The sequence below is a fragment of the Colletotrichum jinshuiense genome, chromosome 8 (assembly GCF_051148585.1).
Source record: "Colletotrichum jinshuiense chromosome 8, complete sequence".
NCBI classification, from domain to species: Eukaryota; Fungi; Ascomycota; class Sordariomycetes; order Glomerellales; family Glomerellaceae; genus Colletotrichum; species Colletotrichum jinshuiense.
Window position 1 is genome coordinate 2,369,765 of NC_139315.1, and position 115,052 is coordinate 2,484,816.

General features: G+C 54.6%; 37 protein-coding genes across 37 annotated transcripts; 16 read left to right on the plus strand and 21 right to left on the minus strand.

The window, feature by feature from the left end:
• Positions 1–289: 289 nt before the first annotated feature.
• EsH8_VIII_000643 (uncharacterized protein) lies at positions 290–2,649 on the minus strand (the record flags this gene model as incomplete). Its single annotated transcript, XM_083269685.1, has 2 exons — positions 290–2,358; positions 2,412–2,649. The coding sequence occupies 2 exons, from the start codon at positions 2,647–2,649 to the stop codon at positions 290–292; spliced, it is 2,307 nt and encodes a 768-aa protein (XP_083129453.1).
• A 3,407-nt stretch (positions 2,650–6,056) lies between these two features.
• On the minus strand, positions 6,057–7,604 carry EsH8_VIII_000644 (uncharacterized protein; the record flags this gene model as incomplete). The annotated part of the gene is made up of 6 exons (XM_083269686.1): positions 6,057–6,558; positions 6,619–6,844; positions 6,897–7,075; positions 7,131–7,173; positions 7,223–7,411; positions 7,478–7,604. 6 exons carry the CDS (start codon positions 7,602–7,604, stop codon positions 6,057–6,059), a joined length of 1,266 nt encoding a protein of 421 aa, XP_083129454.1.
• A 2,210-nt stretch (positions 7,605–9,814) lies between these two features.
• Positions 9,815–10,783, plus strand: EsH8_VIII_000645 (Smc5-Smc6 complex subunit NSE1; the record flags this gene model as incomplete). The annotated part of the gene is made up of 1 exon (XM_083269687.1): positions 9,815–10,783. The coding sequence occupies one exon, from the start codon at positions 9,815–9,817 to the stop codon at positions 10,781–10,783; it is 969 nt and encodes a 322-aa protein (XP_083129455.1).
• Positions 10,784–11,455: 672 nt separating this feature from the next.
• Positions 11,456–12,862, plus strand: EsH8_VIII_000646 (uncharacterized protein; the record flags this gene model as incomplete). The annotated part of the gene is made up of 2 exons (XM_083269688.1): positions 11,456–12,497; positions 12,570–12,862. The coding sequence occupies 2 exons, from the start codon at positions 11,456–11,458 to the stop codon at positions 12,860–12,862; spliced, it is 1,335 nt and encodes a 444-aa protein (XP_083129456.1).
• Positions 12,863–13,234: 372 nt separating this feature from the next.
• Positions 13,235–14,992, minus strand: EsH8_VIII_000647 (SPRY domain-containing protein; the record flags this gene model as incomplete). The annotated part of the gene is made up of 2 exons (XM_083269689.1): positions 13,235–14,501; positions 14,556–14,992. 2 exons carry the CDS (start codon positions 14,990–14,992, stop codon positions 13,235–13,237), a joined length of 1,704 nt encoding a protein of 567 aa, XP_083129457.1.
• Positions 14,993–15,630: 638 nt separating this feature from the next.
• On the minus strand, positions 15,631–16,943 carry EsH8_VIII_000648 (mitochondrial carrier domain-containing protein; the record flags this gene model as incomplete). Its single annotated transcript, XM_083269690.1, has 2 exons — positions 15,631–16,352; positions 16,409–16,943. 2 exons carry the CDS (start codon positions 16,941–16,943, stop codon positions 15,631–15,633), a joined length of 1,257 nt encoding a protein of 418 aa, XP_083129458.1.
• Positions 16,944–17,649: 706 nt separating this feature from the next.
• Positions 17,650–18,271, minus strand: EsH8_VIII_000649 (endopeptidase catalytic subunit; the record flags this gene model as incomplete). Its single annotated transcript, XM_083269691.1, has 2 exons — positions 17,650–17,929; positions 18,012–18,271. 2 exons carry the CDS (start codon positions 18,269–18,271, stop codon positions 17,650–17,652), a joined length of 540 nt encoding a protein of 179 aa, XP_083129459.1.
• Positions 18,272–19,036: 765 nt separating this feature from the next.
• Positions 19,037–20,459, minus strand: EsH8_VIII_000650 (uncharacterized protein; the record flags this gene model as incomplete). The annotated part of the gene is made up of 4 exons (XM_083269692.1): positions 19,037–19,544; positions 19,600–19,719; positions 20,164–20,224; positions 20,276–20,459. 4 exons carry the CDS (start codon positions 20,457–20,459, stop codon positions 19,037–19,039), a joined length of 873 nt encoding a protein of 290 aa, XP_083129460.1.
• Positions 20,460–21,932: 1,473 nt separating this feature from the next.
• EsH8_VIII_000651 (SDR family NAD(P)-dependent oxidoreductase) lies at positions 21,933–22,928 on the plus strand (the record flags this gene model as incomplete). The annotated part of the gene is made up of 3 exons (XM_083269693.1): positions 21,933–22,227; positions 22,357–22,636; positions 22,709–22,928. 3 exons carry the CDS (start codon positions 21,933–21,935, stop codon positions 22,926–22,928), a joined length of 795 nt encoding a protein of 264 aa, XP_083129461.1.
• Positions 22,929–23,422: 494 nt separating this feature from the next.
• EsH8_VIII_000652 (translation initiation factor eIF2 subunit alpha) lies at positions 23,423–24,534 on the minus strand (the record flags this gene model as incomplete). The annotated part of the gene is made up of 3 exons (XM_083269694.1): positions 23,423–23,900; positions 23,959–24,329; positions 24,448–24,534. The coding sequence occupies 3 exons, from the start codon at positions 24,532–24,534 to the stop codon at positions 23,423–23,425; spliced, it is 936 nt and encodes a 311-aa protein (XP_083129462.1).
• A 532-nt stretch (positions 24,535–25,066) lies between these two features.
• Positions 25,067–26,302, plus strand: EsH8_VIII_000653 (WD40-repeat-containing domain protein; the record flags this gene model as incomplete). The annotated part of the gene is made up of 4 exons (XM_083269695.1): positions 25,067–25,076; positions 25,148–25,400; positions 25,457–25,539; positions 25,593–26,302. 4 exons carry the CDS (start codon positions 25,067–25,069, stop codon positions 26,300–26,302), a joined length of 1,056 nt encoding a protein of 351 aa, XP_083129463.1.
• Positions 26,303–29,137: 2,835 nt separating this feature from the next.
• On the minus strand, positions 29,138–30,481 carry EsH8_VIII_000654 (NADP-dependent oxidoreductase domain-containing protein; the record flags this gene model as incomplete). The annotated part of the gene is made up of 5 exons (XM_083269696.1): positions 29,138–29,711; positions 29,762–29,886; positions 29,936–30,081; positions 30,136–30,302; positions 30,357–30,481. 5 exons carry the CDS (start codon positions 30,479–30,481, stop codon positions 29,138–29,140), a joined length of 1,137 nt encoding a protein of 378 aa, XP_083129464.1.
• A 1,370-nt stretch (positions 30,482–31,851) lies between these two features.
• EsH8_VIII_000655 (uncharacterized protein) lies at positions 31,852–35,055 on the plus strand (the record flags this gene model as incomplete). Its single annotated transcript, XM_083269697.1, has 1 exon — positions 31,852–35,055. One exon carries the CDS (start codon positions 31,852–31,854, stop codon positions 35,053–35,055), a length of 3,204 nt encoding a protein of 1,067 aa, XP_083129465.1.
• Positions 35,056–36,040: 985 nt separating this feature from the next.
• EsH8_VIII_000656 (component of IIS longevity pathway SMK-1-domain-containing protein) lies at positions 36,041–38,935 on the minus strand (the record flags this gene model as incomplete). The annotated part of the gene is made up of 6 exons (XM_083269698.1): positions 36,041–36,918; positions 36,974–38,287; positions 38,347–38,399; positions 38,461–38,545; positions 38,600–38,714; positions 38,816–38,935. 6 exons carry the CDS (start codon positions 38,933–38,935, stop codon positions 36,041–36,043), a joined length of 2,565 nt encoding a protein of 854 aa, XP_083129466.1.
• A 1,369-nt stretch (positions 38,936–40,304) lies between these two features.
• EsH8_VIII_000657 (uncharacterized protein) lies at positions 40,305–40,679 on the minus strand (the record flags this gene model as incomplete). Its single annotated transcript, XM_083269699.1, has 1 exon — positions 40,305–40,679. The coding sequence occupies one exon, from the start codon at positions 40,677–40,679 to the stop codon at positions 40,305–40,307; it is 375 nt and encodes a 124-aa protein (XP_083129467.1).
• A 6,220-nt stretch (positions 40,680–46,899) lies between these two features.
• EsH8_VIII_000658 (uncharacterized protein) lies at positions 46,900–48,338 on the plus strand (the record flags this gene model as incomplete). The annotated part of the gene is made up of 2 exons (XM_083269700.1): positions 46,900–47,386; positions 47,446–48,338. The coding sequence occupies 2 exons, from the start codon at positions 46,900–46,902 to the stop codon at positions 48,336–48,338; spliced, it is 1,380 nt and encodes a 459-aa protein (XP_083129468.1).
• Positions 48,339–52,020: 3,682 nt separating this feature from the next.
• EsH8_VIII_000659 (dolichyl-phosphate beta-glucosyltransferase) lies at positions 52,021–53,371 on the plus strand (the record flags this gene model as incomplete). The annotated part of the gene is made up of 3 exons (XM_083269701.1): positions 52,021–52,098; positions 52,189–52,908; positions 52,970–53,371. The coding sequence occupies 3 exons, from the start codon at positions 52,021–52,023 to the stop codon at positions 53,369–53,371; spliced, it is 1,200 nt and encodes a 399-aa protein (XP_083129469.1).
• Positions 53,372–54,626: 1,255 nt separating this feature from the next.
• EsH8_VIII_000660 (squalene monooxygenase) lies at positions 54,627–56,129 on the minus strand (the record flags this gene model as incomplete). Its single annotated transcript, XM_083269702.1, has 1 exon — positions 54,627–56,129. One exon carries the CDS (start codon positions 56,127–56,129, stop codon positions 54,627–54,629), a length of 1,503 nt encoding a protein of 500 aa, XP_083129470.1.
• A 1,927-nt stretch (positions 56,130–58,056) lies between these two features.
• EsH8_VIII_000661 (P-loop containing nucleoside triphosphate hydrolase protein) lies at positions 58,057–60,425 on the minus strand (the record flags this gene model as incomplete). The annotated part of the gene is made up of 2 exons (XM_083269703.1): positions 58,057–59,924; positions 59,975–60,425. The coding sequence occupies 2 exons, from the start codon at positions 60,423–60,425 to the stop codon at positions 58,057–58,059; spliced, it is 2,319 nt and encodes a 772-aa protein (XP_083129471.1).
• An 827-nt stretch (positions 60,426–61,252) lies between these two features.
• On the plus strand, positions 61,253–62,812 carry EsH8_VIII_000662 (uncharacterized protein; the record flags this gene model as incomplete). The annotated part of the gene is made up of 1 exon (XM_083269704.1): positions 61,253–62,812. The coding sequence occupies one exon, from the start codon at positions 61,253–61,255 to the stop codon at positions 62,810–62,812; it is 1,560 nt and encodes a 519-aa protein (XP_083129472.1).
• Positions 62,813–63,515: 703 nt separating this feature from the next.
• On the minus strand, positions 63,516–64,433 carry EsH8_VIII_000663 (Rab family GTPase SEC4; the record flags this gene model as incomplete). The annotated part of the gene is made up of 3 exons (XM_083269705.1): positions 63,516–63,826; positions 63,972–64,239; positions 64,404–64,433. The coding sequence occupies 3 exons, from the start codon at positions 64,431–64,433 to the stop codon at positions 63,516–63,518; spliced, it is 609 nt and encodes a 202-aa protein (XP_083129473.1).
• A 2,799-nt stretch (positions 64,434–67,232) lies between these two features.
• On the minus strand, positions 67,233–69,335 carry EsH8_VIII_000664 (ATP synthase regulation protein NCA2-domain-containing protein; the record flags this gene model as incomplete). The annotated part of the gene is made up of 2 exons (XM_083269706.1): positions 67,233–69,225; positions 69,319–69,335. 2 exons carry the CDS (start codon positions 69,333–69,335, stop codon positions 67,233–67,235), a joined length of 2,010 nt encoding a protein of 669 aa, XP_083129474.1.
• A 1,968-nt stretch (positions 69,336–71,303) lies between these two features.
• EsH8_VIII_000665 (methylsterol monooxygenase) lies at positions 71,304–72,445 on the plus strand (the record flags this gene model as incomplete). Its single annotated transcript, XM_083269707.1, has 4 exons — positions 71,304–71,317; positions 71,416–71,527; positions 71,593–71,736; positions 71,792–72,445. 4 exons carry the CDS (start codon positions 71,304–71,306, stop codon positions 72,443–72,445), a joined length of 924 nt encoding a protein of 307 aa, XP_083129475.1.
• A 528-nt stretch (positions 72,446–72,973) lies between these two features.
• EsH8_VIII_000666 (4a-hydroxytetrahydrobiopterin dehydratase) lies at positions 72,974–73,675 on the minus strand (the record flags this gene model as incomplete). Its single annotated transcript, XM_083269708.1, has 3 exons — positions 72,974–73,192; positions 73,293–73,355; positions 73,502–73,675. 3 exons carry the CDS (start codon positions 73,673–73,675, stop codon positions 72,974–72,976), a joined length of 456 nt encoding a protein of 151 aa, XP_083129476.1.
• Positions 73,676–74,986: 1,311 nt separating this feature from the next.
• EsH8_VIII_000667 (metal-dependent hydrolase family protein) lies at positions 74,987–76,279 on the plus strand (the record flags this gene model as incomplete). The annotated part of the gene is made up of 1 exon (XM_083269709.1): positions 74,987–76,279. The coding sequence occupies one exon, from the start codon at positions 74,987–74,989 to the stop codon at positions 76,277–76,279; it is 1,293 nt and encodes a 430-aa protein (XP_083129477.1).
• A 2,389-nt stretch (positions 76,280–78,668) lies between these two features.
• On the plus strand, positions 78,669–79,672 carry EsH8_VIII_000668 (uncharacterized protein; the record flags this gene model as incomplete). The annotated part of the gene is made up of 2 exons (XM_083269710.1): positions 78,669–78,858; positions 79,131–79,672. The coding sequence occupies 2 exons, from the start codon at positions 78,669–78,671 to the stop codon at positions 79,670–79,672; spliced, it is 732 nt and encodes a 243-aa protein (XP_083129478.1).
• Positions 79,673–79,911: 239 nt separating this feature from the next.
• EsH8_VIII_000669 (uncharacterized protein) lies at positions 79,912–81,886 on the plus strand (the record flags this gene model as incomplete). Its single annotated transcript, XM_083269711.1, has 3 exons — positions 79,912–79,987; positions 80,759–81,207; positions 81,434–81,886. 3 exons carry the CDS (start codon positions 79,912–79,914, stop codon positions 81,884–81,886), a joined length of 978 nt encoding a protein of 325 aa, XP_083129479.1.
• Positions 81,887–82,619: 733 nt separating this feature from the next.
• EsH8_VIII_000670 (actin-related protein ARP5) lies at positions 82,620–85,096 on the minus strand (the record flags this gene model as incomplete). The annotated part of the gene is made up of 4 exons (XM_083269712.1): positions 82,620–82,652; positions 82,761–84,484; positions 84,537–84,857; positions 84,913–85,096. 4 exons carry the CDS (start codon positions 85,094–85,096, stop codon positions 82,620–82,622), a joined length of 2,262 nt encoding a protein of 753 aa, XP_083129480.1.
• Positions 85,097–85,679: 583 nt separating this feature from the next.
• Positions 85,680–86,124, minus strand: EsH8_VIII_000671 (DASH complex subunit Dad4; the record flags this gene model as incomplete). Its single annotated transcript, XM_083269713.1, has 5 exons — positions 85,680–85,708; positions 85,759–85,843; positions 85,902–85,946; positions 86,003–86,059; positions 86,122–86,124. The coding sequence occupies 5 exons, from the start codon at positions 86,122–86,124 to the stop codon at positions 85,680–85,682; spliced, it is 219 nt and encodes a 72-aa protein (XP_083129481.1).
• Positions 86,125–86,377: 253 nt separating this feature from the next.
• EsH8_VIII_000672 (YL1 nuclear protein C-terminal domain-containing protein) lies at positions 86,378–86,968 on the plus strand (the record flags this gene model as incomplete). Its single annotated transcript, XM_083269714.1, has 1 exon — positions 86,378–86,968. The coding sequence occupies one exon, from the start codon at positions 86,378–86,380 to the stop codon at positions 86,966–86,968; it is 591 nt and encodes a 196-aa protein (XP_083129482.1).
• Positions 86,969–88,224: 1,256 nt separating this feature from the next.
• On the plus strand, positions 88,225–88,951 carry EsH8_VIII_000673 (Got1/Sft2-like family-domain-containing protein; the record flags this gene model as incomplete). Its single annotated transcript, XM_083269715.1, has 5 exons — positions 88,225–88,255; positions 88,349–88,375; positions 88,457–88,505; positions 88,566–88,581; positions 88,655–88,951. The coding sequence occupies 5 exons, from the start codon at positions 88,225–88,227 to the stop codon at positions 88,949–88,951; spliced, it is 420 nt and encodes a 139-aa protein (XP_083129483.1).
• A 550-nt stretch (positions 88,952–89,501) lies between these two features.
• EsH8_VIII_000674 (profilin) lies at positions 89,502–90,225 on the minus strand (the record flags this gene model as incomplete). Its single annotated transcript, XM_083269716.1, has 5 exons — positions 89,502–89,636; positions 89,699–89,845; positions 89,924–90,008; positions 90,087–90,102; positions 90,213–90,225. 5 exons carry the CDS (start codon positions 90,223–90,225, stop codon positions 89,502–89,504), a joined length of 396 nt encoding a protein of 131 aa, XP_083129484.1.
• A 4,114-nt stretch (positions 90,226–94,339) lies between these two features.
• EsH8_VIII_000675 (uncharacterized protein) lies at positions 94,340–96,460 on the plus strand (the record flags this gene model as incomplete). Its single annotated transcript, XM_083269717.1, has 1 exon — positions 94,340–96,460. The coding sequence occupies one exon, from the start codon at positions 94,340–94,342 to the stop codon at positions 96,458–96,460; it is 2,121 nt and encodes a 706-aa protein (XP_083129485.1).
• A 1,718-nt stretch (positions 96,461–98,178) lies between these two features.
• EsH8_VIII_000676 (palmitoyltransferase YKT6) lies at positions 98,179–99,209 on the minus strand (the record flags this gene model as incomplete). The annotated part of the gene is made up of 6 exons (XM_083269718.1): positions 98,179–98,219; positions 98,276–98,538; positions 98,609–98,665; positions 98,755–98,887; positions 99,001–99,079; positions 99,189–99,209. 6 exons carry the CDS (start codon positions 99,207–99,209, stop codon positions 98,179–98,181), a joined length of 594 nt encoding a protein of 197 aa, XP_083129486.1.
• Positions 99,210–100,201: 992 nt separating this feature from the next.
• On the plus strand, positions 100,202–106,286 carry EsH8_VIII_000677 (Sec63 Brl domain-containing protein; the record flags this gene model as incomplete). The annotated part of the gene is made up of 4 exons (XM_083269719.1): positions 100,202–101,092; positions 101,146–103,891; positions 103,942–104,130; positions 104,185–106,286. The coding sequence occupies 4 exons, from the start codon at positions 100,202–100,204 to the stop codon at positions 106,284–106,286; spliced, it is 5,928 nt and encodes a 1,975-aa protein (XP_083129487.1).
• Positions 106,287–107,280: 994 nt separating this feature from the next.
• On the minus strand, positions 107,281–108,349 carry EsH8_VIII_000678 (P-loop containing nucleoside triphosphate hydrolase protein; the record flags this gene model as incomplete). Its single annotated transcript, XM_083269720.1, has 2 exons — positions 107,281–108,050; positions 108,157–108,349. 2 exons carry the CDS (start codon positions 108,347–108,349, stop codon positions 107,281–107,283), a joined length of 963 nt encoding a protein of 320 aa, XP_083129488.1.
• A 2,280-nt stretch (positions 108,350–110,629) lies between these two features.
• Positions 110,630–112,768, minus strand: EsH8_VIII_000679 (uncharacterized protein; the record flags this gene model as incomplete). The annotated part of the gene is made up of 1 exon (XM_083269721.1): positions 110,630–112,768. The coding sequence occupies one exon, from the start codon at positions 112,766–112,768 to the stop codon at positions 110,630–110,632; it is 2,139 nt and encodes a 712-aa protein (XP_083129489.1).
• Positions 112,769–115,052: the final 2,284 nt, after the last annotated feature.

Consider the following 115,052-nt stretch of genomic DNA (forward strand, 5'->3'; position numbering starts at 1 on the left):
CCTGGTACGAAGGCCGGGTTTGGTCGGCATGGTGTGTGTGTGTTGTGACATGAGGACAAGACTTGGAAGGGAAGGGAGACACGGGTGGCAAAGGTCAGCAGTGGAAGGTTCCGGGGACATGGACCTCAATGAGCACGCCGGGGTCTCGTTAACCAAATGCTATCTATGCTACAGCCAGGTTTCCGTCTTCGCCTATCCTAACCAGTACTATCATGATAACCTCTCACTCCGTCTCTTTCTCCCTTGTCGCGTCGTTACTGTAGCTGGTGTACAAGTGTGTAATACTATTTTAAGCGCCCTCCTCGCGCACGGATTGCTCAAACTGTATTACACTGCCCGGGGGCAGTGCAGGCCCGATGGTCTCGGCGCGGCTGCGCTTCTGGCCAATGTAGGGCGTCTTGAACGTGTCGATGCGCTGGTTGAGCCGCTGCTGTACGTCGCGCACGATGCCCTGCTGGACCTCGGCGGAGACCTTGGCCTGCCCGTCGAGGAGGGGTAGGAGTTTGTGCGTGGGGTAGAAACGACCCTTGAGATCTGGCTCGCGGAGGACAGCGTTCTGCTTGAGCAGCACGCATCGCCAGCGCTCGTTGGGAGCAAACTTATTGCGAAACACGCTTTCCTCTCGGAGTGGCCGAGGGAGCTTGTCCTCGGGGACGGGGATGCCACCGATGGGGTTGGCGTCGCCGGTGATGGGCTGGTAGAGGTCCCCCTTGAAGAAGGCGTTGCCGGGGGAGTCGATCGGCGCCGTGCAGATCTCGCGGAGGCCGAGGAGTGCGTCGGGAAGATTGGCTGCGGCAGCGGGGAGCCCTTGATCGGGGGAAATGCGGACACGGAGAACGTCTCCGAGCTCGATACGCTCGGCGCCGAGGAAGATGCCGTGGTAGTCGATCTTCTTTCCCCCCTCCATCTCGGAGAGACGACTGAAGACGGAGAATGACACGCCCACCTTTTGGGCCGCCATTTTCGAAGAGTCGAGCAGCGCAACCTCGCGCCGGTGCGTGTCCTCGGGGGTTAGGCTCCGGAGGAACGTATCCCAGACGATGTCATCGTAGGACTTGTTCTGTAGCTCGGGGATGCTGACGTTGGGAACAGAAAATGCGAGGAAGGGGCGTGTTGTTGACTCGAGCGTGTGGATTGCCGCCTGGTTGAAGAGCACGTGGGATATCGGGAGGATTTGGAGCATCTCGGGTTTGCTGGTCTTTGGGTTGACAATCCCGGTGGCGGCCACGATACCTAGGCGCCAGCCGGACGCTATCTGGAACCAAACCAGCTCTCCGACGCGGAAGAGAGCGGGGGCCAATACGCCCGCATACGGCGAAGGGTATGGCAGGAAGTGCGTCTGCTGGTACGGAGCCTGGGCTGCGGGCTGCGCGGGATGTTGCACAGGTGTCTGGACTCGCGGTTGGATGGAAGCCTGGGGGGGGGCTTGCGCTTGCGCTTGAGCAGGCGGCGTTTGGCTCGGCTGTGATGTAGGATGCTGCGCATAGGGTTGCGCTTGGGGTTGAGCCTGAGCATGAGTCTGAGGTTGAGCTTGAGGTTGAGCTTGGGGTTGCGCGTAAGCTTGCGTATAGGGCTGCTGCACATGAGGTTGCGCTTGAGGCTGCGCTTGATGTTGTGTCTGAGGCTGAGCTTGAGGTTGTCCTTGATGTTGTGCTTGTGGCTGCGCTTGGTGCTGAGTCTGATGCTGAGCTTGTTGCTGAGCTTGTTGCTGAGCTTGTTGCTGAGCTTGTTGCTGAGCTTGTTGCTGAGCCTGGTGCTGAGCCTGGTGCTGAGCCTGGTGCTGAGCCTGGTGCTGAGCCTGGTGCTGAGCTTGGTACTGCGCTTGGGGATGCGCTTGAGGCTGCACTTGATGGTGTGCTTGAGACTGCGCTTGAGACTGCGCTTGAGCTGGCACTGGCGTCGGGGCAGGGGCCGAAGTCATACGCGAAGGTATCGTGGGTATCGGCACCGGAGTCTCCTTCTTCGCCAAAGGCGTAGGCACTGGTACAGGCGTCTCCCTTTTCACAGTTGGAGGAGTCGCTGGGGCCAGAGCTGGGGATACGGCCGCGCCAGGTGGTAACTGGGGCGTGATTTTGCGCATTTTGGACGGGGGCTGCGTGCTGTTCGGCCCCGGGAGAGGCCGCGGGACGTCGGTCACCGTCAGCTCCTCCATGTTCGGCATGTCTCGAACGTTGCAGTGGATGCAGCGGCAATCGTTCCGGTCCATCGAGCTCGAGAGAAGCCATAGCAGATGGAGGCCAAACTCTTGCGGGCTTTTGTACAGTTTTGCCTTGACCGGGTATCCAGAAACCCAAAGATGCTTTGATTTTTCATACAGCCAATAACCCCGCGGGAAGTTCATGAGCCATGGAAGGCCCTCTGAGTGATGTTAGACAACGGGTACCATCACGGCCCCGGAGATGACGTCTTACCTGTGGGGGAAAGCTCTTGCTTCAGTAGAATCCCCAGCTTCACGCGCCATTCTTGAAATCTCGGGTCGTCGTCGGCCAGTCGGAGCATCTGAGGTTTTGCCCTTGGTATCTTCTCTAATGCCGTCTTCTTCGCATTCTTGGCGGCTGCGTCTGCAGGGGTTGGCCAATACCCCGGGCCGTTGTCCTGGCCATCGCTCCGACAGATGTTTACTACCGCATACTCTGTGAGATCTGACATTGTGAAGTTTTCTGAGGGTGTTGGAAAGATGCTTGTGGTGAGGGTTGTATCGAAGCGAGGCAAATGCGTGTTTGAGTGAGTGGCCGCCTCGGATAGCAGCAACTCTAGGTCGCTGGAGGCGTCCGGTTATGAGAAAGAACGACAGTCCAGGTTCCAAGAAACAATTGACTCCAAACAGAACCTGTCTTTCCGTGCTAGCACATTCTGCGCTCCTGCTGTTGAAACTGAGAGTCCTCGGTCGTAAACTGTGAAGTGGACCCGGTCGCGTGGTGGGTTCACTTCACCCGTTGCTGATCGCAGACGCCTTCAGGTGCAAGTTATCCAGTCAATGCAGTTGGGGTTTCTGAACGCGTCATGAGTGAATCCGTAGGTGGTCGAGCATGAGCAGGGCGTGTTATTAATCCCTTGTTTGTCGCGTGTTGGTCGTCAAAAATGGACCAAGATCTGAGGTTGAAAGAGGCTGGATGTTGATGGAGCTCCAATGTGAACGTGCACCGCGCTAAATGTCTTAGTCAGCAAGATCCCTGCCGCCTCAACGCCTCAAGGGTTCCTTCATCGCTGTGTCCATCTTGCCATTCTACCTCCTTTCGCGGCTGGTTGCAATACGCCGACAGCTTAAAAAACAATAGCACCGCGTCAGTCCCCTCCCTCTCACTTGCACGCACTCTCTTTACTTGCGCAACTTAGCGCCATATGCTCTCATCTTTCTCGGTCAACTTAGGCTTCAGCCTGATTCACTTGTGACTCATCATACCATCCCTCTATCCTTGTAGCTCGGTTGTAAGCCATGGGATTATACTACGATTCTGGAGCAAGACACCGCAAGGTAGTTACAAGAGATCGCATCTCAGTTCACGGTAAGAAATGACAACAAGCAATGTCCTCCGGTTTCCGGCGAGCCGCTGGATGAGTGGTATGCCCCGACGCGGTGGTGATCTTAACAAAGGATTGTTGAGAACGCCATGAAACCAACCTGGATAAACACAATGTGAAGGTGGCAGATTGCAAAGGAGCCGGCAACGCCTACAAGGCCGTTTCGTCGTCGAGGTCATATTCATAAAATAGAATGGCCTCCAGAGTATTTGCCACAAAGGTACGTAACGCAAGCGATGGGTCTCGTTAGAGTGCAGTTGGGAGTTCCTGTAGGCTTGTTCCCGACGGACGTTATCACCATCAACAACGCCGTATTGGGAAATAGAGGTGTGTTTGTACATGAGTAGCAAGTCTTTATTCGGGTCAACGGGGGAGCGCTAAATGATGTACGCAACCACTTCCTGAGGACTCCAAAGCAGGCATGAGAATTGTACGAATCGAAAAGGGGGAACACACTAAGACTCATTCACCCGAAACGCTCATACTCAGCCAGGGATTAGGGCTTTGGCTCTCGTTTGGTGACAAGAGGATGTCATTTCACGAGATTGAAAGTTCGGAATCCAGAACCCGAAAACCTCTGGTTGTTCCATGTTACCACGGTGTGGACAGAACGCTGTACTAATGACATTGCATGATTGGCGTGATGCTCGTCGCTTCCTCTCAGTTTCCCCTTTTACTACAAGAGTGACTGTCTTTGGAAGAAGCTGAGAGTTATGTAACTTGAGCCAAAAGAGGCAGACTTTGGTGTGCAGGATCTCCTCACCGCAGTCCCTGATTTTACTTGATATGTATACGTCTGATTTCTTCGTCACCCTGGAAGACCAAACACACAACGTTGAAGAGAACCTTGATTTGTCTGATGCTGAGCTTCGGCGTTTGAATTTTACATTGGACGTATGGAGTCATACAATCGTCTAGCAATCAGAAGTTTTCACATGTTGGGTAACGTTTGGAAGCATGCCGTCGCAGTGGTTGAAATGGTTGAAATGGAGCTATATAATGGAGCTCTCTAACATTTACATTGCTCTTGTTGTGATTTGAAGGTGACACAAATTTGGTGACACAAATTGGCAACGGATGTCTCTTCAAGAATTGTTATGCTCAACTTGCCTTGAACCAGACTATTTTGCCGAGATAGATGCTGCAGCTATGTATCAGTGATGAAAGTCGTTGCATACTTGCAAATATATCCCTCGGGCGGAGAGTATTAACAGAAGGACTGGCGCAACTGTGATACCCCATAATAGAGGAATTTCGATCGGCATTTCTTCAGGTGCCCAGAAAAACTCCCTTTTCAGCTTGTCATGCCTTTTCGCGTGGGATAACATCCCCCCATATACAGTCTACGCCCCGGATGTCATAAGAATTCAGTGTTGGCAGACTCGTAGCAATCACGCCGAAGAGGCCGCGCCTACCCACTCAGACGCCGCATACATCTCGCCCGCAGTACCATGTGAGATGGTTGTGTTGTCCTCACCCAACTATCATTTCATGGTTCAACCTAGCTAGTAGCTCATTTATGTTTTGTGCAACTGAAATTATATCCAACTCTGGATAATAGCTGCCCTGACATACTTTAGTCTGGGTGATATAGATCTGTAATGCGGGCACCACTGTTCTGACAAAAAGATCGAGGTTATAATGACACTAGGGTAAATGAGGATATGGATGAATGCCCCATTATATTTTCGGCTTGAGCTTCTTCCATAAAACTCCTGGAGCATGCGTAGAAATGGTGCTGATGTCTCTGTCACACTCTGAAGTTGTTCTTCAGCTGCAACACACATAGAATCCAAGTTTGGCCTTGCTCCCAGATGGTGTATAACGCGGGCTTCCGCTGCCTATGCCTGCTGAATTGACAAAAAAAACAGCAGCATAGACCCAGAATGTTCCTCTAGATTCACAGTTCGTCTTTTTTTTATTTTTAATCACAATGTACTGAAAGTTGATCGGCTACCAAATGAAGTCAAGAGGCATGCTTGGAGCGGATTGGAAAGCCAGGAATGCCTTCTGGGATGACGGAATGCATCATGGGGAATTAAAGAGACAGACATAAGGGCGTATGATTACTACAAAATCGGCAGTGTACTTGTCGTGGAGCCTGACGCCCCGAAGTGTCACTGAAGCTGAAGAAGCTCGTCCTGTGAAGTGTTGGTGCCAGACCGAAATTAATGCGATTGATCTTTCTACGTCGCATTCCCATAAAAGAAAGCCAGTTTACAAATCAAAAAAAAAAGTGTTAACTAAGTAGCAGGGCCACGTCTTGCTTTCTTTGGTGCTGTCTGGTTACCGGATCGCCGGATGAACCGGCTCCATATCCAGTCTAGATTCGGACTCCCACCTCAGCATGGCCCTCCGATCGATGTCGTAGGTTTGGGTGGCGCGATCCGAGCTTGGTGCCGCGAGCCGAAACTAATTTCCCGGATGCCTGCGTTGAGACGGGGGCAGCGCGAGCGAGCAGTTTTGTCGATCGTCTAAAAAACGAGCCTCAGCTCGTGTGGTATCATTTGGTCATAACTCATAACTACTGTTAACTACTCCTTTTGAAACACATACACATTTACAGGCTTGCGCGGCTCATTAGTATCCACCAAAGGCCACTGGTCTTCTGCAGCAGCTTTTCTCGACCCATCGACATTCAGCTCCCTCAGTTGAATACCATTCCCGTCGGCCGTTGGCGTGTATACGCCCATGTCATCCATTGTGTATGGGGACAAGGAGATGCGTGGCGGGTATGCAGTGCTCCTCTGTGAAAAGGCCTGCGACAATCGAGTGTGCCGAGGAGATGGATTGCTCCTCCTCCCCCACCTCCTCCGCAGCCGTCGGGGTATAAGCTTTGCTACCAAATAGTCTCGAAATGTTTTCGTCGTGCCAAAGACGACAAAGGTTAGCAGGCTCGCAGAGACCCCGGGAAGGAAAAGTATAAGATCCAAATGCAACCGTTCCGTGCTGAGGTCCGGGCCGTCGCTCATAGATACACGAGAATTCTCTTGTGCGGAAGATACCTGGAACAAGATGGTAACGACCTGGAAGATACTGGAATTGGATCCGTTAGCTATAAAGAACCTTGACCAGTGAAGAAATTGTTGTTCTTACGCCAATGCTACGAACGCTATGCTGAAGCGTACCACCAGCCATCTGTCGTAAATACTTTTGCGACGTGTTCCCGCGCTGCTGTCGAAGACGAGTGTGTCACTGCTTTTCGTGCTGTTGGATTGCTGGCCGTATTGGACATTCCAAGACAGAAGATTGCGTCGAGTGTGGACATATTTGAACAATATGACGATGAGGAGGACACCGCTACCGGTCAGGCAGAAGCCCACTGGTCGAGTTGTCAGACGAGTCGTTTCGAGGGAGGGGGAATGAATGCATACTAATCCCATCAGCTAGGATGAGGAAGGGAACCGTCTGCTTTTGGACGGCCTCGAGTCGAAGAATTCCCATCAAGAAAGCTGGCAGAATTACGGCGGAAGCCTTCGCAATATAGTTGGCTCGCTTGCGGAGTGACTTGATGGGTTCCAGCTGAAAGATAGATTGGGTAAGAGCGACAGCCCTGGATTGTTGTTAGAATGAAAACCATGCCCCGTGTGTTGATGACGAATGCCTACCAAAAGAAGGTCAAAACCGCCTCGACATTGTAGCTGTAGAACTCTGGGAAATGTCAGGATAAGTAACAATGAGTAGTTGGGACAGGTCTCACGGATATAAAAAAGCACCAGGTCGAGGCCGGTCGACTGGCCGGCTATGGCCAGCTCAGGGTTGCCGACATTGGCGGTCGAATGCCGGAACTGCTCGAGCTTGATGTCTTTCCAACGCACAATCGTGTGGATCTGCTGGCATACAGAAGCAGCAGTCGACAACCCCGTGAAGTATGATACGAGTGCGACATCTGCATACAGAATAAACAGTCAGCCTCCTCGAATCACCTCTCGAATCCGGAATAGCAGCTACTCACAGCTGAGTCCCTCATTATGAGCGTACACCAACCATGCGATGAGGAAACTGCAAGATAGGCAGAACAAGGAGTAAATGAGAACTCCTAGAGCCGAGGCCAGCTCTTCTTGAGGCAACTGGATGGCCATATCACCCCCTTGGATGTTGGCCCAGCAGGCCAGACATGAATACGGAGCTGTTGACCGAGGCAGGGAACAAGGTGACGGGGCACGAGAAGAAAGAAGAAACTAAGAACGGGGGGGAAGCAAGCAACGGCATGGCCATGTTTATCATGCAACCTCAAGATCGATCCCCCCCTGGGATCTGCGCATGGATGGCTCCCCGGACCCGATATTGTAGCAATGGGAAGAAACCCGGGATTCAGGAACTTGGAAGACGCCAATCACCCTTGTTCGGCGCTCGCAACCGCATGAGAGTGCGAACAGGACCGGCGGCAAATTGACGAGATGGGACTTCCCGGCATTCCACAAGGCCGGCAAGGGGGGTTTGGGCCAGATTACGAGCCCCCAGCCCCTTACAGTTTACACCAGCGGCCCAGAAATTTCTTGGCTGGGGATCCTGTGAGGGGGGTGGCGGGGCGCGCTCGGTATTGTTCTGAAGAGTTTTACCTTGTTGTAAGGTGGGTAATCAAGGTTGAAACACGATAGTGTGAGAAGACGATCATCGCAGTAATATTAAACCAAGGCGAATGGCTTCGGAGGTTGCCTTTGAATGAAGATGTCATGGCGAGGCAACTGACATTGACGGCATTCTAGCTGCGTCTTGGTGTGATTCTGGCGGCATCTGCCGACCACAGACTCGGTTGCATTTCGACCCGAGATGAAAACGTTGGACGCCACCATCCGTCTAATAGAAGGCATCACTAGTTGCGTGGGTTAGACTGGAGAAGCAGTGCGCAAGCGTCGTCGAAACTTGCTGTTGAAAACCAATCCACGGAGTGACAAGCGTTGAACTAAGCCATGCCGAGGGCAAGTGGCATGGCAACATACGAGTTCGACTGAACCATCGGCTCCCAGGTTGACAGGCTAGCGCCGACCACACTCATCGCTTGGGTTTGAGGCATCGATGGCCCGAGACATGTCTGGCAGGTGGAGGCGTGTCCTCGAGAACAGATTCGCTGGATGCTAGTGGGTGTGTGGGTGTGTGGACGTGGCGGAGAGCTTTCCGGACCAGCCCCATCCCGGCAGAGGCGACGGGCCGATGGGGGCGACAGACAGCATCCTCGACAATGTAATTCGACAGCATCGAGTCTGCCTTTGTATGGTGGCCGGAGTTTGCATTTTTCGTCTTCTAGTACGACGAAGACCAGGTCAGGACATAATATTTTCCGACAGTCTGAATACCATGATCTCACATCATCTCATACTTGGGCTGAGTTCAATGGCAAAGGAAGATGCCGCTAACCGAAGCCGTTCGGTGCTTAGGGCTCGTGGAGAGACAGGGACAACCATGGCAAAGAATCAAACTAGTGGTTTTGTGTTAACCTTGGGCTCCTGAGTCAGGAAATGCTACGAAGGGCGCACTCTCGCCATGGCCTGATTTAGGCCGAGCCACAGCGTGGCTTCGGGAGTTGGGCCCAATATAGCAAGCTGGAAAAGTCTAGCGCTTATAAGAAACCAGGCTTGGACACGGTGGCGCCGATTGTTGAGATGAAAGGCCAACGGCGTTTGGTGTCATTTCTGCCAGACCAAAGGTTGCTGAAGCTTCAGCCCAAGCACCTGAGTAACGGTCGGACCGCCTGACCACGTGCTGTGGTTTGTGAGCCTCGCAGTCGAGACGAGAGCGAGGCCGCAAGGTCAAAGCCTTTCAGCCAGCCGCTAATCTTGAACCGGAGGGTATGATCAGCAGTCGCAGCACATTGCCGTGTCACCAACACATCGACGTCGGCATGTGTGTGGCACTGGGGAGCTCAAGGTTTGTGTGGGATTTCAGCTGCCCATGAAAGTTCAGGGGGTTGAGGAATCTAGACCTCCATCCGGAAGATCTTACCCAGGGCCACGGATAAGCCCTGTCGGCACCCTGTCGCTCCAGCCACTTTGTGGCTCGAACAAAGCTTGAGGATGGAGGAAAGGCAAGGCAACCCCACTGTACATTCTTGATTGGCGGGGTCGAGGAAGGAGCTCTGGGTCGTTTCGTTCATCAAGTCATTAATCAATTCTGCGCCTGCGAGACGCGTCCAAGGCGCGCGACAAGACCCGCGTTGCAACCTTAACTTAAGCAACAGCAACCACCAACAGCCAATGCCAATTACGACACTCTTAGGCATCATAACAACTACTTTTTCAGCTCGAGCAGGACCGCGAATGCATAAATCGATCTTCAATGCTGTCGCGCCGATATGAACATCGTTCCAGAACACTACAATAATGGCAACCGAGCCTTCCTCCAAGCCTTCCTGGCCCGTGGCACCCTCACTTTCGAAGATGCCCAACCCATCTTAGCTGAGATCTTCACTCTCGAAGCCGAGAACGATGAACCAGTCACCGCTGAGCAGGTTACGCCGCAGGACTTCGAGTCCTACCTGGCCGCCGCCGCCGAAGGCGTCTCTTTTTTCGACTACGAGATCCGGAGTACTGTGCACCAAATCACCAAGAAGCGTGTCTATGCCCTCGTGAACACTGCCTCCGACCCGATGACACAGCTCGCGACCACATACAATGCCGAGCAAATCGCCTTCACTAAGAGGCTACTCGACGCCATGTTCGAGACATACAACTCCCCGCGCATGGAACTTATGTGCCTCACCGAGATGCAAGCAATCAAACTGGCCCGCCCTCCCCGACTGAATAACAACAACGACGAGGACGGAGCGCCGTCACAGACGCAATCGTCTGCCGATAAGGGGCTGAAGCACAGTGAGGTGGAGGACATGCTCGCCAACCTGGCGAACCAGGGCTGGCTGGAGAAGTCGAGAGATGGATTCAACAGCCTCAGCCCCCGAGCACTGCTCGAGCTAAGAGCCTGGCTCATCGATTCATACAACGATCCCGACGCAGCAGCGGAGGAGTGGCAGCGCATCAAGTTTTGCGAGGCGTGCAAGGAGATAGTGACTATTGGTCAGAGGTGTTCGGAAAGGGACTGCAATGCACGGTTGCACAACACATGCCAGGAGGCATATTGGCGAACGCAGAGGAGTCATAAATGCCCAAAGTGCTCGAGGGAATGGGACGGTAACCATTTTGTGGGAGAGAGGGCTGTCACCAGCACGGAAGCCTATCAAAAGGGCCGCCGGAGAAGCGGTGGCAGGAAGAGCAATGCGGCGGAAGAAGCCGTGCATGACGACGAAGAAGACGACGAAGAAGCATGATTGAGCATGGACGGGTTTGGAAGCTCAAACCTTGAATGCCATGGGCAGTTTTCACGAAAGATACCCCGTATTGGCGGCTCAGTAAGTAGTTGGCCACTCAAATCTGCCATAACTCTTCGAGCAGCTGTCGAAAAAAAAGAATAAGAAAAAAAAAGGATTAAGACGAGCTGCGCTGCTCTCGAGTTCCACAAGTCTCCATCTGTCTCAACAGGTGAGGCGACATTTGGACCCTGTTAGGGGCCTCCGATGTGGCGGTGCAGATAATTGGGTCCGGCTCCAGCAACCGGCGCCCGCTTAGGTGCGGTTGTTTGATGTTGCGCGGGAAGACTCCAATGGAAAGGCATGAATGATCACCAGATGGCATTGGAGTGACATCACGTGTGGCTGTGCAAGCTACCCCAACTAGCCCACCAGCCTAGGACCTCAGCTGTCCCCGAGACATGAGAGAATCAGGGCCCAGGCCAGACCGCATGTGATTCAGAAGGCGCTTGGCCGTTGAATAAAATAGCCGGTCCCTAACGCTCTCGTTACGACGCCCCTTCATCAACAAACGCAAAACAACACCAAGAAAACCCACACATCCCAGCCTGCAGTCTTCGCAGCAATCAAGTAACCGGCCTCTTTTGGCTCTTCAGCGCAGAGATCAGAACCTCATCTCGCTCGTCGCCCACGATGCTGGAATACCTGAGCTACAAGAAGTTCAAAAAGTACAAGACGGAAAAGGACGCAAAAGAGGCCGCCGCTGCAGAGCGCGAACGGGATGAATCGCCAGCGCAGCGCCAGTCGGGTTCGCGGCCCACGCCATCGCGGCGACAGACGAGTTCTCACTCCATCTCAACGACGGCAAGCGCCGCCACCGGCGCGGGTGGCCCAGCGCCTATCCTAGACCGCAGAGACGAGGCCTTCTTCAGACGCATTCTCTCCGACCCGGACGGCGAGGACTCGGACGATGAACATTTGCGCCCGCCCTTGCCCCCGCGCAGCAAGACTCCCGAATACACCTGGGAGTCGGACGAATCGCGCCGCACCGCGCCACTCCAGGACCAGAGCCCGAAGAAGGCGGCTACGGTGGTAGCCGACACCAAGTCCGACGCTCACTCGTCAAAGATACCCAGCAAAATCGCCTTCCTCTTCAACAAAGCAAAAGGCAACGACAAAGACAAGCAGCTTGCGCCCACCAAGCTCGTAGGGCCTGAGGAGGCCGCCCGCGAGCAGGACGACCTCTCCCGCGTCCTCGACGACCTGAACCTCTCAGCCCGCAACAACAAGGCCATCCCCCTCTCGGCAGAATCCTCCGAGCTCGTTGGCAAATTCACCCTCGTGCTCAAGGACCTCGTCAACGGCGTGCCCACCGCCGTCGACGACCTCAAGAGCCTCGTCGAGGACCGCGACGGCACTCTCAAGAAGTCCTTCGACAAGCTGCCCAGCAGCATGAAGAAGCTCGTCACGAACCTGCCCGATAAGTTCACCGCCAGCCTCGGCCCGGAGGTCCTCGCCGCCGCCGCCAAGAGCCAGGGCATCAACGCCGCCGAGGTGACGGCCGAGGGCGGCATCAAGGGCGCCGCCAAGAAGATGCTCACCCCCACCAGCTTCGCCGACTTGGTCTCCAAGCCAGGCGCCGTGGTGGGCATGCTCAAGGCCATTGTCAACGCCCTCAAACTGCGTTGGCCGGCCTTCATCGGGACGAACGTTATTTGGAGCGTCGCCCTGTTCCGTAAGTTTGCCTCTCCCACCCCCTTCCCCATACTGTACTATTTTCCGGTCAGATGCTAAGACAAAACCGCAGTTCTCCTATTTGTGCTGTGGTACTGCCACAAGCGCGGCCGCGAGGAGCGCATCAAGCGCGAGAACGCGCCCGAGATCGTCGACGGTGCCGGCCGCATCGAGGAGCTCCCCGACGACCCGGCCCTGCCGGCCCCCTCGCGATCTCGCACCGAGCCCATCCGTTCGGATCGCCCAGCCAGCCAGAGGAGCGAACGCAGCCGGCGGAGCGGAAGACACAGCTCAGGGAGGACGACTCCCTCACGGCGGGCGTCGCCCCCTCCCGAGTCTCCGCGGAGAAGAGCGACGAGGAAGTAACCTGTTAATCGGCGTGCTCTTTATGGGCAGGGCTTTCATCTCCTCATGATTGTTTACGAATTGGGACTGGATTTTCGCAATGGACGACTAGAATGACGTATGAATGGAACGGGGACGCACGCACTAAGAATTATGAAAATGGACAGTATAATGGATTCATGTACTCATTTGCTGTTGAGTCTTGATTTCTCGGACGAAGGTCTTTCTCTCAAAAAAGAATACATAGAGGCCGGTATGTAGTAGGTAAAAAGGACTTTTCCTGTGCCTCTTAAATAGTTCTAATGTACAGCTATGGATTACAATGCGAAGAACTTTGATCAAAGTTCGGGTATCTCCTAAGCAAAGTGCGTTTGTCTCGTTCACTGTGACGCCCTAATCATCCTGCACCAGCTCCTTGATCTCGTCCCGTCCGCTGGCCGCGAGGTTGCCCGTCTGGCCTGCCTTCTCCCCCTGACCGAAGCGGTCAATGACCTTGCAGCCGTCCTGGATCCAAAAGTCGACCTCGTCGATGATGTCGTAGACAATATCCTCGACGATTTGCTCCGTGTAGCGCTCCGAAATAGGCCGAATCTTATCCAGGCCCGGATACGCGAACGGGGAAGGCGTTTTGGAATCGTCTTGTCCGCCGTCGACCATAACCACCTCATCGTCCGGGTCTTCTGCGATGCCGGGAGGAGGATACCAGAAGTCGGGGCCGAAATTGACCTCTGCGGCACCACCTCTGAAGACACTCACCGCAGGGTAGTAGCCGAGCATACCATTGTCGAGGCCCTCGCGAGCACCGATCTGCGCCTGTGGTTTGGAGGCTGGGGGTAGGAAGGCGAGGAGATCAGTGAAGGGCGTTCCCATCAGCACGCCATTCTTGTAGACCTTGATGTGGGATTTGGGAAGGGTACGGAGAGCGGGAATCGGGTGGTTCGGGTGAGGCGCCTCGACTGAATTTGCGGGGCCGGAGGAGACGGGCGAGGGGTTCATAAGGTCCTCCAGCTCCTTGGTGGTGTGGTAGTCGATCTTTTCAAAGTAGATGTGAGACTTGAATCGGATGGGGATGCGATCGCGGACAATGTTAGATGCCTCGAATGCCGTGCTATCGTCATCCAAACCTGAGTCCACGGCTGGGTTGTACTGCCCAGCTAGGACCTTACGTTGCAGACGCTCCGAGGGGAGCTGGATCTCCAGACCGATGACGTCGCCCTCCCGAATGCCCTCACCCTCCGGGAAGAAGGGCTTTGGTCTTGACATGTACACCTTCTCACCGCCGACGTCACGAAATCCGTAGCTGTAGGCGTCGAATCCTACTGGCGCATCCAGCGACGCCTCTCTCCTCGCGAATCCCATGCGCACATGACCATGCGATTCGGGCTGCCCATCGTCATTCTTGTCGACTATACCTCTCGTAACCTTGACCTCCCAGTAGAAGCGTCCCTCACGAATCGCTACATTCGCACGCGTCATGCGGAATCCCTTGTTAGTTGTGATATGGCGGCCAGTCTGGTCGAAAAACAAATGGGTCGCGCTGTCCTCGAAGGCCAGATGAGGACCGTGGGGCTCTGCCTCGGTCCCGCGGTAGTAGAGCGACGAAGGGAATCCGGGGTCTGCGATACAGTGTGTGTAGTGGTAACTCTTCTTGTTGTGAACGCTTTGAGAGTGTCAGTAAGCCAAGTTAGGTGCAAACAGGTGCAGGCAGACTCACTGTTCGGACGTCTCGTAGAATTGTATCTTACCTCCATCCAACGCCGGAACGTCGTGGTGGTGAGTGAATACAGCGGCGCGTGCAGGTTCGAAATCAGAGGGCTTCGGAGGCGCCAGCTTGTATCGCATAGGGCTATAGTCGCTCTGCTTCGGCTCCCTGTGCTTGGGATCCGGGGTGCCTCTGTTGCTGTCGCCGCCGAAGGCGGCCTTGGATTCGCGCTTCTTCAATGACTCTTTTTTGTTGCGCTTCGCAGGCATATCGTCGGCGCCTTGAGGCTTGGGGGTAGATCTGACATCGGGATTGAGAGGAGAAGGAACAGAGGGGGTGAAGTCTTCTTCGAGGGCAGGTCGCTTCATGGGAATCGAGGTTGAAGCAGGGAGGGAGCCGCTGGGAGTCGGCTCCCGGGGAGGGGGAGGAGTGCCGGATTCGGAGACCATTGGAGCGGTGCTGTCGTTTCAATGCGTTAGTTCTTTGTTTATGAGGTCGTGAACGCCGACGTGGTGTTGGGGTGACGGCGTGGGTGGTGGTGGGCGGAGAACGACGTGGTGAGTTCTCGTCGCGCAAGGAGGCGCGTGTGTCGAGATCGAAATTTTGGGAGCTGCGCCAGGCCAGGGAAGCTACGAGACCCCGCGTCAAGCTCCTGTCCCATCGTCACACAGGGGGCATTAGCGGGTAAAGACAGGGGTCCAGACAAGCTAAACTCTGGCGGGGCAAACACTGCAGGCTGCACTTGACAGCTGGAGCTCACTCAGGGGGAAAGCTTATTTGCGTGTACCTGACGATAGAGAGAGTCTCGGTCACTCGACTCACATCACTTTCGCTTACTGTCCTTTTCCTGTGCCCCCTTTACAGAGCATTTTTGAAGCCCTCATTAAGTCTTGTAGGAAACATGATCGAAGTTTGAAATGAGACTTGTCTTTCGCTCTATCAGCTCTATCGGACACCACGTCCATCTACTATGCCGTCAAACGCCAGTCCCATGTTTAGATCCTTACAAAGTGTACAGAGGGTTTCTTTTGTACATGTCTCTCCATCCAATCCTGATAACCCCAACCCGACCCGCCCTCGCCGCCCCTTATATGGCATGCTCCTGTTCTTCTACAGGAGGGTCCCAAACCTCTAGTTGTTTAAGAATGCGTTGATACAAGAACAGCATGGTGCCGCTCTGAATAAAAGTCCATACACCGCGAGGTCCAACGCCTCTGAACCATCCGCTGATGCCTTCCGTCTGGTATATGACCTTGAGGCCTGTGATGACGGATGAAGTGTGCAGGTTCACTGCGCCGGGGCGAGGGGTATGTGTTGATGGTGACGACGTCGAGATGTTGCGCGTCTGAGACATTGATGTTGAGGCATGCGCAATGCCCTTGGCTGCCGACTTGTTCTCTGTTGGTAAAAGGTCAGGATGCACTTGGGTCTGCAACCGAGTCTTGACGACGTCCAAGGGACATGTCATGATACCAGCCAAGCTGCCGGCAAGCCCGCCAGTCAGGAGTTCCAGCGGCACGCCGACATCTCTGCTTTGCTTGTAGGTACGGGCCCAGGCGTGGAACTGCTCCCAAAACATGAACTGAAGTGCCGAAAACGGGAGATCGCGGCAAAGCGTGGCCTGGTAACCGTAGAATAGCGCAGAGGGTCCCTCGTAGCGAATGATCGTCCGCGCCGCATCGATTGTTCCTTTATAGTTGTATCCCGACTTGAAAAAGGGGTTGTTGTAGCGTCCCTGCAGCTGCATACGGGTCTTCAACACCTCGGACGGAACGTAAACGATAGAGCCAGACAAGTCTCCGAGGAAGCCTAATAATAGTTGGTTAGCCTGCTTTCTGCGACATAGCGACGGGGTGTCCACGAACCGGCCGCGAGGTAGGCCAAGTGGTGTTGTAGGCCGTGCTCAATAAGAAACCGCTTGCTCCATTCGTATGTACCAAAGAACAACATGGTACCCGGAAGCGAACCGCCCAAGGCCGGGACCCATCCGCCGTAGAGACCTCGTCGGATACCCTCTTGCCTCAATATTGTGTAGTAGGATGAGCCGAGGGATGTGTACTTTGGCGGGATGTGCGGGTCACCCTGTTGGCGCGTCTTGACCGTGTCCAGGGAGTGCATGAGCATGTCTCCCGTCGAACCGCCGAGGCCTCCAGCTATCATGGCATGGAGGTAAGGCGGACGGCCCTCATCTTCGAAAGACTCGTCTAAACTCATATCCTGACCGAATGGCTGTCCACTGATTCTGATATCCGGCAAAAGTCCTCCCGTCTGTACCGCATATCTATCCCCCTCCAACGAGGCCGCCGCCGCCCGGCTCGAGACCGGGATGTCCTCCTTGATCGTTTGCGCGTTGATATCGGCAGGAGCGAAGTAGCCGACGATGCGGTCAGCGACAGACATTTGCGGGTGTTGCCTGTCGCAGTTGGACCAGGTTCTCTCTGGTCAGCGTCAAGGGTCTGTCCCTCTCGTGCAGGATGACGACGTGTGGTTTTCGGGTTCGAGTTTTTTTTTTCGGTCGAGGCAGTCGGGCACCCACTGTGGGACAACAACGACGCCGCCGTATTCGATGTGCAGATAAAGGAGAAGAGGGGTCTCCTCGTCGTTGGTCGTCGCGCGGATTTATTGCGCAGGCAAAAACTTGGCGGCGGCGAGGAGCAGTAGATAATGATATCGAAATTTCCTGCAGGGTTCCTGTTCCTGGCCTTGGAATTTTTGTTGGTGGTGCACAGACCACCTACACGTTGCGGTCCCGCTGCGTCACTGTGAGCTCGCTCACTTCACTGTTGATGACACCCAGCCTGAAGCCGCCATAAGCCGTGGACCCTGATTGCTGCCGAGAGCTCCGGGCTGCGCGCGGGACAGCCCGTGCCGCACGTTGAAAACGACGGGTTCTGAGGAGTAAGACCCTGTTCAGATATAAGAGGCCGGTCTGAGATCAATGTAATCGATGGCGGTGAATACTCATGTCGAGATGAAGGTTCTATAAAATACATGGAGATTGTGAGCGCCCACAAGAGGCCGGGTTCCAGGACAAATGCCCCGCCATCAACAAGCAAATCACCCACGGCACACGCTTACTCGTACACGAAGCCATTCCCATCCTTCTTTAATATCTCGGCTTCAGCCTGTAATCCTCCCACTTTACACGCCCGAATTTCCGCCAAGGATATATGTTCCAGACACACTTCCCCGTAACCAGCGCCATAGAGATTGGACCGTATGTGTTGCTGTCCAGAGTCTGGTCCTGTGGGCCATCGCCCTCGACCCAGATGTGGCCCTGAGGTACCCTCACTATACGTTGCGGGTGTGGCGGCCTCGTTGTGACATACTCTCCCTCTAGCGCGATCACCCTCTTGATCGCGACAGTCTCGGGATGAAAGGGGCTCCTGTAACACGTGTAAAAAAGATCAGTCCATGAGAGACCAAGTGTGGACCGACGGATGTCGGTCAATCTCGTCAATGACGCACCTGAAGGTGACAATCATGCCCTTCTGCAGCCCGTCCATCGGGTTCCACCTCCAAGTGAGCGCCAGGTCATTTGTCAAAGTGCTGTTACGGTCTTCGTTATAATAGGGGTACATGGAGCCGCCGCTGACGCTGGTGATGGTAGCGACATGGTCGTTGAACGATATTACGACGGGAATCCAAGTCGCGAACCCAAGCAGGCGGATCGTCGTGTCACCGAGGAAGCTCCCTCGTGCGCGCACCCATAGCGATCGGAATGCCATGGGCGCAATCTTTTTTCGAATGACTTCGGAGTGGCTATATGTTGTACCCTTCAAGACAGAGCCTTACTTCATCCATTTTCATATTACTGCACCGAAACTTTCGAACTCGCATCATCCCACGGTGTTATCTTATCTCTTATCTCTTATCGTATGCGAATAGGACCCACTTTCGACCTCCTTGAGGTGAAGACGGATCACCAGAGCATAACTAGAAAGCTATAGATGAAGACAGAACAGAGTCAATTAGAGGTTTCCGAGTTTGTGCCGGGCGAAACTAACATCGCATTCGTGCAAGATCTCAGTTTCAGTGTCAACTCGATAGCCAAGTGTTATTTAGCGCGACGCCGTTCACCATGGAAGACATCCTTCAAACCTGGACTTGGCATGTATAGGGTCATCGTGTATACCTTGAGTTGATCAAGTACAGTCCGCCGAATTTGTGTCTCTGGATCTCGGAATTCATTGGCGATGAAATTATTGACTGACTTGCTGCAGCATCATATGCTCGGAGAGAGGGCAATGGGCACTTTTACAAAATAAAGCCTGACGTATCTCCTTTGAAGCATTTAACACAACAGCCACTTTCAACTCCTTGGTATGCGAAAGCTAAACCACCACTTAGGCCAGCATTGAAATCCGGGATGGGGCTACTCAAATTTAATGGGCACCCTAAACCAAATTATCACTACATATAAGATACAACTCCGTATAATATTTGAGCATCTCAGTGGCTTTGGTGTTCCATCACGGTTGTCTCGCGCCGAACTATGATACCAGAAGCGTCTTTTGAATGTCGGTTCTCGGATCTATCGGCAGAGACAGAAAAAGAATGGCTAGGTCCCGGCCCAGGACCATGGGACCCTGGCGGGGGGTCGGGTTCTTCTGATGCCCATCCCACAACTTCGTCTCGTCGTCCTCCTCGAAGCCCCTTTTAACATCTGATATACTGCGTTCGTCCCTTGAAGAGAGCATGTATGACTCGTCCTGTATCCGGCGTCGTTCAAGGTTCTGCGCAACGACAGTGTCGAGACCGCGGGATCGTGAGGTTTTGCCCGTTGTTGGCGTGCTGTTGTTGCTGCTCAGTTGTGCCATAATGAGGGACGGCAGGTAGCGCATGAAGAAGGGCTTGAGAGCCGGTACAGACGCGCAGACAATTCCAGCATTGACCTCGAGAAAGCACCATATGAACTGCTCGACAGCGTCCCAGCAGTAGTCATCGCTGCTGAGGAGTTGGGGAAGCATGATTGTCCGCTTGATGGCGACACCACAGACGCTGTAAGTCCTCTGTTAGCAGAATGCCATGGAATGGTTTCGAATTTGTTACACACAATGCACCTGTCCCGAAAAGCAAGATGAGGGAGCACTTCTGCTTCTGTGCCATTTGCAGGGGCAATACAATGGGCAACGGCAGAAGCAGAATGCAGACGTCCATGACAATGTTGGCAATACTGAGTACCATGTAAGTGGTCAGCTTATTTATGCATGTCTTGTCGCTTTCTGGGATGCTCAAGTCCCAGCTGGCTCTAGTGGGCCGGCACCCGAAGATGTTGATGAAGACATAAACAATCGAGTAGCAAACGACAACCCCGACGAGAGCATAGACAACCCGGCGGAACCAGGCTTGTGGGGATAACCGGAGGTATAGACAAAGAATGGAAAGTTTTGAGAAACTGATGCTGAGTGCATACAAGATTGTCGCACAGATTGTGTACTGGGGGAAATCGCAGATCAGTCTGAAAGTTCTCGGCAGGAATTAGGGGTTGGCTTACCAGAGGGTTCCATATGTTGTATGTCTCCCATAAGATATCCCACATGTGGTATGATAGCCCGGAATCGATCTCTTGTGAAAAACGTCAGCTTTTTTTCTTCTATATCCCCGAAACCCAGAGTACCTACGTTTGACGACGATGCCCGACAGGGCGAAGGAGAACACCAGAGCAACAACGACAAGAGCTAGCCATTGTCAGTCGAGCAAAGAAGTATATCAACTCAGAAGTGGCTTACAGTCATCAAAATTGATGCTTGTTTGAGTGATATTAAATCTCGTGAAAAGGCGCAACGCTACCGTAATGGCAGCGATGGCTGTTGTCGTAACGGCAGTTGCTAGCAGCGAGCTCATCAAAGTCGGCGGGCTCGCCTCAGTTCTGGCTTGGCCCGGCGGTACAGGAGAAGTCCATTTTTCGTCCATGATTTCACTGGCCTGGTAGAAGACACAGTAGCTTTTTGAGGATTGCCATCGGGTTGGAATCAAGAAACAGTGTCAAACGGAATACCGTAGAGGGTTTAAAGCTAGCTCCCAAGACTGAACTGCCAGAAGCATGTTTGCTTTCCAACCGAACTTGAAGCATGACCCTTGTTTCAAGCGGGTAATTAATATTGAATAACGATAGCTATTTGTTTGCAAAAGTCGCTGGTAGTGAAGACCTTGATCTGGGATCCGGATCCAACACAGACGATCGGCACAACCCATTTCCTAGGAGCGCAGGGGCAGCACCAACAGGACTGGTGACATGATCTTGGTTGTCTCAATAAAGCTCAATATATTTCTCAAGACCGCGATTTGGTTCCAGTCAAGTCTACTCTTTCATACCTTGTCAGTTTTGTCTCTAAACTTTTCCTCTTCGTCTGCCTTCCTTCCAATGTTCAGCAGTATTGTCCCTTTGTGTCTTTTTGTTCAGCTCCAGAAGAGTAGAGTCCAAAGAATCACCTCAGGAGTGTATCGGGTTATGACTGAACTCAAATTGTATGCAACTCCCGGCCGCATCTTACTTGGTGTCACGGTCGGGAATTTTGTGGGAGGGAGCGGAGAACCAAGGAGGAAGTCGAACCACACCCGGTCGCTTAACGGTCACTATACCAAAAAGAGGATGGATGTTTGGGACTTTTGGTGCAATGAGCCGACTGCGTTGGTTCTTTAGAATCTGAAATGCCGTTGGAACCAGGGTTGATGCGAGATGACCAGGATCTACTGCAACGCGGTAATGCGTCACTTCTCTCGTCCAAGAAAAGGCTTGAGCATAAAGACTCTAAACGATTTTTTATTTTTATTTTTCTTTCTTAGAGATGTAATCGGGTTCGTGCAAGCCTGCATTGATTATTCCTAGGCTGGGTGGTATGTGAAAGCAAGTGTCATTGAGGTTCGTGAAACTCGGGCAACAAATGGCGAGTGATCATTGTAAACCTTGAGCACAATTCATCTGGTCGTCACAAAATCCTCCTGCATCTTCTCCGACGACTTATAATAATGGGAGGGGCGCTGCTGTGAGGTCCACTTCCTGTACCCATGTAATCGCAGTTGTTCTCCAACTCGACTACAGCACAAGGATTGCTTCCTTGTCGTTGTTGATAGACAAGGTTTTGAAGCAAACAATTACACGGATATGGAAACCCAGCCGACGACCACCGGGGAGACGGGATCGTCTCTGACGGGGACGGGATCCGGTTCTCAGGGTTTAATAACTACCAAGTGATTTTCATGCCGTTTCTGCCTCACCCCTCGATTATAGACGATCATCTTATCCCACCTTTCTTTATGATCCTCACGTCTCTCACTCCTGCAATACCTTTCAGTCCGTGTGTTTACCTACTTCGCAAATCCAGAACCAGCATATCCGATCCCCCCTCTCCTCGACCAGCAAGCAGCAGGTAGAACCCAAGGAAAATGGCCAGCCAGTACCCCTTTCAAGACAAAGTAATTGCCATAACCGGCGCCAGCCGCGGCACTGGCCTTGCTCTGACCCGCTACCTCCTCGTCCGGGGTGCTACCGTATCCATGTGCGCCACTTCGGCCGACAACCTCGCCGCCGCGCTCGCAGGCATCGAGAAGGACATACCCGAGGCCAAAAGCCGCGTCATGAGCACCGTCGTCGACATCAGTAAACCAGACACTGTCAAGGCATGGGTCGATGAGACAGTTGCGAAGTTCGGCAAGCTTGACGGCGCCGCTAACGTTGCAGGTAAGATCTCATTTCGCCTCCTTTTATCTATCTCGAATCGGTATGCTCTGTTAAACTTTCCTCTCTCCCTTATTTTGAGAGACAAATTGTTTAACTTCTTGAGTTCAAAGCTGACACGGGATACAAAAGCTCTGGAACAACGTCAAATCTTCCCTATCACCGACCTGGACCAGACCTACTTTAGCAGACTCCTCGAGGTCAACGTGACAGGCACCTTCAACTGCCTCAAGGAGGAGATGCGCAACATCAAGGACGGCGGCAGCATCGTCAACGTCGGCAGCATCACGAGCAATTACGCCTCCGCCGGCGTCGCCGCCTACGTCTCCTGCAAGCACGCCCTGCTCGGCCTCACCAAGGTCGCTGCCTTCGAGGGCGCTCCGAGGCGAATTCGCGTGAATGCCTTGTGTCCGTGAGTGAAACCTTTGTTCCTGCGGAAACTCTGAATAGATTATCCGATGACTTACCGGCAATACTTATATAGGGGTTGCATTGATACAGAGATGATGTCGAAGCCGTTTGACAGCCCCGCTGGCCAGTTCTACCTCGGCTCTGATAATGTCCCCTGCATAACCAAGCGCCTTGCAGAGCCTTGGGAGATTGCGGCATCAATCGCGTTCCTGCTCGGCGACGAGTCTAAGTTCGTGACCAAGGCGACGTGGTTTGTGGACGGTGGCTGGGTTGAAGGGAACTACAGCTCATAGGATGTGAACATTGAAGTAAGGCACGTTTGAATGCGATAAAAGTGTTGTAATTCTAGGCGTCTTCGGGTGGATATGGGTGGTGGAATAGACCCAGTGAACTTGCACGAAGGAGTCTTGTCTAGTCGTAAGCACCTTTCGACCAAAGATAAAATACATCGACACGGGCGCTGGTCTATGGGGGAACATGGGTGGCCTTTTGAAATGATTGCTTTCTCCTCGTTGTTCATAAATACTTTGAGGATCCGCCAAGAACTTCTCTACTCATGGCTGTCATATCTCTGACATAATTCGGGTGAGAGAGGTGGCCAAATCGAAAAGAGGACCGTCTCTGCATCATTATCGGTACCTGCCCACTGCTCGCTCACTACCAACCAGGGAACAGTTTGAAATAGATGGGTTCTTTTTTTGGTCGTCTCATTAGAATCACTCTGGATTCCCAGCCTGCCAGTACGCTCATTCTACCAGCCGCCCCTTTTTTGTTGATGACCCAAAATTTAAACCTCGGGGTTGTCGTCGCTCTCGCTGACACTCTCGTCACCGCTGACCTCGGCGTTCTCGCGCTCCCTCTTCTCCATAAGAGCCTGCAGCTCGGCGTCATCGCTCTCCGTAACGGCCTTAGGCTCCATCTTCACCACCAGCGAGCCACCGGCCGCCTCGATGCTGGTTCGGATCTCGACGATGGCCTCCTCGAGCCGGCTGATGCCGAGGTTCTTGTCCAGGCACGTGCTGGTAAGGACGTACAGCGGGGGCGACACGAGCCTAACCTTGACCTGGGTCTGGTCGGTGTTGCGCGACTCGGCGGTGCGCAGGGCGGCCTTGACGGCGTCGATGCCCTCGTAACCGAAGCAGGTAACCTCGACGTCGGCTCGGACCTTGGTGGGTTGGGGAGTGAGGCGCTTCGCGATATATGACTTGAGCTCCTCGGCGACGGGCTCGCTGGGGAAGGTGGCGTCGTTCCAGACCTCAGTGTTCCTGTCTCAACGCATGAGTAATCTTGTTTCCATTTGCCAGAATCATAGTTCCAACTTACGTAATAGACAGCTTGAAGGCGTCAATCGCATGGCCGTACTTCTTGTTGAGGGGCCATGCGATAGTCTCGTAGAGCTGCTCGATGGGGGTGAGGGTCTTTTCGGCGACGTGGCGCATAATGGAGTGAACCATCTTGCCCTTGTTGTACCGCTCCTCGCACTTGATAATATCCTCCGGCGACACACGGCGCTTGCTGAGATCGATGTATCCCTTCTCCTTGTCGACACGAAGCACGACGACAACCTCGTTTCGTCCAACTCGGATAAGCTTCTGGATACTTCTGATACGACGTCTCGAAAGCTCGGAAAGCAGAATCATGCCGTCGATGTTGTCGTACTCGAGCAGCTTAACATACGCGCCCATCTCGGCAATCTGTATCACCTGTCAGACCCGAATGTCCCTTTCCATCTCCCTTTCCCCCTCCCCCACAGTAGCCGGGTGGGTTTGGTTGGTTCGGGCGCCGTGTGCGTTGGGCCGGCGGGGCACAAACCTGCTTGACGTTGACCATGACGAACTCATCGATCTCGGGATACTTGTTTTCGAAGTATCGAAAGTGGCTGTAGTTCGGTTCCGCCATCTTGGCTACGGGTTCTCGAAGTCGTCGAGTACGAACGGTGGTGGTGGTGGTGGCGGTTGGGTGTTGAAGGTGGTCGAGGTGTGGAGGGGCGGGGTGCGAAAGAAGGCGCGCGGGCTTTTTACACGTTCCTCCAGGCTTTGGATAGCTTGTTTCCTCTGTGCTCAGTGAATTTTCCGCCTACTTGTCGGGTCGGGGTCGCTGAGGTGGGATCGGTTGCTCGGGGGGCGTCGAAAAAGCGAAAAAGGGCGGCCTCTAGGGGTGAGCTGCGTTGCGTTGGTGATTGGGCGATCGAGTCACAATTTTGCTACTGCGGTTCACAAATCGCAGAAATCCGAACAATGGTGGGGGGTGGTTTGGGGCGGTAGTCCACGGCAGAATCGGTGCTGATTCGACCGATAAGCATGCTTCGCTTATCGCCACGTGAGCACCCCTCCAACCAAATTGTTCATGTAAACATACACCCAGAAGCTAACATCCTAGCTTAAGTTGGAGGTAACGAGCTACGGGCTTTGATATAATTCTGCAAAACAACATGGCACCTGGTCAGTATATCAACAATAAACCATCCTGCCCCTGGTTCATGAAATAGTACCCATGGCTAACAGCTTGACAGCATCCCAATTCGAGCTGGCGCAACCGCCCAGCGATGCGATCTCCTCGCTCGCATATGCGCCCGACTCTCCTACAAGACTCTTGGTGTCTTGTTGGGACAAGAAGATCTACCTTTACGATACACACAGCGGGAACGAAGACACCCCGGGCACTCTTATCAAGACGATTGAGCATCGGGCCCCTGTACTTGACGTAACTTTCGGAGCGACGGACAACGAGGCTTACACGGCTTGCTTAGACCACTGCGTCTACCGGTATGACGACCCCCTGGAATCTTTTCACCTGACCGAGACAGGCTAATTATATGTAGGGTCGATCTGGAAACAGGGGAACAGCAAGTAGTTTCCCAACATACCGCCCCCGCACGATGCGTGGTCTACAGCCCAGAGCACTGTAAGCACTTGTCACTCCCCCCTTAGACCCATCGCAGCTAACCGACCACCCAGCGCTCGTCGTTTCCGCCTCCTGGGACCAAACCCTCCAAATCCACAACGCAAAGTCCCCCTCCGATGCAAACATCACCGTCCAACTACCCGGCAAGCCTCACGCCCTGGCCGCCAGCCCCTCAAAGGTGGTTGTTGCTATGACCGCCCGCCTCGTCAACATCTATGACCTTAGCACGATCCCCACCCTGTTCTCACAGCCGGGTCCTCACGATCTCAAGCCTTGGCAGCAGCGCGAGTCATCCCTCAAGTTCCTCACCCGCGCCGTATCCTGCATGCCTAACGATGCCGGCTACGCCACCAGCAGCATCGAGGGCCGCGTTGCCGTTGAGTGGTTCGAGGACTCGGCCGAGTCCCAGGCTCGCAAGTACGCTTTCAAGTGCCATCGTCAGGCCGCCCCGGATGGCGAGGGCGACATCGTCTACCCGGTCAACGCCATGGTTTTCCACCCCGTTTACGGCACGTTCGCCTCGGGCGGTGGGGACGGGACTGTCGCCCTCTGGGATGCCGAGGCCAAGCGCAGGATGAAGCAGTACCAGAAGTTCCCGGACAACGTTGCGGCTTTGGCTTTCTCCAAGGATGGCAAGTACCTTGCAGTCGCTGTCTGTCCCGGCTTCGAGACTGGTATGGAGGACTATAGCGCCGAGGGCAAGACGAGCATTTTCGTTCGTGAGCTTGGCGAGACGGAAGCCAAGGGCAAGGGCGCGAAATGATCGACTACGAACTTTGGGAAACCGTATCGGGATCTTGAAAGATGTGTGGGCGCATGGCGTTTGAGGCGGTTTCCATATGCAAGCAATTCAATTTGATGGACCAGGTGGGGTTACGGAAAAGCCTGGTATGTATTATATGAGATGATACCTCTTGTATTGAGTGAGAAGCTGCGATGTTAATGAATCTGTCGCAGTATGCATCAAGCTAATTTCTCCCAAAAAGTTCAATCCCCAAATGAGAGCTCGTTACATTATACAGCCATGATTAGCAAGCATGCCCCCCTTTTCTGCCGTTGCACAATGAAGTTTTGCACCACGTCTCCCAATTTTGCTTCCGTCTGTGTCCTAAAATTTCACCCAGCTATGTTGCGCGTCTCCAGCCTACGCTCCCACCTCTCTGCGGCAAAGCTTCGGTTGGCCGTGGCCTTAGATCCTCCAAGGTGCCAGTCCAGGTGGCCGACCTCCTCTGCATCGCCTGTAATGGAGCCACCGGGGACGACGCTGTTTGCATTTCATCGTGGTCGATTATTTTTCCTATGCTCATGGGACTGGAGAAGGTTTCGTGGGTCGGACTTCTCGTTCTCGTTCGGAAGTCGCTGTCGCTGGTAGTGTTATGTGCTGCGCCTACTACACTCCATCTTGAATTCTCGTTTAAATCAAAGTTTTCGCCGTCATCGTCGTTGCCAGTTCCTCCACCGCTAAAAAGTTTTATTTCTGAAGATGCCCGCGAGATGCTCGAAGCCCAAAGCTGCAAATCGTCTTGGAAGGGTAATTTTGATACGGGCCGGTATTGTGTTTCACGCCCTGAATGGCTATCTGAATGAACCGTATTATTACCATCTATCTCTTCAGCAACGATATATCTCGTTGTTATAATTGAATTTGAATCATCAAAGTCGTACTTCGGACTTTGCTTTCGCGGCACCATGTGGGGAGTACGCAATGAAGGAAGGATGGCTGGCACTTTCAAGGTATTGTCGGTGGTATTACTGTTGGTGGTGCCTCTCTCAACGGAGGTAATGATGTTGTGATTTGAGTACCCGAAAGATATTGGTGCCATTGTGCGATTGACTTCTCCAAGCCGAACCTTCATGCCGGCATCTGGCGTAAGATCGGGGTCTATAATGAGCTTCTTACCTATTCCGTTTCTTTTCGCAGCCTTTGGAAATGCTGTGGGTTTGGGTCCGACAGAGATAGAAAGCGAGCCGATGCCAAGTGGCGGAGGCGACCTTCTCCGTCGCTTAGCATTTTGATGCCTGTCGGACATGAGACTCTTATTGTTATCGAAGCCATCGCTGATACTCTGTTGGAGGGACGGGTTCCTACTGGCTAGTGCAGATAAAATTTTGTAGTTCTCGAGCGTCGTTTTCTCCTGACCTTTTGTCGATGGCCTTCCGCGCTGTTGTTTTATGGGGCTTGGTGTTTTCGGGGCAACGAATAAGGGGTGGGCTCCGAGTTTCGAGTCTCTAAGAACGTCCCAAGCTAACCATGCCGTCAGAGTTGTTCAGAAGTGCTACGAGAGCTTGACCTGCCTTCGTTCCGGTCAAATATGTTGCCTTGCTGAGATTTTGGTGCGAGATTGGAATCAAAATTGCTATGTTTAGACGATGATTCTTGACGTACGAAAGCTTCGTTGACATCCTTATGGTCTAAGTGTCGACTTCGCCATCCCAGAGGCAACTTGTTGAGATTTGGCGAGGTCTTCTCTAGTTTCTCGGATGTGGAGGCAACGGTATCTGGATTGACCTCTCCAGGAAGTTTCAGGGAGTTGCTGTCGTTGGACTGTTTTCTCTGATCTAGGCGCTCTCTGGTATCCCTATTTACTGATGCAACGGCCAGGCTTGTAGTTGCTTCTTGCTGATTATTCATCTCATCAAGCACTTTGGCAACCAAGGGGCTACCTATCAGTTCCTGGGGCCTGGGACGGAAGTCAGACAAATTCGGAATGGAGCATTCCAGACTCACGGGGGCATCGCCGAGCAAGACCGTGCTGGCTTAGTTTTCCAGTGATACGTGCTTTCTGGCCCGTCATCGCTTGGCTGAGTTGAATATGCCATCGTCGACATTGACGAAAATCCGACTGTCCTGAAAGTTCTGCGAGGATGTTTGCTAGAGTATGTTCGGAAACACCGGATGCCTCCTTGTTGGGGGTTGAGACACATCTGTTTAATGAGATATTTTCTGATCAGCCCGGCCAAATTTGAATTCAAACTTTCATATTTGTCATAGGACCAGGTTTATTGACATTGACATAAGCTGTCGAGTTGGTCGACAGATGTCGAGTTACGATCACGAGAGAATTATTTGATTTCGTAGGTTGGTTGGGCCGAAAATGAGGTGGTCTGGGAAAAAAGTGTCTTCCGGCGCGTGATTGTTACCAAGCCTGTGCCCCAGATTATTGAATTGTTAAAGGAAGGAGGGAAGAGTCTTAAAGCATCTGTGGTGGTCTCAAAATAGTAGGCAGGACTTTGTGCCTTCCGCACCAAGTCAAGTCCAACTGATACAGTATCCCAGGAGGAGGGAACTTCCCCAGCCCATATTAGAAAATCAGAGCAAATCAATATCGATTGCACCTGCAGATCATGTGGAAACTTGGTGGTTGCTCAACAACAACAACAACCCCCCAAGCGGACACTATATAGAACATCTTCAGACACCACTTCGAAGATGCTTCAGTTTGGTAAGGGTTGTGATGTCACGAATTGGAGCAATAGTAGGAATTAAGTTGATATCGATAATCCTCGCTTGTAGAGAGAAACATCCCAGTTCCAAGTCACAGCGATCTCAGTAGTCCGTGGGCCTCCACCTTTTACGCTGAGCCTTTAGTCGCCAGCCCTACTGTCCACCCTCCTTGGGTGCGATAGCCTTGCTTTCGGGAACGTAGTCGAAGGTTCCTCCCATGTTCAACAACCAGACCTCGCCGAGGTTCGAAGGCACTTTCTCCCCCCACAAGAAGTTATGAGGGAAGCCCATGTCAAACGGCACAGCTCCCTCGATTTCCTGGATGTCTTCATCGCTCAGATTCAGGGCGAGAGCCTCGACATTTTGCTTCAGATGATCGACGGTGCGACCGCCCACGATGGGGAAGACGTAAGGAGTCTTCTGCATGACGTACGCCAACGCGACACTGGTGATGATGGTGTTCTTCTGCTTGGCGATCTTCTCCAGCACCTGGCTGATCTTGATTTGCGCCTCGCTTGCTTGGACTTTGCGGCCGTCCTGAGACTGGCGTTGCTCTTCCGTCTTGAAAGCGCCACCGCCCAGAGCACCCCAGGGAGCCAAACTCATACCCTCAGCCTTGGTCATCGGAATGATTTCTCGCTCAAAGTCCCGCGAAGCAGCAGACCATCGGCCTTGGTAGACGGAGAATTGACGTAATCCGTGATTTCTGGCGTACTCGTTCGCTTTGCTGGTTCGTAGTTAGCATCTTTTCAGACAAAGCACATCGCTGAGGCATACCTAACAACCCAAGCCGGGGTATCACTGATGCCAAGGTAGAGGACTTTGCCGGCGACAATCAGGTTGTTCAAGGACTGCATCAGTTCCGGAATAGAAGTAGAATAGTCCCACCAATGCACATAGAGCTAGATTCGATCAATGATTTCGCTCGGCTTGAGAAGTGTAAGAACTTACCAGATCAATGTAGTCGGTCTGCAGTTTGCGCAGACTTGCCTCAACAGAGGTGTGCAGGCTCTTGGATCCATTGCCGGTAAAGTTGGCCATGATATTGGGAGAGTTAGGCCCGGCTTGGTAGTTAGTCGAGTACTTGGTCGCAATGACTGCAGTTATGTTAGTTGGCAAAGGATTTCCTTAAGACGGACATCAGCACTCACCCATCTGGTCTCGAATACCCCTCTTCTTCATCCATTCGCCAATCCAAGCCTCGGACTCTTGGAATTGGTAATTATTGGAGGTGTCAATGAAATTACCGCCCTGCTCGTAGAAAAAATCAAGAATCTCCTCAACGGTCTTCTGGTCACAAGTTCCCATGTATCCTTTCCTAGTCCAACAGTCAGCAAAATCGTTTGATACTCTCCATCGAAAAGTTGCTTACCAGGCATTGCCAAAATTCATGGCACCCAAACACAGTGGGCTAACTCGGACTGAAGCCGTGGGTGAAAGCATGCGATATCGAGCCAAAGGGCTCTTAGGAGGAGCTGCCATAGGGAGGGCCGACATGTTGACTGCGCAAGTGGTGATGCTGAGATTTGAATGTTTGCCGAGAATGAAACAGGTAGGATGTGGATTCCAGGCAAATGGATTTTGTAGAGGTAGAGTAGAATGGGTTTGTGGGTGGTCTTTGGTTTTAGCAGTGAACATTCAAGTTGTCTCGAACCAGGAAGGAGGAGCCAAACTTATACCACTCTTGCCGTCTCGGAACGAACCCGACGGGACAGGCAAGAAGAATGGATATGCTCCTCATTTGGCAAGACATGCGTCTTAGATCGAGTCACATATGATCTCATGATTGGCCATTGAGGTTCATTAAGAGCTGCACGTCTATACGGATTTTAGAGTTGGTTGCTGCACCAGCCTTAAATCCGTGATTGGTGCAGAGAGTGTCATCCATGCATGAGGATCATACGTAAATGTGCTGTCACCCAGGTCGTTCCAATCACCGGACTTAGCCCCAACTACCGATCATGCCGTCTACGGGGATGCATACGACATTCAATGAATCAATGATGGCGTCAAGATTTCGGATCACACCAACCATCTGTGGTGCTAGTGGACTTAACCCCACAGTGCAGCACCGATGTGTCGATGAACCTGCATCCATTGGCAGTCTCGGTGAGAGAGTAGTAACAAGCCGCTGGGCCAACGTTTCCAGTACATATTGCCAGGCTTGGTAAGCCTACGAAACCGCTTGATGGCTGTCTGGTCTTGATTTGTAATGAGCAAGTCGGATATAAAGTATGGCCGGTTAAGTCCTTGACTATCGAGGTCATATCAATACGTATGAATAAAAAGACAAAAAGACATTTACTGAGCTGTTTATGCCGCGCAATTCGAGCATAAGAAACTCCACGCTCTGGAAACCATCTCTGGCACCAATGTCCAGCGTGTTTTGAAGTAGTGTATAAGTCTGAATTCTGTGTACTTGGCGAAACGAAGCTATCACTAAAGAAGTAAACATGAGCCTGTATTATGGCTCACGTTCTGGATATGTGCGCCAATCAGCACAGTGGGAAGCATGCATCCTTCACTCGTCTAAGCTGGCAGTCTGGGAATCTAGGTAGTGACCTACCGACCTGGAAAGGCCGGTCCACACTTTGCATTAAGTAAGCACGTAGACCGGACTAACCTAACTCCTTCCCGCATCAACTTCTCAGCAATTCGCGGGCAAAGCGATAATGGCGACCGAGGTGGTTCGATAATAATTGCAGCTTTGACAAGGGTCCTTCGATATTTGACTAGTTCGTCTCAACAGCCCATTGACACACACGCCCGAAAGCACGATATCCTCCTCCGACCGATTGATCCTTAATTCCCTCGAAATGACCCGATAATCGAATTGAGACGACCATGGCCATTGTCAAGCGTGCACAATGTCTTCTCCCGCACCTGTCCCCTCGAAGGCTGCGATCCACGCTCTTCGGGGCCTTCTTTTCGGAACATCGTGCTCTCTCGTCTTACTAGCAGAGGAGCGTCGCCAGCGCATCAAGCTCGCGCGAACTGCAGTCGAGAATGGCAGGAGATTGAAATCTTTAAAGAGATACAGCTCCAGCGGAGTTGCCGCCCTCGAGGCTCTTCAGGAAGAGGTTGCTACCGATCCCAACTTTATCAGCTGGTCAGCCCGGTCACGGAGGCATGCCTCTTTTCACGAACGTGGGAGGCTAGCATTCGACAGCTCCCACCTGGAAAATAATGTCGCCAGCGATGTCGCTCCCGATGCACGACGACCAACGAGAGCGACAAGCGAGCGAAACGCATCGTCAAATTCGTCAGAGGCCGTAGCACCACCAGAACGACGCGGACTCTCTGCCTCGGACGCAGCGAAACACTACAGCAATGATCCTTCTTGGTCTAGATTTCCGCCACCTGGTTCCGCGATACAAGTCGTGCCTAGTGCACGCGTTGCTTTAAGGTCGGCCGAGGGTCGCGCGAACACAGCAAACAGGAATGCTATCGCCATAGCAGTGGAGTCTTTCTCGAGAGATTACCCTCATGTCATTCGAGAACTCGGTGGATTGCAAGAAACACAGCTGGGACCGACATCGCAACAGCTCAATCAGCACACCCCACTCGCCGCCTTGAATCTTATCCATCGAGCGTACAACTCCATTGCCAAATCGGACGAATTACCCGACTGGATGTCGGATTTGTCTTCGCTTCTGGCGACTGCTTGCCAGCAGGAAGGCTCTTTCGAGGTTGCTGGGCAGATTCTGGAGGTTGTGGTCAATCACCGGCCAATTAACGAAAGCAACGTTCTGGCAAACCGCCTCCCCGAAGTCATCAACTCCTTGATATCCGAGGAGAACCTACGTGGGCTAGAGGTCAAAAAAGTGTCGGGCCGGCTGCATCCGGCGGCTAGGTTATTCAATGCCGACGTGGAACTTTGGCCGCCGGAACAGTCAATGTTAAGAACCGAATACGTCAGAGTGGGCAAAAGACTCATAAGGCGTGCTCTTGAGGCAGATTGCTCAATCGATGTTGTGCAAGTGTTTCACCGAGTTTGCGCTCTGAATCAAGACAAGCTTGGAACCACAGTGTGGTTTATGTTACAGCTCGCGGAGTTTCAGCAACACATCCTAGCCATCGATACCTTCATCGGAACATTCGCGAACTTCGATCAAACCTCTGAATACTCAAAGCGAGTTTGTGCCGATGTAGTAAAATCTGTCATCGTTTCTAGGGGGTACGAGTGTCGCGAAGTACTCCAGAAAATCAATCAACTCCGAGAGCGTGATTGCTGGGATCTCCCAAGGATGTGGCTGAGAGATCTGTTATGGACATATTGGAATTCAACATGCAACTTCGCAGCGACGCTCAGAATATTCAACGATGCGGTGGAAAACAACTTCTACGGAATCGAGAACACATACGATATCCGATCCAGGATGATGCGAATCTGTCTCGAGGCCAACCAAGTTGACAAGGCACAACGCCACTTCGAAAAATTTCTCTCCTCCTATCCCAAAGCTCGGGAGGACGTCGAAATTCTGGGCGAGTTTGCCTTGCAGAAGGCTAACCAGGGAGATTGGGCTGGGGTTCGTACCGATTTCGAGGCGATGAAGCCGATGCAATCGCTGTCTATCCACAACCGAGAACACTTCAAGCGCATTTTTGTAGCAACGCTGGAAGTATACGCAAAGACCCATACGTGGGGCGAAGTTGAATCTTTCCTGGAAACTTACATTATGGGACTCGGACTGAGTCTTGACCGCCACTTGGTTACATTCGTTGCCGATAGACATGCAAAATGTCGCGACACCAAAGCTTTGGGGCAGTGGCTGAGGTTCTGCAAAGACGCTGGGTATGCGACGGACGGCGGTTTCTGGACTGCTATGTTTGCCAGTTGCAAGAAGGACTGGAAGTACGACAATCAGCAGATCATGGACCTCTATCGCGACATGAAGCTTGCCGAAATCCACGGCGCGTTCCCTGACATCGACGACTGCATCAAAGATCTCACAACAACCAACACGAACGATCGGTTGAAGCGCGTTCGGGTGACGTCCTACATGGTGAGCCCTGCCAACGAAGCGGCAGCGTTTGATCGCATGAAACTCGAAGCCCAGCTCGGCAACTGGAAGCGCGTGCTGGCCGTATATAAGCGCGCTGTACACAACGGCATGGGGTATACAAGTCGATGTCTCAAGCTCGCCGTTCAAGCCGTCGTCCATTTTGAAGGCTCCAAAAGTAGGCAAGCGAGGCAACTGTTGAGCAAAGCACAATCGGAAGGCTGCAACATCAGCGAAGCCATGTATCCTTTTGTTCTTACCCAGCTCGACGAAATCGAGAAGTCCCACAAACAGACCGCATCGGACCGCGAAGACGGTCGCGGTCGGCCCTATGCACATATTAAGGCTGTCTTCGATGACTTGAGAGGCAGACGGCTCCATATTGACGACTTCCTCTTCCACCGCGCGGCCCGTGTCTGCCTGGCACTGCGCAACTATAGGGAAATGATCACGTTCTGCATCGTTGCGGCGGAGCTTAATGGCCGCAACGACCTATGCTACAGCGTTTACAACTTCACAAACCTCTTGACTGCATACATCTTAAGGCACGAGTACGACAAGGTGCGCTGGCTGCTGGTGGAGCTCAAAAACCGCGAGTACCGAACTTCGAAGGCCTGCCGGAGGGTATTGCACTGGGCGCTCAACTACCTGAAGAGGAGCTCACAGGCCGCCAAGTCCGAGGAGTATAAGCAATCCGACCTTGAGATGATGGCTCTCATCCATGAGACACGCACAGCCGTATGCGATGATAATCGCAATCAGAAGATCGAGGCACGGGAGGTGCTTCTAAACGTACTCACCAGTGGTAGCAGTAACCCGAGCCACTCGGGCAAGGCTGTAAAGCATGGGCCGGCTGCCTTTGGAGAGGAGGAGACGTGGGACATGATGAGCGAGGAGGATGGCGACGACGACCTGCCTCCTGCTCCAGCCAGGCCTGCCAGACGCTCAGGTATGGGTACTGCAAAGAAGAACAATGTGTCTAAGGACGCCAACGAATCTGGGCGAAGGTGGAGAGAGTCCCAGCAAGCCAAAGGGGCGTGGTCATGGAGCTCAACCACTGTCAGATAAGGCAGAGCTTAAAAGACGAGCTCGAGCTCGGAAGATGATAAGAGTCATACCAGAGAGAGTGTACAAATATGTGTACATGTAAATGTAAAACTTATCGGCGAACATGTACAATGATATAGATCATACAACGCATATTTTAAAATAAAAAAACCCTTTTTAATATCGATGAGAATGTTTATATAAGCATGGACCTTGTCTCGGAGACTGCTCCACGTCCACCTCTACAACACATTGAATTCACGCCCAGGGGGAGATATGGTGAGGCGAGGCGATGCGATGACCGACTTAGCAGCTTGTGGAACAAAAGGGCGACGGGCCAAGGCAGGGAGGGGGTTCTTGGTTGCATGTGTGCGCGCAGGCGACCAAGCCAAACGTTTGGGACCGGGTCAAGGCATCCATGGTTTGCCGCGAGGTCAGGCTCAATAGTCGTGGGGTCCATGAAACATTGGCCTAGGAGGCAATGGGGAAGTTACAGCATTGCGCGCACAACTCAAGATGGTGCAATCCAAATTGGTATTTGCTCGGAGGAGAGGGAGGGAACCTACGCGTCCGAAGAAAAGCCTCGTAGAAACGGGCTCGCCGGCCGCAAGCCTAAGCGAAGCAACTTCAACAAATATGGTACACGTAGCTACTTAGTGATCCCAGCCCGCAGGGGCCCCTACCACGATGGATCTGTTCCCTTTTCTCGCTCTTCGAGGCCCCCTCGGCTGGCGTCACTCTGCATGCCAACTTGCCAACTCCCCTCGTTTGACCGCCTTTGGAACCAACTCTAGCTTCTTTTCCCGTGGCAAGCTCTGGCTCTCTCGAGCCCTTCTCCTTCACTCTCTAGCTAGTCCTGACAACTCTTCTCGATTTCCCGTTTCGTGAACTGTGATAATAACGCCTCGGCTTCCGAAACTCGCCCGTCCTTGGTAAAAGCATAGTAGAAACAGTCATCACCAATCATATCCGCAGTCGACCGCGCAGTATATGCCGGAGAAAACGCCTAGGATTCATCGTCTGACCTCGCCGAACCGCCGGTTTTCACTGACGGAGATATGCTGATGGCAATCTTTTTTGGCGTCGCCGAATTTGACCGATCAGCAAAGCTTTTTTTCCTCCTGACCATGCTCGACGTCATAGATGCGTTCGAACCTGCAGAGCTGCTGTTCCTGCGTTTGTTCTGCATCAATTTACCAAGCTCGTCGTCGTCGTCTTCCTCGCGGCGCCTCTTCTCGGATAGTCGTTCTGGCGGCGCTACTGAAGATGATTCACTGCCGGAATCGGAAGCAACGTCTGTTCCGTCCTGCCTCTCACCAGATGTTGGCAAGACTTCGGGGTCCGCATTTTCATCTCCCTCTTCGTCAGAGGGATAGTCCACCAGCGGTTTTGAGGCTGGTGTTGACGCAGCCGAGCCGTTTGTCGGCTGCGCCTTGTCGAAAGCCCTGCTCTCAGGGTCATCTTCGTCGTCTGATGTGTTGAAATATTCCTCTTGGTCTTGGTCGACGGCAATATGTTCCGCCAGCCTTGTGTTGGGGTTGGCTACTCGTCTCGCATGATCTTCTTCTGACTCTGTGTAGAAATCCATGGTATGGCCTTGCGTTTGGTCGTATACGACGACGATGTTCCGGAAGGTATCCATGTAACTCAGCTCAACCAGGCGTTCTCGGTAGTTCTGAACGAGGAACTTGTTCATCTCCTTTCTGCTCTCTTGTTGGCTGACGAAACTGAAGAACTCAACACAGGCAGAGCTGAGAAGATTGTCCCGGGGCATCGATCGGAAGACCATGTTAAGAAGAGGCTCCAGAATGCCATGCTCCATGATGTGTTTATCGTAGAAGTTGTCCTGCATGCCTGCCAAATGACGGAAAAAGCGAATAGCCACTGGTAATGACGGTTAGCAAATTGGGGGGGAAAAACACGCATTGCGTAGACTTACCCAGCCGTAGGTATTTCTCCGGACAAGCAAAGAGCTGAGCAATTCGTCGGAGAAGATCATGCTGAAGGACGAAGAATTTGCTGCGGTGCACATGCTGCCGAATGAAGAAACACAGGATCTCAATGAGATATGTGAACATCGAGGCCTGTTGCACAGGAAAGTTCATGTCTGTGCGACCTTGAAGGTCGATCAGCGGTTTGAAGAGTCGCTGTGCCGAACTTGAATAAAAGTTGGCGAGGAACATTTCGTGCTGAGGATCAGCTGCTGTTTGCTGACGGCGGCCAGGAAAGTCGCCGTTGGCTTTGGCGTATGCCTCTTGTGCCTGGATTGGAGGTCCTGGGTCGAGAAGAACCTTTAGCGCATCTGAAATTTGCGACTTCACGCCGAGATCGACTTCAACCAATAACAAATCAATGAGGGAATCTGTTAATGGAGGTTGACCGTCGTGAAGCTGTCGGTAGATGGTGCCGCGAATCATATGCGGATCGTGGTCTATCAATGAGACCAGAACGTCGGTCGCGCCAACTCGAACGCTCACATCAGGATGGCGCAGGCCAAAGTTGATAACCTGAAGCAGCCCATGGCTGATGAAGTTGTTGTACAGGGTCTGGCGTGCTGGAGGTTGAAGGTTTTTCGCAATGGCGCAGCATTGCTGTATGAATAGGACTGCCTCCTTCTTCCGTCTCTGGTCTGGTTGAGTAGGCTTGAAGATGCTGAAAAGCTCATTGAGGAAGCCCCCATTTCCTTGCAGATGTTGGACAATATCCACTTGATTGAAAAAAATCAAAGAATTGAGGACGGAGAAGGTTGGGTCGTCGAGTATCCGCGCCAGCACGACATCCTTCAAGTACTGGAGCCGATATGTCTGATGGATCTTCCTTCGAATCTGGTCGTCCTCGATCGGAACAACCTCTTTATATCTTCCTTGGTTATCGAGCCAGTGACGGTGGTTTGCCTTGTGACTCGGGAAGTCTGGGTCGTACTCGAGAGCGCCGACGACGCCCAGAACGCACTCGTCAGAAACTGCATGCTCGATTATGGCTGTGTCGTTCAGGAGGATAACGGTCTTCATGATGTTGCACAGTCGGTGTAGGTCGGGGAGACTCTCGAGGTCCTCGGCCATCTCTACCAATGGGATTAACTTGCCGATGTAGTCCTCGCCCATGATGCACTTAGCAAGAGCGTCTCGTCCATTGACAGTTTGACTCATGATGCGCATGCTAGTTTCCACCTCCGGGAGATTGCCTATCTCTGCCGGAGGGAGGCTGATAGTGCTGGGCATTTCCATGGCGAGATCGTCGGAAAGGCTGTCATCTACGTCCAAAAATGTTAGGTTTGGGTCATCCGAACCGTCCCGGCCGCCCGTGACTTACCTGCGCCGGTCATTCCACCCTGGAAAGTCTGCTGCACACTATTGACGAATTTCCTGTCGTGGAGCCGCGGTCAGCGATACGCAATGGTAGATGAAATAGGGGTTTGCCGCATACCAGATAAGGGCACAGCCTTCCGCCTCCTGGAAGGAAAGGGCCATGTCGATGCCATTGCTGGGTTCCGTCCATACAATTAGAGTCTCTATCTTGCGTGTCAGTCGGTCTGCTCCATATATAGCGGCGGCATATGACTTGCCTTGCTGTTTCTGGAAGCCATCCTCCTTGCAAATCTTGGTCTCTAGCAAAAGCCGATCGGGGTGGTCCTCGGATTCGACAATGACTCTAGGGTCTCGGGGTTGGCCGTCTTCCGTCTGATAGAGCAAAGCCAAGTTAGTATCCAACCCTGGCATTTGGGAATGCCGGCGAGAGGGGCGCGCGCGCGCGCTCACGCGACGACGACGATGACACGTACCTGCATGAAAGCAGCGGTGCAAAAGCCGGTGCCGCGATCGAACCAGTCATTGTTGCGCAGCTCGTAGACCTTGACGCGTTTCTTGTCCGTCGCATGATGAGGCACGGGTTGTGCCATCATCAATGGTTCGGTGCCCCCCTCGGTGGTGAGACGGGGGTAGCTAAGGATATCGGGTGCGAGGTCGAGATGTTGTTGGAGAGAGAGCTCAGCGTCGGTCTGGCTGAGGATGGTGAGCGCCACTTTCCCAGAGGTCGGTCGCGCCTGGAATGGGGCGCGGCTCTCAACAGAGACGTCGGTCGGGGACGAGAATGAAAAAGAGCCTGTCTGAGATACGGTCGTCGATGGTTTGTGGCAACGAGATGTGCCGGGTGACGTAGGGACGAGTTGATCAGGGAGCCATCAAAATGGGAGGGGGCGGTCGGGTCGCGCGATTGGCGGGCGCCGGGGATTTGAGCGACGCAAGGCAACGTAAGGTGAAGGAAGGATGCTGCTGCTGACGCGACAGCGATAACGGAGTGCAAGCAGCAATGGTGAACAGCGCGCTTGCAAAGTTGGAAGCCGGCGAAACTGGAGTCCGGGGCGGATCGACTGCGGCGGCGTGGCGCAATTTTTGTGGTTGCGTGGGTTGCGGATGATGATGAGATGGAAGAACTTTGAGGCTGTATTCGGTCGGTCGGTCGGTCGGTCGGACAGAGGAGGCGAACTAGGACTGGGCTGGGCTGGGCTGGGACGGAATCTGCGCTGACCGCTGGCAATGCGCGTGATTCACAGGCCAGGTTCCATCTGCCCAGGAATCAGCAGCCAGTGCCAGCCGCCCGCCCAACCGTACTCCCACTCGCCGCTGTCTGGCTCGGTACCCGCAATGCACCACCTTAACTAAAGGTGGGTCCCCGCCAGCGTCCAACGCACCTACCACCTTCCACTCTGCCTGCACCCGCGACAACCCACCAGGGAGGCTTGCGTCAACCTGCGGCTACTCGTCTAATTATCCCTTTTCGGTAGGCGCTCGTCTGAGTTTTGTCGTCTGGTGGAGAATTGCTGACTTAGCACAAAGCATCGAGTGCCGGCTCGTGTCCAAGGCACTCACTAGCAACTGCCAAACTGCAGACTTGAGCCAACAGAAGCTGAGGAGAGACACCTTGGGGTCCATGCAGGAGCGCGGCCACTGGCGTGCCTTGTCTTTTGTTGCCGGGTTTCTCGTTGGACATACCTTAACCTTAAGCCTAGCCAGCCTTGAGGTCAATCATAGTTCAGCCTCGTCATCCCTCAGTTTTGTTTTCTCGATCTTATTTATACCATGAAACACCGTTTGTGGGACCCGGCGAGTACCCCAGCTTGAACTTGGGGAGCACGGCGGTTTAGCTGCATACTGAGATGATTCTGCTTCCCCGCACTCCATCTTCTTGTCGATTGGTACTCAGCAATCCCAGATACCCCGGAATGAAGATAAATTAGCTGCTAAGTTCTGGCAGCATTCCTCCTCCTCCAGCTAGCTGAACAAGATCCCAGCCTTGAAAGACTCGCGTGCTATGCCACTGTCTTGGAACCGTTGAGGAAACGTGCCGCCGCCGTTCCACGCGCGACGGTAATTCTGCCAGACACTGTCGCCAACTCCATTCGGCAAACACGTTAAATACTGTACCCGTATACGCCCATTGCAGGAAAGGGATTTGCTGTTCTCGAGAAACTGGATGCGGGATAGACACTTGATCGCCACGTTTGAAATCTGGTGACGCCCAAAGCATCTAAAATTGACCCAGCTCTGCTTGGTCACTCCCGTGCAGATCATCCCACAAGCTCGAGCCACCTCGCTGGGGCACTGGAACACGGGGCTCTTGATTGGGACCCAAACTTTAACGGTCATGCAGGGATTCCAATCTCTATCCCCACGATATCAGGTTATCGATACCCGCTTTCAGCATCCTCGTTACCACGTTTGATTCAGAAGCAGGGACACATCCATCTCCCCGCCACAGTTTAGGTCGCCTTACCGAAACTTCTTGAAAGATCAGCCGATATGTTTTGACCACACCAAATCTAGTAGAACTTTAAAACCAACTGGAAAACTTATGTGCGCTCAGCTCCAGGTTGGTTGGCTTTCACACAAGTGCCCTCCTCGGGCGAGACGCCGGTGCTACTCACCCAACGAATTCTGAGAACGGGAACAGCTCCGACCATCAACGATTGACGTGAAGCGACCAGCAATGAGATCGAGCGTCATGCCTGCTACGACGAACGATTGATGTCAGGTGATTCACCCGTCTGGCAATGAAAAATAATACAACCTGTGCTTCTAGATTGTGACACCCTGCAGCCTAATTGACAAAGAAGCTGCGGCAAACGAGTGCACATCGGAACCTTTGCAGACTTGAATGCAATAGGAGCCCTTGCTGGGAACAATCTCATAAACTGGCACTGGAGTACAGAAACAGCATGCGCCAGTTGTTTACCGCCTCTGCCTAGGCATCTAGGAGATATAGAATTGCTGCTTGCATGTGTCTGATGAGACGACGGAAGTACGCCGGATACGAGGCGAAATCTAGGCCCCTCTAAACATCTAGCTAAAGCAGGCTGACGACGCCCTCGAAGACAGACAAGTATAATTGAGTGGTGTTGCCTGCGTCAGCGAATCCATAGCCACGTGCTGAATGATGAAAGAATCCCTGTGGTTGCGACTGGAGTTTGGTCACATATACCGGTATTGCTATATTTGAACCTAGTATCGATATGGTGCGGTGGCGAGAGAGAAACAAAGAAGGCATTGGCGACTGGTGGGTACTTCAACTGCCACCTGCAGTTTCACGATTTAAGCTCCTTCGATGTTACCGGATCAGCGTCCTTGGCCACGGTGCATACGCAAGCCTCATGTGGATTACCTTTCCGAATCTGACAGCTCTCATATCAAGACCTAGAATCTACCTTGACCAAGTGGGATTGGGAGCATGCTTTGACCACAGCTAGGGGTGTAAGGCGAGGCATGGAAATGCAGAACAATGGCAGACCACTGCGCTGCATGATAAGCCAACAAGGGCCCGAAAACAACAGTTGGCAGGCGCTTGGAAGGTATCGAGCTATCGATTTCCAGAAATGGCTGTGTTCGTCTGCGTAAGCAACCCTAATGAGGCGATTGTGGCATACCCATGAATGGCAGTGAGATTTGACCGTCACCTTCGAACAGGGTTTATCTGCAGATTGACCAAGGCAAGGCAAGGATTCAGACCGGCGTCGGAGTCTAGGAGCACCATTGCGGCCCTAGCAGGGGGAATGGAAGCCCGGGCGGGCCGGACGCTGCTTGCAAGGCGGCGACGGAGAAAATTCCAGTTGGGGCGAAAGCCAGGGTGTTTGGCACGGCATGAACCGTGCCTCAGCTCAACAATCCCGACAGTGCAGAGCAAACAAGTTTCCCCCCCCCCCCCGGCCTTTTGGGAGGATGGAAATGTGACGAGAGTCGACGAGGATCATTAGACTCAGTATCTTATCTTTGTCTCTTTAAGGGGAGGTCCTTCATTCGCTCGTGCTGTTTGGCACTTACATGCATGTAAGACTGCGATAGTACCTCGTTTTCCCACTCAAAACCTGCTGCAGGCGCAATTGAGCTGGCATACACGGGCGATACGGCCGCTCAATGTCGCAGAAACGTGCGTGTCAATGGCAGCAGGCGGCCGGGTGCGATTCCGAGCGAAACATTGCTCCAGTGTTTTACTTCGGCGCTATTGTACATGACGACGTCTTTCGTAGTGTGCAATAGGCATGGCGAGAGGGGTGGGGGTGAAACGGAACAGTATACCATGACAGGGTCCCATCATGGACGCAGGCATTGATAGGCACCCATGTGTTGATCGGGGATGGTCAAAAGTCTAGGCTTGAACTGGGCATGGCCGATCAATGATGACACCCCCTGAGAAGGAGTAGCTAGCCAGGTTTGGACGGCCTCGAGGGGTCGACTGGTGCGTGGCAGCGTGGGAGTTGTGGTCTCATAATCATGTACCCGGCATAACGGCAAGTCCATCCACTCCAAGTCTAGTCTTGCAATCCGTCAGAGGGGAGGGGGGTTGGGTTCTTTGAAGGTATGAGTTATCACAACTGGCCCGATACGAACGTTATCCCTCATGGGGCCAAGTCGTTGGCCAGCCACAAACATGGCTTACCACGAAATAAAGGAAACCCCCTCGTCAAGGCTCACGAGTATCCAGCCTCACAACCTTACACTACAAAGGGAATTCATGAGGCTGAAGTGCCAAGAGAGCCGAATATTGGGGCTGGTTGACAGGTCCAACGTCGAGTGTCGCAAGAGCCTGACACGGGCGGTGGCATTTTCCGGTCCTGAAAGGCGCCATTGCATGCATACTGCAGGGATCCCAGAGATAAGGGAAAAGCAAAGAGTGATCTGGCGTCGGCGATGCGACGGTAGGTTGCATGACGAGGTTATTTTGGATCTGGCGGCGATAGCAACAACGACTATTGCTCAGCACGGGATCCCGAAGAGGAATTGGCGTCGTTTGTTTCCAACGTGAGGGCAAACCAATATTCCCAGGGCCAGGCTGCCGGGGGTCAAGATAGCTGGCGGCCCTTTCCCAATCCGAGCCTGCAAGCTCAGCGACGCTGTCGTTTTCAGGTAGCTGAACACGAACCCCAGCTCAGTTTGTGTCTGCTTTGGTCCAAGCGACTGGGTCAAGCAAGGTGCCATGCAAGTGCGTCTGCGTCTGAATGCATAAGACAGCTTGGTGGTCGGGATTTTGTGCGGTGTGCGAGGATGTGCCGGTGAGCAAGGCAGCTGTGTGTGGCCATGCATTGTCGCCTTGCTTGGGGGGTCTCACGGATCAAGGCAGCGGGTCGGTTATTTGTATGTGAAATGAAGGGCTTGAAATGAGGTCCGATTAATATTGGCACATCCTGGACATGAGTGTATGATGAGATTGGCTTGAGGAGCTTCCGGGGCTCGACGCGGTACAGATGACAGCAACAATTAGGGTGAGTTTGACTGGCTGCTTGGCGCCAGGAACCGCTGAGCGCAACCAAACGTCAGCAATTGGTCTGCAAAGGACCTCCAGATGAGGGTTGCTTGTGTAAGACTCTCTTACCAGGCCGCCCTAGGCTTGAGATGCACCAAGGATGTAAGTGGCCTGTGACTGCTGGCTGTCAATTCCATTCCGACAAGGTACTACCTTGTTCAGAAATTGCACCTCAGCGCACCCAGAAAGAAGACCAACGCGGGCCGATCAGGTATCTAAGCATATCTACCTACAGGTCATCCGATATATTGATGAGGTGCACACGGCGTGCGTTTTCAATAGAGCTTCTCGCAAGAGTGAGCGAGCGGAGAATTGGTGGCAGGGGGTGTGGGTAAGGTGGGAAACGTTGGGTACATACAACTCTTAACTGCAGAAGAATCGCATCACATGGAAGGAGGGAAGATTGCAATTCGACAGTTCCTTCCTTTGTCAAGGTTCGCCTGAGACTAAGGTGCCTTGACGGAGACTGATACCTGGAAGATAGCCCCCAGGCCAGATGGCTCCCGCCATCCGACCGTCAACCTTCTTTTCCCCGAACACCCCCTCCCTAACCAAAATCGACTCTATTCTCCATCACCACCCATGCTCATGCCCATTACCTTGCTGCTCCGAGCAGGGGCAAGATCTGACATACATGATACCCTCCTTTCGCTTCGCGTGCGGCCAAAACACTACAAAGCAAGAAAACGACAATCTGGTGTCGACTAAGGTGTTATCGCGATGTTCAGCCGTGTCGTTCTTGTTCGTCGAGAAGCTAGGATGCGTGGGCCGCTCTTCGCACAGGCCCCAGACTTACAAGACGCCGCTGCTGCCGGGCGTCGCCCTACCGCTTTTGGGATGGGCCCAACCCCGATCAGACGAGCGAAGAACGACGACAGCATCCGGCCCATAATCATCGTGCCATCAAGGGCATGTTTTTGTTAAACAAACAAATCAACGTCGGTGGTGTAATAGGAAGAGGTGTCGAGTGGCGTTGGGGACAATCTCGAAGAAGGCCAAAGATAGACGACACGGCCGTGGCTTCTCTTTCTGCTGCCCCCCACCCGTTGCCATGGTTGGCTTTGAGGACGTTTTGCCCGTTGATAAAACGCCAGATGGATGGTCGTCGCTCTTACTCGACCAAGCCTAGCCTGTGCCGGCGAGGGCGAGAGCGGGTACGAGTAAAAGAGAGAGCTGGTGGTGGTGGTGGTGGAAGCACGGGAGAAGAGGGGAAAGGCGCATTGGCACACCATCAGCAATTCCCATTCACCAATTCACCGTCGGCATCATCCATCCATCATCAGTGGCCCTGTTCCCCTGAAGCGACCAGCGTTTTTTTAGTTCGAGGCACCCCTGTCTGGTGCGGCTGTGCTGGGTCCCGACTCCTGAGGAGCCAACACCGACACCAACGCTATCATTCGGGGCCCCTGGGAAAAAAGTCCGCGCGAGTCTCCGTGCTGCTAATCTGGTATTTGGTACCTGGGCGTCTCCTAGCGGCTTCTCTTCCCGCCGACGCTATCGATTCCGACCAAAGACTTTCTTTTGGAGCAGCGATCACAACGCTCGTGCTGTCACCGGTGCACCCCTGCAGCCAGGTACCGCTACTTGCCCTGAATACGAGGCCCGTTTGGCCTGGCAAGAGAAGAGGGCAGCGGAGGGCAAAACGCTCTCTGCAATGGATCCAACCAGGCTAGGCACAGGTAAAGCCGCCAACCTTTATCAGGCGACGAGCTGTCTCTGACCCGCTGCAGCTGCGATTTGCTGTTCAGTGCTGGAGGCCGTGTCACCCATCTTTGACCTTGGGTACGAAATGAGACGAGAGCTTGTCGTCCATGAAATGGTACTTTGGCCGTCCAAAGCCTCACACTTGCTCCGTGTCCAAGGGTCCGGTGCCAACCGCCGGGCCCAATCTGCTACACCATGGGCTAACTAACCTTCTTATCGGCGCATTCGTGTCTTCCTCAGCCCGTCTTCTCTCAGCCCTCGTTACGAGTCGTCGACGGCAGCCATAGCAGTCAGCTCTTCAGCTCTGGCTGTGTGATTCAGGGGTGTCGACAGATGGACGAACAAACATCGTGACGGCGGCCCAGCCACGCCATTGACACTATCACACGCGTTCCCCGGCTCAAGAAGCGGGACAGACGGCGGCGCCATCTCACTGCGTCTTGGTTGCCATCGTCTTGAAGGCTGGCCTCGCCCGTTGTTGCCAAGGAAGGGCGAATTGGAGCCATGGGGAGCCTGACGCTGCAGAGAAACCGAGCGGGCTGCACGTCGTCTGGACCCCCGCCTGCTATTATCCCAATCCAAGTCTCCCATCCCATGCACCCATCCCATCTCCTACTGCCACCTCCCCCCCCCATGCCATGCCTCCCATGTCCAACCCCCAAGACACACACCACCTCCACGCCTTAAAGGAGCCAGGGCTCCCGAACCCAGCTTCTCTTCTGTCTGCCTGGTGTTCTTTCCATCTCCCGCTCATCGACCCTCTTGTTAGTTCCTCTTCCCCCAAACGGCCTTACCTAAGGCCGGCGTAATTATATTAAGCATCCCTCCTCTTCCCGTCACACGTGTAACCCATTCTTCCGCCCTCTCGCCTCTACCTACCGACACCCATCCGTCCACCTGCCAGAAAGGCCCGAGCTATTGTCGTAACAATAACTGCCAGCGAACGGACGACTTTCGCCAAACCCACTGGTTGCCACCTTTTCCATACCTCAGAGTCAGTGAGCTTCGGAGCTGGGACTTTTTCTGTAGTACCGCCCAAGTTTCACCTGTGCCGCCTGAATTATAGCTCAAACCAGCTGCCCGGGCTCGACTTAGACGACACCTCGTGCGCCGAAAACGACAGTGCGTCGAACGCTGCCCTTTTATCATCACCTGGCCTCCCACCACGCCAAGAAGTCGAGGATTTCTGGTTTGCTTCCTCAGCAGGACAACAATCGTTCCAGAGAAGCTCGTCGCATAGCTACACTTTCTTCTGTCTGATTGGGCAGCCGTGTGCTTCTCCGAATTTCTTCATCAGCCCTATTCATCGACCCTCTTCAACGAAACCCTTTTTGCCTGTCTAGGTAGAAACAACCGACGCAAGGAATCATGTCTGTCTTCTCCCGCATCAAGAGATCCAGGCAACAGGCCAAAGAGCACAGCCAAAAACAAGCGGACAAGGCAAAGGAAGAGCCTCCGAAGGAGCCGTACCGACACATTCCAACTCACGCCGCTATTGACGCGCTTTCTGCAGCACCACCTGGCTGGAAGCAGGATGACCGGCCCAAGATCATGGAGCAGAACCGGAGGAGGAGCGCGATGGTCACAAGCGGTTTGAACAGAATGGGTGGGCCCAGCCTGCCTCGCGTCTCAAGCAGTCTTTCCCACGTCACCTACCCATCTGTTAACGCCAGCCCAATGGGACACATGCCCAGAGCATACAGCTACAGCGGTGTTCCGACCCGGGTACCATACTGGCAGGATCGCAAACAGGATGCCGCATACTTGGTTCCCGAAGGCAGCCGCATCTCACTGAAGGGCAAGGAGTTGGACAGGTCATACGAATCGGGACGTAACAGCCCGTCATCAATCAAAGGTAAGTAGCTCTGGGAGGGTGGCATTGCCAGCTTCACAGCAGTTGCTAATGTCTCATAGAAGAAGAATCCCCCGTTAGTAGCTCAAGCCGGTCGACGAGCTCGGAGGAAGACTTGGAAATGAAGCCAACTCGCCACCAATCCATCCCGCCTGCTTCTACGGGCCCACCCCAGGCGTCCCGAAACTCTAGCATTGGTGCTTACACGCATCGTCTTCATCCAAGTTCCCGCCGGGCGTCGGATGCGTCGGAGCGAGGCGATGGCTCGCCCAAAGGCCAACAGGCTTTGCCAACAACAGATAAAACCAAGCCACCGCCATCGATGCGCGGCTTTAACGCAATCCCAGCAATGACGTCTCTTCCGCCAATGCAGTTCGCCAACTCCCTGACGGGACAGCAGAATGTGGTCGCCTCCTCATCCGCCTCGACTACTAGCGTCCGTTCTTTGTCGGGGTTTTCATCCTTCAACTTCAACATTAGCACAAACGCGCCCTTTTCCGCCCCCATATCCGGCAGATCATCGGCTGCCACTACGCCAGCAGCATGCGTGACGCCCGAGCCAGTTTACGAGTCTGTGGAGGAAGAGGACGAATCGGCCTCCTACACCTATGCACCGGCCCTTGCACCTACTGCTTCAGCGCTTAGGCAGAAAGACCGTCGAAGCGCTTCCAAGTCCAAGGTAACACGCTTCATAGAGCTGGAAACGATTGACTCGCACACGGAGAAGCCAGACAGCGTCTCCAGAGCCCAGTACGAAAACCTCCAACCCGAAATCACCTCGCCGCAGATCCCCAACGATGCCATCAACAAGGCGGTTGCGGTCGAAATGGTGACCGTGGCGCCCTCTGAGGTTATTTCGTCCAGCAAGCCCGGAAAGAGGCTATCGAAGCAGCCTGGCTCCAAGCTGACTAAGAAGAGCCGTTGGTCGATAAAGAGTTCGGCAGTTGCTGTCTAAGGACAGCGATATAAAACATCACACATTTCACGGCTCTTTGGCAATTTGGAGCCTTTCAAATACGGAAGTACCGCGGCGTTCAAGAGTAATGTCTTATTATACGGATGGCACGAGACCGGGCTCTCGTGGCCTTTCCACTATGCAACACTTGGGGAACAAAAAAAGAAGCATACCTATTCAAAGTTGCTGCTGCTGGACCTCAGCAACGTCGAAATCACACAAACAACATTTTTAACAGGACTGGATATTTTCAGGATCGAAATCAGGATCGAAATCTGGGCACTTTTGTTTTCTTTTGGTTTTTTTTATATTCGTTGTTTTCTTCAACTAACTGACGACCGTATCATGACCACACTTATACCGACTACTCATAGACCTTTCCACAAATTTTTATTTTCCTTTGTTCAATCATTATCTGGGGAGGAGGAAGGGAGCAGGCCTACCAGTGAATTGGGGTATCTCAGCTTGTCGTTGAGCTGCTGTATGTATCTACTACACAAGCCATTTGGTCTGATGATGGGGCAGCTTGTCTCAAACCATGAACGATCCCGCACGTGTGGGGCAAAGCCAATCGGGCCATCAGACGAAAATGAGACGAAAAGCAGAAAAGGCTTACAGACACACTTCGTTGCCTCACACCCTCTCGGGTCCTCCCTTTTCGTGCTCAAGTGACGTGCATCCAACACAGCGGTGCGATAAGATGGCGCGTGGAATGCGAGCGAGACAATATTTGGGTGAGACATTCCAAACTAGCAGGAGCTCGTCAGAGGGGAAAGGGACGGCGCATACGGGATGTCTCGGGTTGTGGCACGAGAAGGTGCCCATTCGTCGAATACAACACACACGTCACTCGTAGTCTCATCTACCTGGGCGCGATATCTCGATTGAACCCCTGCCTCGTCGGCCGCCACGCGGGAAACCTTGATCCGGGGGCGTTGTCTTGGTTGGTTCCAGTTCGAACGTCAGCACACTGACGGCCGCGCTTATCCTTTGGGCTTCCGCTCCACGGGGCGGGCCAAATAGTTCGGCAGACGATCGATCCGTATTTGTCAACGACCGGAAGGTGTAACCGGTACTCCTCTCCAAGACTCGGTGTCTTCAAGCTGGCGGGCGCGTAAGCCAATTGCGAATCTGGACCATGACGAGTGAATTGCGATCCGCCAGGCTATCGATCGCCGGCGCTGGGTGTCAAAGTTCCACCGGTCACTTCCGTCACGCAGCCGGGTGGGGGCTGTGGCTGTCAACATTATGGAAAGAGTCGAGATCGCCAGGGGGGCGAAGGTGGTTATTGGTCTAGAGCCTCTTTCCCCCCTCTTCACCACCCTACGCCTGGCTACCTGGACTTGGACAAGCTCGCGTGGGATGGCGGGGCACGCAAGTGCGAGCCTGAGAGGTTAGTCTACGTGCCATGTAGACCGTTTTCCCCTCTTGCTTTCTTTGCCTCTTTGTCTTTCGGGCGTGGGAGGAAGACGCAAGCTAGGACATGTTAACGAGAGCCTGCATATGCGCCTAAGACGAAGTGAGAAATGGTTTCGCGCTGAGAGGGCTCGAGTAGGGAACGAGATGGGGTTGGCAGCGCAGGCCGAGGGACCGAGACCTCTTGGTTCGGCCATGTCCGACTTCCTAATTCAGTCCCATTATTAATTTCTCCTCTTTTGTTCGAGGACGCACTGTCTAGGGCCGCACATGTCAGTCCAGGGCCAAGTATGCATGCAGGGTCAGGAAATATTGGTGATGGTGGAGGATTGTGCAGCGCATAGCATATGCGATGCAACTCTGGCGCCTTTGCCCTGCCTCTATGGCCATCTTCTCTGTCTCACGTTGTGCCTTCCGGCCTTATCGTCCCAAAATCTGACAGTGGAAGACGTGAGATTGCTGCCCTATCCGATTGCCCCGGGGAGCTGGCCCGATGCGCGTTCTCGGGCATTTGGTTTGAGCATGCCCAGCTGATGCGGGCAGTCTTGGCCTTCCAGCCAGCATTGACAGGCAATGACGGCAGTAAGGCGGATGGGTGGCGGTCCGAGGACTCGAAAGAACAGGACAAAGGCGGTCTCGTCCTCTCTTCGCTTGGGGTTGGTTCTCATTGAATTCTGAGGGTCTCGATCGTGTAAGGTGCCGGGGATGGAACTAGATTGGCTTGGATTGTAATTTCCACAGCAACCAAATCGGCGCCGGGTTGAAGATATTTGGTGGCTTGAAGGGGCCATGCTGAAGAAGGTTCCTAGTCATGGTGCCTTGCTCGTGGGGGCTGAGGGTTCCCAATCTTGGGGTAGGGGATGGTAGGCCTATAGGGCACTGCCGCCGTGGCGTGTCAGGTCGATCTGTAATTGGGCAATGCCCAATAAATTGGCAACCTGCCAATATCTGTACTGGCTGCGATCGGCACGGGAAGTTAGACGGTGGCGTGCCACGATACAATATCATTTGGTCGACGGTGATTGGTAATCACGGGTTGGACTGTGTCCGAAATTCGCGACTTTGTCGATGGATATTAAGTCTCGGGGGTGACGCGCGGGTTGCGACGAGAGCTTACGCGCCACTGATGGAGATGATAACGCGGCTTGCGGATGCCAACACAGCCTAGATAGACCTCGACTGCCGCCCGTTTGGAAAACAAATAAATAAAATGGTCAAAAGAGCTAGAAGGGCTAAAAGAAGAACACACGTCACCGCCGCGACTAGATGCACGGGTGGATATTTGCGCAGCGATATGAATCAGGCCTCGCTCCACGTAGCCATAGGGGAAAGCTGGGCCGCCATCTCGGGAGGCAGCTGCTGGAATGTGGGTTTGGTCTAAACGGGACCAACCATCCATGAATGACCACCACGGGTTCGTGGTGTCTTAGATAGGATGTGAAGATGCATCTAAATGTGGCTCGGCTAAAGGCGCGTCATTGTCGTGCTACCTTGCTACCCAGGGATAATGGCTGGAAACAATGCGAAATCCGAATTATTCGAAAGGAGATGACGGGCCTGGGGGACTCAATGAGATGATGGGACGGGGTGATATTATTGTTGATTATCCTGAATGAAGTTGAGCAACATTGCATCAAGGACTGTTATTCGGCCTGGCCTGGTTCCGAAAAACACTGACAATCGTTGGTGTTGATGCAGCTCCAGACGATGCTTCTGTTGCTGCCGCAGGGTTGCGCTGAAGGAGTGCAAGTGAACCCGGTCGGTTGGTGCCGAGCTGGCAGGCCCCAGCGAAGGCGATCAGTCCTTCCAAAAGGAATGCGAATCGCGACAAGTTGCTGCAAGAATCTCCATACTATCAGGTATGGGCTTTGAGCGACAGGAGACCTGAACCGTGCACCTATGCAAGGCTACAGCATCCCCCACAAGCCGAAAATAGAAGAGGCATTCCAGCAGGGGTCCTACCCCTCTATGTCCCTCGCCCGTCTTTTGATTGGCCAGCCTTGTTAAGCCACAAAAGGGGGGTGCTTCCGACAGCTGTTCCGCATTACGTATCCCAGAACAGTGAGGTGTTGCTGAATACTATTGCGCTGCGTTTAACCCATTGTCTTTATTCTAAGCTGCAGCTGCGGCAGCCGCGCAGCCATTTTTTTCTTCTTTTTTCCTTGTATTGGACACTTTTTTCTACACACTCATTTCCTGGCCAAATCACTCCTTCTCATTGACCAAAAGGGCACTCAATGCCCACGGTCACGTTCGCGACAAAGCAATGGACCGGGTAACCCAAGCATCGTGGCCGACTCTTGGCGTCGCGCTGCTCACTCTCGCAGCCGCTGGCATTCTCGGGGTAAGTCTCACCGCGCCTTAAAATACTCTCTGTTGTCAATCACTTCCTTGAAGAAAGAGGTCAATTGGCGCTAATAAATGCGCATTGCAGCTCTTCATCACCCTCCACCTCCTCGCCCCCAAGCCCCGTGCTGTTCTCTCCTCCGAGAAGATTTACCTTAGCTCTTCTGCCTCAGGAAAGCCCGTCAAGGCCTCACTGCCTTGCTGGTTCGACCGCTGGTTCGCCGAGCGCAGCGTCTCCGAGGCCCGCGCTCACTTGACCGACCCTCGCGACGTCCCCGACTCGGGCGCAACTATCGACCCCGCCGACGTGCGCATCACAGTCGTGCTCCCCGCCTACAACGAAGCGTCTCGCATCCTTCCCACCCTTGAAGAAGCAACCGCATACCTCGATGAGCACTTTGGCCGGCCTTCCTCCCCGACCAAGCCTCTCCACAGCCCCACGGCGCCGCGCCGACGCACCAAGAACCCGCCTTCCGAGGCCCTGAGCGGCTACGAAATCCTCATTGTGGACGACGGGTCTAAGGACAGTACCGTTGATGTCTGCCTCGACTTTGCGCAAAAGGAAGGCCTCCACGACGTCATCCGCGTTATCAAGCTCGAGCGCAACCGCGGCAAGGGCGGCGCCGTCACCCATGGCTTCCGTCACGCCCGCGGCGAGTACGTGCTCTTCGCCGACGCAGACGGCGCTACAAAGTTCAGCGACCTGGGCCGCCTGATTCAGGGCTGCGAGGATGTAGTCGACGGCTCGCACCGCGGCGTTGCTATTGGCAGCCGCGCTCACCTCGTTGGCAGCGAGGCCGTTGTCAAGGTAGCTACCCAGCCACTCACCGTACTTTACAAGCGTTGTCCATAAGCTGACCATCATCTAGCGATCTGCCCTCCGCAACTTCCTCATGCGCTCCTTCCACCTCGTCCTCATGATTCTCACCCCGCCCGCGACCTCGCGCCTCCGTGATACCCAGTGCGGCTTTAAGCTCTTCACCCGCGCGGCTCTGCCGCACATTGTTCCCTACATGCATGCCGAGGGTTGGATCTTTGATATTGAAATGCTCCTCCTCGCTGAGTCAGCTCCTCCCGCACCCGTCCTCGGAGACGACGGCAGTGTTATTGGCACCAGCCCCGGAATCCGCGTCGCCGAGGTGCCCGTCGACTGGCATGAGGTCCCTGGGAGCAAGCTCAGCGTCATCTCGGACAGCATCAAGATGGCCATTGGCCTGGCAGTGCTCAGGGGCAGTTGGATGATGGGTGTGTATCGCCGGAGATTGACGTAGGGATCGTACCCCGTTTCATGTTTTCTCCTTTTTTTATGGACGTTGCTCAGAGGGATCGAGGTTATTCATGGTCCCGTCTTCTATAAAGGGCCAAGGTGTATGTAGCAGAAAGTTCAGGTGCAGCATTTGTGACCTGCAAGAAATAGACAGGGCGGACGGACATAACGTGCCCATCGTACATGACATCTGCCTCCAACGCGACTGAAGCAATCGTGATGCTGCGTCTGCCTGCTATCGCCCCGTGAACCTCCACTGGGGAGCTACATGCCATAGCTACGACGAACAGCCGCAGGCGGCTCCAAAAGCTCACAAGCAGGGCCCGAACCACCGGGAATGACATGGCCCAAGAACCCGGGCGGCCGGCAAGCGCCGAGCGGAGAAGATTTGGGAAAGCAGAGCCGCCGCAAAGACCATTGGGCAAGGACCAAGGAGCGGCAGGACAAGATGCTCGGGGCCTTCTCCCGAGGAAGAATGTAGACCCCCCCGGGGGTGGGGGGGAAGCATGTGTTTGCCGGCCCGCAAGCCAGACGCCGCCAGCGCCGGATCTGTTTTCTCCGCCGGGACACACGAAAAGTCGGCGCTCGGCTGGCTGTGCGACATCTGCAAGTACCTAGCAAAGCAAGCCCCCCCTCCCCCAGCTTAGCAAAGCCTGCCTCCCATTGACGTGGCGCGGGTAGGCAAGTGAGTGGTGCTCTTGTTGTCATCACGTATTGCGAGAAAAGGAGCTACTCCAAGGGTGTTGGGCCGGGGGCACGGCACCAACGTAGACAAAATATACGTTGTGGCGGGGTATCCTACCCTGCCCCCCTTTTCTTTTTGTCTTCTTCTTTTGTCTCAAAGGGACAAGGTGGAGAGAGAGAGGGAAGAAGCGCGGGCAAGACGCACGTCGAGACCATGAACGGAAACCGCATAGCACTGGGGCGGTCTACGAAGACTTACGAGTGGCGATTTGGCTACTACTGACAGACCAAGCACGGAACCCTTGCGACGTTCTGGCAGAACGGAAGGAATAAGCCTCTTTGAACAGATTAAAATTAATATATGGCCTGATACACCTGTATCTACACCCAGTGATCCAATGATCCGCTTCCGTCCCAAATATGGTATGTCGTATGTGTGCATTTATACAGTCTGGAATCTCTTCCTAAGAGAAGACCCAGGGGGAAGTAACTTCTTTTTGTGTTTCGTCGGGTCATCACTCATTCCGCCAACGCCTCTTGCTCACGCCATCTAAGTTTTCATGGTCTACGAGGTTCTAGCTCAGCTCACGCCACATGACGGGCAAGAAAACAACACTCGCTCTCCAGAGAATGAGAATGCCGTCGATAAGAGCGAGCGGCGCCTTGAGAAAACCGAAGACGCTACCACCCATGAGGTCGAGGGCGTTGATCCAGATGGCAAGGAAGGCGACGCTGAAGAAGTGGTAGGCGAGCCTGGAGGGTTGGTGGATGAGACCGCCCATGAGGGCCATGGGTTCGGCCGCATGGCCACGGTGGAAGTAGGAGAAGCAACCGACCTGCAGGGCACGCAGCTGGCGGTCGTTGGCGGCGAAGAGGGCGTACAGAGCCATTGCCAAGACGTTGATGATGGAGGTCAGGCTCTTGCGACGCCGGTGGAATTCGTGGAGCACCTTCTTGATGGCCGCAGGGTCGGCAAGGTCAGTTACGCGCGAAGGGTGGAGGAGGTCGGAGAGAATGACGCAATCGTTGAAGGCGACGGTCATGCCGCCGCCGGTTAGAGGGTGACGCATGTTAAGGGCGTCGCCGAGGAGGAGCATGCCGTTTGCCGTCTGGCGCGAGGGAGGGAGGTATGAGTTGGGCATGGAGCGGGGAATTTTGCCGTCCGCGAGGGCGGCTTCGAAGCACGGCCGCATCTGCGGCGGCAGCGTAGGCAGGACGCAGTTGTGGATGTAGCCACGGACGCCGCCGGCGGCAGGAGCAGCCTCCGGGATATTGGCGGGCACGTCGATGAGGGCGCGGGTCTCGTGGGTGCCGATCTGGTACATGAGAATGGGGAATGCTTTGCCGATGACGACATGGCCGTAGCCAGGCGAGGGCATCGGGGCATCGATGAGCTCGAGGGCGTAGAATTTGGACTTGACCTCGGGAGCCTGCGGGAGGTACTCCTTGCGGAATTTCGAGGCGTAACCGTCGGCAATAATGGTCAACTGGCCGAAGAAGTAATCGTCCTTCTTCTCACCCGTCGCAGCATCCGTCGTCTTAGACCTGACACCAAGAACCGTTTCCTGGTCGTCGCCGCGTATCGTGGATGTGACCTCGGTCTCGAAAATGGTGATGTTCTCCTGCCTCTGGCAGGCTTTCCGGAGGTTCATGATGAAGCGGCCGTGGTGGAAGGTCCGGCCCTCCTTCTGCTTCGCGCTGCCGAACGACGACTGGTTTTCGGCGGGGTGGATCATGCGGCCATTCTCGTCAAAAGAGGGATACGGAATATCAACTCCATCGCCGTGGAAGCTGACCTTGTAGCCCCGGCAAGGCACAGAGTCTATGTCCTCGAGGGTGTCGGCCAGACCCAATTGGCGTAGAGCGACGATGCCACCGGGTTGCAACAGCTCGCCGACAATGCGATCCGGCTCCCTCATCCATCTCTCGAGCAGAATAACACTTCTTCCCTGCTGGCCCAAGGCGTAGGCGATGGCGCAACCAAAGACACCGGCGCCGACGACGACGACATCGGCCTCATGGTACTTGCTGCGGCGCTCGGCGCGAGCGTCGGCAGCTGCTGTCGGGCCTTCAATCATTGGAAATCGGTCTGGAGGGGGGTTCCTGGGTGGAATATGGGCAGCTGTTGAAGCTAGGAGTGGCGGGGGGTTGCACTGCTGCTGCCGGATGGGGTGGTGGGCTCGTGCAGGATGCTTTGAAAGGGGGGGAGGGGGCAGCAGAGGAGATGTTAAAGATGGCAGTTGAAGGCCTGGGAAACGACCGGTGAGAATGCGCACACAGGAATGGCGGGGGGTTGACTTTGGACGAAGAGGGAGAGGGGTGGGAGAGAGAAAGCGAGACCGGTCGCTGTTATCGGTTTTTATGAAAGGTACAGCTAGGTAGGGATTGGAGTGGTTAGCCCGCCGTTTGCCCAAGCTCGAACGATGTTGCAGGCAGATCAATGAGAAGAAGAAAAAGAAGCGTGATGAGTGGTCAATTTCAGTCTGCCAGGGCCCCTGCACCATGAGTTCGGGACGTTTCTTTGCACTGGCAGGTAGGTAGCGCGGCACCAAGGTAGCTAAACTAACCAACACTCTCTTTGTCGGTACTGGTATTGTCTGCTTCTACCCCTGGCAAAGCAGAAAGGAAAAACTGGCGAGGGGACCTGATGTTCTCGGTGCCGGAACAGCTTCGCAGGGGATCCAGTAAAATTTACAGAAGGCGATCTCAACGATAAGTCGTCCCATAGCGGCTGACGCCGTTGCAATCGGACCAATTGCCATGCTCCAACCAGTGCCCACACACCGCCTAATTCACGTGTCGAACCACGGTCATGCGTAATAGATTTCTGCTCGGCCTAAACATCAGGCCCTTGCCTTTGGTAGTGGTTCTCGGCCCCCTGCTGCTTCTTTCTTGGCTTTGCGACTTTGTGACGGGAACATTGAACCCCAGATCCGTACGACGTCTGGAAGTTCTTTCTCGGCGGACTGCTCTCGGCCAGGTCAGAATTGATCCCTAAGCCTCAATCAAGCAACACCTGAGTGAGCTGATGTGCCCCTCCCATAAGCTGTGCCTTGAATCACACATCGTCACTTTCCAGCGGCCCCATCTCGCTGCATGTAGCTGTCACCATATGCTCGTCTAGGTAGAGGACCCATCCGGAAAATGTGGACTGAGATGAGAGGCTTGTGTAAAAAAACAAAAAAAATAGGGGTTCTAGCGCCACTTTCAACGCGTTGGTAGCCAGTCATGGCTCCTCTTCCCAGAGAGTCTGCACCACCAACCACCGCGCGCGGAAATACTCCCTTGACCGAGTCCATCCAACATGTGAAAGTCTTCACAGCCCCGTAACCACCCGGTATTCAGCCGTCCATCGTATCAGACCATGTGCCTTGTTTGATTGAATGCAGAGCCAGCAAACGGCACACATGTAGCTCCGGATGAAGAATCAACACCACGGATCGACTTTGTATTGAAAGTCTTGATTGGCAGTCTAAGCTCAAAGCGCTACCTCATCGCCCACAGTCGTGTTGTATGCGTTTCTGCCAAGCTCGCTTTTGCCTATATACATTATCTCAACCCTCTCTTGCTGGCTCGAGAACGGCAATGTCGACCTTTTCTCAACCTGCAGAGTGAGCACGAGTGGCATTGCGCAACACAAACCCACTTGGCTACATCACCTTGGTAGTTTGAGTCAATGACAACCCATTCCGGAAGCTCGGGTCCGAGATGCGCTGAGACATAATCACGCATAGCCTGTGCTGACCTTTCCGCATGCTACAGTCGGCCCAACAATCTATGCCGAGAAATTAAGCAGGTTAATAAAAGATCAATACTTGATTCATCAGTGCTCTAGCTGCGCGTTCAAGCCAGGTTTATCCACAAAAGGTTGAGCGAGCATCTATTCAGATGTTGCCAATCCAGAGCTTACATCTAAATGCCCCAGGAGCATTGCTAGACAGCTACCAAGGAGGCCGGTGGGTTGGAGAACGGGAGACATAAATCATAAACAATCATAGCAGCATTCTATTTTTGGTTCTGGTGTTTGAGGAACTGCCTCGACCACTTGTCGTACCCATCCAGCATCTGCTGGGTGATACCCTTCGGGACCGACTTGATGGCATCCACAATGTCCTCCATGCACACCTGCACTTGCGCTTGTCCCTCCTCACCGTCCAACCTGGCCCCGCCGTCTGCCCCGATGTTCAGGTGCTTGTTCAGCGTCTTATACAGGGCAGGTTCCGTTGCCACGTTGACAATCTGCTTGATTTCGGCGCCGGAGAAGCCCTCGGACAGGCGAGAGAGCTCTGCCAAATCAACGTCTTCGGCAAGAGGAAGCTTGCGGAGGTACAGCTTGAAGACCGCCTCGCGTCCGGCAGCATCCGGCGGTCCGACATACACAATGCGGTCGAAACGTCCGGGGCGTAGCAGCGCCGGGTCCATGGCTTCCGGCCGGTTCGTCGCCGCCAAAATGAGCACCCCTGACAGGGCTTCGAAGCCGTCCATCTCGGTGAGCAGTGTCGTGAGCATGTTGACGGAACCCTGGCTCTTGGCCCCGTTTCCTGTGCGCTGGCCACCGATCGAGTCGATTTCGTCGAAGAAGATGATGCTGGGGCTCGCGGCGCGGGCACGCTCGAAAAGCTGACGGACGGCTCGTTCCGATTCACCGACATACATGTTGAGGAGCTCGGCGCCCTTGACTGCGAAGAAGTTGAAACCGGACTCGGTGGCCATTGCCTGGGCAGACAGAGTCTTGGAGCATCCTGGTGGGCCGTACAGCAACAAACCCTTGGGAGGTGTCAGAATGAGCTTCTGGACTGACGGGTCGCTCGTGGTTGTGAGGGTGATCATGTTGCGCAACGCGTTCTTGAGGCCCTCCTGTCCACCGACGTCTTGCCAATGGATCGTTGGCGGCTTGAGGTTGACGTCGTGCATGGCGGTTGGTCGTGTGGTTCGCAGTGCCTGCTCCAGGTCCTCCCGCGCGAGGTATGGGGTTCCCATTGTTTCCTCGTCGTAGCCATTCTCATCCGGGTCCAAACGTTCTGCGGAGATGATCATCGAGTTCTCAATTAGCCTGTCCAGATCGCTTGCGTTGAAGGCGTGGGTCTGTTGTGATAACTTGACCAGCACCGCGTCCTTGGTCTCTGGCTGGATAGGAATATCGAACGCCTTGAGAATTTCTAGTCGACCCTCGGCGTTTGGTATTGAAAGGGGAATGTTCCGCTCGAATCTCGTTCTCTTTTGCAGTTCTGGGGGCACGTCCGTCATGTAGTCCAGGCAGGTGGCGACAACAACCACCTTCGGCAGTGTGCCGTTTTTCAGAGCATCCTCGGCCAGTTGGTCGAGCTGCTGGCCCAGTCTCTGGATGATAGCAGTCGAGTTTGCCCTGTCTTTTCCAATCAAGGCTTGGAGGCCGTCGATAAGAATGATGCTGGGTTGTTGAGTCCGCGCTTGTTTGAATACTTCCTCAACGGTGGAAGACTTGTCATTTTCTTCGACGCGGAAAACTCTGCCCCAGCCCGTAGCTGCTATGCGGTTCAGAATGTACGACTTGCCAGTACCTCTTCCACCGTGAATGACAATGCCGCACGATTTCTGCTGGCCCTTGTAGACGAATTTGGTATTGAAACCGCGGAGGAAGCTTCTCAGCTTCCTTTCTTCGGCGTGCAGGCCGGGGATGTTCGAGACGACGAGGCGAGTCACTTCCCGAACCTCCTGAACGGGCTCCTCCTCCTCTTCCTCTTCTTCCCCGGAGACGATACGCGGCACCGTTGATACAACGTAGCGGGCAACATTCTCTTTCTGGCCATCGACGGAGGTGATTCTAAAAATCTGCTTCGCTCCCGGGGCCACACACTCGAATTTCATGCCGGGAAAGACTTGCTCGGCGCGTCCTGGGGATGTCAGAATGGCGTTTATGGTAAACGGGTTACTATTCACTGACCGAGATAAAATCGAATCACTCCCACCCACGCACCCTCCCAGGCGCTGATTTCGGCCTTCTCCCTGTCCGAAGTTGTTATGGGCAGAATGCTCACACCCTCAGCGTCGGGAACGGCGATGTTCTCGTGCATTGTGACCTTGACCTGATCGCCCAGCTCGAATCCGCAGGCCTCCCGGTAAGCCTCGCTCATGAGGATAATGTTAGGGCTGATGTTCTTATCCGAAAGGGTCCAGAGTGCAGCCTCCCGGTGCAGCTCTATTGTCGATTTCGTCGCATCCTGAGCGACTGTCCTCGTCACAATACAGCGGCGCCCGTTGTCGATACTTCCGGTAAGCTGAATAAGAGAGTCTCGGTTGACATAGATCCGAGATGCCCCCTTCAAGGTCGACTTTTCGAGGGTCTTGTCAAAGGGCGCGAGAGGGCGGACCTTTCCTTCGATGCTCTTTGCCATCTTTGCGTCTCAGCTTGTGCCGAAATGATCGGTGTCGTCGAAATCTCCGTTTCCAACTATCTGTTGGTGATATCTCACCAAGTACCCAGTAGAAGACGTTGAAAGTCAAACATTCATGTGGGGCAGAAACGGCCTCAAATGAAAGGAAAAATACCTTCCGTCCCTAGTTTCCCGTTCCCCCGTTTCTCGTTTCTGGTCGTTATGTCGTGTTGTCCGAAGAAATATCAGGTTGTGTTATTCTTAGCACTCGTTGCTGCCCACAGAGTTACTGGTTCTTGCCAATGGTGTAGGGCCGGACCGGGGTAGGACATTGAGAAAACCCTGCTGTGAGAGAGAGAGCTGGGAACAATGTGAGTGTCTCCAGACAAGTACAGCAACCACAACAGCAGCCCAAGCACCTCAAATTTTCAAAGAAATTGAATTTCCGTACAGGAGGTTTCAACTACGTTGAATTTTTATCACTTGGGGGTTGAACAACCGCGTTGAATTGAAGATACCATCAAACATATGAGTCAACCAAGACCAATCACTCGTGTAAGTGCCCAGTTGAGATGAAAAATTCAAAGTCCCCTAACAAATTGCTTGACAGATCGCCCCACACTATTACCACCTAGCTCAGGTACCTCCCAAAAGTACCCTTGTCCAATGTAGCGTTCGCCGGGAGCCAGAAAGTCGAGCAGCTCTGAGCTTCCTTTTAACTTACACAAACTTCCGCCTCCACCAACCTCCCAAACTCTCCCAGCCGTCAATATTCCCGGCTGGCCACACACGACGCCGCCAGACTCCCTGTCTACCGAACTGCGACGGCGGCAGCTCTCTCCAGGCCCATGCAATGGGCTGACCTGCGAGGGCTGAGCAGCTGGACCCGAAGAGTTGCCCGGATGAACACGATCGCGGCCCGACGGCTCCCGCTGTTGCTGCGCGCGACGCCCTCCTCCCGAGCTCTGCTATCCCCTGCGAAGCTGCAATGGCCTAGAAACGACACGCGACACTTCTCGGCCGGGATCCAACTCTGCGCGGACGTTGGGAAGAAGAGACAGCCGCGGAAGCAGAAGCAAAAGTCCCCTTCGCTCTTCGAAGAGCTGTTCCCGGATGATGACGTCTCGTCCTCCGCGTACCAGGGAAAGGGCCAGGATCATCGAGATGCCGCGGCTACAGCAGCAAAGAACGGTGGCGGTAGCAACGAGACGGCAACAGCCGAAGCGCCCCAGGTGAAGGTCCGCTTCATGACATCCGCCAACACCGATATGTCAGAATCGACAGAGTATAGGAGACGTGTGCAGGAGCACAAAAACAAGGCCAGAAGGGCCAAGCACGAGGCGCCCGCCAAGGTGGCCGATATCCTTGAGTCGCGATCGCGAGCAATGGGGCAGGCCAAGGCGGCGGACGAGGAAAGCTCCTCCATCTTCAGCGAGCTGTTTTCAAGCACGGAGCCCGGGACCAAGGGCTCACCAAGCGGGCAGCCATTAGCCGAGGACAGACCCGTCAACCACGCCGACCTGCAGTCCTGGCTCGACTCCCTCCCCAAGAGCGATGTTGGCACCGATACCCAGCAAGAGCCAACGAGGTCCGCCATGCTCGTCCTCTCAAACACCAGCCCAAACCTCCTGGAGAGCGACTTCTACCGCATCGGGCCGCAGGGCCAGCACCTCGACGGCTGGAGCGCCTCCATCCGCAAGGTAATGCAAGCCTACGATTACAACACCCTGGAGCCAATGGACCGCTACTTTATCCTCTTCGACTCCCACGCCGCGGCTGCGGCCTACCAAAAGGAGGCCCAGCGCCTACACAGTGTTGTCCGCCGCTCTCTCGAGTCCCCTGTGTCCCCCCTAGCCACCCAACCCGCCTCGTCCATCTTCACCCTCGCGCCACCATCCAAGGCCCCCCTCAGCCTCCACCTCTACAAGCTTGACCGAGCCACCGAGGCCCGCCTCGACACCTTTAGCATCCACGGCCTGCTGAGCATGACACCCGAGCCGCCCCCGCGGGCGAACTCGCACGTCGTCCTCTCCCTCGAGGGCGGAACTCTCGACCAGAGGACGCTGTCCCAGCTGATCCGGCGCGATGCGCGGGACCGTAACTTAGGCTGGCCGGTGCAGCATATGCGTCCGTATTTCGCGCCCAAGGTGGACCGCCGGACGGTTGCGGCGGTTGAGTCCGCAGTGCCCGAAGAGTCCGGGTGGGACAGCGATGCGGCGCCGGCATTGGTGGACGCAGAGGGACTAAAGGGCGGCGGCGCGGCTGACGAGACGGCCATGTCGGCCCGTTTTGTACTCTCCTTCCCCGACGTCCACGAAGCGAGACGCTTCGTCCGCGCGTGGCACCGGAAGGAGCTTGTATTATCAAAAACCCAGAGCTTGGTGGCGAACACCCACTTTGTATGGTGATGTATGATTAGTGTCGGGCTGCTACCACTACGGTTTGCCGTTGCTTGTACGATATCGTCCGCTGGACTAGCGTGGTCACTGGCAACTCCTCTTAATAGCGATCGTCCCTGTAAACCCCCATATGCATAGAACATTAAAGGGGGAGGGTTGTTGCTGGGGTAATTAGAGGACTGGGAACTTCGGCATAGGTCCCTTGTCAGGGGCCCTCGAAGGAAGGGTTGAGAAAAAGGATGTATTATAAACCCAGAAATAGAAACCCGAAACTCCAGGACCAGATATTTGCTCTCTAGGGGATGAAAAGCGTTATCGGCAAGAAACCACATGACAATAACCACTCAGTACTTTCTTTCCGGAGGCCAAAAAAGTAGGTAGGTAGTGAGCGCCGCCGTGCACTCTCCCCAGCCTCGAGTGCGCCCGGCCGGCCGGCCTACCACGAAACCGCCATGCGTGCGTGCAGATTCCCTCCTAACCACTTTCTCGCCGGAACACCCGGGCCTGCTCCTCAGTTTCCCATGTCGTTGCTTCCTCTCTCCAAGTTCTCTCTGGTGGTCAAGTCCGCTCCGGGCCCCGGTGCCGGGCTCTCTTTTCTTGCCCATCTTTCTGCCTAGCTTCGTAGAAAACGGTTTCCGCAGCGGCAGCGCAGAATCGACCAAGACAATCAAATCTTGCTTTCGGAAAACAGCAGCAAATCAAACGTCCTCCTCTAACAGCACTTTCCGCCGGCACCGCCCTGCTCGCCAACGTTGACGCCCGAGGCGGCGGGTTGCTCGTTCTTCTGGTTGTCAATTAGGCGCTTCTTGATGTCGGCCGCGAGGGAGTAGAAGGCCTTGTCGATGTTGATGTTGCTCTTGGCCGAAACCTCGAGGAAGGGAATGCCGAGCTCGTCGGCGAGTTGCTGGCCTCGCTCGGTCGAGACAACACGCTTCTCCTCCCAATCGCACTTGTTGCCGATGAGAATCTTGTTGACGCCTTCGGTGGCATGTTGCTCGACGTTGGCGAACCAGGTGCGGATGTCTGCATAGAAGTGAGTGGTTAGCCTTTTCATATGTCCGTCCGTATGTCTTCCCGCGGTGGCCGCGCCGAGATACCTGGGACACTTCTGCCCAGCCGAGCCCGAGCGAGACTATGCAGGTGCACCAAGATGGGAGGAATGACGTACTGTTAAACGACCGCTCATCGGTGACGTCGTAGACGAGGAGGATGCCCATCGCGCCGCGGTAGTAGGCGGTGGTGATGGTGCGGAAGCGCTCCTGGCCGGCGGTATCCCAGATCTGGAGCTTGACACGCTTGCCATCCAGCTCGATGGTACGGATCTTGAAATCGATGCCGATAGTCGTGATGAATGACGGCGTGAACGAGTCTTCGCTGAAGCGCAGCAGGCAGCAGGACTTGCCTACGCCGGAGTCGCCTATCAGCAGCAGCTTGATCTAGGGTGCTGGTCAGCCACATGTGAACACGATGTCATGATTGCTTGTATGGTTTGTCGACGGATGCGAGCCCCTGAAGGCGGCTTCGGAGACGGCATCATGGAGGCAAAGGCTCGAGGGAAGGACGGGACGAGGCAAGGAGGGGCACGGCATCCGACACGTACAAGGAAGTCGTAGTTGCGGTTGTTCGACATTTTGGCGGCGGGTGGTCAGAGACTCAACCGAAGGGATCGGTTTGAAGGGGCGGGCGTGCTTCTCCGGACGACGTAGGTGCCGGACAAAATGTGATCGGATTATGAAAGGGCGGGATTTGTCGCGGTCTTGTCGTCGGATTCGGAGGACGGGGAGGAATCGATTGGGATGTGGTAAGGAATCGGCCTAGGCAGTTGTCGTAGAGTAGGTATGCAGGTAAGGTACGCACTGCTGGGCTGCGGGCGAGGCGAGGCACTGTACAGTCCACTTTACTGTGAGGCGGTACGTAGCGTCAAATCGCTTGTCTCGGTCGGGGGGGGGCGCCTGTCGTCTGGGGTAAGACACTGGATCCGGCCTCTTGCTTGACCGACCCGACTTGACCTGTGCCCGTGCTGGGACAAGGCCTGAGGGATTTGGTAACGGCGGTGGGTTTTGCCAACTAGCCCACTGCTGGTAGTCAATGCTTCTAGTGCTCGACCCGAATGGACACCGGACGGGTTGATTGCAGTGCTATGTCACTGACTGTCTCACCGATTGGGTGAGCCTTTCTGACCGAGAATGGTTAGCGTCTTCGTCGCTTTAGTCAGCCCTCATAGAGAGGATGGCAATTCAGTGCCGTAAAGGTTGACATGAACCACGTTTCTCTTCGATTATCGAAGGAGATTATAAGTGAGGTTTATTTAGATAATTGTAATATAACAAGCCATCCCTCGCCGAAAATTTTGGGTTGACCCAAGCTAGTTTCAAAGGCTTACCGATACTTTATCCTGGCGCTTCACCTTCTGCCACCGTAGTTTTACCCAAACGAATTCAACCGTGGCGTCGCCGGAGGGTTTCCTGTACATAACCTATCAGTTATTCCATTCATGCCCTATCTCAGACTTTTATGAGCACCCCATGCGCGCAACCACTGTACAAGGCTTCGCGGGACAGATGTATTACCTCTTCATCATGTCTCAATTCAGTTTCTTCCCGCCGGGCCCTTGCCGCCTTCAGGATACAGAGGTATGTTGCTCCTTCAAAACCACCAATACTTCTCTTCTCACTCACGCACTCTAGGTATACGTAGGCTCCGAGTATATTCTTCCCGTTTGGCAAACAATAATTGTGTCATCATCAACAATTCTTATTTTTTCATAGTGTTTAGACGTGTGTCGTAAGTTCTCCTGCGTATCTTCCGCCTCTGCTGCCGCTCTATACGTGTTGTCATTTTGAAATGGCTCACGTTCCAATGTCCTGCACCGGATTACTAGAGAAGTGAGGTTCTAGAAACCCTCAAACACCGAGGAGGGTGCCTGCCTTAGGTGAGATCACGTCCTCAGTGTGCGGTGTGCCTGAAATCGAGAGGACCGTCTACCTTGTTATAACATATGATCACAACCACTCCTCCCGGGCTCCATACTATATTTAAAATTTTTTTTTAGCAAAGTTCCTCGTCGACATGTAACGGGTAGGGAGAGTAGGCATGCGACTCTGATCCATGATTGTTTATCGACTATTACAGCAAAGAACCTGGGTCCTTGCATCCAGCCGAGCAGCTGCGAAGCAAGCACATATTGTACACAGGGTATTCTCGACGGAAGTCTACTGACTGGGCCACCACTCGTCGGAGATGTCGCAGAAGCTGATACATCAACTAGCTGTGCAGCGATGTCCATCAAAGGTAGCTGATGATCCATGCTGCTCTGTCTTCTCACTTTGAGCCCTTCGCATGGAGAGGAAAGAGTTTATGGGCCATTTCTTGGCTTCGAATCTATTTGACACATCACTGTCAACCCTTCTTATGTTTTTTCTGCTTGCACATGCCATGTAAGTGCACGAGAATGGGTCTTACTCGTGCGCGGCAGCCGTCTTAAAACAGCGACAATCCAGGCTAGGACCAGTGGGGCAAACACCTGGTGTCTCCCTTCGCCAAGGAAGCCCAACGTCGTCGGATCAGCGGCTAGGAGGCAAGCAGAAAGGTTCAGAGAAGCTCACTCACGTAAAAAAAAAAAATAAATAAATAAAAAAAAAAAGAGAAAGAAAGAAAAAGAACCACCATCGCCGGTAAATCCAAGCGTTTCGTTGCAGAAAGCCAAGAGTGAAGATCGGGGGTGGGGGTGGGGGTGGGCACAACGACACCGCCATTGTCCTGAAAAGGAGGAAGCATTTAGTTCGTGGAAAGAAAAGGGCAACCTGATCGAAGCCTCCCTCCCTGTATAGTCATTTCCTAAAGACAGGGAGGCTATGATGGTACTCACACTTTCACAGTTCAATGTTGCTTGGCACAGCACCTTAGGGTCGGTCATATGTGCTCGGTCGCCCGCCTCTGCTAGACTTGCTAGGAGATGCAGAGCCACACCAACGTCATCGCACTGTCTCACCTCAGGGTCCAGGTACAGACTTGGGTCACGGGTCCATCGCCCGAGGTGGGCAACTCATGGTCACAAGGGGTAGAGCCAACACTGAACCGCGGCTGGTCGTCACACCCTCGCAAGCCCGGAACGGCATGTCTGGTAACGGATCAACAGGGAACTTGATCCGGCCATTCTTACACACTCCAAAAATCTTTAAACATGCTCAGTTGTGCAAGAAGACAACTTTTGATTTTAACCGCCTTCCATAGTGACAAATGCCGCCTGCTAAGCTCCAGTACCAAGTTGCGATGCTCCCTTGACAATTCATGATGCCTCCACTGAGTACAGTTATACCACATTTTCCATTGAAAGGCATTTCCGCTGTGCGTAGTAAGTGATCTGATGCTGAAACCCGTAAGACCGTGTATCCATGCGAATCGTTATTGCTCCCAATGCTGTCCTTTTTCACTGCAGCCACTTGGCGTATGCCCAGCGGATCCGGTCCAGGGCTCTAACCTGCACCTGAATTCCCTTCAGGTTGGCGAGATCATCAAGATCCTCGAGGAACTCCCTTTGCCTGTCGCGAGGCAGCACTCTCTGCATCAAGTTGCGCAGCACGTGCACCTCGCACAGGAGAAGTCCGTGATCCTTGTACGACAAAAGGTTGTTCTGCGACGGCGTCGCTTCCGAGAAGATGCGATCGATGTTGCGTAACACTCTGATGCTCCTTCCAGCCTTGTGGCTGTGCCGGGCTCCTTGGCGGGCGCCAAAAATACCGCGGAAGTACTGAACGATGCCGATCGAGACGAGAACACCAGGGGTCAAACCCACGAAGCCAAAGACCAGTTCCTGGCTCTTGAGCAGTGAATCGATGCCGCTGATGGCCACCTCCAAGTCGACCTTGGTCTTCTGCACCTGAATCAAGAGAGATCGAACGAGGTCGCCCTTGACCGCGCCCACGAAGGGGGTTCTCAGATCCTTTTCGAATGCGCGCAGAACCGGAGTGACATCTCCCTCGCTGACTTTCGTTCTGATGTCGGCGATTTGGGCATCCGTCAGCGAAGAACCGTCTCCTACAAAGTGAGGCTTGTCCAGTGCAAAGTCCACAACCATTCGTTCCAGGCTTTCCCGATCGGCCTTCAAACTGTCTCGGCTCATGATGGCGATCTCGCTGCTTGAATCGTGCCGGATGGTCCCCACAATCTTTCTTGTCGGCTCGACCACCCAGTTGAACCAAAAGTCCCGTACCGTGACGCCGATGTCCTGAATCCAGCTGATGATCTCTGCGCGTCTGTTGGCTAGAAGTCGAAGAATAGTCGTTGATGACAACAGAGCTACTGTCGCGGGCAGCCAGTATCGGATGAGTCTTGACGGGCGGCCATTCTCTCGAACGAGCATCTGCGTGGAGACGACATGGTTAGGTAGGCCTGAATCCAAGATGTTGAGAAGACGTCTGGCAAGTACGGAGGGTTTCTCCAAGGAATTGGCATCCTCAATATGGATGGACAGCTCCGGGTCTTCCTCTACTCCGGCGAACACCTTGTCTTCGAATTCGGCAACGCCAGACTCGAGGGTCAAAACATCCTTGAGAACCATGTCCATGAGAGCCACGCTTCGTTCCACGACGCCTTTCCAGTCGTGACTGTTGACGCCCGCCTCGCTCTTGTCGTCGTCGTCATCAACACCGAAAGTCAGTCCTTCGTCGACGAGCACGCCGAGCCCACTCGCCGTCATCTCTCGCAGACGTCTGAGATGTGCCAGTTTCCTCCTAGCTTCGCCTCGGCTGAGGGCCACGGGCGAAAGGACCCTGCGCTGCAGGGTTGTGATGGATGAGTCTCGAATGCTGTCCCGTACGATGCCATAAAATTGTTTCCATTGCTGCGATAATCCAGTCCGTGTAGATTCAACGAAATCCCCAGGCGCATGGCTAAGGTGTTGTATACGATGCTTGCTCTCAAGGTAGACGTCCTTGGTCAGAGCCCACAAGCGCAGTGGTGACGTCTGGACAGTGTAGAGACTGCTGTAAGTATAAGAGCTTAAAACCTCGTCCCAATACCAGATATCGTCACTCAAGGGGATAATCTGGTCCAGAAGGGTATTCAAGATGACACCATAGGTTTGCACGGTAGCTTTGCTGATAAGAAGCCATTCGATTTCCGACTGGTAATGATTCCGTCCATTTCCCTCGATTGCCTCTGCCTGAAAGTCCCACTCTGCGAGTTTTGACTGGTGCAAGAGAGACCGAATCCTGTGAGAAGGGAGCAGGGAAAGCGAAGTTGAGGTGGTGGACAGTGCCCTCACAACACGAAGGAGCTCGTCGACTCTTGGCGACGACAGGGCGTCTACCGTAGCCGAGTTGAAAATGCCATGCTCTTCGGCAGAAAGTTCGCCGTCACCTTGAGAGAGGCTCAGGCCCAAGGGAATCCGGTCAAGCTGCGCGTCTAAACGACGGACTTGGCTGTGTGCAGGCGAAGGCTTGATGTCAATAATGGAATGTTTTGATGGGACGACGGAAATTCAGGGAAATGGGAAGATGGGACGGAATACTGACTCGGCCACAACAGACATTATTGCTTCTCACTCAGAGAGCACCACTCCTCCACATTCACGAACCGGTCGTTCGTCTTGAATCGGGACTGTGAATATTGGGTCGCGTGAGGTTGGATTCAACAGGCAAAAACGGAGTGGAAGTTTAGGTTAGACGTCATCAGGTAAGCGACTGCCCCGGGCAACACCTGGGGGAGACCCTGCCTGAGGCGTCTTAGTCAGCCCAATGTGCTGGCGCCACTGACGGAGCCAGACCGCCGGAGGGGTATCGGCTCACAGGTGCTAGACACGGCAAGCAGCAGCATCCCAGGCTTTCCTATGGCACCGAGCAGGGATGAGACCCTGGCATCATCGAAAACTCATGTTTGGCCCAAAACAGAAAAGGTACAGTGAGCAAGTGAAGATGGCATTGCTTTACGCTATTGCCAACCGTTGGTATGTGCAACAAAGTCTTCTGGCATGGTGTTCATTCGATGCTGAATGGAACCTTGGGTTGCAAAAATCAAACACTGGGCATGGACGTTGTGTAAGCTGCCACTACTGTGGCAACAGATGCGCGAGAAAGCTTCCTGGCAGAGGACATGAACATGGGAATTGAGCTGGCTAAGACAGTCTCGAGCCTTTAAGATACAAGTTGACAAGCTCCCGTTAACGCCGAGATGAAATTTCCCGAGGCAGGCCTGGGACGCATCGAACTGAGCCGGAACACGCCATTTTGACATCCGCCCCCATGTTCGCCCATGCCCGGGCCCCAAGATTCCGATGGAAATGTGGTGGCCATGAGTCCATGACGGCCAGTTTGCCATGTTGGAGCATCCCAATAGTGGATACGGTCAGGCTTCTGACAGGTGTGCGAAGGCGGCGGCGGAGGTCACATGGATCTGATCTCATCGGCAATCGAAGCTTGGGGTATTGTCACTGTCACTACCAAATGTCACTCGCTTGAGGCTCTTTTAGTTTCCCAGTCCGGGCCACTGGTGGCAGACGGGTAGTAGGTAGCGTTAAGACTCAGCCAGAGCTGGATGTGCGACCGTGCAACGCGCGCCCCTCCATGTTCGTATTCGGATTGCGAGAAGGTACGTACCCGTAGGCATGGGAGATGGCGAAAGGCTCACCTAACCCAACATGGGAGGGAGCGAGCAGCGAAAAAGCTGAGGTGCGAGGTGCTTCATGCAGGGCGATAAGATAGGGCGATCTAGATATCGGCCTCCTTGCCATGTCCGTCACGGGGGGCGGTATCCTTATGCTTGGTTCCCTTAGTATGTAGATGCTGCCGCCCTCCCCCCCCGAGTAATTGTTTAGCCATGAATTCTGCATCTCAGTCATGACATTTGACCTGGCAATGGATTAAGCTGCCGCCACGGCCAACAACGTGCGTCCAGCAGCTAGAAGCAAAAAGGAGCTTTGTCCCTTGTTCCATGCACCGCGCACTTGTCGGCGTCCCCTCCACGCCAGTGGTTGGCACCATTGGTACACTTGGCACACCCTTTTGCCTCCCGAAAGCCCGCACACCGCCCGACCCAGTTGCCAGGGGCACGCTTGCTTCTTACTGGCCAAAGCCCACCACGGAAGACGGAAGGACCCACGATGCGCATGGGCTGATGTCCAGGCGCAACCTGCCATTGGCTTGTGACGGAGGAAACCCATCCCCACGCCAGCGTTGCACAGGGGCGTTTTCATAGCACAAGTCCCAAGCTAAGGTATTTTTCTGCTTTCTGCTGCCATTTCCTTTCCCCGTCAACCGAAATGATCTATGGATAAAACCTCAACAAGACCCGGTCCTGGACCCTTTACCTTGCCGCTCGCTGTCTTTTTTTCTACCCCATCACCGCTGAACATCCCCTGGCGCATTGTTGAAGGGTGACCGACTTCTTTTCATCTCCTCTTCCTCGCCATCTTTGGCTTCCCCGTCACATCTTCATTTTTGGCATCTGCTTGTAATTGTGCGCCTTCTACACCTCAAGTCGCAAACCTGCGCTCCCCGCCATTATGGCCGCTTTTGTGTGAGTTCGCCCCGATTCCGCCGCGATCTTCGGCGCCCCTTATTTGAGCCGGACCTCAAAGCACCAGTTACTGACATGTTTGTCGTTGTTTGAAACAGGAACTCAACCGTTATCAACACGGCCTTCAACCACACCCAGCCCTACTTCAGCGTCTTTGAGGAGGTCTCCAAGTACAATGTTCAGCTGAACTATTTCGAGCGCCTCTGGGCTGTATGTCAACATTCTCCCGCTCGTTCCCCCCTTTTCCGATGCGACTAACACATGCTCTCACTCAGGCCTGGTATCTTTGGATGCAGAATGACACCCTCGCTACCGGTATCATGAGCTTCGTCATGCACGAAACCGTCTACTTCGGTCGCAGTTTGCCCTTTATCATTTGCGACCTCATCCCCTGGTTCCACAAGTACAAGATCCAACCCGTAAGCTCCATCGCGTCGCCAGAGTCAACACACTTTCCACTAACCCTGTGAAAAGCAAAAAATGCCGACACTCAAGGAGCAATGGGACTGCGCAGTAGTCGTTCTCATCAGCCATTTCACCGTCGAATTGCCCCAGATCTGGCTCTTCCACCCCCTTGCCACATGGTGCGGCATGCAGTACGGTGTCCCCTTCCCGCCTCTCTGGAAGATGGCCATGCAAATCGGCATCTTCTTCGTCATGGAGGATACTTGGCACTACTGGTTCCACCGCGCTCTGCATTACGGCCCCCTCTACAAGGCCATCCACAAGCTTCACCACTACTACTCCGCCCCCTTCGGTCTTGCCGCTGAGTACGCCTCGCCCATCGAGGTCATGCTTCTCGGTATCGGTATCGTCGGCTCGCCCATCTTCTGGGTCACCCTCACCGGCGACCTCCACCTCCTGACCATGTACTCCTGGATCGTCCTCCGTCTCTTCCAGGCCATCGACGCACACAGCGGCTACGACTTCCCCTGGAGCTTGCGCCACTTCCTGCCCTTCTGGGCCGGTGCTGACCACCACGATCTCCACCATGAGAAGTTCATCGGCAACTACGCCTCCAGCTTCCGCTGGTGGGACTACTGCCTCGATACCGAGGCCGGCCTCGAGGCCCACAGGGCCCGTCGCGAGAAGAAGCTCAAGGCCATCAAGGCTCAGAAGGCCCAGTAAATGGGATAGAAGTCCGGTGGGGAGTCGCAAGGCGCCACCTGGATATCGCCAAGGCCCGGCCTTGGATGCGCGGATAGAGAACGGCGGACTTGTTAAGAGTGGTCGAGCGCGTCCTGGATACCGGTTGGGGTGTCTTATGATACGATGTATAGAAGCGGCAGGAATGAACCCGCAAGGAAGCGAACGACACGGCCCAACTCGAGGCCATCAGAGTCACGTAATTATCATTGGAGCGGCGTTTGATGAGGTATTGACGGTTGTGCAAAAACACTGGCGCGAAATTCTTGTCGTATATATTGGGAAAGCCACCCAGAATTTGGCATTGTAGTAGATTACTTAATTATCGCACAACTCTCGTTCATGCTTCAACTTGTCCCAAGATTGAGAGTGATGATTTACAGGTTTTACTACACGCGGTCCCAGATCCGGCCGTGCTGACGGCTGATAGAAGCGCACGGCTCCGTTGGATATCGACCGGCGGGCCCCGATTGTCGCCCGGCATGCCTCCCCGGACCCCCGGGCCCGGCTTCACTTCTTCGGCACGCAGCAGTCTCCCGCCGTCCCCGCAGCCTTGTCGGCCAAGCCCCTGATGCCACAGCTGACGGCCTCTCCCTCGGAAGCCGGGGGCGCCTCGACCTCGCCAAAGTCCTTGGCGAGCGCGTCGCAGATCAAGGCGAGCTTGAGGTCCTTGTCCGACAGGCCCTTGGGGCTGTGCGTCGTCCAGCGGATGAAGGTTGTGTTGTAGACCTGTTACACATGTTGGAATCTCTCCGTCGACGCGAACATATTGGGGGAGAGGAGGGGAGATGAGCTTCTGGGTGAGACCCCGGGAGGGATGGGGACGTACGTTTGACCACTCGGGGTGGTGGTTGTGAGTTTTACACTGCAGGCTGACGGCGGTCATGAAGTCCTGTTTTTCGGGGCGCACCATTGTCAGCATGCGCTGTACCGACGCCCCCGGATACACACGGTGTTTCGATGTTTCAAAAATAAAGGCAGAAAAAGAAACGAAGGGTTCGTGAATAGATGCCATGAGGGTGAGACGGGGAAACGCACCCACGTCTTTGCAAAGTTCTTGAACTTGAAGCTCCGCTCGACGGCCTCGCCATCGTTGACGAGCGCCCACCGGCCCTGGCCCAGGAGCGTCTGCAGCGACGATGACAGGGATGCCTCGTCGGAGCCCTGCGAGAAACGGGCCTGCAGCTGCGTTCCCGAGGTGGTCGTCGACATTGTCCTTGGGTGGTGGTGGTGACGATGGCTAATGTATCGGGGCGATGAGGCCGGCAGCGTTGCTTTCAGGAGTCGGGAGGGCGCGGTGAAGGGGCGCGTCGTTTGGTGAGCTAGCCTTCGCAGGATGAAGGGCGTGGTCATTTTCCGCCGCGGCGATGTGAGAGGGGTTTTGGTGGTTGTGAGAGGTGATGTAAGTTACGTACAGCAAGCTACTGGAGACGATGAGAGCCGCACACCGAGAGGTGTGGTTTTGGGAGATGTGGTGCTAGGGTGCTAGGGGTGTACACCCCTGTCGCCACTGCTCGTGGCCGAGCTCAAGTGGGGGGGTGTTTGGTGATGGAGACGAACTCACTCACTTGTGACCTCGAATCACAAACTAAGCAATCGTACACTTATGCGTGGATCTGCAAGTTTAATATCCTAAGTAAGATCATATCACAACGCTAGTGATATTTGGTGGTATATGACCTAGGCGCAAACGTGTAATCGGAGCTGACCGCAGGTTTAAGACGAGCATGTCTCGGCAGAGACGGAGGGAACTTCAATGGAAGAAGCAGCCCCACGTCCGCAACTCGGGTGCTGTCCGCAGATTCAACGACTGCCATCTGAACCGTTTCCTGTGATTTAAATCACGGCAGAAAGAATATGTCAATTGATGCTTGAAGACCCCACAAAGCCATGATCCCCGGCATTCAATGGCCGATTACGGCAGACCGTATCAGGTCCTTGGGAAAGCTCTCGAGCTTGGCGACTTAGAGGATGAAGCTTTGTTCCCACATTGATATCAGGGGGAGAGGCGCTTACTTATCTAGTTTCGGAAGGTCATGTACTGACCATGCCGCCCCCTTGCCAACAAACATGCCATTGAGCAGCTCTGGGACTTGTTTTTGGCGAGGAGGAATCCTTCTTCCCGCTTATCGGGGAGGGAGGTTGGTAGAATCCAAAGTGCCGGGATGGTACGCATACCCCGCGCTTCGAGCTATGACAAGGAACCTCCGATATGATGACCACCGGAAGGCAGTTCCTCGACGACGCATGATTCAAATCGCGCCTAATCTATTCTAAGTTCATTCGAAATATATTCTGACCATTCAAAAGATTCGAACTGAAGCAAAGGCGGCGTGTAATCGCCGTCCGGCAAATTGAATCGACGGGAATTTGCGTGTATTTGCGAACCCCCTCCACAACAGTGAAACCCCAGGCGAGCTGCTCAGCATGCGTGTTCCATACCGGCCTTCCGAGGCGGAGATAACAACTGCAGCTGCACATCCTCTCAAAGCCGCTGCTTCGAGCAGCAGCCAAGATCGTACGATGTCCTCTCCCAAGGAATGGGAGCCGGCCGTGGAGCCGGCCGTCACGGTCATCGTGGCCGACCTCCTCATCCCGGGCCGCGGCGACCCGTTCAAGGACGCCGCTGTCGCCGTCGAGAATGGCATAATCACCTTCGTCGGCAAGCATAACAAGCTGCCGAAAAACTACCGCTCAGTCAAGCCGGTCCACGTTCCGGTCCTCATGCCTGGCCTTTGGGATGTGCACGTTCACTATCTCGGCCTCGATGTGGCGTCAACATTTAGCACTGGCCTGTTCAACGTCCTGCCGGGATCCAATGCCCTTGTTGGCGCCATCAGTGTCGAAGACCTCGAGGCGACGTTGCTGGCGGGTTATACGTCTGTTCGTGAGCTTGGCGGCTACGCCGGCGATCTGGTCCCCGGGATCGAGCAGGGACGTCTCGTGGGGCCCAATGTGTACTCATCCATCGCTGCCATGTCCATCAGCGGAGGACACGGCGATCAGCACACCCTGCCCATTGGCACTGTGCTGGACTTTGCAAAGTGCGGTGGTCCCTGCTCCATCGCCGACGGTCCGGATGACTGCACCAGAGCCGTGAGGCTATTGGTCCGCCGAGGAGCGCGCTGTATCAAGGTCTGCTCCAGCGGTGGCGTCCTTAGTTTACTGGACGATCCGGAGGACAGGCAGTTCTCGGACGAGGAGCTCAAGGCCATAGTCGACGAGGCCGGCCGCACCCGTCGCTCTGTTGCTGCCCACGCCATCGGAAAGGCGGGCATCATGGCCGCCCTCAGGGCCGGTGTTAAAAGCATCGAACACGGCATGTACCTCGACGACGAGGTCGCCGACGTTATGCTCGAGAAAGGTGCTATCTTTGTGCCTACTCATCACATTGTCACAACCCTTGGCAAGGATACATCAAAGCTGCCACCCCCTCTGGCACGCAAGGTTGAGAAGCTTGTACAGAAGGCCGCGGACTCTTACCGCCTGGCTATCAAGAGGGGTGTCAAGATTGCACTCGGCACGGACACTGTCAGTAGCGACCGCAATAATGCCCTGGCACACGGAAACAATGCCACAGAGCTATATTGGGCAGTGAAGAACGGTATGACACCGCTGCAGGCCATCGAAGCGGGCACCGCCAACGGTCCCGAGGTCCTTGGTGGGATGGCACCTCTCAGCGGACAAATCAAGGAGGGCTACGATGCGGACCTGATCGCTATCGCGAGCAACCCTCTCGACGACATCGCCATTCTGACGAAAAAGGAGAACATCACCCACGTCTGGAAAGGGGGTGCCCTGTTCAAGTCCCCCTGAAACTCTAGCTGGTCGTTATCTGACGTGTACGTAGACTGGGTCGCTGGTTGGGAAACATTAGTGCTGAAGGAGCTGTAAACCTGCTGTCGAATAGAGAATGAATACTCGTTTCTCGCCATTGCGGTACTCCGCGTACCATCAGTCAGCGACAGGCTTCTCTGCAACCAACTGAGACGTTCTGCCACCCTCTCGCGCCATGTGCTCCATGAAGCCCCCTTGATGGTTACCTAGGGACATCTCGATGTATCTTTTGTGGCTTGACGCAGCTCGACCATTCGAGAGATTGGTTGGCGGAACTCCTGTTAATGTTACACTGCCACCAGTGGCCCACCACTTCTCAGGCCTCGGCAATCGCAGTGTCACAGTCGAACTAGGTTGTCGCCCGGTGAAGTTCTGGAGCGGGGGGAAGCCAGGTTGCCGCGATGCTGACTGTGCACGACGCAGATGGGTGCTGGAATGGCCCTATTGATGCATTAGCGAGCTGTCAGTAACAGGCATGGGCATTGTTAGCTTTGCTTCGATGTGCCCCTCCTCGAGGGGGTAGGTACGCACTGGGTTGTTCCGGTGCAAGCAGCTCTTTCAACCCAGGATATCTTCAGGGGCACACAGCAGACGTCTGCTTACGTGTCCCGTGAACATGGATATAATGGCTATTACAACTGCGTTGATCGCCGGGAGTCGGGGTCCAAAGTGTAAAAGCATCTTCGGAGTTTGAGTGGCGATTGCGGGCAATGCTATTTTGCCGAGCTCTTTCTTGTCTTGGCTCTTGGACGCGGTGCTTCTCGGGCATGGCAACTCTGAACCAAGGTGGTCCAAAAAGGTCAACCGACCATATTCAGGCACTGATATCGCAAGCATATCGCTGGCGAACCGGAGTAGCCGCACAGTAACTGGGGGCATAGGTGTGATGCTGGGGGGTGTTGTATGGCTGGTCAATAGGACGCCAGAAGCGAATCCAGGTAGGCAAGGGTGTCGACGAAGGCCGGAGACGTAAAGGCAGATGGAAACTGCTCGTCGGTGGAAGGACCCAGCTGCCATTTCCCATTGAGGTGGCCTTTGAGTGAAGGCTCCCTCCAGAAGGTATCAATTATTCGGTTGGGCTGTAGTCTCTCTATCTGCTATGCGAGTTCGGTGATCATGTTGGCTCGGCAAAGCCGTCATCTCCACAGCATCGCAACGGTAAACCCCTGAATGCAAAGCATCGTAAAACACAATGAGCATAGATCATTGGAAGGCGGCTTCAGCATGCCGACGAAAGCTGGTCCATTGCATTTAGAAGAGCACCCGACACATGAGCGCGGTTGTCGGCGCCATCGCATGATCTCACCAATAACATCCCATTGGCCAATATGTGTCCGAGCAAGTGTGTTGTCTTTCCAGAACATGCACAGACCCCGCCAAAAGGATGGATGCAGCACATGTGCATGCTAGACGCGCCAAGCCCTGGGCTTATGTAAGTCAAACGCCGGGAGTCGCGGTGCTTGCTGGCCGCAGAGAGCCCGTCCCCGTCCTGCCTTCCAGTCAAGGCAGGTGTTGAGGGCAGAGGGATTTCTTGACGCCAGGGTAGCGAGACAGACGCAAGCCACCGGGTACCTCGCGCTGATGGGATTGGGTGTGCCCAAACTAGTCTCGGTGAGGTGTCGGTAAATGGGTGGGCGAATCCAAGGATGCTGCCAGGCCGCCCTACAGAACCAACATGCGACATGCGGGAATAACGTACACAAGGCACCTCGAGGAAAGGGTACTGTCTGGGGCTTATCGCAGGATATGGACACCATCTTTGCATGGTTGCCTTTCTCCCTGCCCGGTTACGGAGCCCTTCGGCACAGAACCCTAAGGCGCCGTGTCGCCCTGCTGTTGTCGGCCCTTTCGCAATGTCCGTCGCGTCGCCTTGCCTCCCAGTTTGTCTCGTCATTGTGTGATTGGGAGTGTCGGGTTGGTCCCTGTGGAGACTACTTGGATGAGGTAATTGTCCCGCTTAATTGTTTTCTCTGCCAAATGGATGGACTCCCGTCCCGACGCCGTCACCTTCCCCCTGAGGTATCCACCGAACCCAGTAAAGCCACCCCGCTCCCATGGCTGACAAATATTTGCTGACTGTCCCGGTCATCACCACGCGGCGATAGTGTAAACCCACGATTTCATGAGTACGGCTGGGGAGGTACAAACCCTCCGGGCATTGTAATTGTTAACAGACAAATTAGGACGGCACTGGCGCACCTTTCTTTGCCCACCCAGCAGGGACTTCGATACCTACTTAGCAAGTGACTGGACTTGGGGATAGCGTGCCTGCCTGCCCGATTGAAACAGCAGTAATCACGTGGTCGAGTCGTGCTGCCTGACACAGCAGCTTCTCCGACAGTCAAGGGAGAGGCGCAGGCGACACCACATGTATATCGGCGGCCGCGGCCGCGGTACGAGCGCAGCTGCTTTCAGCTCTGAGCACGTCTGCGCAGTGCTGTGCAGTCCAGTCAATGTATCCGTATACCTCTCGAAGTTGCCGTGGGAAAAGATGCAGGCAAACACGCGATCGGAGAGGCTGTTCAACAAGAAGGCCCCAAACAGGGAGCTGAAAAACAGTACGTCTTTCGTCCTTTCCTTGGGATCTTTCTTGCCGTATGTATAGAAGAAAGAATCAAAGGCGCGAGGCAAGAACCAAGCTTCTCTCTATTCGTACCTCAGCTTGACAGCAAACGCGCATGGGAGTAAGAAGTGCTTCCTGTCGGGTCAGAGCTTGACGACTCCTGTCGACCACAGCCGTATTGCTAGTAGAAGGAAGGGCCTTAACTCTGGTCGACTGGCCAAATCAAACATCAGCTTGCAGACTAATAGTGAAATGCTTATGGAATAGCATCTTTCGCCCAATTCTCCATGCCTGGCTTTGTGTTGCTTGACCCGTCGGCCCCGGGAGGAATCCCCTTCGGTCGCCTTCCTCGTCTCGCGTCACAAGGTGCACCGGGTCGGGGAGCAGAAGTACCTCACAAGCTCGGGCAGGTACACACCAAAGTACCCTTCTCCTCCCGACAAGCAACAAGCTACATCCATCCGCCCTACCGAGATTCTTCCTCGTCGCGTCCCTCCTCTTCTTCCCAATCAATCAACCAGCCAACCAATCCTTCATTCCCAGCCACTCCAATTTTTTTTCCCTCGCGAAAAGAAGCATCAGTTCCATCCATCACAAATCGTGGACAGGACAGGACTGGCAGCAATCAAACAGGACGACACGGCACAAACGCGTCAACCCGCCCTTCCAACTCACCCCAATCACCAAAGCTCCTCTCACACCTGGCCACACCTGGGGAAGAGGGACAAGACAAAGACAAGACCAAACGCATATTGCAAGCTGCCGCGGATCAGGAGAAAAAGAGGTCCAAGCTACGCGACCTGACCTAGGTCCTTACCTCACCGGAACAAGTACCTACGGATACCTTGCCTCACCTTACGTTACCGCGTACAGATTACCCACACCCTCGTCAGGTTCCCCTCCTCTACGACGCGCTAAGGTCGCAGGCGATTACCTAAACATTTCGCTGAACTGCCGCATCGGTCCTCCGTCTCATCCAGTCTCATCGTCCGGGCCCTCTTTATAAGTTCTGTCGGGTGCCTGTAGTAATCAATCCTCCGTCCACTTCATGCTGAGTCAGAACCGGAGCTTGAAGATGCAGAGCGCTTCGTCCTCGCCCTCTGCGAATACCACCACTAACACAGGTGAGTAGCGCTTCGTCTTTCTCGTTTCTCCTTTCTCTGCTTCCTGATCCCCATTCTCATCTCCCATCCTGCCCTTCCCGCCAATTTGCTGTCCCGACCGACCAGCGAGGGTTCTGGCCATTCCGTCGATCCCGTACCTATCCCTCTCCGCCGTCACCCTCTTTCTTTCTCACCCCATCCTCCAGTCCCAGAAGCTGCCCTAGCTTTCCGCCTTACCTCATCCTTCATTCACTACTCCTACATTGTACCTTATTCGGATCTCATGTACTCAGCCTGAGACGGAACCCTCTTTCACTTAAACTACGTTGCAATCTTCAATACCTGCTACATACCAGAAGAGGCCGTGTTCCCTCTCACCATCGGTGATATGTAATCACTACCCCCTCCCCCAGACTTCCCTCCCATCACTTGCGACTTCTGCAAGCTAGCAGCTGTCTGAGCTATACTGTTCCCATCTTTGTTTGCGCAAAAACATTTGGGGCAAAGGTGGAAACAATACGAAGACTGAGCTACGGCTTTAGCGGCTGGCGTCCAGTCGTTTCTTACACCTCCCCATCATCTCACGCGCGGCGCATCTCCCAACTCCTTCACACCCCTGCTACCTCCGAGGGCTCTCATCTTCCCGAACCTCCATCGAGCTGCAATCCGTCGGTTTATTTCAAGCCAGACCGTCCCCAATTCCCACTGATTCTCAACCATCTGTTTTTGACAAGTCTTGGCGTCAACCCAAGCTTATACATTCCTTGCTGACATGATATGTGCTCTCCGCAGACGCCCATTTGCGAGCGCAGCTTGAGCTACTGAGCAAGCACACCACGCCCAACTCGTCAGACAACGCGACGGCCTCATCTCGCGGAGCTCGTCCTCAAGCTTCCAACCCACCGAGCGCGCCGCCTGCTCATGGCTATAGCAACGGCACGACATCGCCACCCACTGACGTTCTGCCGCCGATAGTCAACAATCACGCAGACTCCGAAGCCCACATCCACCCTGATCTTCGAGCTCGAACCACACACGCGCCAGCTGTTAATATGATGCCCGCTGGCGTACCCGCTCAACCGCAGCAAATCGCACCTCCACCGACAGCCGCTGGTCCATCCACTGCTCCTCCGGTCCATTCTGACCCGACAGCCATGGAGCTGGACGATGGCGCTGAGGGTCGCAAAGCCAAGCGCGAATTGTCGCAGTCGAAGCGCGCCGCGCAGAACCGAGCTGCTCAGGTACGATGTTCACGATGAAACAAAACGCGGGATGCGCCGGATTAGCGGGTGTGCGATTGCACGGCGCATGTCGCAAAAGGCTGTGGTGGTGCTTACGGCGCGTCGTGGGCCGTCACTCTACCCGAGTGATCAAGCGCTTTAGCCAAGCCAGCTGCATCCGGCGCGTCCATTCCATAAAGACTGTAGCAACTTGTTACGGAACCCGAGCTAACCTGACATCTTTTAGAGAGCTTTCCGTCAGCGAAAAGAAGGTTATATCAAGAAGCTTGAGCAGCAAGTAAGAGACTACATGGAGATGGAGCAGCAATACAAGGCGATGCAATCGGAGAATTACGCGCTGCGCGAATACGTGATCCATCTTCAGTCGCGATTGATGGATGTCCAGGGCGAGATTCCCCAGCCCCCTCCCAACGTCAATCTTCAGCAGCCTCCGTTGCCGCCTCCTGCGGCCCCCATGAGCGGTCCAGAGGCCGCGCCTAGCAATCCAGGTGCTGGCCCTCTCGAGGCCGTTGCACAGGCAGTCGCCGGCCTTGCCGCTCAGGAGCAGCTCGCTGAGCGACAACAGTTCACAAACAAAAGCTTCCAGCCTGAGCAAGTCAAGGATGAGACGCGACGAGAGAGCGACGAGATTGACACGCAGCTGTCGGATGGCCTCCCGGCCCCGACTGCTTCTATGTGAATGCGCCTCGGGAATAGGGGTGTTTTGCATTTCAATCTCATGGTTTTCGTCGCGGGCGTTGCGGTACAATGGTTTGTCAAGATATTACTAGTGGACAGGCGTTAACGGCATGGCTTCTTCTACCCACCTGTACAGGTGTTTTTGTTGCGATGCCCGCGGGCTTGAGTTTTTCATCAAAAGGGCGGAGTGGGCTGTGGCTGCGATGTTGGCACGAGAGCGTGCGTGCCAAGTTAAGGATTTGAGGACCAGATGGAAACCGCTCGGCGGCTGTGTTTTGAGCATTGTCATTTGTATCATCCAGGTCCCAAGTGATGGTTATCGAGAAGAGAATAGAGTCACGTTAGGCAGCTTCCAACACGTTGGCTGGGACCTTGGCACGACCTGATTCCCATCGCAGGTAGTCACTGCACAAACTCTGTTGCATTATCGTGTCGTGAATGTTGGGCGCTCAGTAACACCGAATGATCTTGCTGCCTCACCCTCGTTTCCCCCCTTTTCTTTCTTTTTGGTTCAGAAGTCATCACAGGAATGAGGCCATGTATGGGTGCCCCAGATCACTTCAGCCGATGATGGTAGAGGGAGGGACCACGGTGTTTTCCTTCATGCTCTTCCGTTTTATTGTGACAAACTGTTGAAAATGATAACCCAGCATCGCATGCCCACCGCTTCCCCGCGGAAAGTTTCCTGCCCTTGAACCCTGCGCTGCTGCTTGCGAAGCACCTAGTTTGACTAATCATACATACGAAGTGTTGCCAAGGTCGTGTTCCTGTGAGACGGGGAAAGAAGGTTAGCTTGCGGAGAAAATCAAAAGGGGAAAGGAGAGGATGGGAATGCAAATCAGGCCATGACTGTTGTGGATGGGGGTATGATTCACCTTGATATACTCCGAGCCCTTCTCCTGGTACTCTTCCCGAGTGATGGTGGCGGCCTTCCATGCGGAGGAGCCCGCCCAGCCGGCAGCGCCCTTCCAAGCGTCGAGGAGGGCATCCTGGGCGCGACGGATGGCGAGAGGCGAGTCGGCGGGGAGCAGCGGCGTCAGCCCCTGGCGGAGACGCTCGTCGAAGCCCTGAAACAGAGTATTGCCGCCCGTGAGGAAGACGTCTTTCAAAAAGTCGGAGCGGTTGGGTACGGCGCCGAGGCGCTGGTTCAGGATGTCTCCCAAAATCTCGACGATGCCTCCCTGGTCGACACCGGCGATGGAAGGTTGAAAGACGACCTCGGGCACGCGGATGCGCTCGACGTTGAGGTGAATCTGGTTCAGCTCGGCCTGAGACCCTGCGTCGAAGGGGCGGGGGCCGCGGGCAAAGGCGTGCAGCATCGACTTGGACCAGTCCGTCTGGGCCTCGTAGGTGTTCTCATACGTGAAGTCCGGGTCGTAGCGGAGGAGGTCCTCCTCATAGATCTTGAGGTTCGCGCTGAGGTCTTCCTCTTCCTGTTCGTCGTCACTGTTTTCGCCGACAGTGATCTGGCGGTACACGCCCCAATCATCGTCATTGGCGCCAAATGTATCATCGTCACCGCCGCGGCGGCGCTTCTTAGTCGGGGCATCCGAGGCAAGGTTCGCGATGCTCTTCATACGGATCTGTGAGGCGAGCGACTTGCGGTTACCGAGATCCTGCTTGAGGCGTTCGCGCTCCTTCATCTTCTGGAGTGTGAGGTCGCGGGCCTGGCGCTTCTCCTCGAGCCAGCCTTCCAGGTCGTTCTCGCGACGCTCTTCGTCGAGACGCTTCTCCTCCTCGATGCGGGCCTTCTCAGCCTCCTTCTCGGCCTTGGCGCGGGCTCGCGCGTCGTAGTTGGATTTCATAAGCTTCTGCTGGCGCTTTGCCTTGATACCGGCGTCGTCAAGGTCCTCGTCTGGCACGTCGAGGAGATCGAAAACCGGCTCTTGCTGCTCCTCCGCGGGATCGCCACCAACGTCCTTCGTACGTGCCTTCTTGACCGCCTTCTCCAAGGTTGAAATGGCCCTTTCCAGGGCCGCCTCGTCCTTGAGATCGTTGCTGTCCAACAGCCGCCTGACCTCCTTCTTGTTGGTCTGCTGTTCCAGCTTGACCTGAAGTTTCTTGTACTGCTCGAGCTCGTTTTCCTTACGCATCAACTTCTCCAGGCGCATCTTCGCGGCTTGTTCTTGTAGTCGTCTGCCACTCTCCTTCTTTCGCTCGGCGATGCGAGCTAGCTCCTCTTCGGTCTTCTGGACAATGACCTCTTCCGTAAAGGGATACTGCATGACAATATCTCGGTCTTCGAGACCAGTCCAGTCCAGGTAGCCCCGCAGCTCATTGTCGTAGTCTGTTGAAACGTAGGCGTGATCGCGAAGCATATGTTCAGCCTGCGACACGTTAAGCTTCCCAGTAAAGGCGGGGTATTTCAACCGAATCAGCCTCAGAAGGTACTCTGCCGCATGCCAGCCTCCCCAATTCAGTCTTGTAGCTTGACTGAGCATCGCCTTGTGGTTATAGACGGGTATTACGTGGGTGGATGTGTAGGACGACGAGACTACCAATCCTGTGTTTCCCTTGTTGTGTCTGTATGAGAAGAGCGAGTCGATACCGTATGCCAATGACGGCGCGCCATAGCATTCGAAGACAATTTCCGTCATGGCTATCGAATGTTAGGTACATCGCCTTTCGGAATAATTTAAGGGCCAGCTTACATTTCCGAGAATAAGGCATGTTAGCCACTGCCTCGGTCATGACGATGGGCAAGTCTATGGACGCATCATCGCCATTCAAGCCAAGCTTTAGGAAGATATAGTCAAGAACATGCTCCATGGCGTCCCAATTGCTGACTATACCCGTCCCCTGCTCATGCGCATATCGAATATGGCTCCTCGCAGTCGTATCGGCATAGCAGTCGCTGCCAGCGAAGGAGTATGTCTTTCCGGCTTTTCGGTCGCGGTATTTGGACATGATCGGTGGGATATTCAATCTCGGGGTCTCCTCGAAGGACCATCCTGCGCGAACAGCCGAAGATCCTGCGATGGTTAGCTAGGGAATGGCTCGGAACACCTCAGGTCCCTGAAGGCTTACCATTGTCAATGACGATAGCTGCACCTCCGGCAGCCTGTGCCAATGCCTTCTCCCTTCCATCATGTTGCACCGGAATCGGCTTCTCAAACTTCGCCTCCTTCACAGGGAAGATCTTTGCAGTCGGGTAGGTTCTCTCGGGAGGCGCAGGCAGAGGGGGCAACTCGCCCGTTGCTGAGGGCGCCATCGCGACGTGGTTCGTGATCGGTTCTAGGATGTCGCGGTGCGACGGACCATATTGGGTTGACGAGCAGCGTTGATCGATTCAAGGTCGAACGCGTCAGGTCGGCGGCTTTGTAAAATGTTATCTCAGGGCGATTGCGTCACGTGCGCCACGTTCAATGCGCCTGTTCGATTACAGTTGTTGAAGTTGCGATGCGCCGTCTTGCGAGGCTGCGAGGCTGTAATATTTAGTGGGCCCTGACAGTGCTATGCGTTTAGTGTTGTAGCACAGCTGTGCGACCTTGACGCAGCTCCTACTGTAATTGCCTTTACATCATCTTTCCATATGCTGTCACTGTCACGATCACAGTAACTGAAGATCACCAATATGACCTGTGAATTTTAATACCAGTATTTTGCATTTAAATAAATTTCATGTTTTCGAGGTCATGGACGCAAGTCTTCCTATGTTTGTAGCCAAACACACAAATGCTGGCCTCTCATTGGGGTATCTGCTCTACCACATCTGAACTGCGGCCGAATTGTTTTCATCAATCTTGTCTCATTGCTCATCCGTGTCCACCATACATATGATCAGCCGATGTGAATCAGGAAGGCGGCTTCAAGTTGTCCGTTGCTATTTTGATGTTAACGATTGCTAGGAATCCACGATGGCAGTGAACTCACCCTCGAGGTGGAATAGGACGTTGGACTGGTAGTTCTTGAACATTTGAGCGACGAGCTCAACATTCATATTCTGGATGTTAATATCCTAAGGGAATATAACATCAGTTACGCCCCGATCAGATACTTGGAGAGGGAGTTAATACCTGCAGAGACTTGTTCATGACCATGACGGCCTCATTGAGTTTCTCCTGTGGGACGTGTAAGTTACGATGTTTGGGTGTTGTTTTCGGAGGGGAAGTCGTACCACATTGGTAATGATGCGAGAAAGCAGCAGGTTCTGCTGATGTTCATGAGGGCTCTCCTATACTCGATATTAGAAAGATTTTTTTTAAACATGTTGTACGCGAAGATGCGCCTTCATACCATCTTGTAAAGGTCTGCGGTTGCGGTTGCGGTGCGTTTGTTTACTTCCAGTTGATTGAATGAGGTACCCCACGAAAGCCAGCGCGGGACCTACCACACCGAACACACCGATAGGCGGTAAATCACGGCAGAATAAGCTCCCCTGCTACTGCTTCAATCAATGTGCGGGATCACCCATTCGTCCTCAATCCGGTCGTCAGCGTCACTAAGTCCTTCTTGAGAACCCTTACATCTACGATACCACCGAACTAACAACATGGCGGCCCCGAAAGAAGCGACAGAGGCGCAGCTGGCTCACCAGGCGCTCCTTGACGAGCTCGACATCCACTCCATCCACAAGAGCTTCCGCAACCCGTCCTGGCGCCCCAACCAGCGTCGCAACAAGAACATCAAGACTATCCTCGGCGACGCCTCCCGCCGTGAGGCCTCTGCCATGGCGACCCCGCAACAGGAGGATGCCAGTGCCGCAGCTACCCCGGCGGCTGGCCAGCAAGGTGACGACGGTCTCTCGACGAGCGGCACTTCGACGCCCGCCAACACGAGCAGTGGCCTGCCGCCCAACTTGGCGCAAGCCTCGCGCAGCCTGTCGAAGCTGGTCCTCGAGAAGAGCCTACGACCCAACGGCAGTTCAGTCCCCAGTGTTACATACACCAACATTGAGTCGGCGCCGTCGCTGGCGCACGGGAAGCGGTACTGCGACATCACAGGCCTGCCGGCGCCGTACGTTGACCCGAAGACGCGGCTGCGGTATAACAACAAGGAGGTGTTCGGGTTGATTCGGAACCTACCACAGGGCGCGGCGGAGCAGTATCTGGAAGCTCGCGGCGCGCATACCGTCCTCAAATGATCGATCTTGTATATTCTACCTTATCGGGGTTACAAGTGCTACAATGCTGTAGCTTCACAGCCAAGGCGTTTCGGGATCACATCAAAGGCTACTGAGGTTCGGAGTCAACGGGGAAAGGGGATAAGCATGCGTATGGGAACGTCTCAAATTGTATTTCTTATGAGAAGCTAGCTATGGGTTGAGAATATGTACGACCAACAAAGTCAAATCTCAACTATACAGCCCTACGCCTTTCAGCATAGGGTGCTAGATGACACTCCGGCTTAATCGTGATCAACGGTTGTTCTCCGCCTGTGAATCGACTGATTACCGAGAACGTATGGGAGACGATACTCAGTTGCCATAGCTTGAAGCTACGACCGCCGCGGCAGACTGCAAAGCAGTTTATTGCGTCACTTACCGTTGGGGATTGAGATTGGATTGGCTTCAACGACAATTGGCAGTGTGTGGCACAGTGTCGGCTGCCTAAACCAGCCAAAGCCTGCCATGATAGCCGTCCAACTCGTCTAGTTTTAGACTGCAAGACGTGAGGCACGATGGCCCCCCGGGTATGCCCCCCCGGGTATGCCCCTGCGAGCACAGAAGAGAAGTTGCAGGTATCCAGTGACGTTTTCGTCAAGAGTCAAGTGTGAAGATCCGATATTGTCAATCTGCATGTCAAAGCAGAGCCAACATCAGTTCGCCGTCCGTGTATGGACAAGCGCCGAGCAAAGGCACAATTTCAGTGCAGATTGACACCAATAGAAACCGTGTCAGCTGGTGAGCCATAATGGGGATGTTGCCGGAAGCTCCATTGGAAGTAAAACACAAAGGTAAGGTTGAGGATGGAGGAACAGTGCCTGTCTCAAATTTTTCTAGTTGAGCGTGGGTTAAATCCATCTCTGGGAAAATCCGGGACTCCACCTTATTGGTTGATATGCGGGCCGTTCTTTTTTAGTGGCTTTATACCCGCGCAAAGAGATCCGTGACGGCGCGGCAGCAGCAGTAGCACAGCACCAAAGACCCCTGCTCGCGTGCCAGTAATCGGTGCCTTCCCCTGGTGATCTGTTCTTTGTTTAACCAAAAATTAGAGCCTGCCCGCCCAACAATAAGCTATCAGACCGGCGTATCCTACTCACCAACTCAACCCTTACTACCGCGTCGAGTTTCGAAGACGAGCAGATAACCGAATACCTCGACGACGCCTCATCGAACCCCCTCCCGTACTCACCCCCTATAATTCGAACCGGTCGAAGTTAACTATAAACCATTTCAAGATGGCGTCGATGTGGATGTCCGACACCCAAAGTACGTTTGCGCTGGAGAGCTCTACGCCAACGGCACCCAGTTGTCGTCAGAGCCCCGTTGCTCCCAAGGGATTCTCGCTAACACGTTTTGCAGAAATTGGAGTGATTTTTTGCTCCGGAGGTAGGTTTGCGCCTTGCCAAAGTTCTGGCGCATAGAGAGCAGAAGGGACTCGGGGCTGATGCCGGTGTTGCGCTTTACCAGGAGGCTTTTTCCTCATCGGCGGAGTGATGCTGTTTTTTGATCGTGCCATGTAAGTCTTATCCATATAGTCGCTCTACTTTGCGACAGCGAAGCTGACCGGTCTCTGTAGGCTTGCCATGGGAAACGTACGAACCCCTTGAAACGACAAACACCTCGGAACGAAAACGAGGGCTAACCGTTGGCGGCGCGCGCTTCTAGATCCTATTCCTGATCGGCCTGACGATAATAATCGGACCCCAAAAGACACTCCTGTTCTTCGCACGGAAACAAAAGGCCAAGGGAACAGCGGCCTTCTTTGCAGGTCTTGCTCTGATTCTGCTGAGGTGGCCCCTGATCGGCTTCTGCGTTGAGCTCTATGGTATCATGGTTTTGTTTGGCGACTTTCTCGGCACCATCGCCGCGTTTGCGCGGAATATTCCCGTCATCGGGCCGTACATCGGAGCAGCGGTTGACCGGTCTGGAGTCGGCCGGCGAAATGCCGAGCTCCCCGTGTAAAAGTCAGGCGTCGTTACCACGGCTGGGTTTATAAGGCCCATGGCGTATTAGAGGACTATATTGAGCTTCGCCAACAGCTTCGGACGCTTCGGCTAATGCTCTCTGGATGGGAAACAGCGTATAGACGGATTGTATACCACAACGGCGCAGATTGATTCACGAGTTTTGGCAGGGCATGTACTATGTGCAGTGATGTACTTGAGAAGCTGGGCAAAGAAAGGACCTCATGGGGAAGGCATATGGGCCAGACCGGAAGATAATGACTGTACGAAAGCACTTGGTTTAACAGCCATCGTCCTTCAAACGATATGAGCTGCTTGAGAAAGCCTGGGAGCGCACACATGGTTTGCAGTGTCTGTCTCTTTTGGACGTGGCCGCGCCTAAGCAAAGATTCCGCCATTGGTGACTCTTGCTACTCTAGTGTTCGTCGATTCATATATCAAATCCTCGGGTGTGGGAGCGAGATGTCCAGCCTGCCTCGCACACAGTAACTCCAGGGGCGCCTCGAGAAACAGTCCCTTCCTGCCTTGTGCCGATCCACGCTCGCCGCCTAGTACTGGAGACTGATGAGGTAGTCTGCCAGCTTCTGCACTGCCGTCGTGGCGTTGCCAGCCTGCTGGGCCTCGGTGTGGTGGCCAAGGAGGATCGCCTGGTTGGACTTGGCGATGGCAATGCCGTCCCTTCCCTGTACAATCTTGTGTCAGCCACTTTTCTAGGTGGTGCAGAGTGCAAACAGTATGCGCCAACCTTTCGTGCATAGATGGCGCCGTCTTCGGCACGGGCCATGACGAATCTGTCGCCGGCGATGAAGAGACCATCGGCGAAGGCCTTGCCCTTGACGGTCTCGTTTCCGGTAACAATGTCGGCGATGACCTTCATCTCGGTGGGGGAGAGCTACAAGACGCAAAGAAAACAGTCAGCACCATGTAAACATAGAGGCGTTGGCAGGGGCTTGGATGCGGCTCGGCGTACCGTGAAACCGGTGGTCGACGCCCACGTGCTGTCGCCAGCGATGCTGATAATGGCGGCCTTGTCAATGTGGCCGGTGCCAACCAGGCTGCAAACTCATGTCAGTCGTGTGTAACTCACAGCCCTCGCGAAGGGAAAGCCGTGGGAATAACTGGTGCAAGGCTACCTGGTGTCAACATAAGCTGCGGTGAGATGGTTAGCTCTCTGGCTCTCAAGGTGGGGGTTTTCTCGGAGATGGCCTCTCTCTTGGAGCTGCCACCGCCACATCGGCAGAGGGCGGTGATGAGCTTACCTTGCCACGACATTGTGAAAGGAGGAGAGGAATAGACTGCAGCTCGCTGAGGTAAATACAGAAAGAGACAAGAAGCTTCTGTCGAAGGGGTGGGTGTGTAGAGCCCAAGCTTTGACGCGGTGTGGAATATGGGGGGGAATTCGGTTTGTGACTGTTGATGTTTCTTGTTCCTCTTCCTGCCTGACGTGCCCCTCTCAGAGGAGCACCAATTTTTAGGTCCAGCGGGGCGGGGTACCGCGCAAACTGCTGAGAGGTCGTTGCTGGTGCAAACCAGGCGGTGCGGGGTACTTTCTTCAGCGTTATTGGCAACTAGGCGAGTACCTGTGTTTCTCGTTGCTTCCACTCCCGGCATCTTTGCTTTGTCCAAAATCCATGAGTGTCATGCAGCTGGATACCGGGTCACTGTGCCTTATCTGGACATCTCACCATTTTTCTTCAACTTTGATGATTGCAAGGCTCGAAAGCCAACGCAGCCCCCAATGCATTGTCTGTCACTGTCCTGTTTTCCCGTCAATCCACCCCAAAAAAAGTAGCTCAGTCTCCATGATCAGCCGGGCCTTCCCATCACGCCTTTGGTTGGGGCCAGTACCTTACCTTCCCACAGTTGCTATGGTTTTAGCGTCCGGCAGCAAGGAAAGGCCGTCGTCCAACTCCCGGTAGCTAGCTGCCCCGCCAAAGCCTCGGTCATATCACGTGATGATGGGATCGACTGTGCGAGACCTTGGCCGATGCACAGTACACACTACAATTCCTTCTTTTTGGTGCTTCAACAAGACCGCCTCAACACGCGCCACATGCATCTTAACCTCAGCCACGACAGTCCCGTCTTCCAGCAGCCGGCCTTGCCAAGCCTGCCGGCAGATTCTCGAGCCACTTGCAACTGCTTGAACTCAACTCCCAATCAGGAATAGGTGTAGCTGCGCGGAGCCTGCAAAAGTTAACACTCAGAGAGCCCGAATGACCGACAACGGAGGTCCGCTTGTGATAAACACTGATGGGATGTTCCCGTTTGTCCAGCTTGGTCCCGTTTAGTCTCCAACTCAACCTATCAGGACATTGGACTTCTGAATACCCGCAATGCCGGGTTCTAGGCTGCAGCAAGCCTCCCGAGGGACCGAGCCTCTCCTTCATCAGATGGACGCTCACCACATGCGTGCTCGATTGACTGGATGAGTCATCCATCTAGAGTTACTCCCGCACAAGTCTCTCTCGGGATGTTACACTGTCAACAGATCGTCGTTTTGAAGTACAAACTACTAGTACATTACGGTTGACCCGCTGCTGGTTCAGACTTTAATCAGTCGCCCCGGTAATCTTGTAGTCTCATCAACATCCTCCGGTTCCTTGTCTTACACGGCCAAGTCGCTTACCCTGCGACTGAAGAAAGCAGGGTGCATAGCGGCATCTGGAAGGAGGCGCAAAGACTCAGTCGTGTCAACAAGCAGCTAACCAATCCGGCCTAATAAATATTGCAACAACTCGGCAACGGACATTACCACATCAACGGTCAAAGCGAGAAGGATTCGAGATGCTACACTACTTCAGATGAACCTTCGGGACAAGGCCTTTTGTTCATCAAACCGGTAGGCTTTTTATTTTCACTCTAAGTCGCTGGTCTTCTGATGGCGACGGGGGGTGTTGTTACCCTGTGCAAGGGCGTGTCTGGTCACGGTTCTGTCAGGGGCGGCATTGACACTATGGTAAACTGTACCGTCAAGCGACTGGAACGTCGGGGTTTTCCCTCACCAACCATTACAGAACCCTCTACCGCGCTTTGTCCACTTCAGATACGGTGGATTTGCAATCTTGAGACGATCAGTCGGCTGTCGACCCCAGACGAGACTGTCGAAACCCCATCGCTCGGCAGCCTTACCTCACCCCTCAGCACCCCTCAGCTCCTGAATGCCTCAAAACCTGGCCAGCCTTGTCGCACAAACTTCCTCGATGCACAGTGATTCAGTGATGTCATTTCAGGGGCCAGAACATGATCTGACTATGGGTCTATGATGGACCGAGAGAACTGGAAAGCGCTTGTCGGCGCCAAGGCCTAGGCGTTGCAGCACACACAGCAAAACACGAACACGTCCTAAAACAACCCACCCAATATTCGGCGATGCCTAACGATAGCGCATCGTGCCCTGGGAACGCTGTTTCAATACGACGCCATTTAATACCGCGCATTCGGGTGTACTTTTGTGTACTTTTTTAGGATTGACAAGATGCCAGCTTGGAACATCGGGTCGCATACGAGCCACCAGGGGGGGCGCGTCGTCCCTAACTCGCCTGCACGATGACATCCTAGCCCGGGCTTAATGAGCCACGGCATCGACTGGTTCCTAGAGTCGCGCAACCTGAGAGGGTTTCGAAGGAGCTGCAGGCCGGTTGCAATGTCTCTGCCGTGTTATTGCATGGTTGTATGACGGGACGCAATGGGCATCATGCCCGTTCCCATCCCCGACACCAACAAGAGGCGAATATGCGAGATGATGGGTCCAACAAGCGGTGGGATAATCTGCCATGGAATCACCAAGATTTGGTCTTATTACCATCCGGCGCTGGCGTCACGCTGGGCAGGCAGAACTTGCGTGAGAAGGTTATTTCCTTGATTGCGGACCATGGTTGGTGGGAAGCCGGATGGGCAACAATGTCTCTCACCCTTTCATTTAAAACCAAAGACCCGTTTGATGTCAGAGTGGGGGATCGGGACATGCGTGTGCAGGGCGTTGTCAGCCAGAGGTGCGGAGAGGATCCGCGGCTGCAACGTTATGTTACTCTCATTCGCTGGTTGCATCGACTGTAAGATTGAACCTCAAATGAAGCAATTTTCAGACTGTTGGCCGTTGGGCAAACCCGGGCAACAGTTGACGACTCGACTTGGGGCTGGGCCAGTCCCGAACTTGTTGGACCCAGAGGTAATTCGGATCCCGGCAGTCAATTTTGTTATGGACCCAGCCCGACATAGACGGTCAGTTGTCGCAAAGCTGTGGCGGTCCCCAGCGCTGCGGATCGATTTCATCGAGGCTTTGGCGTCAAGGCGCAACACGACGAGAGGACGTGCGGCTTGACAAGGAACGACCCTGAAGCTTGTCCCCCCGGGCTGGGGTAACCCAACCTTCCAAGGATATCCCGCAGACCAGGCACGGATGCGACCCTCCTCTTCTTCCATCCTTCTCGAACGCCTTTCCCTCTAGAGGTAAGGTACGGCACGATACGGCAAGGGCACACCAAGGCATGTGGGCGTCGTCAATTTGGGCCAAATTGCTTATGATGAGCTCTCTGATGAGCTGCCCCAGGCTGACATTGCCGTGAAACCGTCATTCTGTGGAGAGGGCCACTTGAGGCTATTCACCCAGCTTCCAGCCAACCGAGGGCGCGCACGGCAGTGCCAACACAACATCAGACTGTCTGGAGTTTCTGGGCCTCTCGGTCGACATGCAGCTGACGCCTCCGTTAATCATGCTTCGCCGTCGTCTTCCCTACAGTTCTCGCTAGTCTGACACACGAAACCGCAAGACCTCCACTTGACCGCAGAAGATACGCGACTTATCGTTCACAAACAACCGGGACCCTTGATCCACAGGCCACCCCATGAACAGGATGGGAGGGTTCGCCATCCATGTGTTGATCAGCCCCCCCTAAAATATCCGTCCTATCAATCTCAAACAGGCGACAAAGTTGCGAGTCGCGTGCTGGGGGGGTGGAAAACGAGGACTTCTGGGCTATGAGTCGTCCTGGCGGGAGGCGAAATCAAAGGGAATGATATCAAAGTTGAGTTAAGTCTAGAGTGGCCCCCCTCCCCCCCCCTCTCTGTCTGGGTTTCTCCTGTTCTCTGCATATGGGCCTGGGGGAATACTTTCGTCGAGTCCTCGGTCCTTCGTTCAAGCCTCTCTGCCTTTCTACCGTCATTTCTTTCCCCCCTCATCTCTGCTTCCGCAGTTGGTGGCAGACAACGTTCCAGTCGTTCTATTCTACTAGCTCTGCAACCGTTTTCCATCATCACCTTTTTCGAAACCGAACACCCCGCTCCACGTTCTGAGCAGCCAGTGCAGTCCTTACTCCCAGCCCTGCCAACAAGGATCGGCCAGGCGCTAGCATTGTGAACTCCTGCCACGCACCATTAGAGGAGCATGTTCAAATTGGTCAACCGTTCCAGATCTATGAAGAGCATGAGGGATGGTGGAGGGGCCCCTGGTGGCGCGCAGGTGCACGGCCCAGAGTCCCCCGTCCTGGGGTCGCCGGGTCTTGTGTCAAGTTTCCAACAGACCAAGGAAGACTCGAGCGCCTCTCAAAACGAGGGCGTGCCCTTCTCCTCAGAAGCCGCTGCCGCCTCCGCCGCCGCCGCTGCCGTCGTTGAAGCCCATAGCCCATACCGCCATCGACTGTTACCTACACCTCCTCGCTCCAAGGCATCTTCGACCATGGCCGAGCGACCCAGCACCAGCGGAGGGCTTTCACCTCATAACTACAGTACTACCAGCTTCAGATCCTTTGATAGGCGTATGTCCAAGGATGATATGTACATAAGACCTCAATCATCGGCGCGTGGAGGTTACAAGTCATATCACATCCCAATACGGGACAACCCAGCATCCCCAGTAGAGAGTCCTGGCGACTTCAGAAACGACTTATCGCCGGTGCGTACATTCACGGTCAGGACACAAACACCAGATTCCATGGACAGCAACATGGGAACGATCGCGATAGGCATGGCGATAGGGAGCCCGACACACCCCCCACCAGACTTCACTGCTTCGCGCGAGTTCATACCGATACCCGCCCCGAGAAACGAATGGCAACCGCAGGCGTCCAGCATGAGCACCAGCATGATCAGGGCCTCACCAGAACCAACGCAGGACGTTCCCGAGCCTGTGCCGGCGCCGAAGCAGAAGTCGGGAAGGTGGAAGTTGTTTGGGCGGTCAAAAAGCAAAAGGCTTGCTTCATCGCCAGTCGCCATCTCTCAGCCCATGAACCTTCAAGATCCAGGAGCCAGCAGAGCAGAGTTCGAAGGCCAACCAACGAACAGCCAAGCCAGTGACTTGGGAAGACGGAACACTGAAAGGAAGCCAGCGGGCAGCAAGCCGGCAATGATCCGCTCACAGACAGGTCCGGCCCCGTCAAGCCCGAAAGATTCCAAGCCCCCCAAACTATTGGGTAGGATGGCATCGACGCGATCGACCCGGAGTGTCAAGAAATCCGACATCTCAGCACCCGTACATGTGTCCATGGGCATACCAGCGATGCCGCCCAAGCCGTCTGGAAACTTCTTGGACGTTGAGATTCCCAGCATCAAGATGGAGCGGTACAGCGTCATGTTTGGCAACGTGTTGGGACCCCAGCAAGGATCGCAAGGATCGGGCTCAGGGCCATCGGGACCGCAAGGGTCCTCTTCTCTCTTGGCCAGGCGACAAGCGACGTTGGATAGGCTGAAAACGATCAACGATCAGGCCATGAAGCAAGAGGAGGAGAGGGAGCGCATGAGGGGCCGCAGAGCAACATCACCACAGCCGCTCAAATCCCCAGCCTTCTCGCTTTCACTATTCCCGGCGACGCCCTCGGAGACGGCGAACAATCCTCCTCAGTCGCCCCGCCACCGTTCGAACACCTCACCCGCATTCCTTTCGTCTCCGCAGAGGGCGAACTTCCAACCCGAACAGCCGCATCCAGTGGCCGGAGAGGGGAAGGCCGTACTGCTTGAGCCTCAGCATCTGCAGGAAACCTCGCGCGACGTTGGTTTTGGCCCTGAACAGTCCGGACTCGCCCTCGACTCGCCCACCGGCGACGAAGAATCCGAAGAGATCCACCTGACGGAACAGCTGAAACCGACCATCTACGAACCTGCGTGGCAGATGATTTCGCCGCCCAATTCCACCGCCCCGTCGAGCGTCGCCCCCAGCGCGAAGGACCAATCCCCCGCGTCGGTGTCGTCCATTCACACGCACGTGACGAAGCCGTCCTTCGACGAGTCGGAGCCTGACGATGCCCTCCGCGCCGCGGTAGAGATCTCCATCGCCCGGCAGATCAGCATCTCCCGGCAGCAGCGCCGGATGCTTCGTCCCCTGAAGACCACGGCCATCCGCGGTGGTAGCCCGGGCATCAGGAGTCCCGTGACGACCATCATTGTCGGCAAAAATGAGCGGCTGTCCTCGACCAAGAACTCTACGCCGACGCTCATCAGCCCTGGAGAGACGTTTGAGCAGCAGATTGCGCAGAACCGCAAGAGCGAACGCATCATTGTTGAGGGGGAATGATTACGCCGACTCCTCTATGACATTATGACATTCTCACCTTCTCACGCCACTATACTTTTGGACACTTCTTCTATTTTCTCCCCTTCGTCCACTCGCTCGATGGCGCCCTGGCCGCCTTCAACTTTGAAAATCAACCCTTGTTACTTAACTACATTCTCACGCTTTTGCTGTTACTTTACTCCGTTTTTTCCCCAACAAACCCTTATTATTCTGGAGGACCACTTTTGATCACTATGCTTGCAGTCGACGTTTTGGGGAGGTGGTACTTGTGTGTATGAGTTGTTCGGATCTATCACAACTTTGGTAGAGCGCGCAGTGTGGTCTTCGGACGGCAAAAAAAAGCGAGGGTTTCATTGCCTTGTCGTTGCAAGCGAACTTTTTTTTTTTGACAGGCAAACAAAACGCAGGATCCATGGGGAGGGGTTTTCACCTCATTTTTCTTAATACAACCTAGAGGGTTGTTCGCATCGATACCACTGTGGAAGGGGGGGTGAATCTCCTTTTTTGTTTTCTTTGTCCTTTTTTTACTTGGGAGGGACGGGAGATGGGGAGGTTGGGCGCGGCGTGTAATGGATAGGTTCACCCTGTTCTCTTTTTTCTTTCTTTCAACTTGGTTAATTCAACCAATCCGTAGTCGACGGGAAGTCTGCTTGGGGATGTGATAATCCTAAAGCCTAAACCATTTTTATCACCAATTTTTGTTCTGTTCTACACTTCGGGGAAGTTAGGCAACACGAGACCGGGCCGTGGTGACATGTAGAGACCGGCCGCCGGCGACCCGACTTATGGGTTAGGTAGATGGCTAACCCCCCCAATTTCGGCAAGGGCTGCCTGTCTCTCGGCGGCGGGCGGGCGTACGAGCTGCGGTGCTTCACAGCCCCTTCGTAAGCCACCGGCATTGACAGCCACTCGACTCCTCCGGCTCGCATGCTCTCGGTGGGCTGGGAGCATTCATGCTCAATGTGGAGCGCGCCTGTCTCAAAAACGCAGAGAACACGGTACGGCGGCGGCGCCCAACCAGGCCGCATTATGCTGATGGCCCAGTCGCCTCCTCCTGACCCGGGGGCGACTCGTTCTCGGGTCCTCGTTCGTGGGTGCTAACAAAGCAAAAAGCAATAAACCCCCCAAAAGAAAAAGAAGAAGAAGAAAAAAAAACATCCAGGCCTTTGAGCCGTTGTGGCGCCGGGTTCGTCTTGTACGCCCGAGCGAAGCCACCGTGCTAGATGGAATCCGACCTTCGCCAGGCGGGTGTTATTGTTGTGCGGCCATGATTAGCGAGGGGGGCCTGGGGCTATCTCTCACTAGGGTGGGCGTTCGCCCGTTGTCTCTTTCCGACGTGTCTGAGTCTTTGACGGCGGCCGGGAAGGACATAAGCTTTCCCGCATTACACGGCACCGCAAGTCATGTCTCATTCGTGCCAAGGAGATTTCCATGGTATTCACAACAGAGGAATTGTATTAATCCTGGACTATCGTTCACCTTCACTACTACTGAGAACCATTGCGGGAAAATATGAACACGGCCTCCTCCTCCGGGCAGGAGGGTAAGGGGGGATAAAGGAAGCTCAAACTTGTTGCACCAAAAACCAAAAACCATCGTTCTGCTTGCGAAACCTAGCGAGCGTGACCGGAGCGAGTGTTTATGCTGAAACGAGTCCAAAGGTCCAACGCCAGACATGAAAACAACCAAGGGGGGTGAGATTGGTGAGAAGGCTGGAATTACATGACGATGCAGCACGAATTTTGCTTCTTTGCCTGTTCTGCAGGGGTGGGTTAGTGGTCTGAAGGTATCAAGGGGAGGGGTCGGAACACGTACGATAGAACATCTTGCTCTGGGAGCTCAGGCCGTCACTCTTGGCCACCAAGTCGTCAATCTTCTCACCGCGCTCCAGTACGCTCTGGATGGTCTTGTGCAGCACGATCTTGGTCTCGTCGAGTTCCTTCTGGATCTTGAGGATGGAATCCGCTTGTTGCGGGTCTTGGTACTTGGTGAGGTACTCCTTGAGCTCAGGGAGAACGAGCTTCGGTTGGCCTGTCGCCCACGTGGAACGGGGGTGCTTGGTGAGGAACTCGTCGACACTGTCGCATACGGGTTAGCAAAACGCGTGTTCCCCCCAAGTAAGCGGGCGTAGGGAAGCCTCGAACTTACACCTTGGAGAGAAGCTGGTGGGCTACAAGACTGGGGTACTGGTGGTCGGAAATGATTCTGAGCCGTGAATAATCAGCATCTGTCCATTCCGCAAAAAGGGCCCCTGGCGAGACGCATTCGCGACGGGGGATCGATCGTCGACTTACACGCCACAGATGCCCTCGCTTCTCCCCACGCAGTGGAATGTGTTGTCGCCCTCCTCGATATCTTGTCTCTGACCGGGGCGGGTAGACTCGGCAACTTTCTTAGAGAAGAGAGTCATGAACTCGGCGTAGCTTCCTGTAAGGGGGGGAACGAGAGTGTCAGCCCGGTTCGAATGTATCCATGTGTATGATCCCCCGACAGGTGGTCCTGGCAGAAGGTGCCTGCCCTGCGCATCGCCGTTGACTGACCTCGTGTGAATCTCGAGTATGCCGACAGTTCCATCTCGCTGCAGAGCTCGACGGCGGGCTTGCTGTCATTGCGAAGGATCTATGCGGCGCGCGCAGTGTCAGCGTTGTATCTGGATTGCGGCGCTGCGGCGCGGATGGGTTTGCGACAGCTCGCCAAGCCGGTCGATCGTGAGGGAGAAGATGCTTACGCCGATGTAGTGCAACTTCATTGTCTAGACGGGTTATGATATTAGCCGTTGTTGTCGTTGTCGCTGCTGGAGCGGTCTGGGCGGGGGAGGTCCGGCTGCGACGACTTACGGCGGATTTTCAGGGGCGAGAGGGGCAATGCTCTTTGTGTCGTGTGTGTTCGTCGCGGGTTGTCGACGATTGGATGCAGCCAAGATTTTTACGTTGGAGGAGGACGTGTGGTATCGTGGTAAGTAGAGGCTAGGACGCAACAGCGGAATTGAGGTGAGAAACGGAGAAAGGGGACTTTCAAGTTGTAGGATGATGGAGACCGACTCCGCGACGTCAAGGTTTACTGGGACGATTGGCTCGGGGCGACGATACATCACATGCACACCCACTAGGAAACTTGGATCAGTGGGCAGCCCCTCCAGGCTGCAGAACAATTAAGGTAGTGATGCGCCACGCCTACTTCGCCTCCACGCCTGCCTAGAAGTGCCTGCGACGAACTAACAAAGGCACTGTGGCAGGCTGTCTCTAGCGGCCTCGGAGGCTCGGGCGGCCCCCTCGTCCGTCCTCATCTGTGGCGGTCAGCGTCAGAGAGGCCGGACGGTGGGCGACATTGTCCAGTATCCGTATCCGTACAGTGGGCGACTCGTGACTGAATGAGTGAGTGACGGACAGTCTGACAGAACAGAACAAACCCCCACCAAAGACGCACGTCATTGGATGCAGATACCTCCCTGCCATTTGCTGACCGACACTTGATGGCTATAACGGGGATGAGTACATTCTAGGCCGCCTTGCATGCTAGCTAATTCCAGGTACCTTTCCGTTCTTGCCCCGCTATGGCGATGAATGGCCACTCGGTGAATGACTCCTCTAGGACCTGGCTGCAGCGTTGGTGAGCTTGATATTTCAACCCTTGTGAACGGTTTGTGAGCATTGGAAGGGTATTTTTTTTTAAAGGTCAACTTTCCCTCCATAACCACAAACTTCATATTGAGGCATCTCATTGTTCATTTCGATCCTTTCAATGGCGTCTGCAAATCTCGATAACGCAGAAGCCCAATGGCGGGCGCAGTTCGAAGCCATGAAGACAGCCCTGGCTGGTCTCAAACTCCCCTCAGAGCCACCTTCTGATGTGGATTTCGACGACGATTATGAGGGTTACTCCTCAGGCAGTGGAGCACAGGATGTCTGGGACTTCATCTCAGACGACGATGACGATGAGTACAGCAGCGACCAGCTGGATGGTCACAACGATAGCAACGGAGACGCTGCCTATGGCGCCGTCTGGTTCGCGAGCAAGTGCTCTGTCATTGCTGCAAAGAACAGCCTGGCCGATGATGTATTCCAGAACCAGATCTTGAGCGTCTTGACCTCCGGACAGGGCGACGAGGAACTCCAGTCTCAGCTGGCTGATCTCATCGGTTTCGACGATTTCGACTTCATCATTGAGCTGCTCGGCCACCGCAGCGACATCGTGGCGGCCGTCACGTCTCAGGGGACCCAGGAGTCAACTGGAAGGCTCTTGAGCAAGTCCCAACGTGAAGAGGCCTTGCGACGACAGGATTATGAGCACAAGAATGCGGCTCTTGCTCCCGCAATGTCGAAGAACCCCCAATACCCCCATGTTTACAAGGCTTACAACGCCGGAAACTCCCTTAGCCATTCAGGCAAGAAGTATGCCCTCCCGCCAGGCAGTGAGAGGCTTCAGTTTGAAAAATACGAGGAATACGCCATCCCCGCAGGGAAGAAGGGCGTCCTGGGCCCTGGCCAGAAGCTGATCAAGATATCAGACATGGATGGTCTCTGCCGCGGCACTTTCAAGGGCTACAAGACTCTCAACCGCATGCAAAGTCTGGTTCATCCGGTAGCATACAGGACGAACGAGAACATGCTTATTTGTGCCCCCACTGGTGCCGTAAGTTACTTGATCCCGTCAGCAGTGAAGCCCCGACTGACTTGCCATCGTAGGGTAAAACGGACGCAGCCATGCTCACCATTCTCCAAACGATTGGCCACTACTGCACCCCCAATCCTATTGAGGATACAGTTGCCACGGATTTCGCCGTCGACGCACAAGATTTCAAGATTGTCTATGTCGCTCCCATGAAGGCCCTGGCGGCCGAAATCACCGAAAAGCTCGGCAAGCGCCTGGCATGGCTCGGTATCAAGTGCCGCGAATTCACTGGAGATATGCACCTGACCAAGGCCGAGATTGTCCAGACCCAGATCATCGTCACCACCCCAGAAAAATGGGACGTTGTGACAAGAAAGGGAACTGGTGATACCGAGTTGGTGCAGAAGGTCCGCCTATTGATCATTGATGAGGTCCACATGCTTCACGATGAGCGTGGCGCTGTTCTGGAATCGCTGGTCGCTAGAACGGAGCGTCAAGTCGAGAGCACACAGTCTTTGATTCGCATTGTCGGTCTTAGTGCCACGCTCCCAAACTACGTGGATGTTGCCGACTTCCTGAAAGTTAACCGATACGCCGGTATGTTTTACTTCGACGCATCATTCCGCCCCGTGCCATTGGAGCAGCACTTCATCGGTGTCAAGGGCAAGGCTGGGTCGAAGCAGTCCAAGGAGAACCTGGACACTGTTGCTTTCGAAAAAGTTAGAGCCATGCTCCAGGAGGGTCACCAAGTCATGGTCTTTGTCCACTCAAGAAGAGATACTCTTCTCACCGCCAAAATGCTTCACGAGAAGGCTATCGAAGATTTCTGCGTGGACCTGTTCGACCCCACCGGCCATCCCAACTACGAGAACGCAGTGCGAGACATGAAGCAGTCCAAGGCGCGTGATCTTCGAGAGCTGATACCCAAAGGCCTGGGTGTCCACCACGCCGGTATGGCCCGCTCCGACAGAAACCTCATGGAGAGGCTCTTTGGAGAAGGTGTCATCAAGGTTCTCTGCTGTACGGCGACTCTCGCCTGGGGTGTGAACTTGCCCGCGGCGGCTGTCGTCATCAAGGGAACCCAGGTGTACAGTGCACAGGAGGGTAAATTCGTCGACCTGGGCATCCTCGATGTTCTGCAAATCTTCGGTCGTGCTGGTCGTCCCCAGTTCGAGGATACCGGTATTGGCATGATTTGCACCACTCAGGACAGGCTCCATCATTACCTGACCACTGTTACGGAGCAGCAACCGATCGAGTCCAAGTTCTCCACGAAACTTGTTGACAACTTGAACGCCGAGATTGCTCTGGGCACAGTAACATCGATACCCGAGGCTGTGCAGTGGATCGGATACTCATACCTCTTCGTGCGGATGCAGAGAAGCCCCATGAGCTATGGTATCGAATGGGCAGAGATCAGAGATGACCCTACGCTCGTTCAAAGACGCCGTCAATTGGCCATCCAGGCGGCTCGCACTCTCCAACAAAGCCAAATGATCATTTTCAACGAAGTGACCGAGGAGCTTCGCAGCAAGGACATTGGTCGCATCGCAAGCCAGTACTACATCCTGCACACCAGCATCCAGATCTTCAACACCATGATGCGACCTCAGGCCACTGAGGCGGATATCCTCAAGATGATTAGTATGAGTGGAGAGTTTGACAACATCCAATCCAGAGACTCGGAGGAAAAGGAGCTCTCGCGTTTGAGGCACGAAGTCGTACCCTGCGACGTTGACGGCGGCATCGACACGCCCCAAGCCAAGACCAACATCCTGCTGCAAGCGTACATCTCAAGGGCACAGCCGGAAGACTTTGCTCTCGGGAACGACTTGAACTATGTTGCGCAACAGGCTGGCCGTATCTGCAGAGCCTTATTCATGATTGCCTTGAATAGGAGATGGGGACACCAGTGCCTGGTTCTTCTTACCCTTGCCAAGTCCATTGAGAAGCGTATCTGGCCATTCCAGCATCCCCTGCACCAGTTCGATTTCCCAAAGTCTGTCTTCAACCAACTTGACGCCAAGGATCATCTATCGGTGGAGGCCATGAGGGACATGGACTCTGCAGAGATTGGTGCTCTGGTTCACAACCAGAGCGCTGGAAAGAAGATCGCCCATATCCTCAACAACTTCCCGACGGTCAGTGTGGAAGCTGAGATCGCCCCTCTCAACCGCGACGTACTTCGCATCAAGCTGTTCATCGATCCTGATTTCAGGTGGAACGATCACTTCCACGGAACATCCGAGTCGTACTATATTTGGGTTGAAAACTCTGAAACGTCAGAGATCTACCACCACGAGTTCTTCATCCTTAACAGGAGAAAGCTTCATGACGAGCATGAACTTAACTTTACCATCCCCCTCTCGGATCCCCTGCCAACCCAGATCTACGTTCGAGCGGTTTCTGACCGGTGGCTCGGTGCTGAGACGGTGACCCCCGTCTCTTTCCAACATCTCATCCGCCCGGATACAGAGAGCGTGTACACCGACCTCTTGAACTTGCAACCGCTGCCCATCAGCGCTCTCAAGAACCCGGCTCTCGAGGAGATTTACGCCCAGCGCTTCCAGTTCTTCAACCCCATGCAGACGCAAATCTTCCACACCCTATACCACACGCCTGCAAACGTCCTCCTCGGCTCGCCCACTGGTAGTGGCAAGACTGTCGCCGCAGAGCTGGCCATGTGGTGGGCTTTCAGAGAGCGGCCAGGATCTAAGGTCGTTTACATTGCGCCAATGAAGGCCCTTGTACGCGAACGTGTCAAGGATTGGGGGGCTAGACTTGCACGGCCTCTTGGGCTGAAGCTGGTCGAGCTAACAGGTACGTTGCATACGGTGTGCGGTTAATGATCATCCCCTAACAGCCTTCAGGTGACAACACTCCGGATACTCGGACGATCAAGGATGCCGACGTGATTATTACCACGCCCGAAAAGTGGGACGGTATCTCTCGTAGTTGGCAGACGAGAGGCTACGTCCGTCAAGTGAGTCTCGTTATAATTGACGAGATTCATCTTCTCGCTGGCGATCGTGGTCCAATTCTGGAAATCATTGTTTCTCGTAAGTTCAGTCCTGACAGACAAGCCTGGCCAGCGAAGATGCTAATTATACAAGGTATGAACTACATTGCGGCATCTATCAAGAACTCTGTTCGTCTGCTGGGAATGTCTACGGCCTGCGCCAACGCCACGGACTTGGGCAACTGGCTGGGTGTCAAGGAGGGTCTGTTCAACTTCAGGCACTCGGTTCGCCCGGTACCCCTGGAACTATACATCGACGGCTTCCCCGAAACTAGAGGCTTCTGTCCGCTGATGCAGTCCATGAACCGACCGACGTTCCTGGCCGTCAAGACGCACAGTCCTGACAAGCCAGTCATCGTCTTCGTTCCCTCCCGCAGACAGACACGTCTGACTGCCAAGGACCTGATCAACTACTGCGGCATGGAAGACAACCCCCGACGGTTCCTCCACATGGACGAAGACGATCTTCAGCTCAACCTCTCCAGAGTCAAGGATGATGCCCTGAAGGAAGCCATCAGCTTCGGCATCGGACTCCACCACGCCGGTCTTGTCGAATCCGACCGCCAGCTCGCCGAGGAGCTGTTCCTCAACAACAAGATCCAGATCCTGGTCGCCACCAGCACCCTTGCGTGGGGTGTCAACCTGCCGGCCCACCTCGTCGTCGTCAAGGGTACGCAGTTCTACGACGCCAAGATCGAGGGCTACAAGGACATGGACTTGACCGACGTCCTCCAGATGCTGGGGCGAGCCGGCCGTCCTCAGTTCGACAACTCGGGCGTGGCCCGCATCTTCACCAAGGACGCCAAGAAGGACTTTTACAAGCACTTCCTGCACACGGGCTTCCCCGTCGAGTCGTCCCTGCACACGGTGCTCGACAACCATCTTTGCGCCGAGGTCTCCGCCGAGACCATCGTGACGAAGCAGGACGCGCTGGATTACCTGACGTGGACCTTCTTCTTCCGCCGCCTGCACAAGAACCCGTCCTACTACGGCCTCGAGGTGTCGGCCGAGGAGCACAACAGCATCGCCGCCCAGACGCTCGCCAACGACTTCATGATCGACATGATCGACAAGTCCCTGGACGAGCTCGCCCAGTCCAGCTGCGTCGAGGTCTTCCCCAACGGCGACGTCGACCCCACCCCGATGGGCAAGATCATGAGTTACTACTACCTCTCGCACAAGACCATCCGCCACCTCGTCAAGCACGCAAAGGCGCAGGCGTCGTTCCTGGACGTCTTGTCCTGGATGTCCCGCGCCGTCGAGTACGACGAGCTCCCCGTCCGCCACAACGAGGACCTCATCAACGAGGAGCTCTCGCGCAACCTCCTCTTCCCCGGCAGCTCCTTCGGCCTCCCCATGTGGGACCCCCACGTGAAGGCCTTCCTCCTGCTGCAGGCGCACATGTCGCGCATCTCCCTCCCCATCACCGACTACGTCGGCGACCAGACCAGCGTCCTCGACCAGGCCATCCGTATCATCCAGGCCTCCATCGACGTCACCACCGAGCTGGGCTACCTCGCCACCTGCCAGGAGTTCATCAAGCTCCTGCAGTGCATCAAGTCGGCCCGCTGGCCCACCGACCACCCGGCCTCCATCCTGCCGGGCGTCGGGGTCGACACCCTCAAGTCGGACAAGTCGAACCTCGGCCTCGCCAAGATCTCGGCCCTCTCCTCCCCTGGCAAGGTCGCCAACCTCGCCAAGCAGCTCTCCGTCCCGCCCCACCAGCAGCCGCGCTTCGCAAAGGCCGTCGCGCAGCTCCCCAACCTCGCCGTCTCCGTGCCCGAGGCCACCGCCCTGTCCGTCGCCGTCGACCTCCGCCGCCTCAACCCGCTGGCCGAGCGCGACGCCCGCGTCTACGCGCCCCGCTTCCCGAAGCCCCAGAACGAGGGCTGGTTCGTCGTCCTCGCCGACCCGGCCCGCGACGAGGTCATCGCCGTCAAGCGCGCCGGCTGGTCCCAGGGCCCCGGCAGGAGCGTCGCCGTCGGCTCCCGGCCCTCGGCCCGCGCCAACATCAAGATCCCCGAGGCCGCCCAGGGCCGGAAGCTCGAGGTCATTGTCGTCAGCGACGCCTACGTCGGTCTCGAGTACCGCGTCGCCGTCGACATACCCTCGGCGCCCGTTGTGGACGACGACATTGACAAGTCTAAGAAGGCGCAGGCGCAGCAGCAGCAGGAAGGCGGCGCCTCTCGGGCATGAAAATCATGAAATGTAGCAGTATAATGTGTGCCATTAGATGCAGCTATACGAATAAAAAAAATGGCTACGTCGCTTTAATGACTGATGCCGCCGGCGTTTCTCCAACAAAAACATATGCCTCCCAAAGATAACACAGAGTATGTAGACAAGAACAGAAGGAGATTTCCACAGCCGCACGAACCTGCCCTCCTCCTCCTCCTCCTTTAGGACGCAAATGATAATGCCTACTTCTCGCGAGAGATGATGTCCTCCCCTTCCGTGTAAAAGATTAATGCAAAGAGGAGGGGGGACCAAAAAAATATAAGGATGTAAAAAACCCCCCAATGCCTTTGTCGTACACCCAACCAGATTCGTGAGGAGAAGCCCCAGAAGCATCCCCTGATAAAAAGCAAAGAAACATCAGCCCCTCTTCCCCCCTCCCTCGTCCCCAGAAACAGGCAGAGTGAGTCCCTTTCCGTGTGTTGCAAGTCCCATAGAATGATGGATCAAAAGGAATAAAAAAGGGTAGCCCTCCCCTGGTTGGTGTGTCCCAATAACGCCTCGCACCATGCTTAGCCCCAAAAGATGTGTGTGTGTGTAAGTGCGCGTGTTTTCGTGTTCGTGCGTTTTTTGATTATATCTCGGTGCCAGTCCGGATGATGCGTGCGCCTCCTCCTCGCCAAGTTCGCCGTCCGATGCGGCAACGATGGAGGAGGCAATGCTGCAAAAAATGCGAAGAGTAAACAGAACGAAGAGAAAGAGAAACTAAAAGCCATGCGCGTCGTTTGCTGTCGTCGTCGGGTATCCCATCGTTCGTTCAAAATCCGTTCCATCCATCCGTTCATGTTCATGTTCATGTCGAATACAAAGAGATGCTGGTCGTCTACCCATCCTTCTCCCCCTCCTCCTTTCCTCCAACTCCTCATGCTGAGACGCAGAACCCCAAAGACCCATGTTCCAGAGTCTTTGGGGGGCTGTGAGAAAATGCCTCTCACGCACGCCTCCTCCGCGCAGATCAGCAGCATTTCCTCCTCGCCTTGCCCGCCGCTTCGTCGGCGTCCTGCTCCGTCCCTCCCTGCTCGACCGTAACGGCGGGCGAGAAGTTGGGCGAGAACAGCCAGCTCCTCCGGTCGCGGCCGACGCGGAAACTGCCCCGCGGGTTCATGCCGTCAAAGTACCCGCCGTCCATACCGGCCTCGAAGCCCGGAGTCCCCGGCGTGGCGGTGGCCAGGAGCAGCGCCTGCTGCATCTTCCGGTTCTGCTCGACGAGCTTTCGTGTCACGACTCGAAAGACCTCCTCGACGCCCTCGCCGCTCTCGGCACTGATCTCGTGGCACGCATCCCACCCGACCTCCTGGCCCCAGAACCCCGAGCTGCGCTTCGAGCTGGGACTCCGCGGTTCGCCGCCTCCCCCGAAGGTGCTCGTGCTCTGTTGTACTTGCGACGACGACTGGCGCGGGTCGGATGAGGAGAGGAACGAGGGCATGCCGTTGGGCGTCGCGGTCGGGGGAGGGGTGGACGCGAGACCTGGCGCGAGGTTCTCGGCGACGTAAGCTATACAGCGCTCGAAGGGGACCTCACGGCGGGAGGGATCGCGGGCGACGATGTCGGCCTTCGTGCCGACCACGTGCAGGACGACGTCGCCGGGAAGGTTGCGGCGGAGCTCTGTGAGCCAGACGCCCATCTCGGTGAAGGACTGGGCGTCGGTGATGGAGTAGCAGAGGATGCAGGCGTTGGCGCCGCGGTAGTAGAGGCGGGAAATGGAGCGGAAGCGTTCTTGACCGGCTGCGAGGCAGGGTTTTTGTGTTAGTCAAGGAAAGCATTTTGGGGGGCTCGAAGAGCCATGTCAAGAGCGGGATGAGAGTTGGGCTGGCAAAGGTCGGGAACATACCGGTATCCCAGATTTGTAGGCGCACCACTGTGTCGGTGTCGGTGTCGACGACGCGCTTGGTCATGAAGCTCGCGCCGACTGTGGAGGTTGTCTGTGCCGGGTTAAAGGCGCCCTTGCAATACCGCATGACGAGGCTCGTCTTGCCGACATTTTGTGAGCCGAGGACGACGATCTTGGCCTCGAGGGACGACATTGTCTGGTCGTTGAGGGCAGGGAAGGAGAGAGAGCGCGCGCGCGCTTCGTCGGATGATCGGTCGATCGATGGGTCGGTCGGTCTGTCGAAGTCGGGGATGATGTGACCGAAGATAGGTGAGGGGAACAAGGTAAAGGGGAATGCTGGTGAGAAATGTTTTGCTGGAGAAAATGGGACCTCGGGTGTGGCTGCCGTGCTAGTCCTCGATGGGGGAAGGGGGTAGTCGTGATAATGTGGTCCGAGTAAGACGACCGACCGTTTGGTTCAAGGTCCAAGGATAAAGGTACGTAGTTGGTTGGTGGTGTCGTTTCCCCGTCTTATGTTAATACGAGAGTACCTCCGTACATGGGATAACACAGAAATATTCTCTTCCCAAGTCGGTTGGATCCAAGCGTAGTCACGCTGGCGCCAAGTGTAAAACGCAGGCAGCCACGAGATCAGTGATCGGGCGAAGAGGCGCGTGGTCCCTTTGGAGAAGCGGAAAGCTGAAAGCTGACAGGGTGGGTGGGAAGCCGGGGTGAGCAAGAAAGAGGCAACAATGGTGGCGGTAGTTTGGAAAAGTCGTCGGAAGAGGTTGCAAATCGGGAGGATAGCGAGTGGTTGAGCAGGGACGAGGGGCGTGGGTGGCCCTGGTGTTTTTGTTGATGTTTTTTTTTACTGTTTTGTTTTATTTTTCTCTCCCGCTCTCGTCTACGTAACATGGGGGGATGAGAGGGAGGATCACGGACGGGGGAAGCGGGACGGGGGGAGATGCGATATGGGTTCGGCTTTATTTTGCGGGGCGAACGGCGGATTTGGCTTGCCCAGTGCGTGCACACAAGCTCTCGATCGCTCACGTCAACATGAGAGACGAGTCTGAGGGCAAGGGGGGGGGACAGAAAGGAGATTGGAGTTGCGTCCACGTTTCGTTCCTCTTTTCTTTTCGTGATGGCGCCAGAGGGAGGTGGAGGATTTAGTGGTCAGCGCGGGGAGGCTGAGGCCGGGGTTGGGATCATGGCTGCTTTATTCAGCGTTATCAGGAGAGGAGGGGTGAGATGCCCATGCGATATGCGGTATGGATTGGCACCAACGGATAATACGGGATGCGCATTCGTTGCGAGGGATGGGATGGGACGGAGTTGGGGGAGATTGTGCATGGATGGGGAATTGGAGAAGGTGTCAGATGCGAGGGCCGAAATACCGATCCAGTAAATGCTGTGTAGATGCATGCACGAGGAAAACCAAAGTCGTCCTTGGCCCAACTCCGCCGTATTGCATCCCAGCAGCCTGGAGACAGGAGCCTGGAGGTGGCTCAGCGCCATCCCACGCTGAAACAGACGCTGTATCTCTGGCGAGACGACACTAGGGATTCCTCGACTTAGTTACCTTATCGTGGGTTCCGTGTGGGAATTGGGGAGGTCGCGTGGTGAGGTCTTTCTCCACAATTCAATTTGTACAGGCGGGGCCCTCAGACGCACCATGTCGTCATCGTCGATGTTTTGCGGCCTCGGAGAGCCCCTCTGCCGTAACGGCCGCCTCAAAGCTAACCTTTGCTAAGCATTGAGTTGAGACGAACAACGGCGGCGGATGCCAATTGGTAGAGTGGATATCTTGCATGTGTGAATCCAATCGGTCGTCTCGGTAGGAAGTCCGATGGGCCAAACTTTTATTTCTTAATCTTCCGACTGCTTGAGTCTAATCCATTTCTTGCTTAATCTTCCTAGCCACATCAACGAATGCACCTATCGGCCGGCTCCTTTGTCGGTGTAGCGGCCCTGATGCAGCCAAGCCTGGACAACTCACACACGTTTTCGTTGGGTCATAACTCGTCATTTGAAGCTATCAAGAGCATGCTACTCGTCATCGCATGTGGATCGGAGGCTCTGCAGACTCTTCCAAATCCAGGCTGAGTTGACTTACACGAACCAGCCACTCTGCCCCCCCAATTGCAACAATACCTAGTCTGCTGCCTTGCATGTTACTTGTATTTATCCACTGCTTTCGTCCGTGGCGCTACGGCAAAACTACTTCAATAATGGTTACAGGACATATAGAATGAACCCGAAAATGAAAATAAAAATGTAAAAACTATGTTGGCTAGGATTATGTACGCCTTCTATAAACGCCTTCAGAGAGAAACCTGGTAACATTCACAAATTCGTATCTATCATTAAATCTTTTCCCCTTTTTTGGTTTGATATCATCTAATTATGTCTTTTGTCTTTATGTCTTGATGTCTATCCATTTTCTTCTTGGTGTAAAATAATCATGTAAATCCCAGCCCGCCAGGTGTACACGCTTTTACAAGATAACGTGCACAGTCTTGGCAATGCTGGGCGTGCCCTGAGGCGTAGAAACGAAGAGGTAATAGTAGCCAGGGAGCAGGATTCCGTAGTCCTCGGGCAGCTTGGCCGAGTACTCTTGGCCGTTGACCTGGACATCGTCGAGGGGGATGCGGCGCTGGTCGCTGTTGACCGAGTGCGTGACGGTGCCAGTGCGGATCAGCACAACCTTGCCCTGGCCCTCGACACCCTCGACAGTGAACTTGAGCGTGGCGCCGGCCTTGACGGGCTCCTCCGCGAGCGCCGTCACGGCGGGGCGCGCGGCGGGGGTGCCGTCCTCGTTGAACAGGTAAGGAGGGTAGAAGATCTCGCCGTCGGCGTGGTCGACGGTCTTGTCGCAGTTGTCGCTGGATCCGCCGATGGTCTGGACGTAGCACAAGCCGCCGCCGCCCGTGAAGACGGTCGCGTCGGGGAAGAGGATCGAAACGGAGTGGTAGTTGCGGGGCACGGCCATGGGCGCCATCTGCGTCCACTCCTTAGTCTCCGGGTTGAAAAGCTCGGGGATCAGGATGCCGTCCGTGTTGGTGAAGACCATGGACTTGCGCTGGCCGCCCGTGACGAGAACGGTGCCGTCGGGCAGGACGACAGCGTTGCCGAAGCCGCGGGGGAAGGACATGTCGGCGACGCGCTCAACCTCGGAGGGGGTGTTGGGCTCGCCGATGGTGGTGACGTGGGCACGCTGGTTGGCGACGCTGTCCGTGTAGTCGGGGCTGCCGCCGGCCGAGAGGATCTTGCCGGCAACGGCGTCGTACATGACCCAGATGCCGCACATGGCGTCGTCGTCGTCACGGGTGGCGGCCTTTTCGACGGAGCCGGTGCCCTCGCTGCCGAACCAGTGCTGGTCCTTGCCCGGGCCGGCCTGGAACACGCTGCCGTTCTTCCAGCCGAAGAGCCATGCGTGGTTGTCCTCGCGCCAGATTCCCTCGTGATCGACGGTGAGGATCGGAGTGACGTCGGCGTCGGGGAGGTAGGTCCACTCATTGGCGACGGGGTCGTAGACCTCGCCGTTCTTGCCCTCGCGCTTGCCAGAGTAGGCGCCACCGATGGTGAAGACCTTGCCGTTGGAGAGAGTGGTCGACGTCTGGTAACCGCGGGCGACCTTCATGTCGGGACCGCGGGTGAACTCGTTGGTGGCCGGGTCGTAGATGCTGACAGCGGCGGCGTCCGAGCCACCCTGAACGATGATACGGCCGTCCTCCAGCTGGCTGATGCCGGGGCAAAACATGTCGTGATGGGTGTTGGTGACCGTGCGGTCGGAGATCTCGCCGGTGGCGAAGTTGTAGTCGCCGTACTGCGTCTTGCCAGATGCGCCGCCAAAAGCGTCCTTGCCCCACGAAGAGAAGAACAGCAGCCTGCTCGGCTCGGGGTACGACGGGACGATGTAGGCTGCAACGGGGATCACGGGCAGGCGGATGAGGTCCGTCCACCTGCCCTGGGTAGCCGGGTTGTAGCGCTCCGGGACGTGGATGGTCGAGAACTGCTTGTTCAGGACCCAGAACAGCGACTGCTCGGGCTCGGCCGCCTTGATGTGGCAGACGTTGTTGAGGTGGTCCATGACGGCCTTCTGGCATCCTTTGGTGTTGGAGCAGAGCTCCGCGCAGGCCTGGATCGTTGTGACGTCCTTGACCATGTTGGCGCTGGCGCCGGTGTAGTCGGTGTTGAGGCAGACGCGGTAGTCGGCGTTGGTTTTGGGTACGCGGTAGGCGGCCTCGTCGAAGGGGCAGGTGGCGAGGAAAGTGCCCTCGGCGAAGTCGTTTGTCATGCGGATGGCATCGAAACGGTCATCGGCAGCCCAGGTCATCTCGTTCTTGCCGTTCTTGACATGGCACAGCTTGTCCTGCTTGTCGTAGACGGCTCTGGTGCAGCGAGAATCCGTATCGCAGATCTGGACGCACTCGACGGTGGCGTTGACGTTCCTGACGACCTGCAGACTGCCGCCGCCGAGTTGGTAGTCTGAATCGGGGCAGACGGTGTATTTGACGCCGATGGGCGTCACCCACACGGTTTCATCGTTTTGGCAGGCCGTGATGGCTGCGGAGGAGAGTTGGGAAAAGAGAGAGGTGGCCGCGATGGCCTTGTATACGGCTGAACGAACCATTTTGATGTGAATGTAATATGTATGGAGCCGAGTTGCTCGTGTAATAACGAATGTGTTGCCCAGTGAGAGCGAGTGAAAGTGAGCGTGATACCAGATACGTGGGGGAAAAAACGAGGGACGTGTATCTGCAATTAGAAATAACACATTGGAAGAATGAATAAGGAAAAGAACGAGAGGTTGCTCTTAGAGGCGACCGTGAGAGCGACACTGAGGAGAGAGTGTCAAGAGGAGACGAACAAAGGAAGAAACTCGACGGTATGTATACACAAGTTCCTACCAAGCCTGCCGCCGTACGTCGATACACCTCCTCCACTGCGGTACTTTCTTAAGGCTAGAAGGCTCCAATAGACAGATGCCCATCTTCAATGTGGCAACCCTTGATCCATGGGTAGGCTGCGCTATCCCGCAGGCACGGTGGTGGCCCGATTAAGTCTGCTGGGGTCTGAATGCATCGTCGACGCCGAGTCGGCATCAACGAATAGCAACCCCTGGAGTTATGCGGTCTCCATTTGACACAGGATAAGGTGGGCACAACGCCCAGTTGCTAACACTATGTGTTGGTTCGTCTTGGGGCGGGTGGATCTCAAAGCAGAAGGCAGTCCGTGATGTGGGAAGACCAAGAACATAAGAATTAAAGAGTCCATAGACTGTGGAGGCCACCACGACGCCTTTCACGGTCCCATGACCGAAGAAGACGCTGACGGTCGGGCACTGCGGTCAACCTGAACCCCTCGAGCCTCCCCCTTGATCTCCCCTGGCAGGGGCCCGCAGAGAGCCCCATTGCTCCGGCTGCTGGGATCCCCCTCGGACTCCTGCCGCCGGCCGCATGAGGGATCGTCGACACAGCCATCGACCATCGAGAAGGTTCGGGGCCAAAAATGTAAATAAAAATTTTCGTCTGAACATTATGCTTTCAAGCTTTGCGTGCCCGAAGAAGGTCGTCAAATAAGCTTAGCCGTCGTCTGATGTTGTGGGAAACAGGTTGATGTACGTACACTGGACAACTATGAAGTCTATCAGCATCATCCTGTCAACATCGCTCGTGTCAACGCTCGCTAGCCCTGCTATGACCCCTTGTGACCCTTGCAAGCGAAAGAGGGTTTCCTCCACGACCAAGGCCAAAGTCGGACGGGGAACGCCGAGCATTTCACCGACAACAGTTACTGGGCATCATCGCGTTGACTGCCTTCCAGTGCGTGCTCCTAACACAACCGGCAGCCATGTTCATTGGCGATCGAAGGATTCGGGGGGCTGTCATGCTGCGGCTCGTTCGGATCCCGTCATGCGTGTCCAAAGATCGATTTGATAGATGCTCGTGCATTCATGTAAGAATAGCATATCCACGATCAACATAGAATAGATGACGGAAACACTTGACCGTCTTTCTAGATCGCATCTCTAGATCGTCCTCGAGCACGAAGCCCTGGGAAAGGGTTGATGCTAACCGGCACAGCCCTATGGAATCTTGCAGCCGGTAATCTGCGGCGAGACATGGTTGAACGCTGCCCTATCTCTGGCCCTGGGTTCCAAAGCTAACAAAAATAGAAGCCGTGCGAGAGGCAGGGAAGGGGAAAATCTGCCCATGGGCGTAAACTCAATTTCTCGAGGACAAAAACACTTGACCAAGAACGACGGGACGTTGGAGCAAGAAGAAAGGTCCCCCCATTGACCGGATTCTGAAACGAGGAATACATTGTGTCGATCACTCCCAACTTGGCATGTCCACATTTGCCTTTTTTGGACGTATCTAAGCTAGATTAGGTTGCCTGCCAAGAGATCGTGGAGACCCCTGGCTCCCCTTTTTCCCAAGAGCAATGTCTTTTTGATTGTTATCACAGCCTTGATGACTCGTATTCAGCACGAGTCCACAGATGCTGAATCGCTCCGGCGATGTGCATCTTTCTTTCTCCAGTGCTCACCATTATGCAAACAAACCGACGCTCCTTGAGTACATGACCAGCGTGTCCACTGGGGACTCCTTGCGCCAACTTCACATGCACAATGCATTGTACGCAACTTTGACGTCACGTCGTCGATGGGGGGGACTAAGTCGGGTCGGAACTGACAAGAGTCGGCACCGTCCCGGCCGCTGCGAAAACTAGAGGCTCTGCTGTGCTTCCCCCGTTCAAATTCAACCCCCGTCGTTCGGGTCTTTGCGAGTCCATCGGATAATGACCTGGGCTTTGTTTACCACTGGACTATTTGATTGGTTCCCTGCCGAAGAGGATTCGCTCACCGGACACAGGGCTTCGGCCGGCAACGTTACTATCGCAGACATCCCCCC